This window comes from Solanum dulcamara, chromosome 9 (genome assembly GCF_947179165.1).
Source record: "Solanum dulcamara chromosome 9, daSolDulc1.2, whole genome shotgun sequence".
NCBI classification, from domain to species: domain Eukaryota; kingdom Viridiplantae; phylum Streptophyta; class Magnoliopsida; order Solanales; family Solanaceae; genus Solanum; species Solanum dulcamara.
The window spans coordinates 71,855,633-71,980,190 of NC_077245.1; the positions used below are offsets into that span (position 1 = coordinate 71,855,633).

A 124,558-nucleotide genomic window follows, 5' to 3' on the forward strand; every position below is an offset into this window, starting at 1 on the left:
GAAAATGTCCAAATTTATCTTCTTCTATTGAAAACGATTTAAAATTAGACTTCATTATTTGATCACTAACATTCTTGTTATTAAAATATCATATCATATTTATCATTAATTCTAGCAAAGCTTCAGCATGAAATAAGGAGCTACAAAGAACCAACTCATTCAAAATGTTAACTCAATGATTTCACAAATATCAAAATATTTCGATAAGAGATCTACAGTCAAATTTTGCTATAACATTCATTATTCGTTATAACAACATTTCAGTATAAGGGTCTAATTTTCTCCAAAACCAATCTTCATATTATATTTTATTTCTACTTTTATTCTTGTTGTAAAAGTATCCTCCGCTATATTCCATTAAAAAAATTATTCTTACAAATCTTTGGAAATATTGAACACTTATTATGTAATTATGGTTATTGTGATAGAGTGAAAAATTCTACAACATCGAACTTATAATATACATGGTACAAGAACAATGATGCATAAAAAATCAAATTAAATTTAAATAGTAATCTCAAATAAAAGTAAATCTTAAAAATGAGTTAGAATTGGGCTAAAATGGATATCACTTTTAAAACGTGTTATGTTGGATTGGCTAAAAAAATTAGCCCAATATAAAATTATCTTTATGTTAAATTCATAAAATTTTGGACGAATTGGATAGATCGCCAACTTTGGGTCATATTTGACAAACCTAATTCTTACTTCTTAGAAGTAAGAACCATGGTGCACTTTTAAACTAGATCAAATCTAACATTTGTTAAGATTTTAGTCAATTTATTTTGCTGTGTAAATAAATTTACGCACATCAAAAATATTAAACTTAATGAACCTGGTGAAGAAACGTTGCATCCACTTCTCTTCCCCTAGTCTAGAGAGATGGGGAAAAGAGAGGAAATTTTGAAAATAACATTGTAGATGATAAAATTCACGTAGAGAAAATAATAATTAAGAACGAAAAATATCTCAACAATCATAGTATTTGATTTCAAATATAAGTATTACAATCTGTATGAATATTCGTCTTTTCGAATATAATTCAAGGGCTCTTGAGCTTGATCTTGAATATTGTTAAACTCGACGATTTGATCTTGACTTGTACTTCAATTCAAAGATTTTTGGGCTTGATCTTGAATTTTGTGGTCTTGATCTTGATTTGTGGATTTGATGAATTTGATCTTCACTTGTTGGGATTGTTCTTGGATCTGGTGGTCTTGATCTTGAGTTGTTCTTGAACTCTTGAACTTGTAGCTTGTAGAGAAATCTGGTGTTTGATCCACGAGCTCTCTCTGGCTTCTTGTTAGAATTCTGGTGTCTTTTCTAAATTATGAGGACCCCTATTTATAGTTATGGAATAGAGGAAATGTGATAAGAACAGACATCCGTTCGGCCAATCAAATTTAAGTGACGTGGCATATTGGGCTTTATCGAAATGAACTTGTCATTTTGACACATGGAATGATCCTATTGGTTTATTTATTTGACTTGGCATGTCACGTCATTTGACACGTGGCACCAAATTGGGCCTCTAGGATGAGGTGATATTGAATTTAGCAAAGTGGGCTCATCATATGTAGCCCAAAACAATGGATTTAGATTTTTAATTAAATATACATTAAATTAAAAGGTTAATTGAAAGAAAAAAGAATAACAAAAAATTGTATAAATACCTGAAGCCACAACTAGTGAACTAGAAAAGAAGTACAAATGATCTTCATTCTTAGACAAAGAAAAGTGTGTAAAAGTTTATGAATATCTTGCTCTATATAATGGGAATTGAAAATCTTCTTAAGGTAAGTTTTATATTTTAAATAATCTTCTTTAGCTAAATTTATGATTTAGTTCCAACTTTTAATTAACTTGGCATATTCACGAATCTGATTATATTAATTATTGAATTGACCACCATAACTAAATTCCCCCTTGAATTTTTTACATTTCCCGCCTATTTTTTTATTCCTTCTAAACAAACAATTTTAGTATGTGTTAGACATATGATTTGAAGTTCAAATTTAAAGTACTGATTTGAAATTAATGTTTGTTTATGATATAGAGTGGTGCTAAATGGGCAAATTGAATCAAATATGAACGGATTAAAAATGAATCAACATAAAATAAGTAATAATCTGATTCGCTCATATTTTGAGTAAAAAATGATCAACGTAAACATTGTCCTCATTATCACATTTTCCTAAATGTCTCTAACGAATAAGTATGTTCAACTCCTCTTCATTCCTCTTCTCATTATTTTATTTAAGCTCTTGCTTAGATTGCTGATACATGACATAAGTTAAAATTAATTATTAAGATTTAACTAACTAAAGTATCTAAACTATATATGATTAAGTATTTTTTCTTAGTCAATTAAATTTCAACCATTAATTTTAGTTTATTTAATGTGTTGTCAATCTAAGCAAGAACTTAGAAAAATTTGTGAGAAAAGAAATGGAAAGGAGCTTCATGTATCAAAAAGATCTCTAAAAATCTAGGCATGTTAGATGGGTCGATTATTTTTAATGTATGTGGTATGAAGGAAGATGTTTTACACGAAAAATATTTTTATAAAAAATAAATCATTTTTTTATTTTGATAAGTAAATAAAAAAATATTATCTCAATAACGTGTGAGTAAATATATGATTGAGGGGTGGGGAGTCGGGAGAGGGATGAAGGTGGGGCTGAGCAGAGAGGGCGGGGGTGAGTTAGGAGATGGGTCGGGATGATAGCGGGATTTTGAGGTGTTGGGAGTGGGGAGAAGACAATCAACACAGAATATCACTTTTAAAACTTATTTTTTACACCACCAAAAAAGTCATTTTCTAGGTTCTATAAAACTTGTTTTTCTAAAAAAAAAATCTATATTTTCAAGAAAATATTTTTTTTCGTATCAAACATAGTGACGGAATCAAAAATTTTATTAAGGAAGTTCAAAATTTGAAGAGTAGATATACAAACTGGTCGAATGAGGTTCGATATCTACTATGTATACATAAAAAAATATTTTAACCATGTATAGATAGTATAATTTTCCACCAAAAGAAGTTCGGCTGAACCTCCTGAACTCAAGGTGGCTCCGCCACTGATCAAACACACCCTTAGTTATAACTTTAAAGAAAAAGATTAATCAGAAGGAAAAAAATGATCAAAATTGTATAAATACCTGAAGCCACAATTAGTAAAACTAGAAGAAAAGTACAAATCATCTTCATTCTTAGGCAAACAAAGGTGTGTAAAAGTTGATGATTATCTTGCTTTATATAATGGGAATTGAAAATATTCTAAGGAAATTTGTTTTAAATTTTAAACTATCTTCTTTATGTACGTTAATGATTTAGTTGCAAATTTTAATTAATTTGGCATTTTCATGAATTTGACTACTATTATTGCATTGACTACTAATTTACCCTTAATTTGTTTTCCCTATTCATTTTCCCCCTCTTTTTTATTTCTTCAAAATATACAACTTAAGTGGGTGTTCGGACATATGATTTAATGTTTAAATTTGAAATTTAGATTTGAAATTAGCATTTGTTTATGATATGTAATGGTGATAAATGGGTGGATTGATCAAATATGAACAGATTAAAAATAGATCAATACAAAATGGATAATAACATCTCCCATTCATATTTATATGATGTAAAAGTGTGTGATGTTTAAAATGGATTGCGTAAATTTAATTTTAATTTGATTTTTTTTCATTAAAATCAAATCAAACCAATTAAGATCGATTTTTTTTGAGAACCAAATCAGGTCAAACCCATAAAATAAGTACACCTCGTGATATTCTTTTAGTGATATATAATGGGGAAAAAAGTTGATATATAATTCTCTTCAATATTAATTAATTGATTATTTTCAATAATTTAATCAATGAAATATAGATGTAACATATATATTTTTTGGTAATTAAGGGGCAAGTAGTGGAGGACATGGAACAAACTCTCATACGATAACAATTTCAATTTTTATCAAAAATCGCAAAAATTATAAATATCATATATACCTTTGTAACATGATTCTATACAATTATTTTTCATATTCATTTGATGAATTTGCATGACGAAAGTTCTCAAAATTTGTTTCACACTTGTCTTCATTTGATGAGGATATTTTGGTACACTTGTTTCAATTGCCACAAAATATCAATAAAATAATAATAATAATAATAATAATAATAATAATAATAATAATAATTATTATTATTATTATTATTATTATTATTATTATTGAGATATGCATAAATTGATTTCAAAACTACGATTATCAAACAAATAGGTGGTAGAAATAAACACATCAGATAAGTTTAAAAAATTAATTAGGATGTGTTTGGTATGAAGAAACATATTTTTCACATAAAAAAATTATCTTTAAAATATTTTTCTGAAAAATAAGTAATTTTTTTTGTGTGCGTATATGTTTGATAAGTAAATAATTTTTTTTTGTCCCAATCAAGAATTAGAAGATCCCAGGTGAGGGGCGAGGATGCGGCTCAGTGTATGGGGTGGGTTTGAGGTAAGGTAAGGTGTTGGGGGGTAGGAAGGAGAGAATGAACATAATATTACCTTTGAAATATGTTTTATCTATTTTCATCAAGAAAGTCATTTTTCATATTCTGAAGAAACTTGCACTTCTAAAAGAAAATTAAAAATATTCACAAACGAAACACACAAAATGTAATGACCCGAATCGTCGTCAATTTCGATTAAAAAAAATCACAAGAATATGATTTAACTGGGTCCCACTCTCCTGCCAGAGCGGGATGATCCCGCCTCGGCGGTGCCTCCAGAGCGGGAATATGGCCGCTAGAGCGGGAGGTCGTGGGACAAAACTTAAGTCGCGAATTTCTTATTTTTCCCACTTCTCCCAAGCGTGAGTTAGAGGCGAGGGTTTCTGCAAAACTCTCCAAAAAGGTTGCTCTTGAATGAAGAAGAGGAGGGGAGGGAATCTCAGCTTTTAGAAGGCTTCAACCCGTGGAATTCAATATGGTCTTGCCCGTGAAACATCTGAAACCAATGATTGCAGCAGTGTTATTTCTCCGCGAATGCTTGGCGCCCAGGTAGGCTAGGCTTTTCTTTTCTGAGTAGTAAATCTATACCTACTGTGTAATATAGAAGAAAAATTAATGAGAATTCATATACTAAGTTATGGGTCATGGGTTACGGGCAAAGATCCAGTTATGATAGGATCAAATTCGAATGTGACCTAGGTAGAAAGGTGTTGCAGTGAATTGAAAAGTTATTAATTGTGATGTTTTTGTGTGCAACTGGTTAATTTATATCGGACATAGAATCTCGTACAGAAAAGTAAAACTAGTAAATTTTGAGGTTAGACCTGTAAGGTTTGGTAGTGCGGACGTTGATTGTTCTCGAAATTGTCTTAAATGTGTAATTGCATTACTTATGATATGCCTAAATGTGTACAGATAAGGGTAACAGGTTAATCCTTATATAAATGAGCACTTTCTGGCCTATTTTTGTGATAAACTTGTTCTTGGTGATATAAATGTTGTGAATACTGAATGTAATTGTGAATGTGGTATGTTTGGATCGCGTGTCACGTTCTGACAGATATATGGATCAGGTGTCACGTTCCAACATGTATTTGAATCGGTGTCACGTTCCGACACATTCTTTAATCGGGTGTCCTATTTTGAGACAAATATAACTGAATTGGGTCCCCTGAGAGGACCTGATGATATGTGTATTTTCATGTAAAAATAAGGTTAGTGGTAGATGAGCCATAGACTAAGAACTATAAATAAACTTTTGAGTTGAAGTGTGCTAGATATAGAGAATTATGATCATCAATACACTTAATGGTGGGTAAAATGATGGGCCATGTTAAGCCTGGATGTGATCTATATGGTATAATCGTATTTTATATTTATATATTTAGAAGTTGAGGTTTCTAGTTGTCATAGGCCTGGATGTGATCTATATGGTATAATCGTATTCTATATTTATACACTTAGAAGTTGAGATTTCTAGTTGTCAGAGAGTGTTGCCATTGTGATTTTCATGAATAACTGAGGTAGGAATAGTGGCTATATAGAACTCAGGTGAGTTGGAGAGTGTGGTTGTGAGATGAATATGCTTTATGTTATGAGACAATTAGACCAACTATCGAGGGTTGGGCGAAATCATTAAACGGTTAATGTTGCTAGGTGGGGACTATTGGGGTGATGGAATAATAGTAAGGTGGGTCCCTAACCCACAGGTTTTAAGTTGTGACTAGGGTGGTAGTGGAACCGTGTTATTTAGGGTGGTAAATACCTTAAGAGTGAGAATAAAAAGTACACTTATTGGGCTGGGGTGACTAAATTGAGGAAGTTTAAGTATTATGATATCTCTTATTTCTCTGTTCATATATTATGCGGTGTGTATCAAATTAAACGATGATGCATATCAGTACGTGTTGTTTGTACTGATACTACTCTTGCTATGTCACTTGGCATAGTCTGGTTGCAGGGTCAGTTATGTCTCTTAGGTGAAGACGAAGGCGATCCTACAACAGCTTCTATTTTTCCCTTATCTTGGTGGAAGCTGGGTCATTGGTCTTTTATTTCTACTCTTAGTAGCTCTTGTATCCGTTTAGACTAGTATTCTTGGGGGATTTTGTATAATTGTATAAGTTGGTCTTTAATATAGTTTTCTTGAAAAATTTTGGTTTAATTATTCAAGTTTATTTTAAATTCCGAAACTGTTCTTATATAAGGGGTTAAAGGTTCTCCAGCTCGGATCATAAAATGAGTGCCCGTACGATCCGGTGGATTGATTGTGACACAAAAACTGAGGGAAAACACTAAAAAAAAAAATCCTTCAGACAATTTTGATTCTCTTCAATATTTGATTCTTTAATAATTTATTCAATAAAATGTAGGTGTAACATTTTTCCTTTTGCTAACTAAGGGGCAATTGGGTAAAGGAGGACACGGAGCACCTTTCATAGGATGACAATGACAATTTTTATCTGAATCACAATAACTAAAAATATCACCTACTCCTTTGTAACATGATTCTATACAATGTTTTTCACATTCATTTGATGAATTTACACAACCAAAATTCTCAAAAATTGCTTCACACTTGTCTTCATTTGACGGAGGATATCTTGGTGCACTTGCTTCAACTGTCATACGAAAAATTAATTGGAAAAGAATAGAGTAAGTATTTTATAAAATTAATTGAGATCTTACAACATGATTATAGTAGGTAAATCTATATTCATTTCATGTTTCCTCAAATGTCTCTGATGAATAAGTGGATTGGAGACGATAGTGGGGCTTGAGGTGTTGAGAGTGAGCAGAAGACAATAAGCATACAATATCACTTCTAATTATTTTTTTCTTCTATTTTTATTAAAAAAGTAATTTTCTAGATTCTAAAAAATCTTATTTTTCTAGAAAATATTTTGCTTCTAACACACACTTTAGTTATGACTTTAAATTGAAAAGTTAATCAAAAGGAAAAAAAGTAACAAAAATTGTATAAATACCTGAAGCCACAACTAGTAAAACTAGAAGAGAAGTACAAATGATCTTCATTCTCAGACAAAGAAAAGTGTGTAAAAGTTGATGAATATCTTGCTTTATATAATGGGAATTGAAAATCTTCTTAAGCTAAGTTTTAGATTTTAAATAATCTTCTTTAGGTAAGTTAATGATTTAATTCCAACTTTTAGTTAATTTGGCATATTCACGAATCTGATTATATTAATTATTGAATTGACTACTATAATAAATTTCCCCTTGAATTTTTTACATTTCCCCCCTATTTTTTATTCCTATTAAACAAACAATTTTAGTTTGAGATTCAAATTTAAAGTTTTGATTTGAAATCAATGTTTATTTATGATATATAGTGGTGGTAAAAAGGCAGGTTGAATCAAATATAAATGGGATTAAAAATGGATCAACATAAAATGAGTAATAATCTGATCCGCTCATATTTAATATGATATAAAAGTAGGTTAGATAACAAATTGAGTTGGGTAAAAGACGGATCCATATTCACTCGTATTTTCATGAATATGATACTCTAATTAGGAATTCAATATCTTGATAGAACTAGAGATGACAACATGGCGGGGCGGGTTTAAGCATGTGTGGGACGAGGTGATTTTATGGTTGTGTGGGGTAGGGATGAATTAAAAATGCATCAATTATATATGTCAATTTTTTAAATTTATAAATCAAATTAAACTAATAAAACTTGATATAATATGTTAAAGAAACATAAATTATAAACATGTTTAACAAATAATTACAAAATTATATTATAATAAGTATTTCAAAGTATGAAATTCATATAATGTCGGTTCGATTTGATTTCAATTTGACTCATTTTATTAAAATCAAATTAAATCAATTATGATCAAAGAAAATTCTAAATGCCAAATCAGTTCAAAACCTAAAAAAAGCACATCTTATGATATGCTTTTATTGATATATAATGGGAAAAAAACAAATATATAATTCTCTTCAATAATTTAATCAATAAAATGTAGATGTAACATTTTTCTCTTTGGTAACTAAGGGGCAATTAGGTAGAGGAGGACAAGGAGCACCTCTCATAGGATGACAATGACAATTTTTATCAAAATCACAATAACTATAAATATCACCTACACCTTTGTAACATGATTCTATACAATGTTTTTCACATTCATTTGATGAATTCACACAACCAAAATTCTCAAAAATTGCTTCACACCTATCTTTATTTGAGGGAGCATAACTTGGTGCATTTGCTTCAGCTGTCATAAAATATCAAAAAAAATAATTAATTAATTGAGAAGTGCATAGATTGATTTCAAAACCATGATTATCAAACAAATAGGTACCATAAAAAGTACCTTAAAACTCCAAACACATCACAAAGGTTGAAAAATTAATTAGGATATATTCAATATGGAGAAAAATAAAAAATATTTTCTTGAAAATTGAGTGTGTTTTTTGGTTTGATAAGTAAAAAATATTGTCCCAATCAGGAATGGGTGGGGTCAGGGTAAGGAAGGAGAGAATAAACGTAATATTACTTTTAAAAAATATTTTTCTACTTTCATCAAGAAAGTCATTTTCTAAATTTTGAAAAACACTTGCATTTATAAAAAGTCAAAATATTCACAAACGAAACACGAAAAATTTTGGGGTGGGTGGGTGGGTTTAAAAAAATATTTTTCTCCATGGAGAATATACTCTTGATTATAGCTTTAAATAAAAAAAGTTAATCGAACGAAAAAGAAAAACAAATAATTGTATAAGTCATATATACCTGAAGCCACAACAAGCCAAACTAGAAGAGAAGTACAAATGATCTTCATTCTTAGGCAAAGAAAGGTGTGTAAGTTCTTGAGTCGCTTTTTTTAGAGAGCTCTTTTAGTTTTGAAATTGAAGAAGCTAGAAAGAAAATTAAAGAGAGAATTAATGATAACTCTTTGTGTTGATTCTTGCATTGATTCAAATAGAAGAGTACACTTTGTTTATAAAATAAGGAAAATATGTTATGTTCCTTATAGATTCTAAACTCAAATGAAACTAAATATTTTGTAATTAATGTGAGCTCTAAATTGACAGAAAAGTAAATACTATAGAATATTCTTAGACTAAAAAAGAAAAACTGAAAATATTCTACCATTAATATAGATCATAGAATTGAACAAAAGTAAATTCCAACACTTTACCCTTCAATGTGAAAGTTTTTAATGCGAATTCAAATTTATTCGGGGTTCAATGTTGATAGCAAATAATGAATAAAAACAAAAAAACGAGTTGGTTTTTGAGGATAGTAAAAAAAAGTTGTTTATTTTGCTTTATACAATGAAAATTGAAAAAATGAAATACGTGAGTTGTTTTGAAGGAAAAATGCAGAAATTTATCTCTAAACTTGTCCTGAAAAGCTAGATACAGGTTTAAATTATCATGACGATCTATTACACACACATATTACTCAAAAGTGAATTTGTTTACCCCCTAGACGTATAACACCACTCTCACAATGAGAGGTATATCGCACTCATGCCACATCAATGCCATCTCACTGCCACATCAGATGCCATGCATGCCAAATTTTGAAAAAAATTTCTCCATGTCGTTTGATTGCTTTTTCTTCAATGAACACCGTCATGGAATCACTACCATTGCCGCCATATTAGTACCAAATCCATATATTTCACCATCAAGAATCAAAATAGCCGCCACGAAATTCATCAACTACGATCAAACCTCCCTTTGAATGACACCATCACCATCATCCCCACAAAAATCGTAAAGATCCATCACAAAATTGAACACCCATAACCAAACTCATCACCATCATCGAAAACGAGTTTTTTTCTTGCAAAATATTACATGATGAGTCTTTTTTTATTGCAAAATATAAATTTATGAGTCAAGTTTTATATTTTTTTTAAAAAAAATCTCAATTTGAAATAATATTTTTTGAGAATATGAAATTTGAAAAATCTGATTTGAAATTGAAATTGAAATTTTGTTAATATTTTATAAGCAAACACTGATTTTAAATCAATACTTGAAATTAAGATCCCAAATTATATGTCTAAACACCTACTAAATATATATAAAAATTTGCAAGCTTTTTTTTATAATAGACTACAAATTAAATAAGACACATATATTGAGACTAAGGAAATATTTGAAATAATCTCTATTTTTTCTAAACCAAAGTAATGACAAAAAGGTCTTGCTTGGACATGCGATTTTAAATCATGATTTTGAATTTTAATTTCAAATTCGTGTTTATTATTTATCCAATTTTGAATGAAACTCAGTTTCAACTTGAAAGTTCCATCTCAAATTTACTTCTGATAGAATTTCAAATTCCTTAGACTTTTAAACTTGGCTCATAATTTTCAATTTTACAATGAATAAATAAATTATATTTATTTGCAAAACTACTTTCCCAAACCTAATTTAATTCCTAATTTACCAATATTTATTAGACAAAAAAAAGCGTAATTCTTTCAAAAACCATCGCCTCCCTCTCCAAACCCCAAAGTTAGCCCCCCCCCCTCCAAATGGCCACCCTTGCTCAATGCGTATTTTTTTTTTTCCCATTTTGGAGGATTTATAGTGTTTTCACACTTCCCCTTCAGTGTAACTCGAACCCAGGACCTATCGGTCGTGGGTGGAGGTGTTGCTCAACGCATATTTGATAATGTTTTGATAGTTTTTATAAATTGTGATATTCTTATTTTTATTTTTTAAAAAAATATAAGTTTTGAAATTCAAATTACATGTTAAAATAAAATTTTAATTTCAAATTGACCTCTATCCAAATTAATAATTTTAAATTAAAAAATTATATATTTTTTGAAATAGACTATAAATTAAGCAAGACACATAAATTGAAACTGAGTGAATATTTGATACAATCTCCAAATTTTCTAGAACCAAATCTATGGACAAAGTTAATTTATGTCTCCGTTTTAAGATGATTTGCAATTGAAATCTTATTTGAACATTTGAATTTCTTGAGTTGTATATCTCTCTCCTCCTTCAATAAATATAAAAACGTAGTAAAAACTATCCAATTTTTTTCAATTATTCTACAATCCTATCAAATGAACAAATCATAATTCATAAACAAGATATGAGAATATTCTTCGACTCTACATTGATAAATCATATATCTACATTTTTTTTATTTAAAAAAATTATTTATAATCACAAACTTTCAAAAAACACATAATTTTATAAAGATTCATTAATCAAATAATAGCAGTAACTAACTATTCAAGTATAATACTTTCCATGGTACAAATAAATCTTCACGCCACATATAAGTCTTTTTTATAAATAAAATATTAACCTATAATCAAATTTTACATATTAAAAATTATAATTTCAAATCGCATATCCAAACGTTTTTTTTTTTAATTCCTTCTAAATAAATATTTTTTGTTAGTAAATTTCAAAAAAGGCATATACCTCTAGGGTTTCTTGAAGGTCCGTCATATATAAATTCCACTTTTTTTTTCTTTCCCTTAAGCCTTCTCTTTCGCCAACCAAAAGCATACAGCCTCAAATCTCAAAAATCCCTTTTTTTTAGCACTTCCAACAATGGCTGTAACTTTCTCAAATCTACACACTGAATCTGGTCTCAAGTCTGTTAATGACCATCTTTCTGGAAAAAGTTATATTTCTGGGTAAGTTTTTTTTTTTTTTTTTAGATTCACAAACTGTGTTATTTTCTTGATTTTTTTTTTGATTTTTTTGATGGTATTTTTGCAGAGATCAGCTGACTAAAGATGATATTAAGGTATATGGGGCAATTTTGGAACAACCCAGTTCAGATCTTTACCCCAATGCTAGCAAATGGTACCAAGCTGTTTCTGCAAAACTTGCCTCAAGGTATATTTTGTCTTTTTATGGTATTTTTGTACTTTTTTTGATTTTTTTAATTGTTTTTGCTGTGAAAGTTGGACTCTTTAGTGTGTTTGTGTGATTAATGATGAATTTTGAAGCTCAATTGTCCTGGGAATGATTGTGAGAGTGGGAGTTGGTAGTTGATTTTTCTTTTTAATGCTACTGGTTGACAGTGGCGGAGCCAAGATTTACGCAACTTTTTTTAACACTATATAAATAGTGTAATTTTCTCTCAAATGGGTTCGGATAAGCCCCTCTGCCTCCTGATGTTTGTATTGTTCTTTGGTTTATCAATGTCTTTTTCCTTTGTAAGTTAGAATCTTTAGTTGTTTTTTGTTGTCTTTTCGATTAATGATGGATCTTGGAGTATAGTTTTCCTGGGAAAGCCGTGGGTGTTAGAGTTGGCAGCAACTGATTTTCATTGATTATACATTATTAATGCTACTGTTTATATTGTTCTTTGAGTTTTTAAGTGTTTTTGCTTTGGAAGTTAGAATATTTAGTGGTTTTTTGTTGTCCTTGTGATTAATGATGAATCATAGAGCTAAATTTTTTGGGAAAGATTGCTGGTGTGAGAGTTGGCAGTTGAGTATTCCTTTTTGTGCTACTAGTGGTTGTATTGTTCTTTGATTTTCAATTTTTTTCTCTTTGAAAGTTAGAATCATTATTGGGGTTTTTGTTGTCTTTCTGATTAGTTGATAAATCTTGAAGTTCAGTTTTCCTGGGAGAGCTGTGGGTGTTAGAGTTGGCAGCAACGGGTTTTCTTTGATTGTACTTTTTAATGCTACTGTTTCTATTAATCTTTGAGCTTTCTAAGTGTTTGTGATGTGGAAGTTGGTATCTTTAGTAGCTTTTTTTTTGTCTTTGTGATTGATGATGAATTTTGGAGCTTAGATGTGAAAATTTTCGGATAACTATGTACTTGTCTGAGAGAGCAATTTGATAGGTTGAGAAAACTGGAAATTCTCGCAGCTTTGAGCACTTGACCCATTGAGATTTGTTTTCAAATTTTTGAGGAATTTTTTGTGAGTGCCAATTATGAACTAGTATCTTACAAGATCTCTTTCTCTTGCGCTCAATTGGTGAAGTTTTACAATTTGGAGCTTGGTGTTTAGTTTTCTTGGGAAAGTTGTAGGTGTTAGAGTTGGCATCGCCGCGTTTCTTTGATTATACTTTTTAATGCTACTGTTTGTATTGTTCTTTGAGCTTTCCTAGTGTTTTTTGCTTTGAAAGTTGAATCTTTAGAAGGTTTTTTATGTTTTTGTGTTTGATGATGAATTTTGGAGCTTAGTTTCCTGGGAGAGCTGTGGGTGTGAGAGTTGGAAGCCTCAGCTTTTCTTTGATTTTTCTTTTTAATGCTGCTGTGTCTAATGTTCTTTGATTTGTCAACTTTTTTCTTTGCTTTGGAAGTTATTATCTTTAGTGTTTTTTGTTGTTTTTGTGATTAATGATGATCTTGGTGTTTAGTTTTCCTGGGAAAGCTGTTGGTGTGAGATTTGGAAGCCAAGCTGCTCCTGCTGAAGTTGCACCAGCTAAGGAAGCTGCTAAGGTACTTACTATACTGTTGAAGTGTTTATCTATTGGCATTGACCATTTTTGTTTTGCTTATAGTTATGTAAAGGAGATCTTTAATTGTTGGGTTCATCTCATAAGATGTTTGCAATTGCTTTTATCCCAAGGATTTTGGTTGTCACTATTTTGTATTGGAGTAGCTGGGTTTTATAATAATAATTAAATGTCAAAATACAAACCGTGTTCTATTACTCCCTAGGAATGTTTGTTATATTTAAGGTGGATAGTTTGTGTTATTAAACATGTGTATATGGTTGTTTTTGGCCCAATTATCAATAAAAATATCATTATTTTATTAAAAAAATGTTGTGAATATTGTCTATGTGATACTTGTAATAAAATAAAATGTTGTCTGAGATATTCTACTCGTGTTGTGGCAATAAAGCTTCGTTAATTGACATTGTTTTTGTTGTTCTGTTTAAGCTGTTAACCAAATGGTGTTCTACAGTACCAAGAATCTTAACTTAAACCTCTTTTCCTCTTTCGACTAAAACTTCTAGAAGATGTCTTGAATTGGAAGGAAGATGATAAAAAAGAAGAGGCTAAAGGTTGATGCAGTACCTTGACTTCCTAGTATCCAGTGACATTCACGAAACCAGTAACACACTTGTCAGAATTTTACCTTGAAGGGTTTGTAAATTTCATGGCAGTTCGTCAATGAAACTAACATTTATATCAAACTAAATTGACTGTTTTTCTTCTGAAAAAACTATACTGTATAATCCTCTACATACCGCGCATTTGTTATTCTAAATAGATATTAGTGGATGTGTTTTGTATGGGTTCGTCGTCTTTAACAACCTTCTCGTGCTTGGTATGCATATTTAAAAATACCATAACAATTCTTACAAATAATTATTAAAATAGAACCCAAGGGTGTGACCTTGTGGTCAATAAAGTGGGTTGAGAACCATTAGTTATCCTAGATTCAAACCCCAACAAAGACAAAACGTTAGGTGATTTCTCCCCATCCATCCTAGCCTTGGTAGCAGAGTTACCTGTTGCTTGCTACCTGTGGTTGGTTGGAGATGATAGATAGCCCGTGGAATTAGTCGAGGTGCACCCAAGCTGGCTCGGACATCACGGTTATAAAAAAAAGAAATATAAAAATATGCTGCTGTTGCGGAGGAATCATGTTCCACGAGCTTCAACCCACCACCCTTGCTCAATAGTTCTCAACTGATTTACTTTATCATAATGCGCTGTTATAGTGGGTATTGCTCATTCATTTATTAGGGGGCTTTTGATTATGTTGATGTTCTCTAGGTCCAAGTGTAGTTTGACACATTAGATGTTTGCAGCCTGCTGCTGCTGATGACGACGATGATGATGATATTGATCTCTTCGGAGAAGAGACAGAGGAGGAAAAGAAGGCAGCAGAATCAAGGGAGGCTGCTAAGGCATCGACCAAGAAGAAAGAGAGTGAGCATCGGCATTCTTTCTCAGTTGCTTTCAGATAAAATGCGCAGTTACTATTTATATGTGAAAGACATCTCTCCCTTATCAAGTTATTTCGATTTTAAAAAACTGAAGAAAGAACTGGAATATAGACGGAAAATATGTTCATTTGCTCAAGTACATGTTTAATCTGCTTCATTCTGTTCTATCCTTTTGTAGGTGGAAAGTCATCCGTTCTTATGGACGTTAAGCCTTGGGATGATGAAACCGATATGAAGAAACTGGAGGAGGCTGTTCGCGGTGTTCAGATGGAAGGACTTCTGTGGGGAGCATGTATGACTTATTATTTCTATTCCACAACTTAACCATTGCTCTAACTGTTGTATTATCTTAGTTTGGTTACTGACTAGCTGTTCTTGTCTCTTTGACAGCCAAGTTGGTCCCAGTTGGCTACGGGATTAAGAAATTGCAGATCATGCTTACCATCATAGATGACCTTGTCTCGGTGGATACCCTCATTGAGGAACGTCTAACAGAAGAGCCTATCAACGAATACGTCCAGAGCTGTGACATTGTTGCCTTCAACAAAATCTAAGGTCAACACACCAGGGATTTTTCTATTTGTCTTGTGCCTTTTCAGGCTTTAATTTTGTTAGTTTTTGAGTTGTGATACTTTGTTATTAGTGTTTTGTCTTCCATCTTCTGTTCAAGTGTTTTTAGTCATGAAAATGGGTATTTAACTATCAAAGCATATGGTGCTGAGAATTAAGTTAATATATTATACCATTTCTTTTTGGCATATTCTGTCTACTTGGAGCTTTCAATTTTCTTTCTTGGCTATGTGCTCTACTGAGGAATTTGCAGGTGTATGAACTTAAATCATACATTGAAATAACATTAGTTCCACACTCACCTGTTGAGAAGTAAACATAATATACACTAATGTGTGGCTGTTGTTTTCTTAATCAGCGATCTCGATTTCAAGTCTTGGCTATGGAAAAAACCTTGATAGGGAGCATTTCTTCCGAATGTGTTCCAAGTAATGTGAATTTGGATTAGTTGTACTCCAATATAAGTACTCTACATTAGGTGGAATCCCACCCTCCCTAAAATAAAACAAAACAATATTTAGTATATTGGGATGTAACATGTACTATAAAGTTAAGTTACTTTAATGTTAATAGGTAATTTTATTGATATTGTTCTGATGAGTAAAATAGTATATTGATATTTCTGTTACTTCACCACTGTAACTATTTTGTTCTACAATATACATATAAATAGTTTGTATTTAAAAAGATGCAGATAATTTATATTTTGTATGTTGAAGATAAATATCAACATTGTCTTATATATGATACTAAACTGAATATAAATATTATTGAATTTTTTTATGTCAATTTTACTAGTAAAAAATGAAATACTAATAAAAAGAAGAGATAAATTGTTACCCCTATTTTTTAAAAGATACCTTCTTTTATATATATATATATATATATATATAATATAATATGATATATAACTAGTGTACTCGTGCTTTGCATTGTGATAAAAAAAAAAAATATGACTGATTAATCTATGAGATACAAAAATTCTCCATCAATCAAAAATCTCTACAAAACTTTACCATACATTAATGAAATATGCATATAATAGCGAATTTTGTTATATTAAAATCATTCATCCATTGTGATTTGATTTTAATACATACAAATAACGATCGAGCAAACATTACAATAAGAAACATATTACTTGTTTAATTTTATGCGACATTTTTTTATTTGTCCAAAAATATATATTATATTTTATTATAATTAAAAATAATTTTAGTTTAAAATTCTTTTTTAACTTTTATAAAATAATTTATAATCACACAAATATCTAAAGAGTGTTTTAATTATAATTTCAAAAGTGTTTTATTTTTTCTTAAACATATGCGAATTCAAACATTACCACATAAAATATAGAGAAACTTATATAGATATGCTATATTAAGAAAATATTTATCATCTATAGAATAATATTTTTTTTACTGTACACTTATAATATATTTATAATATAGTTTTAATACCTATTACAGAGAATAATTTATAAAAATACATTTAATATAAGTTTTATTCATGAATATTATATATATCACACATTTTAATATGCTTAAAATAAATTGTGTCAATTTCTTAACAAACAAATATATTATATTTTAAAGCACTTATAATATATTGTATGCATAGTTCACTTTTAATATATAACAGATTTATCATATATTGTTATGTATTGCTATAAATGATAATAAATAAAAATTATTTCTAAAAGGAACAATTATTTGTAATTTTTCCTAAAATATATAATGAAAATTTAAAACAAATTGGTAAACGCCACAATCGATTCAATACAACCCTAAATTGAGAACGGAGCTTCTACTTTCGCCGGTCGGACAACGACAACTTTGACGGCGATACTTTTTCCGGCATCTTCTTCTTCTTCTTCTTCTCATTTTCAGGTATATCCCTCTTTCTCCTTCTGATTGTGCAGCTTTTAGACTCATTATGGTTAGTTATATTCTATATTTTCACTAACACCTGTCATCGATAAACCTTGTTCTCTCTTAGGGAAAGTAGAAACAGAAGCCGAGCAGTTTCGAGCGAATGAATACTCCCAGATACAGTGAGAAGAATTGAATTTCATTAATTTAGCTTATTAGACTTTGGAACAATTAGTAATTTACAAAACAATTGAAACGATTCAGTTTGAACAGCAAATGGTTGATATACCCTTTAGCACTAGTAAGTAGTAACACAGAGCTGGGTTAGGGTCACTCATTTTGTTTTTCTTATGCAACATAGGAAATTATGCACCAGCATTTGAAATTTATGGGTTTCCAATAATATCAAATGAAAAAAAGAAAACTTCTTTATATGTGTCCCAGGGGAATGAACCCTCATGAAAGGTCTATCTTAGAGTTCCTTCACTAACATTGGACCGAGTGACTACTTTGTTACTAGATTCCCAACAAATATATCTTATATATTTAATAAATTTCTCAATTTAAAGATAAGGTTTGTGCAAAAGTTACTGGTTTTCGGGAACCTTCACCCAATACCCTAGATCTTCATTGTCCCCTGCTCTGGTGTAATCAATTTTTCCCAAATTGTCTTCTTGGTCTGTCATTTTTTCCTTTTCTTAATGTCTTAAGTGCCCTCTATTTATATAATGATAAAAAACAATATTGGTGAGTCTAATCCGAGAATTTCTTATTTGGAGACTGTTGTCTGAATTTTGTTTCCAAAGTTCTATCTGTCTACGCCTTGGTGTATAGAGTTACCCGGTGCTGGTGTGAGCTAGCAGGTAACCCGTAGATTTAGTAGGTTCTTACAAGCTGGCACGGGCATTGAAATAACTGAACTAATGTGCATAAGTCTTCTTTTTTAGTTTTCATTTTTTTAGTTTGTATATACTGATATAGTTTGAGGGTTAGCTAGAATCAAATGGAACTTTGAGAGAGATTCAGGATTTAAACTTTATAAGTTTTGGATTCTAGTACAATGACCATCGATGTGAGTAACTAGGTTCTGAATTAATTTTCAATACATATTTAGTGAATTTCTTAGCATATATACATGATTTGTGTTAAAGCTATTGGGTTGTACCGAACTCATATGTTATAACCTATCTTTTCCCCTGTCTCCACCTCCTCTCTTCTTCTTGTAGTCGAAATGGAAGGCATTGATTAAAGGAGGAAATTGACTCTTACTCCTTTTGTTTCATTTTGGGTGACATGATTTAAAAGACACACTCATAAGGTAACTTTGACTTGGATATAAGAAAATACAATAAAAAAATATCAGGGGAGATCAAATAATTGCTCAAAAAAATTGAATTCCTAAAGTGAATGTGGATTTATAAAGAAATGAGAGTTGTATAAAATATTACTCCTGCCGTTCCTTTTTATGTGACACTATTTACTCGTACAAGGTTTATTAAAATAAGACTTTTGAAATTTGTGGTCTAAAACACACCATGAATATTTATGCGACTATAAATCATCTCATTAAGGGTAAACTGGAAATTTTAGTTAAATTGTTTTTAAATATAGAAACGTGTCATTCTCTTTTTGATAGGCTAAAAAGGAAACTGTGTCAAATAAATTGTGACGAAGGGAGTATTACTTGTAAAATAATGTCAAACCTCTTAGAATATTATTGCTTTTATTTTCTTATTATCCTGATTACACTAGAAAATGAAAAAGCTGTCTTGTCATTTAACTTCTTTCAGAGGTGACTAAGGAAGCTAAGTGTCTGCCCATGATCTTTTATATATCAAATGCTAATCTGTAAGAGGGGTTAATTTCAGGGTAGAAGAAGCAAATAAATGTCGATTAAAGGTAGGAAATTTGGTGGAAAGGGGGAGGCAGTGGCATCACATTATGCATTTGGCCCACTTGAAGATGATATAATTATTAAGCATAGACTTCTGACTCGGACCACCACCACCAGAGGTGAACCACCACTGAAGAAACTTCAGAAGAAGTTCACTACTTTTGCTTTGGAGATAGAGAAGGAAGCCGATAACTACAGTGATTGTGAAAGACTTGCCAAAGCATTCTTGCAAGAGCTAAATACTTTTGAGATTCCTCTCCTAAAGAGCAAAGCAGTCATAGATGCGAATGTGAGTGAAAAGGAGAATTTTAATGACCTGAAAGGTGAAATCAACAAGCAAATCGTACAGGCTCAGGCTGACATAGAAGATCTCAAGAGGCAACTCAAAGAAAGCAAGGTTGAAAGGAAGCACAAAGAAGAGGGTGAGGCTATCAGGAAGTTGATTGCTATGCAGCCTCCAAGATCAGAAACTCAGAAGGTTATAACAGAGCTTGAGAAAGAGATAGCTATGTTGGAAGCAGAGAATACTGCTAGTTCGAGGACATTGGACCTTCGTAAAAAGCAGTTTGCCCTTTTATTGCATGTGGTATGTATCTTGCTGCAAACTTACTTTTCGTTAATGCTTTTGGTTATCCTTAGCATTATCCCTTAGCCTAAAACTAATTCTTATTCTGAAGAAGCACAAGTCTTATACTTCCTTAATTCCTTTTTCCGTTCTTACACTAGTTCCGCAGCATATATCCAAACTTCCAAACCAATACATCTATTTTTATGTTGGTCTCCATTTTTCTAACTCTGTCTTAATGTTTAATTTCTGGATTGGTTTCATTTTCTTAGCCTATATCTGGTATGATATTTTGTGCTATTTTTCTTGAATCATAAACCTGGTGGTGTTGCTAAAAAATATCCCAAATAAATAAGGTTAATTCTGAGACCCACTTTTTAGTCTGACAGGCCCAAAACTGAACCAATTAAACCGAAATTATTACGTTTTGGTTTCAAAAATTAACAAATCGGAAGTCGAAAAACTGAGTTGAACTTTTGCGAAACCGAACCGAACTGACCAACGCCCAGCTCTGATCTCAAGAGGCACTGACATTTCTATACAAATAAAATACTATAGATGCTAGTGCACAGAATCAGAGGAAGAGGAAAAGAGAAACCGATTAATTTTCTATTTCTTTCCTTGTTTTGATTTTTTTCTTGATAGGTTCTTGGTGTTTTGACTTTTCTTATTAAATTTAACTTTTATTTACCAACAATGTAAAGAACTTTCAGATTATCAATGTCTTTAATCTATTATAGCATGTGATTATCTTATTTATGCACACTTACCAATTGTTGCGTGACTACTTTAATCAGATGTAGTATGAGTGACATGTCAAGAATTAAGGTGTATGTGAGAAAAGGTGGGAAAATGTAACACCCAAATTTTCATAGAACGTTATGGTTGGCCACTTTTTAATTTATGTAAAAGTTTTTGCGGCTTTCTTGAAATCCAAATTTTCGTGTTATTTAAAAAGTTATATTTAAAGAAAATTTCTTTTTTTGTAGAATCTTTGTGCCTATTGGTTAAGAAATTATGAGACACTAGAAATATTGGGATGCTTAGTTGATTGGTGGAGAACTTCCTTTTACCAAGGGATGGATGCTCAGTGAGCAGTAGAGGTAGTCTATTCTGGAACTATTCTAGACATTCTAAAACAAGGAGGTGTTACGGTGCAACAATTTTTATCTCCTTAAATTTGAGTAACTAGATCTTTAAGGCATTTTTCGCCTTTGGATAAAAGGTACAAATTTGCATAGCAGTGACAACCAAACATAGAGTGTGAAAATATGTTTGCTCATCCTTTGAGTCATCATGTGATTGTAACCGGGTTTATTGAGATTGTCCCTTCATGGTTCAAAGTGTAAGACTGTTTAAATGCCTTTTTAAGGACTATGATGTTATAATTGGTAAGGATTGGCTCATTAGATACTATGCATTGGTGGATTGTAAGTTGAAGTATGTAACTTTTAAAAGTTTTCATACTCACATATAATTGTTCAAGGAAAAAAATCCTTGACATCTAATATTATTTTGTTGTTTTGGCATGGAAGATGATTCACCATGATTGTGAAACCTATCTAGAACGAGCTTGACCTTTGAATGCATAGGAGTGTCAAAATGTTTACAATCTAAGAGCTAGTTCCTCCTGCATGTTCAAGCGTATTTTCTTTTCTTTAATTTCCCACGGTTTTGGTCTCAAAATGGTTTAACAAATGTTGCTTTAGTTGAGAAATTCCTTGGTCATTGCGGGTTATGAGAATATCATTGACATAAACAATCAGGCTAGCATATATTGCTAATATTAGTGTCAGAGAGTGAGAAAGGATGGGTTATAATTGGGTTGAGTTGTTGTCCAGGCGAGTCGCTGATATGAACTTCAGCAAATGGAGATACTGTAATTGTCTCATCCGTTGGTTCATGAGTCAAACTTTGGCAAGCTTGATCGACACATGGAGACTGCCAGTGAGGATTTTGGTAGTAGGATACTAGGATAAGGTTTGTTGGAGCCATGTGACTCTTTGCACAACTTGGTGCAGCTTCAATATGGCTTGTCACATGTTACAACTGTCACATCACACAAATCTAGGCATAGTTATGGCAATAAATCAAATTGAACCAAAGCCTAATCAATGTAAATCATGTAATATCCTCAACAAAATCTCTTCATTTTAAATTGTTTTATTCATCTAGTTGGTGTTTGTTTTATTTATCTAATTGGTCTGCGTATACCCACCCCCCCTGCCCCACTTGCGGGCTCTCACTGGGATGTTGTTGTCATGTGTTTGTTTTATAGTTTTTTTCTTGTATTACATGCATTCATATTGTTTATAATTTACGCTTTTCTATGCTATTTTGTGCATTTTAGTTGCGCTTAAGCTTTAAGCTGATCTTTGTTTTTTCATTACTGTTTTCGTCTTTGACACCACTGCTAACTGCTAAGAGTTGAATATGAGATTTCCCATGTTTGGAAATACTCTGTTTAGGTACATAGAACGTTTTAAGTAGTACGTCATCTACATTAGAGAAAACCTTAATTGGTGAAAGTTGCACATAGCTCGCTGAATGTTCAAAACCTTTGCATTTTTGTTTCAGGTTGATGAGTTGCAGAACACAATAGAGGAAGAGCAAAGGAGTTTGGTCGAAGAGATGAGGAATGTAGCCGATGATCATAGCAAGAGTGGAGTGGGGGATGCTACCGTGGGTCCTGAAGCAATGGCTGTTGATTAGCAAGTGAATACTTAGTTCTTGTATGCTAGGTTTACTCTTACATACATGTTTCATACTGGCTGGTCACTTATTGCAGAATTATGTTTAACTGTAGCAATAAATAAGTCGGTGCTGTTTGAAAGCGAGATGAGGATTGAGGGTCTTGATGTATAGATGATGTTTCTGCATGCTGTAAGAAAGCTTTGAATGCTGCTTGATTTTAAGGTGTATTATTGGTATTCAGGTCTCGGAGTGCTGCTAGGCTTTACCAGGTAAACGTTTTAACTGCAACGAGTAGGATTTGCATCTCCGCATTTATATGAAAATGCTGAGATGCCAAAATTGTATTTGTTTGCATGTCTGGTGTTACCGGAGAAACATTTTCTTCATTCAGAGTCTTCTATTGTGCTACCAGGGATATCTTTGGATTATCAAGAAATCTTAATTTCTTTTGATTTTACTCAGGGTCCATTGGAGACTGATGGCTATTGGAGCTCAATCCTGTGATGTATAACATTTAAGTGAGATGGATTTGATCATATTGTTGTGTATAATTCTTTACATTTTGTATTAAGTTTCGGCACTCAATAGGAACAAGCATTAGTTCATGTGTCTGAATTGAAAAATCGCGGAAGTTTGAGTGGCTGCTTAATGTATTTGGCCTTTAAATCTAGGCCTTGAATCTATATTTTGGTTATGCTATGCATGGAAGCTTATGAAATGAACTCTGGGTTAAAAGTTGAGTTGATCTTGATTCTGAAATCAAGAGTGTTTTTACTATTGGTTTGTATGTGGGCGTATGGTTAGAAACATCCTTGAATGCTAAGGTTTTATGTACATGGTGTTTTTAAGTTGCCATGATTTGGCATTTTGGCTGTCTATAGGTAATATATAAACATGTTATGTGATTTGAAATTAGCTGACATCTATGTCCTTCAATTTTAGTTGTGTTCAAGTACGTATATAAAACTTATATGAAGTTGAATAAGTAGACATACGTAGTAGCAATTCATGTGAGATATACTCAAATTGATTTATATTATGCCATATAAGATGCGTGTCTATTTGTTCAATTTTAAGTGCTTACTTGTGCACCTTCAAAGTGAGGTATAGATGTTAATTGAGGTCAAATTAAAAGATACATTTATGTATTATTCATTTGAGATTCATTGATATCTGTCTATATAACTGTATTTGATATTGCATTCTCATTCAAAAGAAAAAAAAAGAATCAGAGATGTGAGTTGAGAGTTATCTTATATTACAATTTACAGGCATGGTTGAACATCTCTCATCGGAAAATTATACAGTGGATATAGCTTAAATATTACTTTTTTATACAGATATATTTAATCTTAAATACCTTTAACGAAATTCTTGACTTCGTAACTGATTACATGTCATATAACAGGATAGCAATTTGTATATTAAACAAAAGAAAATAGTTGACAATGACTTTCTTTCATAATTTCAGTGAATAAAACATGATTAATCCAATCTCTGAGAACTTTATTCTAGTGTTGTTGTTTCTACCTGATCATATGCACAACAATTTCACCAGTATATCCAAACAGTAATTCATACACTGGAAATTAGCTAGCACTTCTAGAAACATTCTGGGAAATGTGGTAACTCGAGATGAGACGAGCAGATACAAGCATAAATAATCACCTCCATTGTCAACAACTATGTATGTGCAAAGTTTTCTACTATTTCCGAAAGAATGACAAATGCTGCACCTCCGAAAACAAGTGAAATGGTGATCTTTCCTCCGGGGACCACTGGAGGTAAGTTTGGAGTTTGAGTTGATTCCGAATACCTGTCTGACCAGGACATTGCAGCTGGAAGAAGTCCAAAAAGCACCAAAACTACAAAGAGGCAAGCACACGAATTAAATAAATTGATATTCAGCTGACACCACATCTAAGTATGTCCCAAAATGAAGTTGAAATTTCAGGGTGAGCAATAAAATGGGAAGCTGATGCATGAAGTATCTGGCATTCGTGCGGTCAAAAGAAGGGTCGCACCTCAAAAGAGGCATTGACGTAATCCGTCTACCCTAATGCAAGCATCATTGGTTAATTCCATAGCTCGAACTTGTTATTTATAGTTCACACTGATACAACTTACGGTTGCTTTAAGGCTCCCCTTCATGGTGAGCGATAGCTATAAAAAAACAGGTAGGTAGGCTAAGCTCCCACCATTTGCGGGTTCAGGGAAAGGCTAGACCACATTGGATCACGCAGCCTTAACTTGCACTTCTGCAAGAGGTTGCTTCTACAGCTTGAATCTGTGACCTCCTAGTCACATGGCATCAACTCTTACTATAGCACTAAGGCTCTGCTCTGCTTCTTCTACGTGAGCAATAACTTGAAAAAAGAAAAAAAATCTCCAATAGATGCTTCACAGTTTTCTTGTTCCAAATTAAGTAAGAATTTGATTTCCAGAAGGATCAGGTTCTTTCAAAGAAGCTTCTGTTTTTTTTTATCTAATACTAGTATTTTTCCAGTTCTACACATCAAGGAGCTATTGGTGATTGATCTATTTTTACTTTTTCTATCCTTTTCCCACCCTCACCTCTATAGACCTCCATCCTCAGGGGTGCACAATCAAGGGCGGAACTACAGAACTGACCCCCCTCCATTGGAAAATTATATATAAGGTCAATTATTTATTTATGTATAAATATTAAGTTTTGAATCCCCTCGACACAATATGAACTGCAGCTCAACAACCAAGGTCTTAAGGTGTAGCCCATTGTTGCAGTTTCGAGTCTCGCTAGAGACATTCTTTTTACCCTTTTGAATTCCCTTGCCAAAAGTTCTGATTCCACCCCTGTGCACAATATGCAACAAAACTATTGAACTTCATTCCCGGTATCATTTCGTTAATCCTATGCAAACAGCATGCGGGCATTCATATTTGTTCTCGAAGAGAGAGGAATGTAAATTCTATTGCTTTTGAATTAGTTGTCTAATATAGTACATAGAATCTTCTTTGCTTTATGTACTTCATGCTATGTTGCTCAGACTCTTTAAAAATATTGGCGGGTGAGTGTCAGGTCCTCCAAAAGCTGCACATTTTGGAGGATTCAACACAAGTGAGGCAACATTTTTGGAGGTCCCAGCAACATAGACAGCGTGTCACTTTGTACACCATTTTGCCTCTCTGTTGTACATATTATTCTCCTACTGCCCGATTACAGTAAAAGAAAGTTATACTGTAGGTAAATCTACATACCTCCATAGGTTCCCGCAAAATCCAGCGCTTTAAAGAATATCTCTGGATCTAGCAGTGAAAGTATCAGTGGAGGAACCAAAGTAAGTAAGTACGGAAGGGGCCTGTTAGGGCCCGACGGGAGTTTCAGCACTGCCAGCAGTTCAATGACAAAGGTAAAGCATAAGTTAGACCTCACAAAGTGTGTTAAAATTGCAACTTATTACAGTGATCAAACCAGCTTATAAAGATTACATAATGTAGTGAAATCTACAAGGTAATAATGTAGCTGGTGGAATTAGCTCAAAAACGTTTATGCAACGGTAACAAAGAATATGTAGTTTTTGAGACATAATTTTGTTTATCGACTCCACAAAGAGAAGCTAAATGGGAAACAAACTCGATAAAATAAGCTGCCCTGTAAATATGAACCACATAAAGAAGACTTTTTGCAAGAAAATCATTCGCAACTATACCAACTCCAACCCAAGTTAAGCTAACAAGAGAAGTCTTGAAAATAGTACATGTTGATAGATTAAACAGTTACAGAACTAAGTTACTCACAGTCGGCAAGAAAGTCCGCAAGGCCCAAGACAAACCCGATATAAGAAGTAGCAATTGCCAAAAGTGAAAAGAGATCAACTATTGGCTGCAAATACAATGTTTAAACATCAACTATTGGCTGCAAATACAGTGTTTAGACAAGAGGAGTAAAGCTCAGTGCCTAATTATTTTACTTAATTTCAATAAAGAAATATAGTATATCATCGAAATAAGTACCAACCCCAACGATTCCATTAGTAGACCGCAATAGTTGTAGTGGATCCGCAATCTTGTCTGCTTCAGTTCCAAGAGCTGTGATTGTTCCTAAAATGACACCATCCCAAACAAGAAATAGAGCAAGGGGAATTGCTGTCCCAAAAACTATAGCGCTCCTACAGTGCCATAACCATCATTTATTTAGAATGTAACAATAGCCAACTATATAGTACTACCTGAAATATTGATCGACGTTAAATAAGGAGTTAATGATCAAAAACATACCTAAATGAGTTTCATACCTCAACTGTCCATTCCCTTTACCTACCTAAACTATTCCTCCCTTTGTATTAAAACACACCTCGATGTTGAGCTTGCCAAATATTTGTTCCCAATCGACAAAAGGCGCGTGTAGGCCAACTTAGCATTGATGTGTGTTTTAATACAAAGGAAGTGATAGTTGAGGCATGAAACTCACGAAAAGATGATACTTTAGGTGCTTTTTTTACCATTAACTCCTAAATATAGCAAAGATGGACACAGTGAAACAGCGTCCACAAAGGACGCTGACCAAATTTTCACAAAAATGTTGTAGATGGTTTCTTATACCAATAAAGATTTAAATACAAGTCAAATTATTTCCTTAGTTAGGCGTCCAATCAAATGCATCATATTAAGTGAAGAAGAAACAAAGAGTGAAAATTATGTTATCAAATGAACAAGAAATATAGATTCAGAATTATGAGTTCAGAAAGTATGGCAACTGTATATTATATGCTGCAGTAATGAAAGCAAAATACTGTTAATCACCTTACTTTTGACAGATCCCCTTCAAGATTTGTACAGAGAACAGGTACAACATTCTGAGAACAAAAAGCAATTTATTAACTTAAGACACACAATCCCAGGGTGACTATATGAGTTGATTGAAAAAACGTGTTACCTGATAAACAAAAGAAAGTGCAATTATGGGTATACTTTGAGGAGCAGCTTCAAAATTAGCTTTCAGAAGAGCCTCCCAGTGCAAGTCTCCACTGGTGACAACCTTAGGCATAAAAGATGGGATATTAATATTTCTCGTTGAGCCATTTCCCGTGCTTTACATTAAGCTTGATGCAGGTATTTTAAAGATATGGATTAATATGGCACAAGTGTATCATTGACTTTTTAAAGTTGTCAAATTTATATCATCTTTTGTTTTTCAAGTATCACATGATTTATGACGATAACAACAACATGTCCAGTGTAATCCCATAAGTGGGGTATGAGGAGGGTAGAGTGTACGCAGACCTTACCCCTACCTCGTGGAGATAGAGAGGTTGTTTACGAAAGACCCTTGGTTCAAGTGCATCAAATCAAAATGTTGTGAATGAGGAAATACAACAATGAAGAAAATATGGCAACTAATACGAAAAGCAATACAAAGCAAACAAAAAAGGAAATCACATGATTTATGAGATTGTATTAAATCCTTTATCATCTGTATAGCATACATTAACAACAAATAATTGGGATCATGTCTAAGCATTAAAAAGCTCAAATGGACCAATGATCATCTACCAATGTAGTACGCATGGTAATATGATGCCATGTAAAATTATTAATTTCTGCTCATGTTACATTATAGCCTCACGACTGCCACTGGGAAAATCTGTTGACACGAACATTTACCATCTCATGCAAGCATCTCAATCAACATTCTATTAATGTGGATTTCCCAGAACCTTGTTTTGCTGGTCTGCATGTGATGTATGGGAATGTATCGACTCCTTTGTCATTTGTATAGTTTGTATAAGCAGCAAATAAAGTAGACCATGTCTATTAAGAAGCTCATCTTAGCCAAGAACCATTTATTAATGCAATGTTCGTATTAGTGTGGCCATGTGAAGTTATCACTTCTTTTACTAGTAACATCATATGTAGCTTGAGGAACTTCCATTAAACAGACCTGTTGGCAAGAACCATTTACTATTTCATATAATATCTCAAATAAGAATTCGATAAATGTCATTCTGAAGAAATTTATCAATAAGGTCTGGACTTATGGGAAGTATAAATTATCATGTCTACAGCATATATAAACAAGAAACAAAGATGAACGTGTCCAAGCATTAAGAAGCTCAAATGAACCAATAATCATCTACTAATCTAATAAGCATATAGCATGTAGTACTATATGAAGTAATTCACTTTTTTCATATCTACCAATATAGCTTTTGGACCAACCACTAAGCAAAACTGTCGGCAAGAAGCATTTACCATCTCATGCAACATCTAAAGACTAAAAGTCCTCAGAGTCTAGGCCATCTGAATAATTCAGGCGGCAGGCCGGCAGCTAACCTATGTCGGTGTCATCAATTGAGGCATATATTGGCATGAGTCAGATACGATGTCACCAACTTCAGTGAAGTATGAAAATACATTGGTCTACAAAGAGGAATATCATTACTGCACCCTAAAAGTAAAATGCAAAAAAGCTATATTATCCTAAAGATAATAATAACAGCTTTGTTCTACTTGATCGAGAATGGAAATTACCACAAGAGCTGTGAAAGAGGCAATGATTCCAAACACAAGGACACCGTTAACCGCACCAATAGTTCGCTGGCTAAACAAAATTAGAAAATGTGTCACTTTCACAATTTTCTAAAGATGAAAATCATGTATCATTTTTCAAAAAAGAAAAGGAATTATTCCTCCATGCAGAAGAGAATACAATGAAATTAACTGTGCAGAATACAACTCCTGAGGCACAAGATATTGCTTTGCCATTATTTAGCAATGTTTCTTTTACCAACAGTTGAAAAGAGCATATCCATTTACATGAAATGAATTTTATACACAATGTGAGTATTTAGTGAAGCAGACAGCATCCTATCTTTGAACAAGGAAGAAAAAGATTAGGGGTAATAGCAAATTTTTCTTCAGATGTTTATATTTGTTTTATTTTTTGACAAGCATTGTTCTTCAGATGTAACAAAGAATTAAGGAGCCATAAAGCATAGGAAGGTCACAGAGTACAAGTTGAAAATAAACCATTTATCGCAGAAATTATTTCATATGAATATCGGAGCATGTCAGAGCATCCATTCGTAGAAAATTTTATCTTTTTGATAACCGTGGTGCCCGGGCCAGCTTTCCCACACCTCGATTAATTCCACGGAATACCTGTCACCTCCCACTAGCAGCAGGTATCAGGTACCAGATAACTCTGTCCACCAAGGCTAGGACAGATGAGAAGAAATCACCTAGTGTTTCTTTTGTCTCTGCTGGGATTTGAGCCTAACACCTCATGGTTCATTGACCACTAAGCCACACCCAGCCATACCTTTGGGTGCCATTCCTAGACAATTTTCTCTTGGACCTTCTTACAAAATGCACTAAACTTTCATGGATCAAACTATTTTTTAAGGTAAAGCATACTTGTAGTCATTGGTTTTTAACAAGGGATCAATGGATTACTAATCATGATAATAAAAAAAGAGGGACATGACCAACAAAAAATGAGAAAGCAATGCGAACCTTCCAGAGAAGCAAATCCCTCCAAGAAGAAACGAAAACAAGGTCGCGGTTTCCCATCTGCAATCATAATGCTGCTATCAACACCTAAAAATCATATGAAACGATTTACAATATTCTCCAAGAAGCTATGAAAAATTAATGCCAAACTTATGGTGCTTCTAAATAACGCATACAGGAATAACAAAACATCCCAAAGACATCATTTTGACTATTTAGGAAGAAATAGTACCAAAGACAAAATTTACTTTTAAAGCTTTTAAACCAAGAAAAACCATAATTCTGTTAGCAAAGTCTAGATCCTAGATTTAGACATAGCAAAAGGATATGAGGAGTAATAGAGCCCATTTCCAAGTAAATCTTTTATTTACTGATACTTGCAATCTGAAACAGTCTCTCTACCTCCCAAGATAGGGGTAAGGTACGCATACACTCTAACTTGCAATTCCTAAAATGCCTGCTATCAAGTATATATTCAGGACTGGAAGGCAGCAATGCAGGTAGAACCTCCAAGACCAAGAGGTAGCACAAGGATATAGTCCACAATGACATCAGGCATCAACCTTTGCTCGTGAAGTATAAATTGGAAAGCCAAACTCTTGTGTATTGCAAAAGCCCAGGACTATAGTATTTACTTTTCTTATTAAACAACTAATTTATATCATTACATGATAAAATATATTTTAAGACAATCATCAACTAAAGCATAAAAACTACAAAACTGATGATACCATAAAAAAATTTAAGGGAGATTTGAACATACAATGGAATCCCGCAGAAGGTTGTTAATATATCTGAAGAACGAGCCACATAAGCAACAAGAAGGGCATAATGGATGAAAATGTAGGACCAGCTGCCATCAGAAACACAGTTTCATCAGATGGAAAATTATTCAAATCAAATTACTGACTGGTTATGTGTGTGTAAAACTAATTACATTTGATCCTCATAACTAAGAAAACATTTTTTTTTATTTATTTTTTTTTTTTTTGGGGGGGGGGGGGTAGATCAATTAATGATATGTTAACATACACCAATGAATACCAATACCATCAAATGTCAATTACTATACATTTTGTTTTTCCTTTTTCTCTTAAAGCAGTCGATAAATCATTATTGTAACAAGATTAGTGTTTACTGGAAAAATTATGGGATCCAAGCAATAAGGTAACCAGTTTTTGCAGAATTAAAGATGTAAGATCAACCTACCAAGCTACTTGCACTCCTGCATTTCCTAGGGTTCTCCTGACCATTGACACCTGAAATAGCCATGTCCCATTGAGATTAAGAAATGAATGGAATTAGTTGAAAAGCAAAGTAAGCATCTCGGATTAGCATGGCTACCACATCTAGAGGAAGTGAGGAAACAACTTCAAATAAAGTCTTGAGCATAATGAGAAGTATAGATGATACTATCTTAAAAGTTCATAAGAAATTAATGTGAAATAAGACCATCTATTTAAAACATTTTAGATGTGAAAACAAACATCTTCATTTCCAATTTAATATCCATCTGGTTTGAGTAATTTAATAAAACTATTTTATTAAATAAGGAAGAAGGAAAAAATTTATGCGCAAATCAATAAGTATCTTACCAATGAAACACCGCCTGAACCAAGCTCACACATTGTCTTCACATTTACTTCTGCAATAAGTAGTCCAGTCACCACCTGCACCATTTTGGATTTCCAAGAATCTTATTACTGCAGAAAATTGAGGACTGGTTTGTTTATGAGTGGGATGGAGGAAAGATAAGAGGAATCACAGGTTTGTGCTAATAACAAGAACATTATGATTTTTTTTGAACAGATTATATCTGTTGAAGAGTGGGGAATCTCCACGATGGTATCAGAGCCTAGGAATTTTCATGGTATATATGTTATAGATCTAAAATCTTTGGCATAGATATGATTTCTTTTCATATGGATCTGGGAGAAACTAGTATTAAAAGTACTAGACTAGAAGAGGTAGTTAAAGGCTCTCAAAATCTGGATTTATTAAATAAATGGACTATTCCAAAAATTGATACAAAAACCATATATGATTATGGATGGTTTGATAAATTTTCAACCAAACAATTAATAAAAACAACTGAACAATCATAAGCTAAGCTCTTAATTCTGATGAGCAAACTATCTGTTTATTAAATAAAGAGATATAGAATCTTATAGATCTAAGTATAATTTTATGCATATAGGCATGATTCAAATTGCTTTTAAGCCTTTAACTCTTAAAGGGTTACCTGAAACTTTTCTAGCTGCACTAAGAGATGCTAGGAATTTAAATTTTAGACAATCATTGACGGGTTCTATTGAATCAGTTTTCAGAAATATAAACAATAATATTCTATTAACGTGGAGGTTATTATATAGAGGAAACCATAAGGGCAACCAGTGAATTAAGTAATCGACTTTTACACGTGTACTGGTTTTTCATAGATTCTTGAGGAAACAGACAAGAAAATGAAAAAACTGACAAAAATAGAACGAATGCTGAATCATTTACCATATAAATCCAGCATATAATGCAAACTACTGCAGAGGCTAGAAATCCAGATTCTTGTGTGACTGCAGGAATAGCAAGAATACCTGCACCTACCTATTCAATGCCACAAAGATGTAAGTTTATGACTAGTCCTTTGATGCGTGTTAATTAAGAGTAAAAGCATAGGTGAAATGATGCCAATCGAGAAAGAATCTGCAATCAGAACATGCTCGTGAATTGTTGATATTAACCTCCCTTCATCGTGCACTTCACATTACTTTCTGATACTCCTTTAAGAGAATCAAAATCATTCAACTTAAGGGGTCAGCCCGGGGCACTAAGCTCCCGCTATGCGTAGGGTCCGGAGAAGGGCCCGACCACAAGGGTCTATTATACGCAGCCTTACCTTGCATTTCTGCCAGAGGCTGTTTCCAAGGCTTGAACCTGTGACCTCCTGGTCACATGACAACAACTTTACCAGTCACTCCAAGGCTCCCCTTCAAAATCTTCCACCTTAATCAGGAAAATATATTAAGAAATGAGTGTCCAATTGTCCATACAGGCTGCTTCATTAACTTCCTCATACTTGTAAATACATCGCTTTAAAGTTACACTAAATCTAATAAATTGAAATTTCTGGTAGAATAACAGGATGCTATCGTTCGGTAACGTAAATTTGGAGATTTAATGAATAGCATGAAATTGATGATGTCCTGATGAAGGGAAAGCAATTTCGGGACACATAGAAGATCAGTTGTTTCAAAAGCAGCAGAAAGTTGAGTGTGCAGAACAGCTTTGAACATGTTACAACCACATAAAATTTCAGACGACGCTGTGTGCATATATTATACATAAAGTACATACACATGCACAGTTCACGCAGTGAGAGAAAACGTACAGTGGTACCAGCAACGAGAAAAATGGCGCTGCTGAGGCTTCCTGGAGAATTGAGGACAACAGTTAAGCAAATACATAAAACATCAAGATTTCCATAAAACAAAAATTCTAAAAGAACTTTGCGTTTACATTCCGGGCATAAAGAACATAGCTTTTGGCTTTAACATTAGTCCCAGTACCAATCCAGCTAGACCAATAATTTATTTCAACCGAAGAGCTGAAATATTTAAAGACAAAACTTTCCTTAAATAAGGTAATCCTACATATCATGAGACGAGTGCCTATCGTAAAACAACCTCTCTACCTACCAAGGTAGGGATAAGGTCTGCGTACACTCTAACCTCCCAAGACTCCACTTGTGGGACTATACTCGGTATGTTGTTGTTGTTGTAAGTAATCCTACATAACATTTCTTGTATTGTTTATTCATCCCATTAAAATTCCTACATTATTATTCACCACATTAAATAATCCATGCCTTATAGCATAAATAACATGTGAACCAAACCAAGTTGTGCAGACTCTTCACTATGTCAGATTCTCAAAAAATCACTACTTTTGGAGAATCCGACACGCACCCATTGACATTTTTGGAGAGTCCGAGCAACATAGAACCAAACGACCCTCCTAGAATCCTCAGGAATTTTATTTCCAAGATAAACCATTCGAATGCTACTAAATGCTAATGCACACAAAACCAATTTAACTTATGTAAACGCCATTGATCAGCAGGGGCAGATGTAAGGGTTAAGTTACGTGTTCAATAAAACTCATTCGATTTTGACCATATTTGTATGTGTGTTAAATAATTATTCTCACGTGAGGTGTTTGACTGGGCACAAAGCATAAGAGAATAGGAAAGACTTTTAAAAATTGTGATCTCTGTCCATCTTTACTTATCCATATTTGATTTGGTACACCCTTTATAAATTAATAAATAAAGTGACAATTTACTATATCACGCTAATTATTACAAGTCATCTCACTCGTTGAAAAATGAATTGAAAATAACAAGTACTTAATAATAAGAGTAAAATAGGTATAAAATATCAAATTATCTCTTGATTTTTTCCAAATTAGATAAGTAATAGTGAACATGTATTTTTTAGTACAGAGTGAACAAGTAAAAATAAATTGAGATATCATGCTTTTCAGGACCAAATAAAAAGGAAATTAGCACTAAATATGTACAAAAATTAAATTTAAAACTCAATTACTAAATTAAGGTCATTGTACTACAATTAAGAACTCACAAAGTTCAAATCTTGAATTCGCCTCTTTTGATCAGACCATTATACTCAAAAGTCAAGCCAAATGAAACAGTTTAATACCTGGTTCTCTTTTCAAAGTGACTTGATTGAGGTTAGAAAAAAGTCTTTCAAAGTCATAAACAATTTTTCCTTCAATTTCTTCAGTTTTTTGTTCAGTGGACTGTCTTTGAGAATAACACTTGAAAAGAGTTGATAACTTTGAGTTTTTAGAACAACATTTGGGGAAAATCTTTGTGGGTACCAAACAAGAATTTGAAGAAAATCTATGAAATGGGCTTTTAGTATGAGGAATGGGAAGCTTGAAATGAAGTAATAGAGAAGAAGATGATGAAAAAAAGGCCATTTTTTGAGGGGAGTTTTAAGTTTTCTTGATTTTTGTGCTTTACTGTTCCCTCCCAGCCAGTTCTTTTTGGCTTTGGGTTGGTTGGGCTAGAAAAAAAGACGGCATATTTACTTAAAATTGGTTAGAAGCTAATTATATTATATTATAATTTTTTTTAGAATTTATGAATTTTGGAGCATTCTGAATATATTATAGACATTCAGATACATAAAAGAGGGATATACCCGATAGGAGAGGATATATCTGAGAAGGGATAGAGGTGTATCAGAAAAGGGATAGGAAAAGAACATATCCGAGAGGGAAATAATATATTAGAGAGAGGGGAGAAATGTATACGAGAGGGGATAAAAATATATTAGCGCGAGGAGAGTGATGTATTTGAGAGGGAATTTATTAAAAAAATAATTAAATAATAGGAAATTTTTGAAAATCAAATACAACTTCAATTTTATAAAATTCCAAAAAGTGATAAATATTGAGAGTCTATAGCCAAGCGCCTACTCAGTCTTCTCTATAATCCTTTATAATATTATTTCATTATTACAATTAAATTTTTTTAAATCTAACTTTTCATGTTATGTCATATTATATATTCTCTAAAATAATATTTTATTATAGCAGCAAAAAGAAAAATGCTAAACAAACTACATTGTTGTACAAAAATTGGATTGTATAAGATGTTTTTAATTCAGTGATAACTCAAATGAAATAAAATATTTACCCATCTATACCTATTTATAAATTTGCCTTTTATAAATAACACAACAAACATATACGCTGTGGAATTTATTTTCCAACAAAGATGCTTGAAATTATTTATACCAAAGAATATAGAATATTATAAAAGATAAATTGATTAAATCACAATTATTATTTAATTATAAATAAATTAAAAGAATTATTTTAAAAATAATAATAAATGAGGCAATGATAATGACGTAAATCACGAGGGAGGAAGTTATTTGAAACTAACCTTCACTCAATTACCAAGTATTTATATATATATATATACCAAAATAAGAGTTTTAAAAATATATTTTATAACTTTTTGTACATTAATTTAGATTATATATGTAGCCTAGACCAGTTAACTTTTAGATATGTTGACTTGATTGAGATGAAGATAAATTATCATGATTTAGTGTATGCATTAAAGAAATAAGTAATGTACGTTAATTTAGATTTTGTATTTAGTCTGAATCAGTTCAATTTTAAATACGTCGACTTAATTGACATGGTGATAAGTTTCATGATTTATTGTATGCATCAAATGAATAAGTAAATTTATACGTTAATTTAGATTTTGTATTTAATTCGGATTAGTTCAATTTTAGATATGTTGCTTGATAAATTATCATGATTTATTGCATGCATTAGAGGAATAAGTAAATTTGTACGTTAATATAGATTATATATTTGGTCCGAAACTTTTAAATACGTTGACATGACAATAAATTATCGTGATTTAGTATATGCATCAAAGGATAAGTAAATTTGTACGTTAATTTAGATTATGAATTTAGTGAGGATAAGTTCAACTTTAGATACGTTGACTTAATTGACGTGACGACATATTTTCATGATTTATTGTATTTGTATGCATCAAAGGAATAAGTAAATTTGTACGTTAATTTAGATTATGTATATAGTCCGAAACTTTTAAATATGCTGACCTAATTGACATAACGATAAATTGTTGTGATTTAGCGCATATATTAAAGGAATAAGTAATTTTGTGTGTTAATTTAGATTATATATTTAATCTAAATTAATTTAACTTTTATATACGTTGACTTAGACATGACACGAATTATATGACTTAGAGCCTGTTTGGATGGACTTATTTTAAATAACTTATAAGTTGAAAACTGGTTATAAATTAGGTTCAGCCCAAATTATTTTTTTTGACTTATAAGCTGTTTTCAACTTATAAGTTGTTTAAAATAAGCTCATCCAAAGAAATTCAATTATTTATTGGGGCTTATTATAAACACAAAATGACTTTAAGTTGGCCAGTCAAATACTCAAAAAAATTAAAAACAACTTATAAATAACTTATAAGTCAATCCAAACGGGGTGTTAGTGCATGCATCAAAGAATAAGAGTTTGAAGTGCTTGATAAAATTAACTAAGGATTAACCAACATGCACCAATTACGAATAAGCTTCTCTTGTACGTGGTTCGATTAAAGCAGTCAATAAAATTGATTTTTGTCATTTTTTTTGTATTTTATTTTAATTTAATTTAATTCGTATTTGGCCATGAAATTTGAAGAGAATGGTTTTTATTTTCAAGGTGGAAATTATTTTTAAAATTAAATTGTGTTTGACCATACATATAAATTAGAATCATTTTTAAATTTTCACGAGTTAATTATGTATTCGATACGAAGGAATGAAAAAATAGAAAACGTTTTCAAAGAAAATAAGTGAATTTCTACTTATATTTGTATTTGGTAAACAAGCAAAAAGTATATAAAACATTTGTGGATCAACTAGACAAATAATACGTAAGGTAAGGCGGATGGGAGCTACGAAGTGTGGGTAAAGATGAGATGTGTTGAAGGGTGAGATGACACAATGAATTAGGAATGACACATGTTTTCACTACTTTCAATTAGGAAGATTATTTTCTTCATTTTTAAGAAATTTATTTTCCCAAAGAAAATATTTTCAAAAAACTTTGACCAACCGAACATGAGAAAAAATCATAAAACATTTTTCAAAAAATACTTTTACCACAATACCAAACACATCCTTAGAGTGAACAAAGTAAAAAACAACTATTTGATATTTTTCAAATTCCAAAATTTTATGACCAAACATGATTGTCAGAATTCGAAATAGTAAAAAATATTCATGATCAAACGGCCAGTTATATTTAGCAGTAACTTGATTTAAAGATGGGGAAGAAAAGAGGCATTAAACCAAACAACTGCATGCTATTTTTTCACAATATCAAGAGGGTAAATTGCATCATAAGAGCCAACATACATAAACAACAAATACAAGCTCATTTTGCTATTCTCTTTTTCTCATCACTTTGTTTTTTATTCACCCAAATCCTCTACCCCTATTTTTATTTTTTTTTACAGGGAGGGAGAAGAAACAATCTGCCTTGGTAAGCTAAAAAGGTCTCTCTCTTCAAAGGGAGAAGTCCAGTCACGAGAACCACCCGTCGTCGACGTCCACTCACGAGAACCACCCGCCACAGACGTCTGCTGACAAGAACCACCAGCCGCAGACGTCTCTGCTGTACTAACTCCTCCATCCTGCAACCCGGGGTTTGGAACACCAATCTCATTGGGCAGAACAGGTTTTGAAGTAGACTTTGCAGCTATTCCACGGTAAAATGAATCATATTTAGGATCATAGGGTTGCATTAAAGAGTTCGTTGTTCGCCACACACCACCTGATCCTGATGATGACGAACCGTAATCTAAACTCCAGTCTATGTTTGTGTAATCTAGGTGCAGAACTGCGCCACCACTGGTATTCCAGTCAACAGGAGATGGCAGACCATAAGTACCATTGGTGCCCCACCCGGAGAAGAGTCCGAGTGATGAAGCTGCAGCAACTGATTGTGTCTGTGGTGAACCACCTGTCCGACTCCGCAAACTATTTCCCCAGCTAATTCCTGGAGGTTCGAGTGTCCCGTAGCTGGAAACAAATTGTTCTGGCCGTTGGTGCTGCTGATAATGAAGTTGGTTGTACAATTGGTGGTTAGTGCTGACACCATTCATGCTAAAGCTTCTTGTGCCAGGTATATGTGGAATCATACCATTGGGTGTCACTGTTCCAACAATATTTCTAGGAAAAAACGGTGCTGCTGTTCCTGGAAGAGATGAGCTTACATTTGAGGTGGGAGTGGGCCTGGCATTGACAGACTCGGGTCGTTGCATGACTATAACTGGTTCTCTCACAGTTCCTGTTGGTAGATGCTTCAATTCATTTCCGACTATAACTGGTTCTCTCACAGTTCCTATCGGTAGATGCTTCAATTCATTTCCAACAGCCACATAACGAGCTTCTGTATTGGCGGGTGGAAGTGACACCTGCAAAGAAGATGACAAAGAAAAGGAAACAGAAGGATTTGATCCAGGATTTGGAAAACTTTTGTCAACAGGTACCGACACTTGAGGTGCCTTGCCCTGGTCCAATTTTGGCTGAGTCCCTTCCAGCAAGGGTATGTTTTTGCTCCCAGGATCCATAGAAGGCCCTGCTGGGGCAATAACTTTAGTATAACCGAAGTCTTTATCATCTCTCTTTGCTGGTATTGTACTAGATGATGAAGGTTTAACAGGTACTCTTGTTAAGTTCTCGGTGGCGCCAATTGGTAGCTTGTCATTGCCCATAGTAGGAGGATCGCTAGTTTCTTCTGGCTTGGGCAGCACAGAGGGGGGCTCCTGCTTTTGTGATCTCAACATATCTTCAGCCCTCACAAGATCGCCCTCACAGGATACTACTGCTCTTTCAACGTCCTGCTTGGAGCAATTAAATCTAATTTCCATGTCCGCAATACGAGCAAACTCTTCTGATATGTCAATTTTCAAATTACCCTCAGTATCAGCACTTTGTCCCTCATCTTTGTTTGCTTCTTTGCGTCCTTCAAATAACCATGCTACTGATTCTTCTACTTTGCCTTCATTCAGAATAAGAGCCATAGTTGCCTGTTCCGAGGAGAACCCCATAGCCACAAGCTGCTCAGCAAGTGTTTCAAGCTTTCTCGACATGAGATAGCCACTACATTTCTCATGCAGCTCTTGTGCTCGCCTTTCCTTCTGCCGTTGATGCTTCCTCTCATTTTTCTGACGGATTTTTTCCCGCTTGTCATTATCAGAGCCAACTAAGGTCTCTTGTCGAAGAGGAAGATTAGAAGTTTTCTCTTTGTGGTCCTCCTCACCAGACCAGCTGCCATTATTGGATACAGTTTCATACTCTCCACCAGCTCCATGAGAGTGCCCACTAAGGTCATCTCTCTCATCAATGTTTCTGAAACGACCATTGACGTGGAGAGCAGTATTTGAAGTCACAGGAGCTGTGTCAAATGTTTGGAATGTCCCCAAAAGAGGATTGTATCCACTGGCAGAAACCCCAGCACCTGCATTAGCACTAGAAGGCTTTGAAGCAACTTTTGGTGGTTCTTTACTCACCTTTTTATCTTTTGACTTGGACCTAGCCGCTTGAGACATCACTGCAGCTTCTAATTCTAAAACCTACAAAAGTTAGGAGCTGATTAGGTCAGCAAACAACTAATTAATGTAACTTCAAGCAGACAAGGTAATTCTAAAGCAATTATTTTTTCACAAGTCAATTCTAAAACATCTCTAGGAGCAAAGAACCAAGCTATTTAACTTTTTGAACCAGCCCACATCAGCAAAATAACCATCGAGTTGCCCTATCTTTTAATTGATGAGAAAAGTATCTCTCGGACATGCAGGATCAAAGGAAATGAGCGATAAGTAGAGGCCTGCACCCATCCCAAATCTATTAGAGTATAGACATGCAGGATCAAAGGAAATGATCAATAAGTAAAGGCCTGCACCCATGCCAAATCTATAATAATATCAAAGACAATATCGTAAACTAAAGCTCTTTGATTTCCTAGGTGATTGACATCTCACTATCAACTGTTGACAAGATATCACTACAAATGAGAAAGGACAACACTGAGTCGCTAAACAATTTTAAGATCTTTGCCTAGAACAAAAGTTAGGTTTTAGCTAGCCAACCATGTGCTAGCAAATGTCTACATCGGTATCTCAACAGGCCATATAAAATTCATAGTAATCAGAAAAATAAGTTCAAAGTTTCAAATAGTTGATAAATCAAGGGGTATAGGCTAAGACATTGACCAAAATCACATGAGAAAAGGAAAATGACCGACTTGCACATGAAAAAACGTGAACATATGTCAATTGCCATTACAGTATGCTTTCTCAATTATTTAAACATGAGGAGAAGATGATTATATGCCAAAGAATCCTGCTGAATGTGGTGCTAGTGACAGTATGGTGATCATTGATGAAAGCATACAGTAACAGTAGGGTCAAAAAGCAAGAAAAGATATTCTAGTACCACCACAATCAGTGTACTAAAGTAAAGCAAATATAGATTAACCTGTGAAAGAGCTACGCCAACAGGAAAACCAAGGCCCAACTTAGGTAATTAGCAGAGGAACATCCATCCAGATAACAACCTCACAAAGCAGGTTGTAGTGTTGTACCTTCAGTTTTGTTTCCACTCCAAAAAAAAACTGTGGTTTTGTTTCTACCACCCCATTAATTATGTGCCCTTCAGCAGTTGCACATATTTTAAAGTTATTTCCAAAATTATCCATCCAACCCCATAGTATATGGTATCTACTTTAATCATCGATTACCGAATTACCAAAATTTGAAAATATCATACCGAATACTGAACGCCCAACCCTAATGAGTTGTTACCATATATATGGGTAACATTAATGAGTGATTTAGATGTCCTAATTGACCTATGTCGACAAAGTCATAATATTAGGGCTTGAGAGTGGAGATCTAACCCCCATATGTTTCTCTAAAAGCTAACATGTAATTATGAGCATATCTTGTCAAAACATCTTTTCCTTCAATACGTAATTACCGAATTACCATACTAAAGTGTGATTAACCAAACCGAACTTTCAAAGTTTGGTATTTGGTATCTACTTCCAATTCCCGATTACGGCCCACCCCTAATACACAATTTAATCCCACAAATGGGGTCTGAAAAGGGTAGGATGTACGCAGACCTTACCCCTACCTTTGTGAGGTAGAGAGGTTGATTCTGGTACATCCTCGAATCAAAGAGAGAAGAATCAAAGCAAAATTGAAAGAAAAATAATTTTAAAAAAAATAGTAAGATGAACTACGCAAATGAATCAACAGGTAGAAGTAAAAGATAAGAGGAATAAGATACATCGCAAATACTAACTTACATTACTAAATACCTTTGGCTGTAAACCAAGGTAATTAATGTTTTTCCCAAATTTGCCTCAAACGCATTCCAAATTCAATGTACAAATTTAGAGTGTGTTTGGTAAATGTTTTCCATTTATCATGTTTGGTTGGTCAAAATATTTTCTCTAAGAAAACAAGCTCCTCAAATATGACGAAAATGACTTCCGTAATGAAACTAGAGAAAACAAGTTTCATAAGTGACATTCTAAGTTCATTTCTCCTCCCCACCCAATCAACATCCCCAAACCCCACCCCGTGACCATCCCACCCCACCATCCCCGAGCTCACTCCCCACTCCATCCCGCCCACCTAGTATTTCGCTAGATTATATATAAATACTCTTGGGATAATATTGTTTTTGTTTACTTAGCAAACACTAAAAAATAAGTAAGAAACCTACTTATTTTCCAATAAAACATTTCACTTCATACCAAACACACCCTTAATGATAATCGCATTAGCCTAAAAGAAAAGAAAATCATAATTAAGGCCTTAATTTTTAGGAATAAGTGAATTATTCAATCCATGTACCCAAGCCTAAAACATCAATTATTCTGGACAGGAGGGAGTACTTATTTATTTTATCAGTAAAGTCCACGCCATTATTTAACACTCATTAAACAAGCAGATACGAGGGATTGATAGCAAGCCACTTTTATCTTTCGAAACTGTCCTTTGAAATAACAAATGCGCCAAAATTAAACCGAAGCTTGCAACTTCTATAATTAGAAATTTTGACTTGTCAATAAAAAAAACTCATCATCCAAGGGAGTTTCCCAGCGTGGACAATGAATGGGTTAAGAACCATGAGGTCTCAGATTAGAGAAGTGATTTCTTCCCATTTGTCTTAAGCCTTGGTGGACAGAGTAACCTAGTATCTTTTGCTCATGGGAGGTACTAGTTGAGGTGCACGAAAAGAAAAACTCAGGTGTTTACCGACAGTACACATTCCTCGACTTACTATAGGTAAATTCTTACTTAATTCAGAAAGCTCTGTCTCTAACCATGGAAACCAACAATCCCGTTATCATTTTACTATCACTAAGAAAGAGAACCTATAAAAGAGAGCTGAAAATCAATCATTTTCAAATGACTGCTAGAAAGCTCAATCCACTTCACTTCTCAAATTCCCATTTCTTCAGCTAAAGATACCAATTCATATACCTCTATACACATATACCCTCAATCCCAGAACATCAAAAACAAAAATTCCACTCTTCATTCAACGAATCTATCCATTCCTCCATAACCACAACAAATCCCAAACCCTAAACACAAAAAATTCAAAAAAAAAATGAAAGGTAAACAAATTCGTATAATTCACCAAATGGGCATTCAAAAAAACTCAAAAAACGTCTAAAAAAACAATCTTTTCAGCATAACATCACAATAAAAAAGCTCCATTAAAGACTGATCATTAAAAAAAGCATCCATTGTACAGGAAATGATAAGCAAGCTAGCATACCTGTAACAGAAGAGAAATGAGACGGATCGATCGATGCAAACTGTGTAGAAGCTGAAGAAAATTGTGAGAAAAATACGGTGTAAGAAAGAAGAGAGATTGTAAGAATTTTGTGTGTGTATATATATATAGAGAGAGAGAGACAGACAGACAAGGGAAAAAGAGATATATAGGTAATATACAGGGATGAAATGAAAAACAGTGGACCAATTTAGGGTTTTTCTTTGCAATTTTTGGAATTTGGGGGAAATATAGGGCGGGGGTGGTGTAGGGAAAGTGTTTTTCTAGGGAGTTATTTTTTATTTTATTCAAAAACATTTTATCTTTCTTTATAAAAGTATCTTGAAATACAAAAATAGAAAATGAGGGTGAAGCAAAAACTGATTTTGAAATTGATGGTAAATGGTGATGAAGAAGAAATAAATTATTTGAAAATTCATTCGAAAAAGTTATTTAAGCATGAATATTTAAGCGGAAATTCTTTTATTTATTTAACTAAAACTTAACTTTTTTGTTGTTACGTCAGGGTAGCTTACTAGATGAACTTGATAGAAAAAAAAGGAGGGGGTCGAAAATAATTATGCATGATACTTTTAGTGAAATTAATATCATGACAAAAATTAATGTGGTAATATATTTTCAAAAAAGGCATGTGAAATGAAATTAAAACAAAAAAGAAGGTTTAAGAACAAAAAAAAAGTATATTTACAACTTTTTGAGTTCTCCATCTTCATATATCTTTTCTTTCTTTTTTTCGTTATTGATCTAAAATAACATATTCAATATCTTTCACAAATTCATAATTTTTTCTTTAATTCTTCTTTATATTAAAAGTGTTTTGAAATACAGAAATAAAAATATGAGTATAAAATATAGACTGAAAAGTAATTTATAAAATTAATGATAAATGATGATGACGAAAAAATTGATGGAGATAATATTTTTCTCTTAAGGAAAATACACAAGTTATTTTTAAATTTATTTGAAAAAGTTAGTTAAGCACGAATGCTTATGCATGACTTTTTTTTTTTTTACTTAACTAGGCTTATTTTTTAATTGTAGCGTTAAAAGTAGTTTGCTAGATTAGCCTGATAGAAAGGAATGGCGAAAGTAACTATATATGGTACTTCTCGTAAAATTTTATCATGATAAAAATTGTTGTGGCAATTTTATTCAAAAAAAATGAAGAGCGTAAAAATAAAATAAAAATAAAAAAGGTAAAAACAAATAAATATATTTGCCACATTTTTCGATTTCCATCTTCATATTCTTTCCTTCTTTTTCTCATTATCAATATAAAATTTCAAATTCAATATCTTTCACAAACTCGCGATATTACATTTTCTAAAAAATTCTCTTAATCCTTCTTTATGTAAAAATTGTCCTGAAATACAAAAACAAGACATGAATGTAAAACTGAAACATAATTTCTAAAATTATTGATAAACCGTGGTGAAAAATAATTAATTAAGCTACTGTGATGCTGATGGTAGATATATTTAAGCACATATACTTTTGCAGGATCTATTATTATTATTAATATTATTATTATTAAATTATTATTATTAAATTATTATTAGTAGTAGCAGTAGTAGTAGTAATAGTAGTAGTAGTAATATTACAATTATTATTATTATTATTATTATTATTGTTATTATTATTAGTATTATTCATAGTATTATTATTATTATTGTTATTTATTACAATTATTATTATTACAATTGTTATTATTATTATTAGTTTTAGTATTATTATTATTAGTAGTAGTAGTAGTAGTAGTAGTATTCATAGTATTATTAGTAGTAGTAGTAGTCGTCTTATTATTAGTATTATTGTTATTTATTACAATTATTATTATTAAAATTATTATTATTATTATTAGTTTTATTATTAGTATTATTATTATTATTAGTAGTAGTTGTAGTAGTATTCTTCATAATATTATTATTATTATTATTATTATTAGTATTATTGTTATTATTATTGTTATTTATTATAATAATAATAATAATTATTATTATTATTATTATTATTCATAGTATTATTATTAGTATTATTATTATTATTGTTGTTATTTATTACAATTATTATTATTACAATTATTATTTGTATTATTATTATTATTACAATTATTATTATTATTATTGTTGTTGTTGTTGTTATTATTATTAGTATTATTATTATTATTATTATTATTACAATTATTATTATTATTATTATTGTTGTTGTTGTTATTAATATTATTAGTATTATTATTAGTAGTAGTATTGTTGTTGTTGTTGAACTTAGTATTTTCCTTTTTTGGCTATTGGATCGTAAGAATGAAAATAAAACCAAAAAGGAAAAAAAAATCTTAGCCACACTTCAGTTCTCCGTCTTTATATTCCTTTTTTTTTTCTTATTAAAAATCTAAAATTTCCACATTTAATATCTTCACAAGTTCGCAACGCTCCATTTTCTGAATAATCCTTTTAATTCATTTTTTGTATAAAAAGTGTCCAAAAATACAAAATTTAAAAATAAATGTGGAGCAGAAATTGAAAAGTAATTTCTTAAATTGATGACAAATGATCATGAAGAAGAAATTAATTGAGGTATTTTGATGTTGGTAGTGAATTTATTTAAACACGGATTGTTTTACGAATTTATTATTATTTTTTTAACTTGTATATAAAATATATATATATATATATATATATATAAAATGTCCCAAAATACATATTTAAAAAATAACTTCAAAGCAGATTGAAAAGTGATTTATGAAATTAGTGATAAATGATGATGAAAAGGAAGTTAATTGAGGTATTCTGATGTCGGCGGTGGATTTATTTAAGCACATATATTTTTACATATTTAATACTGTATTATTTTATTTAATTGTTTTGGTTATAAAGTTTGTTGGGGGAGGGGACTTGGGACTAATCGATATATATCTATACTATATTAAAAACATAAAAGCCTTAATAATGTTGATTGAATTTTCTATCCTTCATTAAAATATTTTGCTTTAGACAAAATCATCCTTTTCTATTTATTATTTTAATATTTAGAATTTTAAAAGCAACTAAATTTTGTGTATTAATTTTTTTTTTATTTAAATTATGTAATATAATAAATTTATAAAAAAAAAAGAACAAAGAAAATATTGAAGTGTAATATAATAATTTTTTATGAAAAAGGAACAAAGAAAATATTGAACAAGAAACCTTCAGCACTTTTAGGTTTAGGTCATTCTTTGTTATATATTACAAAATATTATTTTTGCAATATAATTCCACCCTACTCTATTATTTTCACAAAAACTAATATTGCATGTTTGTTCACGGTTAGTCTCAAATTTTTCTACGAATAGTCTATAATTTTATTGAAGATTCTTTCAAATTGTATATATGAAGTCAAGAAAAAAAATATATATATAATAAACGATGAATTGTATTAGCTATTACTATTTGTTGTTTATTATATTTTGGTTTTCACACTGTTTTTCCTGTTATTATCATATATGATTTTTCTTAGAAGTTGTTATGTTTGAATCCTCTATTGGCTTCTAATAGGATTTTCTTTTGGTTAGTTTTTGTCAATCTTTAAATTTATCAGAAATAGTCTATCTATCTCACAAATATATAAGATAAAGTCTGTGTATATCATATCCTTTCTAAATTCCACTGGTGGAATTACATTGAGTATTTTGTTATTATTCTTATTGTAGGTAAAAGTGTAATCATCTGTTTGAACCAAATTTTAACGTTTAAAACTTCTTTCTAATAGTAATTTGTATAAAGTTCAAAAACTAATCAACTCTCCTACCTTTTGTTTTAAGTTGTAAACTTATGCAAATTCTACATATAATGAAGAAACACTTTGATCTACCTCCTATCCATATATAAAGGGTATATTGCATTCTTATTTTTAATTAGACCTTTTATTTGGATTTGTATTAATTTCGTATGTATCTAGACGTTCTTATAATGTTATGCTGCTTTGTGTCTAAATTTGTAACGACCCGTTAGGTCGTTTTGAACATTAAAACTATTTTAACTCTTCTCGTAAAAAAACAAAAAAAACTTTTGAACTACTCGTTTAACTGTGGTTATTTAGTTAAACGGTATTCTTTTAAATAATTAATTTACGTGGTAATTTTATTTTTTATATAATTTAATTATTAATAGAAGGCAATAATTAATTTAAATTAGAAGTGGTTCACACCTACTACTTTAAAATACATATATTTAAGTTAGATAAAATAGGAGTAGTATTTTATAAATTGTATCTTTGAGGAAAAAAATAAAAGAAGAAAGAGAGGGCGGACAACTACCTGCGGAGGCGTGAACCAGAGAAGATTTTAGTGTGCATGTAAACATTCAACAACTTGAATGTATATTGAATATTTTAGGATTAAAAAAAAGGGTTCACTTTATGCTATTGGAATTAATTATTTGTTGCAAGAGAGAGAGTAAAAAGATGATGAAATAATGATAAAATGAGGGTTAGTTATGGGCAAGAAAACAAAAGTGGCATCTTGGTTCCATTTATGTGAATTTTTAATTTCTTTGCATGTTTGTAAATTAGTGGTTCAAGTTGTACGTTTTTTTTCTTATATTTCTTAATCTTGCAGACGTTAATTTAAGAATGCAAATTGAGTGTAAGGAATTAGATAGTTACTCGGAAACAGTTGTTGGCAACATATAAGGTTTTTTATAATTTGTTGGTTAACTTCTTTGGGAATTCATAAGTTTTTCGTAGTTAAGTTAGTTTTGACATATTGGTATATGCTTAAATATTTAAGGTATAGTATTATATGAATAACATTAAATTTATTTGGAGAAATTGAGATTTAACCCTAGGCTTGAGATTTAGGTAACTGATTATAGATTTGTGGTAAATTTTTGAATCTAGGCTAGACATATAGTAATATGGTGTCTACAGATTCGTTTATTTATGAATAATGCATTATTGATAGATTTGAAACGTTTCGAAGCCTTATGAAAAGAAAAGGCAAAATCTTGAGGATTTTTGACAAGTGTTCGTCATTCGAGGTATGTTAAGACTTCGTTGAAGAATGTTTTTCTAATTAAAGATTAAAAATTATAATAGATAACGGGCAAGGGCGAAAGAAGGGGGTCTCGTATCAATGATGTGACGGGCATTGATACGAGTACCGGTGTTATAAAGAGAAAGTTTATCACTATAGAATGAAAGAATGTAATTTGAGAATGCCAAAGTATATGGGCATTAGTTGATGTGTTATTGATTGATTTCTTTTGTGTGATTGTGCTTCTTATTTAAACCCGTATAATTGTGATAATTGAGGTGATTATATGTCATACTGATATTTGATTTATTGAGATGCATCATCATCCGCTATGTTGTTGAAATTATATTGTGCACATGCATTGACATGAGATTGAGTATGAGTAAAAGTCTAACAGAAGGGAAATCGTTCGTGAGAGAGCATTTTATGGTTATAAATGGGTACGTGGAGATTATCCGTGCTGGGGATGGTTTGATTTTATGATAGCGCGTTGAGATCGTCCACATAGCCACGTGGAGATCGTCCGTGTCGGTATATGAACCTCGCGAGTCCCTCATGGGTCACAAACTCTCGAAGTATATTCTAAGAAGTATTGTGTATATACGGTTGTGAGGTTACTTGGTATTGAAGCATATAATCTCATGGTGTTGCATTGCATCTCATTATTTTCTCCACTTTTACTTGATTATGTGTTAAATGTTTTGTGACATTGATTATCCCTATTTTGTTGAGACTTTATTGATAAGTATAATGTAGAATTATAAAATTTGAGAATGAATTTTTTATACTCCTGTCACTATTTCTTCGTTGTCGGTCAATGAGACATATTGAGTATACGTGGTTTATACTCATACTATACTTGTTGCACTCTTTTGTGGTGTAGATTCGATTCCGAATACGGGCGCATCTCGCGGAGCTTTCTGAGTTCGAGCTTGGGTTATCTTGGACTTGTGGTGAGCTGCTTGGTTGTTTCGCGACCCACACCTCCCTCTATCTTTCATTTATTCTATTATTTTAGTATTCAGACAAGATATTTATTACGTCTAAACTGGTCATTTTAGTTTGATATTTGAATCCTATTTTAGAAGCTCTTGTACTAATGACTAAAAATCTTAGGTGGTATTTTAACTTTCCACAGCTCATACTTATGACAGACTTAGTGTTTGGAATATTCTACTTGTCGCTTGTATTCTTACTTTATTTATTTATTTAAATTGATAAAATATTTGGGTTGGCTTACCTATTGGTTGAAAACATAGGTGTCATCACGACTTATGAATTTGGTATCAAAGCCCTAGGTTCATCGGTCTCACAAGTACAAGAGCAATGTCTAGTAGAGTCTTGCGGATCGATATGATGACGTCCATACTTATCTTCGAGAGGCTATAGAACTTTTAGGAAACTTTTATTCTTTTATTCCTTGTCGTGCACTTTTGACTCTGTTGGAATTCTAATATTGTTGTCTCATTTTCTCACAGATGGTGAGGACTTGTGCATCTGCGAGTAGTGATCAGGAGCCTATTCCAGCACCTGCTTCTCTGGTCACTACATGAGGTAGAGGCAGGGGGCGAGGTTGAGGTTGGGGTGGAGGCTGTGTTACAGCACATGTGGGAGACCAAGTACCGACAGTCACTCAGGGCCATACTAGGGGAGTATCTCCAGATGCAGATGTGATTCATGAGGATGTGCAGGATCATGTTGAAGGGTATGGACCAGCTCAGGATTCACCTGGTTTTATTGCTACTCCCGTACTTTAGGATACCTTGGTTCGTATGTTAGGACTCTTAGAGGGGATGGCTCATGCGGGAACATTGCATGTCACCTTTGATGGCTCACAGACTCGTATTGGAGGTTAGACTCCAGATCAAATGGTTGCTCTAGATTCTCAGACTCCAGGAACTTAGCCAGCAATTGCTACAACTCCCCGTTTAGATAATATGGTATTGCCGGGGGTTGCATCACATTGGCTAATAGACATGTCATGAGAACCGATGAACAAAGGATGTTTGGGAGATTCAGAATGATGAATCCTCCGATCTATAATGGTGACTTGTATGAGGATGCATATGAATTTATAGTCAGTTGTCATGAGAGGTTGCACAACCTTGGATTAGTGGAGTCTCATGGAGTTGACTACACAGTTTCAGATAACTGGACCGGCCAACCAGTGGTGGAGGGACTATATTAGTGGTAGGCCAGCTGGATCGTCTCTACTCTCATGGACTCAGTTTACTCAGGTATTTCTAGATAAGTATGTTCCACGCAGTGAGATACTCTCGATTTGATTTTTTTAAAAAACAAATTTAAAAAATACAAAAGTAAAATTCTATTAAAAAGTATTAACAACAAAATAGTAAAGATAACTAAAGTTAAAAAAAAGCAATAGTAATAAAATTACGGAATACTATAATATTAATATAATAGTAGTGAGATTGATAACGGGGAGGAGAAGCAAATAAAGTATTCTATAGTAGCACCAAACTCCCCATAGAAAAGATAGAAAACTCTCAACTATTACTAATCTTCCATCCTAATCCTTCGCATTTTCATATGCAGTGTCCTATCATCGATGAGTTAAATATGTGCCATATATTATTTAATCAACTATCTCTAAAAAAATTTGATCAAATATTACATATCACGAATCATCCATGACTGATAATCTCCAATCATAATCCTTCACGCTCTCTTATCTATTGTCACGTCCTCAATGAGCTAAATATGTATTATTATCAAATCAACAGTCTCTATTTTTTTTCCAATCAACTATTAAGCATCACGAGTCTGGATTAATTGAATCCATGAAGGATAACCTTCTATCATAATCCTTCACATTCTCCTATCTAGTGTCCCGTCCTCAATGAGCTAAGCATGTGCAATAACGTATCATCTAAACAATTCTCCCTAATGCTTTATCGATCAAATATTGTGTATCACGAGTTTGAATCAATCAAATTCATGACAGATAATCTTCTATCATAATCCTTTGTGCGTTTCTATCTAGTGTCATATCATCAATGAGCTAAACATGTATCATGTGTTATCTAATCAACTCTCTTTAATTCTTTTTCAATCAAATATTATGCATCACGAGTCTAAATTAATCAAATTCATGAACGATAACCTTCTATCCTAATCATTCACACTCTCATATCAGTGTCCTATCCTCGATGATCTAAATATGTATAATTAGGAGTGTTTTCGAGTCGATTTGGATAGGTTATTGATCAAAATCAAAATCAAGTCAATTTAATCAGTTATTAAATTATTTAGATCAAAATGAAACCAATTTAATTGGTATGGTTATTATCTATTTCGATTTGATTTGATTCAGTTGTTCGATTATTAACCATGCATGAAAGTAAAAGAGAGTTCATTCAAAAGAAAAAAGAAGACAACAATTCATTCAAAAAGAAATGACTTGTCTTCTGTTATTTTGGATCTTATAATTCTTATATCAGAACTTCAATTGTATTTAACTTCATAGTGCCATTGTCTTCGTGTTTGCTAGCTTATTTTATCAATAATTAGTTAACCCAATATGTATATATAATTTTTTTAAAATTGGCCCTTTTGTTAACTTTTTGTTTTGGCCTTTTTGAATTTATTTAATAAATTTTAATGAAAACATATATATGGTACTTAAAATTGTTCAAAAAATGATATGTTATGTATATATAATTATAAAAAATATGCATACAAGTTGTTGGTTCGGTTCGGTTATTTCTTTAATTTTTTCGAACAAAATCAAAGTCAAACCAAAATAATTAATGTAAAACAAATCAAATCAAATCAAATAAAAATCGATTTATTTAATCGATTTGATTTGAATTTTATTTAAATCGTGAACACCCCTATGTGTAATAATGTATTATCTAAACTATTCTCCCTAATTTTTTTCGAACAAATATTACGCTTCACAAATCTGAATCAATTAAATTCATGACGGATAACCTTCTATCCTCTCTCTTATCTAGTGTCATGTCTTCGACGAACTAAACATGTATAATACATTATCTAATCAACTCTCTCTAATTCTTTTTTGACAAAATATTATGCATTATGAATCTAAATTAATCAAATCCCGGAAACAATAACCTTCTATCCTAATCTTTCATACTCTCATATCTAGTGTCATGCCTTCGATAAATTCAACATGTATAATATATTATCTATACAATCCTCCTAAATTCTGTTTCGATCAAATAATATGCATCACGAATCAGAATTAATCAAATTCATGAATGATAATCTTCTATTCGAATCCTTCATGCACTCCTATTAATGTATTATCCTCGATAAACTAAACGTATATCATGTCCTTCCTCCGTCCATCTTTACTTGTTCATTATACTAAAAATAGATGTCCAACAATATTTGTCCAATTTATGAAATCAAGAGATAATTTACACTTAGTTTCTAATTTACCCTTATCAGTAATTAGCAGACATTTTCCTAATACATTTTTCAAGATACTATATTTATTATATTTAAAGGGTGATATGGTAAAATTATTCTTCTATTTATAATTTCTTAAGAATTGTGCAAAGTCAATAATAAACAAATAAAAATAAAGAAAAAAAATATTATTTCAATAACTCTTTCTAATTCTCATTCCAATTCCATCATATATTACGTATTACAATACGAATCTGAATTAATCGAATACACAACGAAATGCATCTTTGGACACGTCAAAGTAAACAAAGAACCTCGTAAAATCCGGCCATAAAAATACCCTGGAGACCAGTCAAACACCATTTTTTAATATAAAAATAAATTATAAAATAAAATAAAAACTCCACAAAACGACAAAATTGAAGTGATAATTATTCCATACATCTCATGTGTACTTACACCTCTCCTTTTCACCAATCGTAGCAAAGTAAGTGTTAGTCATTTACACGTGAAGGAAGATTATTGGTTACTAACTTAAATGCTCCAATTTTATTTTATTTTTATTTTCTTCCTTTTAATATTTATATTTTTACTAATTTTTTTTTTCCCGAAGAAGACGTAAGGATTTGGAGAATTTTTCTGGGTCTGGGTATTCTTTTTTTAATTTGAATTTTTTGGGTTCTTGGGAAATTCATAAAAGTTTTTTTTTGTATATATAGATATATATTTAGTAAGATACACGGGTTATTTGTGAAAACAAGGCAAAAAAAAGTTTGATAAATCTAGGGTTTGGGTGATTTGGGGGTTTGATTTGTTGGAAGCTATGAGGAAGAGGCTCGATACACGATTTCCTGCTGTAAGTTTCATTTTCTTTTATTTGGGTTTTTTTTAGTTTTGGTTTATGTATAGGTCTGTTGGTGTTTTTGGTTGTTCTTGATTTTGTATATTCTATATGGTTTTTTTCTCTCTCCTCTTTTTGGTTGTTGAATTGAAAAAATTAATTGGGGTCTTCTTGGTTTTGGTTTATTAAACAGTTTTGTTCCTTTTGTGGGTATAAAGTTTTGAGCTTTGATAATTTGGTGATAGTTATAAGGCTATTGAATGAGTAGAACTGTCAATTTTTTGTAAGGTTCAAGGTATGGCTGGGTTTTCTTTTCCCTGAGGTCTTGTTGGTTTTGGTTTATTATATAGCTTTTTTGGGTGTTCTTATAAATCTGAAAGTTTGGAGCTTTTTGTTTGGTTTTTTGTGGGGGTAAAGATTTGAGCTTTGATGTTTTGGTGATAGTTATAAGGCTATTTAATGAATAGAACTGTCAAATTTGTGAGGTTCAAGGTGTTATTGGGTTTTTCTATTTCCTTAATTTTGTTTTGTGAATTCAAAAAATTAACTTTGGTCTTTTTGGTTTTGGTTTATTGCATAGCTTGTTGGGTTTTCTTGTAAATTTGAAAGTTTGGAGCTTTTAGTTCGTTTTTTCTGGGAATAAAGATTTGAGCTTTTGATGTTTTGGTGATAGTTATATAACTGTTGAATGAAGAGAACTGTCAAATTTGTAAGGTTCAAGGTATGCTGGGTTTGGATTTCTACTGTTTAATTGTTACTTGTAAATTTGAAACATTGGATAGCTTTTAGTTCCTTTTTGTGGGAGTAAAGCTTTGAGCTTTGATGTTTTGGTTATAGTTATATGGCTATTGAATGAATAGAACTGTCAAATTTGTAAGGTTCAAGGTATGGCTGTCCGGGTTTGGATATTCTTTATTTACTGTTGGGTGAAAAGGTGGAGCTTGAGTATGTTTTCTTGTTTGGCTCCTGGGAGTTTCCGTGTTTTTATTTTAGTTTTTTCTATTGTTGGAATAAAGCGGTGAGCTTTGATGTTTTGGTGATAGTTATAAGGCTATTGAATGAATAGAACTGTCAAATGTGTAAGGTTCCAAGGTATGGCTGGGTTTGGATGTCTACTATTTATTTGTTGCTTTTAAATTTGAAACTTTGGAGCTTTTTAGATTTTAAGTTCCTTTTAGGTGGGGATAAAGCTTTGAGCTTTGATGTCTTGTTGATAGTTACAAGACATTTGAATGAATACAACCGTCTAATTTGTAAGGTTCAAGGTATAGCTGAGTTTGTATGTCTACTATTTCATTTTAGGGTGAAAAGGTAGAGCTTGAGTATGATTTCTTGTTTGGCTCCTGGGAGTTGCCTTGTTCTCATGTTAGTTTTTTTTTTTGTGTGTGTGGGAATAAAGCTGTGAGCTTTGATGTTTGGGTGATAGTTATAAGGCTATTGATTGAATAGAATGGTCAAATTTTGTAAGGTTCAAGGTATGGCTGGGTGTGGAGGTGTACTTATTTTATTATTGGTTGAAAAGGTGGAGCTTGAGTATGACTTCTTGTTTTGCTCGTGGGAGTTGCCTTGTTTTCATGTGAGTGCGTATTAGCTTAGTTTGGTTGGATGTTAAAATAGGTTGAGTACTAGATAAGGTGCCTCACAAAAGAAAGAAAAAATGTGATTATTGATTGAAAAGGTGGAGCTCGAGTATGACTTGTTGTTTGGCTCCTGGGATTTGCCTTGTTTTCAAGTTGGCGCGTATTTTCTTAGCTTGGTTGGATAGTCACCTGCCTGGGAAGCAGGCACCTCTCGGAGTCGGGACTTCCAAGCTCCTCAATTCCAGTCACCAGCCCCTCCATTAGAGACGAGTTGCACGTTGGGGAGTACCCCCTATCTCCCCCCCCCGGAAGGGCCCCCGACCTTCCACCTTGAGAGTTCATGCTTGCGGGGCAAGGGACGGGGTTGGTACCAATTCCAATAAGCAGCCTGGCGCCTGCTTCACTTGCTTGGGAAGCAGGCACCTCTCAGGGTCAGGACTTCCAAGCTCCTCAATTCCAGTCACAACAAACGCACCCACCACCCCCACCTCCTCCATTGGAGATGAGTGGCGCGTTCAGGGTTCAGGGCTGATGTGCCAGGGTTTGGGGCTTGCGAGGCAAGGGCCGGGGTTGATACCAATTCCAATAAGCAGTTTGCCGTGTGTCATATCCCAGTCACCCGCCTACTTGACCTGCTTGGAGGGCTTCCGGAGATGTTCCTGCTTGACCTGCTTGGAGGACTTCCGGCGAGGTGCCTGCTTGACCTGCTTGGAGGACTTCCGGAGAGGTGCCTGCTTGACCTGTTTGGAGGACTTCTGGAGAGGTGCCTGCTTGATCTGCTTCTGCTACTAAGACCTAACCACTGGATTCAAGAGATTAAAAATCTGTACTTCTTGTAACTCAAACTCCTAGAAACAAGAAAACATGTGTTCTCTTTTCTTCTTTTTGCCTTCTTTTGTGGGGAACCTCATCTATTACTCAACCTATAATCAGGGTGACTGGAATTGAGGAGCTTGGAAGTCCTGACCCGGAGAGGTGCTTGGCTTGACCTGCTTGGAAGTAGTTCTATGACTGAAATTCACCTAGGCAGAGCATGTAAATAGCTCTGTTCCACGGACAAAGCCAGTGATGTTTGAATTTAATTTTTAAGGCAAGTTTTTAATTCAGGGAGCTTGTAAAAAGTTAAGCACTTGGTTGGAGAGGGTATTGTTAGGTTGTTATGCATGAATATAGAATTGGCAGTTGGGATATGACTTGTTTAATGTGGACATATTATACAAACTAAATGTGGGAAATGGGCATGCATACAACAAGTGCGTATTTGAGGTTTTTTGTGGATTGCCTGTGATTTAGTGTGGTCTGATAGTCTGTATCTCTCATGGTTTAACAGTATGTTGTACCGATGTTTGGTTTGAAGGGAAGAATTATGGTGATTGGAATTTGAGACCCAGCTCTTGTTATTGCTTTTAAAGGTTTTGTATGTTAACATCTGGACGTAAATGAAATTGCAGTCTCATCGGCTATTGTTATCTGAAGTTATCATCTCTGTTGATTTAGTTGCTGAATCAAAGATTTTAACTGTTCTAGTACCTCATTGGCATTTATTTGCAGGCTCGGATTAAAAAGATTATGCAAGCTGACGAGGATGTGGGGAAGATTGCTATGGCTGTTCCTCTTTTAGTCTGTAAGTCCTTTATTTCAATGAATATATTTTTGCATTTGGTTCAACTGGTTTAAGATCTATTTACCCTTATTCATTCCTTTGCTTCTTGGTATCTATTTTTGTGTGTTTCATTTTCTTTATCCTAACTTGTGTTTGTCAACGTTATATTCAGCAAAAGCTCTTGAACTCTTTCTGCAAGATCTTTGTGACCGTACGTATGAGATCACCCTCAAGAAAGGAGCAAAAACTATGAATTCTTTCCATTTGTAAGTTTAATTGACTGTTGTTTATGATATTACACATGATATTAGTACTCTTGTCAGCATCTAACTTGGTCCCTCTACTTCACAGGAAACATTGTATCCAGAGCTTTAATGTGTTTGATTTCCTCAAGGATGTAGTGAGTCGGGTTCCTGATCTAGGCGGGTCAGATACTGGTGCTGAATCGGCCACCAAAAGAAGGTTAAAAATTGTACTTTCTATGATTTTTTCTTGCCTTTGATAGGTTTCGGGGCAGTGGATTTGTATCATTAACGGGTGACTGTTTGCTGATTCAGGAAAGTTGCTGAAGAAGATGATCATGACAGTGATGATGATATCAAAAGGAATCACACGGTATGTATATTATTCCTTTTTGATAATGTTCTGTTTAAATTTGAGAAAAAATTCAGATAGGGATAGTTTGAGGCCTAATTACCAAACATAGTGGTAGTTCAGATGATTACCAAATGTAGAGTGAGTTTCTGAAATTCGCTCTGTATCAAGAACATTACTGTATCACTGATATAGATCGAATTTCAGAAATTGTTGCATCACTGATACAGGGCTTGTTTGATTTTATTTTTTAAACTCTCGCTATGTTTGATAATTATAGTGTATAAGTTGGTCTGGTTAAGTAATTATTCCTTTAAAGTTTGGGTTTTCCATAGATGGCCCATTTGATAGTTTAGACATTGACCAAGCTACAAACTTTTAACATCAAATGTTGTATTAGTCTAATTTCTTCTATGTATTTGCGCTTCCGGTATAATAGTGTGTCTTCTTTTTTTTATTTAAATCACAGAATGAGGCTGCAAACAACAGTGGTACTGGGAGGGGACGAGGTAGGGGTAGGGGTAGAGGCCGTGGTAGAGGTGCACGAGCAGTAGAGAAAGGTGACTCCAATGTTCACAGTGAGAAACTTGAAGACCCTACTGCTGATGTTTCACATCAGAAGGATGATGAGAAGCCAAAGCAAAATGATGAAAGGATGGTGGACTATGTAGCAGAACCAGCAGCAGTAGATTCAAAGAACATTTCAGCCGCTAAATGCTCCACAGAAGTTGTCACCCCTGCCAGAAACTTTGATCTCAACATTGACTTAAACGAGAGTGTGGAATCCACACCAATACCATCTGAAGCCCCTTCATCATCAACAGCAGCAGCAGCAGCAGCACCGCCTCCTGAAGTGAAGCATGAGGAAATCCCTGGATGGTCTCTGTCTGAGATGGAAAAGATGGCCATCGATCCAATTCAACTGGCCAACTTAAACCGAGGGTTAGACGAGGAAGAGGAAGATTATGATGAAGAAGGATAGGTATTGTTATCTTATGTGTTTAGAGCAGTTACAACAACTCACATACAAGTAGGCAGGCTTGTTTTTCTAGTCTTTTTTAGGAATTTTAGTTCAAATGTAAAAGAAAAAAGGGCATCATTGTGAATGAAGCTCTCAGATTTCTCAGGTTTTTCTTTTAGTTGTGACTTAGGCACCTGTATTTATAGTCTGTGTATTGTTCACCAACAAACATCTTAGGAAAAACATGTACAATTTCTAACTTCTAATTCAGAAATATATATTCTAGGTTGGAGGTTACATTCATGTTCTGAGATGTGTCAGAATTTACCAACTTAGATACTAATATTCATGACATTTCTTTATTAATTTGGACAACACTGACATTTGAAAAAGGTTTTGTGTGTGTTCTCAATCGTCAATTATGTAAATATGTTTATCACATAAAATACATCACCTTCTTTGACTATACATATCAGCTTTAATTGGAACAAGTGTGATGTTTTATGACTTATTTAGGTTAATGCGTGTAATTAAAGGAAGTGATATTTCTATATTTTAAGTGATTAACTTATCTAAGATCTTATTTGTTTTTGTTAAGATTTAGACGTTTGCATATGAATAATTTTTTATTTTTTTGGTAATTAGAATTTTATTAATCACCCAAGTGTTATTTACAAAACTGAGCTAGTTTACCCAACTAGCTACCTCATACATAACAATACATAACTACAAAAACTAACTTTAAAAGTTACATCTCTCTAAAAATAGTATGGCTGGAGCAGTAGCTCGAACACAGCATACACAAGCGATCTTTCGTGCTATAGTCTCCAATGTATTCTCTTGTTTCTCAAAGATCCTTGCATTTCTCTCTTTCCAGATTGCATATGTGTATTCTGCATATATGAACTTCAGGGCCTGTGCTTACTTCTTTCTTCTGTCTTTATGATCCATTGTTGCCTTTCCAGTCCTGTAGTGCTTTGATTCTGATCTACATTTACCCATTAAAGCAGTCTCTTCCATTATAAGTTGGCAAAGGTGCATTCAAAAAACAGGTGATCTCTTGTTTCTGCAACTTGTTGGCACATAACACACTTAGGATCCACTTGCATTTTCCATTTTAGCAGCCTATTAATTGTGAGTAGTCTATTTTGAACCTGTAACCATATAATAAACATAGCCTTTGGCCTTGCAGAATTACAGAACAATAAGCCTCTCCACTCTCCTTTTGGATAACTCCCTAGTAATTGATTGTAAGCTTGCCTAATCATGCTCTTCTTTACGGTTGTAGCAGTATGCAAAGAGAGTAGCAGGTCCTTACCCAACATGCTTGATTGGGTATCCTGAACTCTTTCATGGTTTGTCCCTTAATGTAGTAACTGTGAATCCACTTGATCCATAACCTATCCTATTTCTGTTTTATATCCCAGCACATCTTTAGGATAGCTGCTTTATTCCACACCCTTAAATTCACCAAGTTAAGTCCTCCAACAATCTTAGGTGTGCACATCCTGTCCCATGAAACGAGCTTTCCTGGTGATCACATTTGCTCCTGACCAAATGTAGCTTCTGCAGTATGCTTGAATTATTTTCATCACTTTAGCTAGAAGTATAAACATCTGTGCCCAGTAATTTGGACCCCAAATATCACTGTCTTAACTAGCTGAATTCCCCCTGTATATGAAAGCGTTTTTGCTGACCAGGAGGATATTTTTGCTACAATTCTATCAATCAATGATTGTCATTGAGCAATATTAAGTTTCTTGGTGGATAGTGGAACCCCAAGGTATCTAAAAGGCAGCTCTCTATGACTATATCCCAGTGTTTTCTGAATCTGTGACATTACTATACTTGACACCCCACCAAAATATATGGCACTTTTAGATAAGTTGGCTTAAACCTGATGCAGCTATGAACACTGAAAACTTCTCATCTAATAGTTGTACAGAGATTTGATCTCCTCTTGCAAACATGAGGAGATCATCTGCAAAACTCAAGTGGGTGATTTTAAGTCTACTGCACATTGAATGATATTTGAATTGTTTATGGTTCCTCAGGTCATTTAAATTCCTACTCATATATTCCATGACTATAGCAAATAAGAATGGGGACATTGGATCCCCTTGCCTAAGTCCTCTTGCTGCCTTAAAAGGTTTTGTCAGTTCACCATTGTTCAAGAAGGAAAAGGAGACAGTGGTAACACACTGCATAACCCATTCAGTAAACTTAGTTGGAAACCCAGACCTGACATAACTTGCTTTAAATACTTCCAGTCAATAGAACCATATTCCTTTTGGATATCCACCTTGATCATGCATCTTGGAGAGACATTCTTTATTTTGTATGTTTTGACTAGCTCATGAGCATGAATAATATTATCTACCACTTTCCTCCCAGGAATGAAACCAGCTTGAGTTTCTGCTATCACAGAAGCTATCACTTTTTGGATTCTATTAGCCAAAAATTCAGCTATGATTTTATACATGACAGTACAGCAGGCAATGGACCTATATTCTCTAATATTGGATGGGTTTGGAACCTTAGGTAACAAAGTAACAGCAGTACAGTTCACAGCATTATATAACTTGCCAGTAACGAAGAATTCCTTTACAGCTTCATACATATCTTGTTTGATCACTGGCCAAGCTACTTTGAAGAATACATCATTGTATCCATCCACTCCTGGTGCCTTATCATCACCTATTGAACATAACCCTTCATATATTTCCACCTCTGAAACCTCTGCACATAGGGTCAATTGTTGAGTGTGGACAGAGTTGGTCCTGCTTTCATGATGATTTTACTTACTGCAGTAGTATTTGTTAGAGCAGTCCCCATCAGGGACTGATAAAAAGTTATAATCTCATTATGGATTTTCATAGGTTCTACAAGTTTTGTGTCATTTAGAGAGATAAGTTCCACAATCTGTTTCTTATATCTCCTTTCTTTGATCATTGCTGAAAAATGTTTGTTATTTGAATATTCTAGTTTAATCCACATAGCTCTTGATTTTTGCTGGTTAATACTCTCCTCAATATTGGTCCACTTTTCTAGTTGAATTAGCAACTCTCTCTTCTAAAGCTAATCCATCAGTATAATGTGATGCAAGGTTCCTTTGTGTGGTACTTAAACAGCTTCTAATGAATTGTATCCTCTCAATAGCTCCTCTGAAGTTGGTCTCATTCAGTGCTTTAAAGTGTGGTTTCAACTCCTTCAGCTTTTGCCAAATATACTTCAACTTGTTGCCATACATTTTTCCTGACTAGTTTCTTTGCACTATCAGCACAAACTCCTTATGACTTGCCCATACATTGAAAAACCTGAAAGGAGTTTTAGTGTTACAAGAGGCCAGTTTCATATCTAGTAACATAGGAGAGTGATCTGATACATGAGGCAATCTATACTCTAACACCAGTATGCCATACTGCATCATCCAATCATCATTACCCAGTGCCCTGTCCAGCCTACTATAAATTCTGTCTGTACCAAGTAGCCTATTGGACCATGCGTAGTATTCTCCTTTCCACAATAGTTTATTTAAGAATAGATCTTGTATTCATTCAGCAAAGTCCCTAGTTTCATTCCTTGTGACAAGAGCTCCATACAGTCTATCTTGGTTATGAAAAAGAGCAGTAAAATCTCTCCACAGCAGCCAAGGTTTGGTCTTTTGAGTTGCCAGAGTTCTCAATTCATTCCATAGTGTTTTCGTTTGTTCAATTGTATTGAACCCACGTATCATTATCATACAACACTCTATCTTCTTATCTCTACTTTTCACTTCACAATGGACATATTGTGCACCTTGTTGTATCAATGTTACTTCAAACACATTATCATTCCACATTTGAGATATAGCTACTGCTTTATTCTCCTTGACTCTAGTCTCTACCAAGCCCACTAATTTTATGTGGTTCTCCTTTATATACTTACCCACCTCCTTTTGCTTATACTTTTTATTGATACCCCTAATGTTCCATTCTAACCAAGACATTTAATTAGTGATGGAAGTTTCACCTCCCTTATCAAGAGGTAGGAAGGGTGCCAACACAGCATTTGTAGTTTGTAAAATTGCAAAATCATTCTTCATAAGGACTGCAATAGCCCGAGCATAACTCTTCATACCTGTATTACCTAAGATGTTCTTATTACTCTAGACAGGTTGTTTTCCATTAGAAGTCACTGGTGTAAATTCCTCAGCTTCCGCCTGCTGACTCAGGCCTTTGATTGGTTCCTAGATTTCTCTTTCTTTAGGCAACCACTTAGCATTTTCTTGTTTCTGAGTTGGTTGTTGTGGTTTTGCTCTTGGTTGGTCTTGCTGCTTAGGTCGTCTCTTGTGATAGTTATGTCCCACCATCATGCATTCCTCACAATACTTAGGTCTCCAATCAAATACTATCACTTGCTGAAATGCTTGTCCATGTGCATCCATGACTGTTATCTCATTGGGAATTGTCTTAGTAATATCAACCTCTATTAGCATTCTGCGTACGAAATTTGGGTTTTCTTAGTGGTGCATTCATCCGCAAACAGTGAAATTCCTATGGCACTAGCTATTCTACTCAAAGAGTCGCACCCCTAGCAGTTTAGAGGTAACTTTGGAAAGGTAACTCAAAGTGGAATTTCAGTGAGGAACTCTGCCTTAAAATCAAGACTGGGTGTCATTGCTTCAGTATAATTGGTTTGTTGTTAACACTATAAGGTCCCGCATATAATAGTTCCTTCATATTAGCCTCTGATTGAAACTTCACTACATAATAACCCTCATCATGATAAAACAGATTTGGGCTTGCCACAGTTGTCCAACTTTGATGGGTGAATCTCTTCATATAATTGTAGCCAGGCATTTCCCCAATTACAAATAGGATTAATGAATGTTTCCATTTATCCTCTTCTTTTTCCTGCTCTTTCCTATTCAATTTCACTACTAGGTTTCCATTAACCACTTCAAGTGTAATACTAGCCACCCTATTACCAGCAAAAAGACTTGCCCATAATTCTTTGTTTCCAGCCGAATTTGCCTTCAACTAACCTATTTTTCCCCCCCTCAGGTTCCTGCAGATCTGATTCTACATTACCCAATAGAACAGTGTTCAATGGAACAGTTCTTGATAGTACAGTACTATTTACTACCTGCTCTTCCATATCCTTCTGTGAAACCCTCTGATTTTCATCTGGGCTCCAACGAATACTCTGTTGAATCGAACTTGATGTTCCAATATGTTCATGTCCTGTCATTGTTGGACTATTGTTGTTACTTGAAGCTTCTTTTGCCTGCTCGCAAAGTTCTTTCAATTGTGATCCAAGTTCCTTGTGACTAATTGAGCTCCCAGAAGTTGTTAGTACCTCCTTCTTTGGTCTTCCTCGCCGTCTCCTTCCTGCCATACCCACTACGGCGTATGCTAGCAGCACCTACGTCGAGAGCATTTCAGAGACTATTATTTAAGGATGAATATTAAAATTAAGACACCTGAATATATAAAATTTGTCTTTATTTAAAATTAACAAAAATAAATTTTAAAATATATTAAATTAATTTTAAACTATATCAATAATTTTTTTAAAGCAACTATATGAAGTTGAAACTGGTAGTTGTAGGATGATGGTAGTGATGATGATTATGGGTAGTAGCTAACGATGATGATGAATAACAATAGTGATTACTAGTGGTCGACGATAATGATAGTAAATAATGGCGATGATTAATGGTGACAATTGATTATGACAATTGATAATAATGATGAGATGAACTACATAGGATCTTTAATAGATATTTTAATAATAGTGGGCTGAGAATTATGTGGTCTTGGATTCAAATCCCAATGAAAAATATCACTCCCTCTTTTTTAATTTATTCTTCTGGTTTTGATTTGACACGGATTTTAAGTAAAAGAAACTTTTAAATCTTGTGGTCTTAAATTAAAAATATGTAAAGTATTTAAAATACACTTTAATCTTGTGGTCTAAAACATGCTATTTGAAAAGTTAGAACTAAAGAGTTGCCAAAAAAAAGATGAGAAAGTCTATTTGAAATGGACTAAAAAATTTAGTCGAGGTGTGTGCAAGCTGGGCCTGCCACCATGTTTAGCAATTTTTTTTCCCGGTAAGTTGTCCTTCGATTTTTGTTACCGCCGCTTGTTTCTTGTGCTTTGGTTATCACATTTCATTTTTTGTTGTTGTTACTGATGTTCTGTAATGCTTCATTTATATTTTGTACGTCGTTTTTACTTCTGTATGTTTTTTGTAATGTGTTGCTTGAGCCAAGGGTCTTTTGAAAACAACCTCTCTAACCTTGGCCCTGAAGGTAGGAGTAAGGTTTGCGTACACTATACTCTCCCCAAATTAAGCGTCGTCAAGTGTATAAGTTTCATGTTAAAGGAATACTGAGAAATCATTTTCTTTTGTAATCAATAAGGATTGTGGTGGAGTGATAAATACTCTTTCATCCTTAACCAGAGGCCATGGGTTCGAGTTCCCCCGGATACCGAGTTGCTTTTATTAGAAAGCGCTTTACCCCAATGTGGGACTTTCCGGCGTAAATCAGGCTCCAATGTGGGACTCTGTTAGTGCGCAGAGTGTTTGTAGCTTTTACTGAGCAATCAAAGGTGGAGATGCTTGAAATTGTAATGTTAAGGTGGGGGACACCAGTCTGCTCTTTCTGGTTGATTTGTGAAGATGTTGAATCATACTACATCCTGTAGAGAATGGTTAAAAAATAGATTCCTTTTATGTCATTGTTGTTTTCTAACTTCTAGTGTGTGCCTGTTTTAGTTTTATCCTTTCAGATTCTAATAAACTTATGCTATTAAATGTCCAACTTTTGCTTGTTTACTTGTTTGCCTCCGTCCTTAACCAGAGATCTTGAGTTTAAGCCTTGAAAATGGAGTCACCTTTGAATCCGGATTAATAGGGCCCCAAAGTGAATACAGAACACCGTGGGAAACCAAAACAAATAAAAAGAAATATATTGTTCTCTTTCATCTGATCCATGTCATATCATTCTAGCTGATATTATGGATGTTGCACTACCCATTAGCCTAACATTATATCTGAAAGTTTGTGATTGCAATTTTTTTAGCAAAAGGAGGGGCCAAATGTGTTTCTTTAGTACAGGAAGCTAAGGGCCTTGGAAGTAGTATGCATTAATCTGAATTTATTTCTCTTTCTCTCTGAGTAGGGGTACATCGAATAGTTCAGTTTTATGTATTATTGATTTTCGATTTATAGATTTTAGTCCTTAAGGGTTCGATTTTCTGTTTATCCAATAAAAAAAATGCTCATAAAACAATTATATGACTTTTGCAACAATTTTGTGTGACACGACAATAGCGTAACTTTACGGAATGCTCATAAAATAGATTCATTAACATGAAAAGAACTATACAAGTGCAACACAAATAAAAGAGCAAAGAAAATAATGTGAATTGAAGGCTAAAGGACAAATGTAGTACACCAATAAGGTATTGATATTAATATTAATATTTAATATTTATGTAGGGGTAAAGTAGTAAATTAAATATGCCTTAATGGGGATAAATTTTTTTTTCATAAAATCATTAAAAATTCATTAACCAAATAACATTTTTTTTGATTCAATTTATTGGTCCGTTCGATTTTTTCACGGCCCCTATCTATAAGGACCAAGTGTTTTCGAGCATTCCAGTGTCGAATTTTTGGACTCTGACTCAAATGGTAATCTTTAGTCTTGAGTTGATAGGCGGTATTAAAGTATTTTCCTTTATTTGCTTAATTACTTCCTCAATATGCTTTCTCACGTGCGGTCGTGATTTTTTTTATGGGCCAACCATTTGAGAAATCTTTTTTGAAGGTGATCTTTGGTGGAATTGGTGAAATTGCTGCTATGTAATTAGGAGGTCACATATTCGAGCTGTGAAAACAATCTCTTACAGAAATTCTATCATACTTTTGAACGGATCAGGACAAGTAAGGATCTCTGTACGTACTATGTACCTTTTTAGTGTCTTTATACAATGACACTATTAGATTTTTATAATTGTCAGTATTTTCTGTGCCATATATCTGGTGTGAACTATGACAATCTTGATGCACATTAACGTATAGCATGTATGCTTTTGACGTTTCGGATTATAAATTAGTCGAGTTGCACACAAACTTGCTGAACACCCCATCTGGTATGAACTGTGACAATTCTTAATGTGACTACTTGCAGTTCTAGCTTTGAAAATGGAGTCGTCTTTGGTAGGCATTGGGCCCCAAATCGGGTACTAGACACCTGTGCAAATTTCATGCCCCACTTCGACGTTGACATCTTTAAAACCTTAGGGGTCGAAGGTGAATTTAGTATTTGAATTTTATAAATTTAACTATGGGCGCTAGTTAAAAATATACAAATTTTATACACCAATGATGTGTTTATATATATACCTACATTTACTGGCAATTTGTAAATTAGATTATTGAAAAAAGATATTGTACTGTAACTATATCTAATAAAAATATTGCTTAATTACTTTATAGCTGACTCTTTACCATACTCAAATCTTATTTTTTATGTTTATGAAATATTACAAAAACTTCATATTGCTTAGACAAATTCATGAATGTGTTTATTTTTTTTTCTTAGAAACGGAAGGATTTTATTTATTAAAAGGACATCTTATAATACTATATATTTAAGGTTTTGACCTTGAAACATCCTGTAAAAAAAAATTAAAAAATCCATCACAAGGTAGTGGGATGTTGGATACGTAATACAAGACTTATTCACGAAATCAAATTTATTGTCTTGTTGTCGTAAGGTTTCTTTTTTTGTGCTGTCATCAATTTTTCTATTTTTTTTAATATATGTTGTTCTACTCTCGATTTGTTGGTTACGACTATTGTAAAAGAACGCTTACAAAAATAAAAAATTTATATGTAGGAGTACCACGCATCTTTAAGTTGGGTGTTTTTCTATTGTCCAATCCGAACAACTTTTGTGTAACTTGTGGCTCGTATCTCCTATTTTTTCGTGAACTCTAATTTGATTTGGATATTCAATTCCGCCATTGAAATGCTCATTTGACTAGAATGAAAACACAAGAAAGTGAGATAAATTGTGAACTTTTAAAACATATAGTTGACTACACTAGCTTTATATTAAAAGCAAATTGCAAAAACTAAAGGAGAGAGAATTATTATACTGATCCTCCAAGTCTACATTCAATTCCTTGAGGTCACAAGAGTTATAATTGAGTAGAAATTAGAGTTACACAAATATTAGTTATGCAAAATAACTAAAATGCTATCAAATTACAAATATAATATTAATTATGTTGATTTCAATATATGAATAACTTACTTTCTAGCTAACAAACAACCAAATAACTCCACAAGATGTTAATTTTCATTCATTCGCCACAACGATCAAATGATTGAGTTTAGAACATTCACCAATAAAGGAAAAGGGATGAATCTGTCCCCCTTGGCTATGAATCTTTTTTTACAGTCGAAAATAACTTCTTTATCAATATGACGTAGGAGTAAGATCTGTATATATTTTACCTTCTTGAGAACTTACTTATGGATTATTGTAAGTTGTTGAAATAATAATTCAAAGTTGGAGTAGGAATCCTAAGTTGTTTAGGATTTGGTATTTATGGTATTTATTTAATTCATGTCTAGTTAGGATTTGTTTGTCCTAGTTCATATAAGAATAAGTTTTCTAGTACTAGTTTAATTCAGTTTCTTACTATTATAAATAAAGATGTTGTTAAGTTATTTTGAACACACAAAAATTACAGAAAAATACAGAAATATACAAAAAAAATACATAATATACAGAAAAGAAAGATTAAGAGAGATCTTGTAGTAAGATTTAAGAACTTTTGAGTTTATAAATAAAATATTTTCCTTCATAAGTATTATATTATTTTTGTTATTGAATTTGAAATTTATTTACAATGATATTTGAGCTAAAGTTCGAATGTATTTGTTACTTGTGCATTAGGTTTATCTTGTGTGATGAAATAACTGAACCGTCGTGTTTCGAATTAGAGGTTGGAGTTTGAATTTTGAAAAAAAACAAGATAGAAGAAGAGAGGGTAATGAGCATTTTACTTTTATTTGGCCAAATTTTTGAAAAGTTAAAAGTGTTATATTTTTTAAGTTTAGGGATTCGATCAAAGCTTTTAGGAAAAAAATGAGATGTTTTTTTTTTTCAAAAATATTTTTGGAAACTCAGCCAAACATAAATTGATGTTTTTATATTGATGTATTTTTCAAATTGATGAATCGAAACGCAAATTGCTATTTTTTTCTTTCAAAATAAACCGTTTATAAAAGCTTGTCCTACTTCAGTGATGTATTAGTTGAATTAGTGAATTTTAAATGTATGGATTCCACAAATCTCATACTGTTAAAAACTAATTATATATTATTTCTATTCTTTTCTAAATTACAAAAATCTCTTAAATTTGGTGGAATCCGGATACATCACATACGTCCTAATACATCACGTAAAGTGATGTATCCGATCGACACATCTTATAAAATAATGTATCTGACGTCCTAATACATCACGTAAGTGATGTATCCAACCGATACATTGCGTAAAGTGATGTATCCAACCGATACATTACGTAAAGTGATGTATCCGGCGTTTCGATGCATCACGTAAAGTGATGTATCCGACCGAAAGATGTATCAGAAAATAGGACAGAGTAGAGATTTTTGTAAATTTTTCAAATTGTAGGGAATTTTAGAGAATATGGTAAAATAAGTTGTGTATTTAGATAATTTTTCCTATTTTTTTTAGTTAAATTTTCAAAGCACACCTAAACGATTACTTTTTTCGCAAGATTCATTTCTCAATTATTCATTATTCTCTTTATCTCTCTAAATTATTATTTATTTTTTTGTATTAAAACACCTCGATGTTGTCGATGCTGAGTTGACCAATATTTGCTTTCAATCGAAAATAGACGTGTGTAGGCCAACTCAACATCGATGTGTATTTTAGTACAAAGAGAGTGATAGTTAAGGTATAAAACTCACAAAAAGAGATAATTTAAGTAGATAAATAGAATAATAAATAGTTAAGATATGAAATTAACGTAAAAACGATAGTTTAGATGTGTTTTTTCTATTAATACCTCCTATTTTTAATAATAATTAAAAAAAAAGATAGGCCCCAATTCTTGTCTTCTCGAATAGTTTATCTCCAAAAAGACAAAACAATGTCTAAGCAACCTAAAAGGAAGGTAAATTACTGGAAATCTTTTGCTATCAAATTAGAGTTTGTTTTAAATTTATTAATAATATTAGCTTGAAGATTATGTTCTGCTAAATGGAGCATAATCTAAGGAATTGAGTTTAATTAATTTTGATAATCTTGGTCTTTTAGCAAATGTAGTGTTTCTTTTTATATCTAACCCCTTGAGTATTCAGGATAATCAAAATCAACATTATGATTTTAGAGTGATTTTTGGAAGTTTCAAAAGGATCATAACAACTAAGGTTGCAAGGGGTTCATCCGAACCTTTTTTGTCAGTTAATTATAATGTATATACAAAGGTCAAAATTATTTTTATGTATGTTTAGTAAATGTTGAATTTTCTTGATTTCTTCATGTGGTTGCTCTTTTTGACTCCTGCCGTTTCATATTACTTGACCTTTGTTGACCTACATAACCCCAAAGAAAATGTTAATAAGAGTTGTATTTTTATAAGCTAACTTTATTAATGATGCATTGGAACTTTAAATTTGACTACTACTATTTTATATTATAATTATATAATATTAATGGTAATATGGGAAGAAAAAGCAATAAAATTTCTTGATTTACTAAAATAAAACAATGAGAGTACAAAGGCTTATCTAATACTTCTTGAAGAACTATTACAAGTGCCATATTTTTATAATAACTTTTTTTTGTGATGACCATGGTAGTGATAACGGAGAAGGGTCTAAAATGCCCCTTAATTATTTGAATTAGTACAAAACTATCCTCCATCCACCTTTCGGCCTCCAAATACCCTTGACGTCAATCTTTTGGCTCAAAAATACCCTTATTTCTAACAGTCCACACTCATTAGGTGAATGGGAGGGTAATATTGTACCAATTCAAATATTTTTTTCATACACATAATATAAAGATTTAAAACCTAAACATATTAGTACAGAGTTTGACTTTACTTGGATACAACAACTATATTATTGTCGCTAAATCCTTTATTTGTTGTAGTGTCGCTATGGTATCATTTAAGAAATTTCCACCAAGGGAAGTATGAGGAATATTAGTATGAAAGTATCAAATAGTTGAATAGTTCAACCATGTACACTAGGTAAAAAGAAATGTTGATGACCTATTCTATCTTGACTAGACCTTTCCTCTCTTTAAATACTGAAACATTTTCCATTAACTTGTGTGTCATTTCTTGAAATCTCTCTTCTGATTCAAAATCGCAGTGTAACGTGTATCGTTCTTTTTCAATCCCAAAAATGCTTCTTAACATAGCTTTCCTTCACTTGATAATACTAATATGCGGCCTATTTTCAGTTTCGTCGTTACAATTCACATCAAAATCCATCGCTAATGCTACTATGGTAGCCAAACCTGGTTGTGATATCAAATGTGGGAGCTTAACTGTTCCATTTCCTTTTGGTATTGGTAACGGAACAGGCTGCTCGATTGATCCTTCATTCGATATCACCTGTAATGTTTCGTTTAATCCTCCAAAGGCCTTTCTTTCTGGCAAAAATCTCGAAGTGATTGATATACTAGATGATCACATACTTGTCAAGAACAATGTTGGGAGTAGGTGTTTCGATAAAACAGGGACGTTGATCAATGCTGACTCGATAAAACTTAGCTTGGAATCGACGTCTTTCTCCTTCTCTGATCTAAACAGCTTGATGGTAGTAGGCTGCGATGACTTGGCTCTCATTTTTGGCTATAAAGGGAGAAACTTTACCAGTGGATGCATTTCTCTCTGTGCGAAAAAAGAGGACATAATTGATGGATATTGCTCGGGAATGGGATGTTGCCAGACTTCAATTCCAAAGGGTTTGAAGAGTTTTGTGGGTTCACTTGGGAGTTTGTATAACCACACAAATGTGTCCTCTTTTAACCCTTGTGGCTACGCATTTCTTGGTGAGCCTGATAAGTTCATTTTCAATAGCTCGGATTTGTCCAATTCAAGTTTCGTGAACAAGGTTATAGAGGAAGTCCCTGTGGTGATTGATTGGGTTATTGGAAATGGTAGTTGCACTGAGGCTAAGAAATCAGCTGAATATGCTTGTGGAGGAAATAGTGTTTGTGTGGATTCTAAGACAGGCCTCGGAGGTTATCGCTGCAACTGCAGTCAGGGATACCAGGGTAACCCTTATATCAGTCCAGGTTGCACAGGTAAGACTACAACAATTTAGCTGTAGTCGTTAGAAGACTGGATTCATGATTTGAGTTTGAAATTGTTGCTCCAACCTAGTAAGGTTTGAGCCAAAGTTACTGTGTTCGAATGATTTTATATGTGTTGGTTAGTGTTGCATTTTTCATCCGTTTGGCTACACTAATTTTGACTCAATAGTTTGTGTCTGTTTTGAGCTGAGGGTATATCGGAAACAACCTCTTTACTTCTGATGTTTGATTAATTGCCAGATATAAATGAATGTGAGAACGAGAATCCTTGTGATGGAATATGCAATAACTTCCCTGGGGGGTACACCTGCACTTGTCCACATGGTCAGATTGGTGATGGCAAAAAGAACGGCCACGGTTGTATCCCTCGGAACTCTAAGTCACCCATCCTTCAACTCTCACTCGGTATGTCTACTCTGTGTCCAGTCAAAAACCTTCATAAAAAACGAAAAACGGTTGGAGTATACTTAAGTTGCACTTTCTTATACGATGAAATTGACACATCTCTACCTGCACAAGGTCGGGGTAAGATCTGCGTACACACTACATCCCAACCTCTCCAGACCCGACTTGTGGATAATGCTGAGTTTGTTGTTGTAGTTGAATTAAGTGACTTGTATAAGATGTTTCTGACAGAGAATGAACTATATTCATTGCAGGTTTGTGCTTTGGCTTTCTGGCTTTGGTCATCAGTGCAACTTGGATATACTTATGCATCAAAAGAAGACAACTCCTAAGACTCAGGGAAAGGTTTTTTCAGAAAAATGGTGGTTTGATGCTCACGCAGAAACTTCGATCAAATGAGGGTGGTATGGAGTCTGCAGCTAAAATATTTACAGCAACAGAACTCGAGAAATCCACCAACAACTATGCTGAGGATCGTATCCTAGGCCGAGGTGGTTATGGTACTGTTTACAAAGGCATCCTTCCTGACAAACGTGTAGTTGCAATTAAAAAGTCGAGAACAATGGACGTGAGCCAAATAGAATTGTTCATCAATGAAGTGATCATTCTTTCGGAAGTCAATCATCGAAATGTGGTGAAACTCTTAGGGTGTTGTTTGGAGTCTGAAGTGCCTCTACTAGTCTATGAATTCATCTCCAAAGGTACCCTTTATAACCATATTCACGACGGTGGAGATCAAACACGTTTGTTTTCTTGGGAAAATCGATTGAGGATAGCGTCTGAAGCTGCTGGTGCTCTCGCGTATCTTCATTCTGCAGCTTCTACACCTGTAATTCATCGAGATGTGAAGTCTACAAATATACTACTCGATGAGAATTACACAGCTAAAATATCAGATTTCGGGGCTTCTAGATTAGTGTCATTGGATCAAACTCAAGTGACTACATTGGTTCAAGGAACTTTAGGTTACTTGGATCCTGAGTACTTCCATACTAGTCAATTGACAGAAAAGAGCGATGTTTATAGCTTTGGAGTAGTGCTTGCAGAGCTCTTAACAGGGCGAATGCCCCTAGATACTACAGCATCTGAGCACGAGAGAAATCTAGCTGCATTTTTCGTCAAGTCTATTAAGGAAAATCGATTGTTTCAAGTACTCGAGACACATGTGCTACGAGAAGGAAGTTTCGAGCAATGCCAAGGTGTTGCTGAGCTCGCAAAGAGATGCCTAAGGCTAACGGGTGAAGAAAGGCCTACGATGAAAGAAGTTGCCATGGAGTTAGAAGGATTAAGGAAGTTCACCAAACATCCATGGTCTAAAACTGAACAATGTCAAGAAGAGGAGACTCTTGGATTAATAACAGGACAAGCATCAGACCTTTACGCGATCAATATGACCACGAACTTCATGGCTAACGGAGAATTCTCCGGACAACAAAGCTTGGATAGTCGGATGATGTTACATATTCATAGCCCCCGGTGATCGATAACTTGTGTAAAGCCTGCATTGTGTCTGAACTTGTATGTTGCAGAATGTAGTGTTTCCCTTTGTACTCTGCTGTTGTTGTTGTTTGTCTGTTAACCAAGTTTGGCAAAATTAACTCATGAAAATATGACCCGTTAAAACTGTCCAAGTTTAGCTTGGTCGTAGATCTGTTTATTTATTATCTCAACTCATTTCAGCCCATTAAAAACTGAGCTAAAATGTTGCATAATGTAGTTCTCCTTTGTACTTTGTTGTTTACATTTTGACTGGTATAAGTTAGTGGCATAATTCCACAATTTTTTTGAATTTTCAGCATTTGGCATAGTTGAAATTTATGTATAATTTCATATTTGACACTATCAAACACGTCTAGAGAGGGGCAAATCAATGTATAGATTTTCTAGCAAATGAAGGACACGAACACAATGAAGATTTGATAATATGGGAAAATGCATTTAAGGATATGAAGTTTTTTCTCCGAACAGATCCAAGCGATGTTGCTATAAAAAAATATTTTTCATTTTTTTCTTATGGTACCCCCTCCCCCCCAAATAAATAAATAAATAATAATAATCCACATTTGGCATATGTTCCCATCTAATCTTGTCAATTGTCATAGTAATTTATGGCTATAAAAAATTCATACTATTAAAAGTAAAATGAAAAAAATAACTATACTATTTTTAATGATAATTTTTATGGCTATATCATACAAATTTCATCATCCATGATCAAGAGAGAAGCTAGTAGTTCGGTTCAATTTAGTAAAAAAAATTCAAACCGTATATTTGTGTTAATAAATTTATTAAAATAATATATATAAATATTAAATTTAAAATTTAATTATTGACAGTTAAAATCGTTATTATAAAATTTAAAATCCATAAAATTTAAATCTTAAATTTAGAATCCAATTATTATTTAAAATCATCCTTATAAAATATAGGAAAAAGACTCAAATATGTCATCAAACTTTGAGAAAAGGCTCATTTATGCCACCCGTTAAAAGTTTGAATCATTTATGCCATTTTCGTTTGAGAAAAGGCTCATTCATGTCATTATTTGTTAACTGAAATGACATAGATGAGCCAAATTTTTAACGGATGACATAGATGAGACTTTTCTCAAAGTTCGATGACATATTTGAACCTTTTTCCATTTTAAATAATAATTTAGTTAATGACGTGACCGAATCATAATTGACCAAGTGTACAAAATAGTTTTGCAAAACGAAAAATATTTTTAGTTTATAAATAATTAATAAATAAATCAAACTTTTAATGAATGACATAAATAAACTTTTTTTAAAGTTGAGTAACACATTTGAGCATTTTTTCTAAAATATAAAATCCATAAAATTCAAATTCAAATTTCGTGAACGTCGGTGACAACTCAAAAAAAAAAGTGGATGTTATTCAAACAAACAGCAACTCATCTTACCACAATTCATGCATATGGACACCAAGAAGCCACCTCACCAGTTTCCTAATAGCTATTATAGAAGATCTTTTTTATGATGATGATAATGCTTGATTAAACAAGAAAAAAGAAATTTTAAACTTTTGAATTATATTTAAGGTATCATAAAAATTTATGATGTTAAATGTTTTATGATAATTTTTTTATGTGGAGCATAGATGTTATTTTTGTAGGATTTTCATAATATAAGAATATAAATATTTAACTTTAAAGATAAAGAAGGCATAGCAACACTCAAAAGGCTATTTATGTATAATTTACCCTTTTAATATGAGAAAAGTATTGAAAACACTTTTAAATTTGGTGCGAATTATTAGTTTTATTCTTGAATTATTATCAGCTTTAAGAAATTCCTTTACTTGACTAATGAACTTAAATATACTCCTGATTTTGCAACATGAGGGAAATACAACCTTAAATTCTCGTCAAATATAGGGTGTTTACAACACTTCTCTCGACTTTTTATTAAGAGTTTCATGCTACTACAAGAGGTGTACCTAAATTTAGTTAGTCTAAATTTAGTTAGTCAAGTACAGAGTATTTTTAAGATTGTCAATAATTCGGGAACGAAACTAATAATTTGCGCTAAGTTCACAAGTATTTTCAATACTTCTCTCCTTTAACAAGGATTATATATGCAAGACTTTGCCGTATTAAATTTAAATCTTAGATTCCGAATTCACTTCTTGCAATTAAGATCATGAAACATGAAAAACGATTTGAAATTTAAATTCTTCAAATATAATAAATAGTACCAAGTCTCTAGCCCCAACCCCAACCCCTTCCCCACCCAAAATAGAATAAAGAAATAATTCAATCTTCCATTATTTCAGAGTCGACAGCCCCATAAGCCCAAATTTCATTCTTCCATTGGTGCACACTCATCAAGATCCACAAATGCCTTCATCAAAATTTGAACCAAATGATGACATACTTGATTTTGTAATCAAGAAAGCAAATGGACTAAAAGGCCTAGTAGACACAAGCCTTGAAATTGTCCCAAATCAATGCATTCAACCAAAAGAACAAACACTAGACAAATCCCAAATTGACGATCAAGAATCAATCCCTTTAATTGATTTGTCAAATTTTGATGATTTAAATGTTGTAAAATCAATTCAAGAAGCAGCAAGCAAGTGGGGTTTCTTCCAAATCATCAATCATGGGATCCCAATTGAAGTTCTTGAAGATTTGAAGAATGCAGGACACAAATTCTTTGAATTGCCAGCTGAAGAAAAAGTTAAGTATTATAAAGAAAATGCTGGTGCTGATGAATCTGTTTTGTTGTTTTGGAGTGCTATTGGTGAGAAAGATGAGAAAGTTTTGGAGTGGAGGGATGCTATAAAACATGGTTGTAATCCACAGAATGATAGCAATCTTTGGCCTCCTCAAACAAGGTAATTTTTTGAGGTTTTTCTGCTCGGTGTAATCTATAGATCACATGTTTTTAAGTATGTCAATTTTATTAAAATATACCTGGGGTATTACTTTTTCCAACCTTTATATCTTAAATGTATGGTGTTCACGTTTCTTATTTGAACTATGAATAACTATTTATCAAAACACAACACGAAACTGACTAGACCTAGTATTTAATACAATCGCCAAAAGATGTGTGAACAAGTTATTTTGCCCATAAAATTTCGTCTTAATGGCAACTGACTCATTAATTTTGAGGTATGTTTTGATAATTAGTTGATGATAATCCATATAGGAAACTCGTGAAAATGTGACACTTTAGGTGAGTTTCTTATCATTATCTCTAAATTTTATAAGGGTGTATATAACTTAAATCTTAATTATATTGCATATGTAGGAGGAAAATTATCTTTTTTACAATAATATATCTAGTGTAATTGCACAAGTAAGGCATGGAGAGGATAGAATATACGCAGATCTTATCTCTGTATTTGCGGGGTGAAAAGGTTATTTTCGAGAACACCCTCATTAAACCTTGAATGTTATTGGCAAAATTCTCAACCTTGCCATTGAATCTTGAACATTTTTAACGAAATTTCTGACTTTATTACTGATTCATAGGAACCAAGTCTTGGAGTACAAAAAGTGGGCTAAACCACTTACTAAAAAATTGCTTGAGGTGCTATTGAAGGGTCTCAATGTCAATGAATTTGATGAATCTATGGAACCTCTCTTGATGGGAACTATGGCTATCAACATAAACTATTATCCACCATGCTCAAATCCAAGTATCACCATTGGTTGTCGAAGACATTGCGACGTGTCCTGCATGACTCTGCTCCTCCAAGACGATACGGGAGGCCTATATGTCCGAGGGACTAAAGGCGATAACTGGATCCACGTAAATCCTACCAAAGGCGCCTTAGCGGTTAATATAGGTGACTCGTTACAGATCATGAGCAACGCTCGATACAAGAGTATCGAGCATTGTGTAGTGGTTGATTCGAGTAGGGCTCGAATCTCTGTACCGCTATTTGTGAATCCTAGTTTTGACAGTGTCATTGGTCCATTCCCACAAATGCTGAAAGATGGAGAAAAATCAGTGTACAAACATGTTTTGTTTTCTGATTATTGGGAGCATTTCTTCAGTAAGAGGCCTTCTGGTAAAGCAACACTAGATTTTGCTAAAATTTGATGCTTTAATTTACAAATTTCTTGTATTGTCAAGTCTGTTATTACGTAACGACGAAAAACATAATATCTTATGTAACCATCCATTTGGTGTCCTTATGATTTATGATCTCTATTTTTTTGTTTATAATAACTTTACTCCATCTTTTTTATTTCTTTTTAATATTTAATATTGTAAGTTTATTCTTCTGATGATTAGTGTGTAACACAATGATAATTTTAGACTTAGAAATCTAGAATTTGAAAAAAAAATGTGTTCTAGGATTATTTTTTTTAGGATAGAATTATCTCAATTATTAATCAGAAAATTCGAGTTCAGAATAAATTCTCATTCAACTTTAAAGCAATATAGAGAAAAAACACCTACTTAAATGACATTATCGATTCCAAAGATCATGATGGGTAGTAATTATCTCCGTCATCAACTAGAGATCTCAAGTTTAGGAATAAATTTGCATTCGGCTTTAAAGAGGATACCAAATACATAATGGGAAAAAACACCTACTTAAATGACACTATCATTTTCAAAAATTGTGATTGATAGTAACTATATCTATTATCAATTACAGATCTCGAATTTAGAATGAATTTGCTTTCGCTTTTAAGAGGATATGAAATGCAACGTGATAACGAATTCCAACTTAAATGACAATATGACCACCAAAAATTGTGATGAATGGATTGCCTCTCAATTAGAGATCTCAAGTTTGAAATTAATTCACCTTCGATTTCAAAGCGGATATGAATACAAAATGAGAAAAAAACATATACTTGAATGACATCAATCAGTTCCAATAATAACTATCTCCATCATTAATTAAAGATTTCGATTTCAAAAATAAATTTATTTTTGCTCCTAATACAATTATCAAATACAAGATAACGAATCCCCTAACCACCACCACACACACAACTTGAATGACACTATGATCACCAAAATTTTTGATGATCTCCCGATTCGAGAGATTAGAGATCTCGAGTTTGAAATTAATTTCATTCTACTCCAAAATGAGCACCGGAAAAAAAAAAGACACTGTTCATAAACCAGGTAGATATTTTCTCCTTCTTCCAAGAAAATGCTCTAGGTTTCAGTAAAAATGTCAACTGCAGAAGTTCCTAAAGAATCAGATCTCATTGATTTTCTTGTAAACAAAGGAAATGGCGTAAAGGTTCTTTCCCAAATGGATCTTGAAATAGTTCCTCAAAAATTCGTTCAACCCCACCAAAAAAGACTAGATTTTACCCAAATACTTTCATCAGAATCCATACCCATTATTGATTTCTCTAATTTGAATGACCCAAAAGTTGCGGAATCGTTTTGTGATGCAGCAGAGAAATGTTTTTTTTTTTCAAATAGTGAATCATGGAATTCCAGTTGATGTTCTTGAAAATGTAATTGAAGCTGGGCATAAGTTCTTTGAATTGCCTGTTGAAGAAAGAAGGAAGTATTTGAAGGAGAATTCACCTACTCATACAGTGCAATTGAAGACAAGTTTTTGCAAGATAGTCAAAACGCGTTTTGAACGCGTAGTCAAAAAAAGAACAAAACGCATTTTGAATGCGTAGTCAAAAAAAAAAAAAACGCGTTTTGAACGCGTAGACAAAAAAGGAAAAAAATGTGTTTTGAACGCGTAGTCAAAAAAGGAAGGTTCAATACGCGGATTTTACGCGTTTCTAGTTTCCTATAAATAGAAGACCTCTTGGCCTCATTTATCCCATCCCAGAAAGAGAGAGTAAGAATACAAAGAGAGTTATACACCAAGATAAATATTGTAGTCTTGAGTGTCCTCTTTAATAGTTGTTCCTTTTACAAGAGAGAAGTGTTAATTGTTGTTTTCTCCTTCTATTTGAGAGTTGTGTACTCCATACAAAAATAGTGAAATCCTTCTACTCCGTGGTTTTTTCCCTCTATCTTTAGAGGGGTTTCCACTTAAAATTCTCGTGTTTAATTTATTTTCATTATTTTCATCATATCAAACTTTAGTTGTGGTGCTTCCTCCCTCCAACAGTGGTATCAGAGCCCTCGGTTATTCTGTCTATTTTATGCGAAGGTACTATCTGTGAACAGTAACTTTTCGTGAATAGTAAAATTCGGTGAATAGTACTATTCACGTGAATAGTAAATTTCGGTGACGGTACAGTTTGTCACGATTGTTCGCAAAATATTCAAAAATGATCTAGAAGGGTGTGAAGCAAATAACAATGTCGAGTACAACAAAGTTTGACGTTGAAAAGTTCAATGGGACTAATTTCTCATTGTGGAAAATGAAAATAAAAGCGATATTGAGAAAAGACAATTGCTTAGCTGCAATTGAAGGCAGGCCCACAGACTTTGTTGATGACAACAAGTGGAAGGATATAGACAGCAACGCAGTTGCTGATCTATACTTGGCACTAACTGATCAAGTGTTGTCTAGTGTGACGGAAAAGCGGACGGCGAAGGAAATATGGGATACTCTTACGGGGTTGTATGAGGCCAAGTCTTTACATAATAAAATCTTCTTAAAAAGAAGATTGTATACTCTTCGAATGGCAGAGTCCATGTCAGTTACTGAACACATCAATACTTTGAATACTCTGTTTTCGCAACTTACAACAATGGGTTGCAAAATAGAGGGGACTGAACGTGCGGAGCTTCTACTTCAAAGTCTGCCTGACTCGTATGATCAACTTATCATCAACCTGACGAACAATACAGACAGTCTAGTTTTCGATGAAATTGCAGCCGCTGTCTTGGAAGAAGAAAATCGGCGCAAAAATAAGGAAGACAGACAAGCAAGTTCGCAGCAAGCTGAAGCCTTGATGATGGTGAGAGGAAGACCAACGGAACGTGGCCCTAGTGGGAGTCACAATCATGGCAAATCTCAATCAAGAAGTAAGAAGAATATCAAGTGTTACAACTGTGGCAAGAAAGGGCACTTCAAGAAAGATTGTCGATTCAAGAAGAAGAGTGAAAACCCTGAGCCATCAAATGCTCAAGGGAATGTTGCATGTACCTCGGATGATGGCGATATTTTATGTAGTGAGGCAATATCAAATAATGAAGGCAGAAAACGTTTCGCTGATGTCTGGATCATGGACACAGGAGCAACATGGCACATGACTTCCAGGAGAGAATGATTCCATCAATATAATCCTATCTCAGGAGGGTCTGTGTTCATGGGAAACGATCATGCTTTGGATGTTATTGGTATTGGGTCCATCAAAATAAAGATGTATGATGGCACGGTTCGCACCATCCAGGAGGTACGACATGTAAAAGACTTAAAGAAGAATCTATTGTCTTTAGGACAACTAGATGATAATGGATGTTCGTATAAGACTCATGGTGGAGTCATGAGAATATCCAAAGGAGCGCTTGTAGTGATGAAAGCGGAAAAACTTGTTGCAAATCTATATGTGCTTAAAGGTGAAACACACCAAAAAGGAGAAGCATCAACCGCGTCAGCAAGTTCATTTGAAGAATCAACTATGATGTGGCATTGTAAACTTGGCCATATGTCGGAACGAGGTTTGAAGATTCTTGCTGAGCAAAAACTTCTTCCAAGGCTCAAAAAGGTTTCACTACCCTTTTGTGAGCATTGTGTTACCAGTAAGCAAAATAGACTGAAGTTTAGCAGTTCCTCTGCTAAAAGCAAGGAAATACTAGATCTGGTCCACTTTGATGTCTGGCAAGCACCGGTGGAGTCTCTAGGAGGAGCGAAATATTTCGTGTCATTTATCGACAATTACTCTAGGAGAAGTTGGGTGTATCCAATCAAGAGGAAGGCAGATGTTTTTTCAGTTTTCAAAGAATTCAAAGCGCGGGTGGAACTTGAATCTGAGAAAAAGATCAAGTGTTTGAGGACAGATAATGGAGGAGAATACACTAGTGATGAATTTAATAACTTCTGTAAACAAGAAGGTATTAAACGACAGTTCACGGTGGCATATACTCCACAACAAAATGGAGTAGCAGAGCGGATGAACAGAACCTTGTTGGAACGGACAAGAGCTATGTTGGCAACTGCAGGTTTGGAAAAACCATTCTGGGCAGAAGCAGTCAAAACCGCCTGTTATGTGATCAATCGGTCATCATCAACCGCAATTGATCTGAAAACGCCAATGGAGATGTGGATAGGAAAACCAGCTGATTATTCTTGCTTACATATATTCGGAAGTCCTGCTTATGTTATGTACAACACCCAAGAAAAATCGAAGTTGGATCCAAAATCCAGGGATTGCATTTTCTTAGGGTATGCTGATGGAGTCAAGGGGTATCGCTTGTGGGATCCCACAGCCCGCAAGGTGGTAATCAGCAGGGATGTTGTATTTGTTGAAAACAAGATACAAGCAAAAGAAGGTAGCACTTCAAGAGAAAAATCAGAGACTACTACAATTGAAGTTGAAGAAATAGAAGAAGTTCCAGTTTCTTCTGAAGCAGAACCAGAGCACGAAGAACAAGAGCAAGCTGAGATCGAAACTCCAGAAGTTCGACGGTCAACTAGGGAGAGAAGAGAACCAACTTGGCACTCAGATTATTCTATGGAGAGTAATATTGCATACTGTCTACTAACAGAAGATGGAGAGCCTTCAACTTTTCACGAGGCTATGAAAGGCCAAGAATCATCTCCATGGGTGGCAGCAATGCAAGAAGAAATTGAAGCTCTCCATAAAAATAAAACATGGGATCTTGTTCAATTACCACAAGGAAGGAAGGCCATTGGAAACAAATCGGTCTACAAGATCAAACGCAATGGTAATGATCAAGTGGAGAAGTATCGTGCAAGATTGGTGGTGAAAGGATTCGCTCAGAAAGAAGGTATAGACTTCAATGAGATATTTTCTCCGGTGGTTCGACTCACAACAATTCGAGTGGTCCTGGCGATGTGTGCTACATTTGACTTGTACTTAGAGCAGTTAGATGTCAAAACTGCATTTCTTCATGGAGAACTTGAAGAAGAAATTTATATGCTCCAACCAGAAGGTTTTGAAGAACAGGGAAAAGAGAACTTGGTTTGCAGGTTGAACAAATCTCTATACGGTCTCAAACAGGTGCCGAGATGTTGGTATAAGAGATTTGATTCCTTCATTATAAGCTTTGGATACAACAGACATAGTTCAGATCCTTGTGTTTATTACAAGAGATTTGGTGATGAAGATTTTATTATTTTGCTGTTGTATGTTGACGACATATTGGTAGCAGGCCCCAACAAAGATCGTCTCACAAATTTAAAGGCACAGTTGGCTAGGGAGTTTGAAATGAAGGACTTGGGACCAGCAAACAAGATTCTAGGGATGCAAATTCACCGAGACAGAAATAATAGAAAGATTTGGCTTTCTCAAAAGAACTACTTGAAGAAAATCTTGAGACGCTTCAAGATGCAAGACTGTAAGTCAATTTCTACCCCACTTCCTATTAATTTCAAGTTATCCTCAAGTATGTGTCCTAGTAATGAAGCAGATATGATGGAGATGTCTCGAGTACCGTATGCATCAGCAGTGGGAAGTTTAATGTTCGTCATGGTATGTACAAGACCTGATATTGCACAAGTAGTGGGAGTGGTTAGTCGATACATGGCTAATCCTGGTAGAGAGCATTGGAATACTGTTAAGAGGATCCTGAGATACATCAAGGGTACCTCAGATGTTGCAATGTGTTATAGAGGATCAGACTTTACTGTTAAAGGTTATGTTGATTCAGATTATGCAGGTGATCTTGATAAAAGCAAGTCCACCACAGGTTATGTGTTTACTCTTGCTGGAGGAGCTGTAAGCTGGGTTTCAAAACTGCAATCTATCATTGCTACATCTACGACGGAAGCAGAATATGTAGCAGCTACACAAGCTAGCAGAGAGGCAATATGGATGCAGATGTTACTGGAGGAGCTCGCACAAACAAGAGAGAGTTGCTTTATTTTGTGACAGTCAGAGCGCTTTGCACCTTGCAAAGAATCCGGCATTTCATTCAAGGACAAAGCACATACGAGTTCAGTATCACTTTGTTCGTGAGAAGGTGGAAGAAGGCAGTGTGGATATTCAGAAAATTCACACTAATGACAACCTGGCAGATATGTTTACGAAGTCGATCAACAGTAACAAGTTCACATGGTGTCGATCTTCTATTAGCCTAGCAGAAACGTAACATTGCAGTAATTGGGTAGAAAGGATGGTGTGAAGACTTAATTGATTCTCACTTAAATCTTCAAGTGGGAGAATGCAAGATAGTCAAAACGCGTTTTGAACGTGTAGTCAAAAAAGGAACAAAACGCAGTTTGAACGCGTAGTCAAAAAAGGAACAAAACGCGTTTTGAACGCGTAGTCAAAAAAGGAAAAAAACGCGTTTTGAACGCGTAGTCAAAAAAGGAAGGTTCAATACGCGGATTTTACGCGTTTCTAGTTTCCTATAAATAGAAGACCTCTTGGCCTCATTTATCCCATCCCAGAAAGAGAGAGTAAGAATACAAAGAGAGTTATACACCAAGATAAATATTGTAGTCTTGAGTGTCCTCTTTAATAGTTGTTCCTTTTACAAGAGAGAAGTGTTAATTGTTGTTTTCTCCTTGTATTTGAGAGTTGTGTACTCCATACAAAAATAGTGAAATCCTTCTACTCCGTGGTTTTTCTCCTCTATCTTTAGAGGAGTTTCCACGTAAAATTCTCGTGTCTAATTTATTTTCATTATTTTCATCATATCAAACTTTAGTTGTGGTGCTTTCTCCCCCCAACAGTTTTAGCCCTTTAGCTGAGAAGGTTTTGGAGTGGAAAGATTATCTTTTTCATATCTATGATGATGATGATGATAAGAGCACTAAGCTGTGGCCTGTTGTGTCCAAGTAAGTCTTTTTTTTTCTTTTTTTTTATTATCGTGGGGTTAGATCAGCTTTTGTGCAATTCGACTAATTTTATAGGTACCTCCTATTTCCGCAAGCATTATGTTGGGATGGAGCTATAGTTCTGCTTACCGGGTTGGCACTACCTATTAAACTGTCTTTTTTAGAATATAGAACTAATAAATTCAAGATTTAATGGTCACAAATACACTCAGGTGATTTTTTCTCATGTGTTCTAGCTTTGGTAGACAATATCTGGTACCTATTGCAGGTGGGAGGTGGCATGTAGTCTGTGATTAAGGTGTGTCGTAAGTTTGCTTAGACGCCACAGTTATCCTAACATACCTCAACTATCCATTATTGTATTTACCTACCTAAACTACAATTCTCTCTGTATTAAAATTCATCTTTATGTCTAGTTGACCAATTATTTGTTTTCGATCTATCATAGGTGTGTGTATGTCAACTCAGCATCGAGGTGTGTTTTATACAAAGGGAGATAGTTGAGGTATGAAACTCAGAAAACGTGAGAATTTACGTAGGTAAATAGAACAATGGATAGTTGAGGTATGAAACTCGCAAAGAGGTGATAGCTTAGATGTGTTTTTTAATCATCAACTCTAAACACAAAATCCTAGTTTTGCCTCTAAGTATTGGGTAGTTCTATCCACCAAAGCTCGGACAAGTAGGTAGAAATGACGTAGTGTTTTTTGCTTTCTGCTGGAGTTTGAAATTGAGAGCTCATGGTTCTCAATCCACTTATTAACCATTAGGTCATGCCCTCGGGTGCATTAGCAATACATGTTTAATGTTCAATATGTCAAGTACTTGCCTTTTTTGTTTTAAATCTCTTGTTTTCTTTCTTTAGGAGAACTTTGTTGATCTGAACTTTGTTAACTGATGTTTCTGAAAGATTGATTGATCTTTGTGGTTAAAAAATCCTTTTAGACGAAGGGGCAAAAGAATTTTCTTATCTGGTGCACTTGTGCACATTTATTTTAATAAAAGATTAGGTGGAACCCTTACAAAAGGGCAGCCCGGTGCATGTAGCATCTCATTTAGGCAGGGTCGGGGGAAGGATCATACCCAAAAGGAGTGTAATGTAGGTGTCTAATTTCATTTTTACTTCTACGGAGATCAGGTTTTGGAGTACATGAAGGGGGTTAAACCTATTATAGTGAAGCTTCACGAGGTGTTGCTCGAGAGGCTAAACGTTAAGCAGATTGATGAATCGATGAAGTCTGTTGTAATGAGCACGTTGATCGTTAATCTCATTCACTACCCCGTGTGCCCGAACCCCGAGCTCACTGCTGGAGCTGGTCGTCATGCTGATGTTTCTTCGATCACTATGCTCCTACAAGACGATGTTGGTGGCCTTTAGGTGCAAGAGCCCAAAGGCGATGGCTGGATTCATGTGCCCCCAGTCAAAGAGGCCCTCGTGATCAACATCAGGGATGTCCTTCAGATCATGAGCAACGATAGGTACAAGAGTGTCGAGCATCGTGTGATTGTAGACGCCAGTAGATATAGAGTGTCCGTTCCAATATTTGTGAATCCAGTACCTGATACAGTTTTTGGTCCTTTGAGACCAGTGCTAGAAAATGGAGAGAAACCATTGTATGAGCAGGTTGTTTATTCAGATTATTTCAATTATTTCTTCAGTAAAGGTCATGAGGGCAAGCAAACAATTGAATTTGCAAAACTATGACAAGTTTTGCTGATTCTACACTCATTTCATCGTTGTATATGGAACGTGGAGTTTTTGAATCAAAAGTAGTGACAAGCTGAGTATTTCATCTCTGATGCTCGCCTTGTAAACAATTTTTCGACAAGAGAGTAACACATTATTGCCAAATACCAATACTAGCCCTTCCCCATCCCCGGACTCCCACCTCAATGTCGAGATGGGGGAGAGTGGGGATGGGGCGACAAAAGACGATTATAACGTTTTCAAAATGCCAAAGTAATAAAAATGACAAAGCAAGATTTTGATGTAATCATTGAAGACTCTAAAGGAAATAAACAGTAGCTACTTTTTCATATCAAATGGAGTATGTCGAGTTTTGATTATCAAATACTATGTAAATTCTACAACAAATTCACCCTAACAACAAAAACTCAAAAACGTAAAAAATGTTTAGCCAAAACAAGAATGCCAAACAAAATTGCCTCTGCTCCGTTTTGTTGCCATGGAGTTCGGTGGATGGGTGTATCATTGGCAGGCCAAAGCAACAAAAGTCGTAGGGATATCAGTGTCACGTTGATCACGCTGTAAGCTACCGATAAAAACAATTACTGTTTCTCTTTCTTTGCCAAGGATTCTCCTTTATGTTCACTGCCTGTTGAAACCACATAACCTGCTCCAACCTGTGTAAAACGAAGTAGACTGAAAACATGAAAGAAAAGAAACAGACAGTAACCCTTTCTCCACCCATTACGCTCGCTCGCACCCACAAAATTCTAAAACTAATAGTACCAAGCATCCCAAGTTCACCCAGTATATGTAGGCATCTACCCTGACACAAGCATCAGGGGCTGATTCTAAGTCTCGAACCCATGACCTACCGGTCACGAGGACAACTTTACCGTTGTTCCAAAGCTCCCCTTCATTAATAACAAAAATAATAATACTAACAAAAATAATACTGTTAGTATTTTTATTATAGAAAATAAGCAGGTAAAAGAGGAAAAGCGAGATACCTGGCAATCTCTTAGTACGACACGTTCTTGGAGCTGTACATTACTGCAAATAACAGAACCTTGGATCGAACAACCATCTCCGATAGTAACATGGTCCATTATGACTGAGTTGACAACCTGCAAGGACGAGCCAGAAGGAAGCAAGTGACTTAATAACCAGCTAGGCGAAGTATGTGGCAGCTGGATTTTCTGAGGCTGTGTCATTGTTCTGTGAGTGGAATGTAAGTACTAACTGTTTTCCTTTTCATCAGAGGTAAAGAATGAATCGTACCTTCACATTCGAGCCAATCCGACAATGTCGGCCAATGACGGACTTTTTCACGCTGCATTTGTCACCCATTTGTGAACCTTCTCCCAGCATACAATGTGGTCCAACCTAAATCATATTAATACCTCAGTCATGAAAACGAAGATTCAACAACTTCTAGGTGTGTTTTTTTAGCACTGTCTCAGTGCAACCATATATAAAATTTCCTACATTACCCATGAAAAGAACCAAGATCCAAGAAGACAAATTAAAACCAAAAGGAAAGGATATGATGCTATATGAACTACTTTATTTGGCACTAAGCAAAAAAGTGAAAAAACAATGATGGCATAATGCGCAACAACATAATATTCTGCATATGTAACCGTAAGAAAAATTGCAACTTACTGTAGTTTTTGAACCAAGTTCGGCTGTAGGATGAATGATGTTGTTCTGAGGAGAGAAAGAATAGCCTGACAGATGACTTGCATCACCTATGACCTAAATCATAGAGAAAGAAAACTAGCTCATAAGCAGACATGCAAACACATCTGCTGTAGAAATAAGCAAAAATACAAAGATTAATAGTAAATCTCACATCTCGATTTATGTCGCTAAAGGCTTGAATAGAGTTTAAGCGTACACAGTAATTGCTCTTGCTGGCAATATATACACAGCACTTATGGGTCTTTCTTGGAGACAGAGCAGCACCATCAGGACCCAAAGCGTATAGTTCATGAAAACTTTGTGTAGAAGCATTGGTCAGCAGTTGTGACAGCATAATTATACTATCAGAAACATGCTTAGAATTCCCAGTTTCTTCTGCTAGCACTCCATTTTGTGATAATTCAGATCTCTAATACAATTAACATCATCAACTCATGGAGATTCTTAGATGGTAAGTAAACAAAGTTAACATTTGGCAGAAAAAATCATGCATTGTATGAAACTTACTAGCTGGCTCCTCACAAGATAAGGCAACACGTCACGCCTCAAGCTCAGAAAAGTTTCTTTCTTATTCAGAACCTCTTGCAAAACGGTTCTACAGGAGAAAACATGGAAATGACAACCATTTTCAAACAAACTCATTTTTAGAGTAAACTCTATCAACAAAAAACCACTTGAAATAAAAAAGAAACACCTCGAACCTCTTGAAGGCATACATATGAGCATCCATTAGATCAGCACGAATCTCCATCTGCAGATTAAAGTAAAAGGATAAGATGGAGAAGAACTCCACCAAAAATAACATTGAAGATTGTAAATTTAGATATATCTGCACAAGTGAACTTCTTTTTTAATGGTCTAATATCACATTTTCATGTGAAAAAGGAAAAAGAGAAAAGTTTCTTACAGAGAGCAGCAAGTCCAGAATCTCACATTGGTTAACAAGCAAACATCAATAGTAGATATACATGTGATCGTATAAAAAAAAAAAATTATAACTCAGGGATTGGACATTGAAGAAATGAAAGAGAATAGATCATATTAAAATTCCAAAATATAACTAGCAAGTCAAAGCCAAGCTGAATTACAGATTGCAAGGATGAGAAGAAACATCATCAAGCAAATTTATCAATCCTTCACTTATTTCCCTCTCTTTTCCCATTCAGTTCTCTAGTGAACAGGAATCAGACAATAGGAAAGGTACATGAGTAGAAGAAAAACATATCAGATATAAAACTCATATTTTAGTGATATCACTATCTGATTGGCAACATTTACCTGGCCTACTGCTCGGAGAATGTTCTTCTGGACACGAATATCTTTCTCAACTTCAGCTCCTAGAGGATATCAAAGATGCCAAATAAGGGAATAACACCAACTGATGCATGAAGGATGTAATAGTATAAGCAGAGGTCTCACCAGCAGCTACATGCAACAGAAATTGTTTAGTAGGGTCCAGTCCTATAATGTTATGGCGTGCCGGTTTCTTGGCTTTGTCCTTTCCACCAGAGGAACCTGACTCTGATGGGCCACTGATAGGAGTAGAACAAAGCATTGCAGTCACTGCAGCATCATGCCGTCTATGAGCAGCTGCCACCGCCCCAGGAGGAATATCAGAAATAAGATCACCACTCACGACCTGTGTAAGTATCAAAACTAATTAGCTCACTGAAGCATGCTCCCTTGTTGAAAAGCTTTAATGATTAGAATATCAACCAAAATGTCTTTTGCAGTTAGGTGGTGATCAATGGCCCTAAGAGCTCCAGCTGTCCCGACATCCTCAGGGACTGCTGCAACCTGAAGACAAGTTTACAACGAAATAAGTCCTTTATAGCAACAACCATAGCAAGTTAACATGGGAAAATAAGTATAAGGATGAGCAGTGGGTATCATATGAATTTTTTATTGATAAACCTACTAGACTCATCCTGCTTAAAACAGTCAAAAGGGACCACTACATATATATTTCGAATGCAACTGTTTAAGAGCTTTAACGTTAAGAAAGAGGAAACTCATAAAGAAGATATTAGGTCCGGCAAGAAAAAAAAACTTAATCAGTTCTTGAACATGAAGCGCATGGGTCTTGCACGAAAATGTAGGACCAGCAAATATACATCTTTGAAACAACTGTAGCTTACTTTGGAAAATGAAAGGTAACCAGTATCCCATCAAGGAGATATTCACACACCAGCAAATGCAATAAGAAAAATTCTCACAATTTGAAATTGCACCATTGGTCTCTTGCTAAAAAGTGAAAAAGGAAAATAACTTTCGTGGAAGGGAACTATATGAAGTTCATATCTATAATGTCTGAATTGCAGGGGTTCCTCACTTCCTTCAAGAAGTACCTAGGCATCTTTTGTGGGTTTAGGTGAATGTCATTATTTTTATGTTGGTACACATTTTTTAGTAGTTTAATTCAAACGACAAACAAATAATATATCTCACAGTCAAGAAAGTTGCTAGCTAACCTACAATACCAGGCAGAGGGAAAAGAGTTCAACTACAACTGAAAGCAGGAAGGCATATTTTCTAGATATCACCTAGGGCTCGCGGACGTCATTTATCCTTTTTGTTTTTTAAATTAAGACACTATCTGCTCGAGCACCAGACAACTGTGTAAGTAATAAATATAAATACGTCAAGGGTTCGAGCTCAACTCATAACCTAATTTTCTATAGTAGTTTAGGGGTGAGGCGCTTACAAAAAATCTAGAAAAATTGTGCAAACTCGTTAAGGAGAGATTCGAACTTCGAACACTAGGCGAAGATCAAATTAGCAAGACACTCAACCAGCGAGCCAAGGAACCCTTTATATTATGAGGTGTCATATATAATATATCTACAACACATTCTATCTTTTCAGATATATATTTTTTAAACTTATCCGACGAAGCTGTCGGATGACACCCTTTGATATAAGTGCGTCTGTGTCCGATCGACATGGGCGCAACATGGATTTTGGGCGATCCGAGCAACATAGGTATTTACTAGCTTGCCAGTAACTTGGTATATTTGATGAAAACTGATATGTGCAAAGCTGTTTTCATTACTTCCCTATAGCTATAAGTCAACAGTAATGCTGCATAACCTATCAAAAACAGAAACAGTGTCTGGATAGTGCAGTTGGCAGACTAGCAAAGCACCTGCAGATTACTAGAAGCATGAATTTTCTCAGTTACCAAAGCCCTTCTCTTTGTTGTTAAGTGTTTAGATGACCAAAGGACTTCTTGTCCTCTTATTTCTGTATTAATCTTACTTTTTTCTATTCTTGTAACAAGGAAATCCACAAGGGCCAATTGGCACACGGTTTGAAATGGATAATCAGTCTGCCCCTATATCCTTCTCCACTTAAAGTTTGTTGTATTTGTCCCCTCTTCCCATCCACAAATTATAATATATCTATTCCTATAAAATCCTTTCTTGTTGATCTCTATGTTTACATGCTTCACAGCTTTTACTTCGTGCTTTGCTACGCAATGGAGTACAATATCAAGTAATCCATCAGCTATGTCGTAATTACAAATTAGTTTGAGTCTATTATATGAATCTTCTATATCAATTGAGCTTATGCAGATGTATTAACTTTCAAATCTTCGCGGACGGGTTGAAATCTTCGCCCTATCTCCCCGTGTTTAGCCAACATTCCAAACGTTCTTCACACTACTTCTCCAGTAACTTTTCTAGTCACTTGTCAGAAACTTCTTCGATTAGTCTTCAAGAACCATTTCATGTTATATTGGTGATCTCTTAGAGATTGGTGTCACCATACCTTATCTGGTAATTGAGAGTAGATTTTTGTTTTCTGTGTGCACTAACCAAGTGAATTTTCGGATAAAAGAATCCAACATTACCTTTCTTTAGTTCAGTTCATTAATCTGGCAATTTAACATTATATCATTATTAAAAGCCAGGAGAATTGCTAACAATATTGTGTGGAATAATTCTGACGGACTATATTATAGATGAAAGTCAAGAGAATCGCTAAGAATACTGTGTAAAATATTGTCAATGATTATGTCAAAAAAAAAAAAAATCCCAACAATAATGAAACTTTTCTTTGTGTAGTTACACAACACCTATACAAGGAGTTATCTAAAATGTTGTTACCCAACCAAATTCAATAAGACTTTAGTATCATCTCTTTTCACATAATATTAATGGTTTCCTGTTTGTAGAAATGATTCACAGCTAAGACAGCCTACAAGGTAACAGGAATTTCTTTCGTTGCTTCGATATATCTTCTAGTAATTACTGGATTACTAATATAGAGAAGGCCACATGCACATTTTTGCAACTAGAGTAGACCAATTTCTCTTCAATAACAATGAATGCCATCCTTATGAATGATACATGTCATCCAATTAGTGATATATGTGGACTCACATGAAAGAAGCACCTTGAAACTACGGGCAAAAACATTTCATATTTATCAGGTCAGTTTCATCAGTTGCCAAGCATCAGAAAGCTGGAGAAACTGATGTTTCTCATGAGAGGATACTGATGAACCTACTAATAAGCTTGCAGCTTTATGCCAAACAAAAATTGAAGCATGAAACAAAAAGTATCCAGGCTATTCTAACCATCTTTATTCTTATTTCTCAACAAATCACACTTTAGTAGAGCAAATGGCTATGGTAATCATCTACCACTTCTGCACTTTCAATATGCCAAATCTCACATAGTTTAATATGTCAAACAGCTAAAACAATTACACTACATTTTCTAATATAAATTTCTGGATAAGCTTTTATTTCCCTCGTCATAGTTTTCCCTCACGATTTCACCTCGCCTTCTCAGTCACTGATAAACATTTTTTCAGAAGTGTGATCCAAGAATTACCTCAACGTGTAATCGATCAACATAAGCATTTGATATCCAACCCCCAACAAGAAGAGCTGCACTTTCCCCTTCAACAACCTGAGAAAATACCACAATCAAACATACAATTCAATAAACTAACCTTAATTTCCATAATTAACACAAGAACAACAAAGGGTGCTCATTTTCTGGGTTGCTGAAACTCACAACAATAAAATCCTTAAGATTGTTTTCCTCAAAATGCTCCAACACATAAGACAACACCGGACGATTTGCAACTGGAAGCAAAGCTTTTGGCACATCCTGCAAATTTCTTTTCCACATACATCATTCTTTTTTCTTTGGAAAATCACTTATCAGAGTATATTAAAAAACGGGTAATCTCTTAAAGCGAAAAAAACAACAAAGGAAGTAAAAGGGTACCTTGGAAACAAGAGGGACAAGGCTTTTTGAGACGCCACCTGCTAAAACTACAACTTGAAAATCCATGGGTATGAAGTAACCTTCTTTAGGTGCGATAATGGCGATATGGGTTCTCTAGAAAAATGGGTTTTGTGGGTTTTTCGATTTGGGAACGATGGAGAAATAGCAGAGAGAGAGAGAGAGAGAGAGAGAGAGAGAGAGAGGGTACAACGAGAAATGGAGAATTGCTTTTCTCTGGTTCCTCGGGTTTTAGGAGTTTTGGGTCAATTAAGAAAAAGGATAGATCAATAAGGACCTGTTTTTTAATTCTATAAGTGTTTATCGAAATAGTTTTTTTATTTTTAAAGTAGAAATAAGTCTGCAAATATATCAGTATGGATTATGATTTAACGGTGAGACTGTTTTACTTTATATCAAATATCTCGAATTTGAGTCCTTCTAAGTGTTTATCGAAAATAGTTTTTTTTATTTCTAAAGTAGAAATAAGTCTGCAGACACATCAGTATGGATTATGATTTAATAGTGAGACTGTTTTACTCTATATCAGAGATCTCAAATTCGAATCCTGAATATGGAGAAAATTATGTTAGGAATATGATTCTTGAATGAATCTTACAATACGTGATTCAGATTTAATTGAAGCTTCAATATTAATATTATTATTATTGTTGTATTTTAAAATTAGTATTTGATCATGATAATTTTAGATATAATTTTGAAATTGAGTTTCCATGTTATAAGATTTTGAACTCTTATCTTTATGATTCCAAATAAAATAGTACTCTTTTTCTCTCATTTGCAAAGAAGTATAACATTGAATCAATAGCTAAACGTCTATTAACTACTAAGCCTATGTCTCATTTGTGCTTAGGCGTGACTAATCTAAATTCATTAATTAAATTTATCTATTCTCAAGATTTTATATTAACAACGGAGGAATTTTTATCATTCGACTAGCATAATCTTTAAATAGCAAATAAGATTGAATTTGCACCAATCCATAGCATGCTTTTTCTCTGGCACGATACATATTTATCCGTACCAAATATTTATACTAAACTAATTCAACTATTCATGATTAAAAAAATTTGCAATAGTAAACGTATATATTAATTAATCATAATCAATATAAAGGAGTTTTCTTCGTAGCATGAAAAGAAGGCTATACTAAAAAGTCTATTTGTCACAAGCACACTTATGAAATTAGTTAGTAATAACGTAGCACTATCATATCATATATCGTTAGGAAACACTTTATTATTTAGTGAAAAAATTTTGATGTAAATTTAAATTTAATTAAATTATAACATAAATATCAAATATTAAATAAAAAATATATATATAATTATGCATCGTCTTGTGAAAAATGTTGGTGATATATCTTATTTAATCAAACAAGATTTATAAATGGCATTTAACTCAATTTACAAATCTCAATTAGTAAAACAATTAAAAACAAACTACTTATGCCCCATGCAAATGAAAGTTTTCCTTTGTGTTTTACGAATTCTTGAAATTCTTGCAAAATGTTTGAATTTCGATACTCAAATAATTTAATTTTAATCGTAAATTCAAAAGTCGAAATTAGCACTCAACACAGACACAGGCTGATCGGCGAATGACCTCCGGCAAATCAGCGACACGGCTCCATTCTCCGGTGGCGCAGTCGTAGACCAACACCAAACCCTCCTTCAGTCCTCTCTCGATCCTCCCACTCCGCCGCAGTAAATCGTCAATGCAACCATTTACTTGTACTAAAACCACCTTCTCTCCGATCCCAACGCAGCTGAATCTCACCGTACTGTCTAATCTAACTTGCGCCGGCAACGGCGGCGATTTTATCCTGCACCAATCTCCGAATCCGGTACTTTTCCTTGACCCATTAAACTTCCAGAACGATAGTTCCACTGCGTGGCTGGAAAGTACGTAAATTTCTCCGGCCGTCGCACATGCCGCCACAACACAGCCGCCTCCAGGAACGGATCGGGTTTTTAACCAAACCCCATTAACAGTATCGTATAAATCCATTGAGCTAGCGTAAACATGGGCTGCATCAGAGGCACGGTTTCCACGCGCCACCAGCATTTCACTTCCCGACGCGCCGCTGAGCTTGAGTCCTCCGATGATGTAAAATACTCCGTCGATTGAAGCACCAACGCACCCATACCTCTTCCTCGGAGCTTTTGCCACTACACTCCAGGTATTGCTCGTCGGGTCATACTCCTCCACCGCCGTAGCCCTCGCACAACCACCGGCGACGTAGATTTTCCCACCTACAACTGCCGCAGCAAATTTCTTCCTCGGGAAAATCGGCCCTTGTCTTGGAACTACTAAACCAGTCCAGGTATCATACCGGAGCATCGCCGTCCGTCCAATAACGTAAATTTTCCGTCCAATCACCGATAAACGAGAATGCGAAAACAAATTATAGAAAGACCCATGTTCAAAAATAGGGTCATTCGCCGGTAGAAAAGAACAAATCTTCCATGAACAATCATTGTTCAATCTGTAACTAGCTGTAAAAAGGGCTCCATCAGAAACCGAAACTGCAAAAAGGGTAAGTCGTAAAAGGTTATGCCGTTGCCGGAGAAGATGAAAAGTCGGTGAATCAAGAAGCAGAGACCAACGAGAACAGACTAAAGGCAAAGAAGGAAGTGAAGAATTAGTTACCCTTGATAGACATTCAAGAAGAAGGTCATCTGGGAGTGCAGAAATGGTGGTTCTGGTGGGTAAAATAGTGGTGGTTCCGATGGGAGTAGGGTGGTGTGGTGGTGGGTGTTGATTATTAGGGAAACAAGATTTCATCAGCCATGAAAAGTGACGAGAATTGCAGCTATCAGACATTAATGGAAAAATATAAAAATGGAAACTTTTTTTCTGCTTTTTCTTCTAATTGCTTTCAGGTTTTTGAAGATTTATTGAGAGCTCAGTGAAAGGTATTTGAGAGGTTGGGTGGGTGCTGGGGCGGGGGGGTTACTGAGCTTTTCTTCCGATCTACGGTGAAAAATTCAACTGTTATTTATTATTTTTTATACTTTGATTGTTCTATTTTATTTGGATTGCTTTCGTTATTTGTTTTGTCATATCGCTTTGAATTTTTTATCTTTATTTGACTTCTTTTTATGATTTTACTGAGTCGAGGGTCTTTCGAAAACAGTCGTCCTACCTTGGTAGGAGTCAGGTCTGCGTACATTTTACCCTCCCCAAATTCCACGTTGTGAAATTTCACTGGATTGTTATTATTGTGATGGTGGTGTCATGGAATAACGATAAAGTTGTCTTTTTATCTATATATATTTGAGTTGGGAAAGCAGTCGTTAATGTTTGTATTGGAATTGACTGTTTATATTACAACCCTTTTTTGAATAATAACATAAATACGGGATACTTTATGCATCAAATTATCTTATTTTGATACACATATTAGAGAATAAGGTACAACAAACTAAAGCTTTATGCTTTTTTTTTTGTAATATTCTTTATTCTTTTGATGTCAATACTTAGGACTCGAATAACCTGAATTCAATCGAAAAATTCTATCAGGAGAATATAGCATTTCTAATCAAAAATAATTTTATTTTTAAAATTCAAATTTGAAATTTATGATTAAGAATGAGATGATACTTAAAGTCCATAATAATGTTCTCAAATTAAGTTATTGAAAATTGAAAATTTCCTCATCTAAAAATTGAAATAAAGAATGGTAGATTTCCCTCTTCTTCTTTTTTTTTTAAAAAAAATGGTAGATTTACCTTATAAATTGAATTTGCCAAAAAGATATATTTAATAAATGCTAATTAACTCGCTAATTCGGATAGATTTGAATCAAGATCTCTAGTTAAAATTGAAGAGTATTTAACACTGTAATTGCTTTGATATTTTCCAAATATTAATTTGCAAATTGAGAACTTAACCTCTGAAAAATGAAACAAGAATGATAGATTTTGTAGTCCTAATTCATAAATCAACTTGCAAAAATAATAATATGGGACAATTTTAAAGAGCTCTCCTCATGTTTCATATCATAATGTAGATCTTTTTTATGGTTTGTACAAATATTAATGGTGTGTCATAAAATGATGGTATAATTTGTTTTTATGTGTGATTTATAAATTATGAATTTGATTTGTGCAAGTAGTTATTAATTTTTATATTAAGATAAATTATCTACATCATACCTATTCGAATGCAGTTCTTCTCTAAAGCATACATGAACGCAGAATATTTGCGCGTCTAATTGGTATTTTCTGGTACAAATATTAGAGAAAAAAAGTACAACAAACTAGTGCTTAATGCTCGTTTTTTTATAATATTATTTAATGTTTTGATTTTCGATCTAGTGTCAATATCAATTTTGGGACTCAATTAATTTGAATTCAAATTGAACAAATTTTGCTAGAAGAATAAAACGCTTCTTATCAAAAATGATTTTATTCTTAAAGTCAAATCTGAAACTTCAGATTAATGATAAAAGAATACTTACCGTTCATAATAATGTTCTAAAATTGATTAAGTTATTGAAAGTTGAGAATTTTCTCCTCTAAAAATTAAAATAAAAATGATAGATTTGCCCTTATAAATTGAATTTGCCAAAAAATATATTTAATAAATGCTAAATCACTACTAATAGATTTGCAGTCACAATTCATAAATCAATTTGCGAAAAGTAATAATAGTAGACAATTTTAAAGAGCTCTCCTGTTTTATTTCATAATATAGACCTCTTTTTGTGGTTTATAATATTATAATTACCTTTATTATTTAAAATTTTTCTAACAATTTCTTAATCTATTTATTTATTATAATAAAGGGTAAATTAATCAGGTTGTAAGCAATTTTGATTAATAATAAATAAGTTTAAAAAATTGCCACGGAAAAAATCAAAATGTGGAAAGAAATCGTTATATTATAAACCTCAAAAGAAATCAATGGTCTTTGAAATTATCTCTAATAATAATAATTAATAAGTTACCACCTATGTTTCTTGTGGGTTTTTTTTATCACAATTTTTTCCACTATTGTTACCGTTCTTTTTTCTTAATATTATATAATAATTCTTATTAGTTGTCATATCTCTTTTATTTTCATATTTATTTTTTCAAATTGCTTTAAAACTCTTTTTTTGAATCGAGTGTCTATCGAAAATAGCTTCATTATCTACGAGATAGAAATAAGATATGCATACACTCTACTTTTTATCAAATTCTATATTTCAAAATTACACTAAATATGTTAATGTTATTGGGCGTTGTGATAATAATCAATAAATACCAAACAATTCACTAAATAAATCCTCATAAATGAATTTTCTTTTGCCGCAATGTTAGGAATTAAAGGTGCTAATAGGTTCTCTTTTTTCTTGTAAGGTACTTTAGTTATCTACTTTATTGAAGTATTAAGTAATACTATGTTAATTTAATATTTATTTACTTTTATTAAAATAAATGTATTTATTGGTTTTGCAATATCCTTTGTTATTTCCAACAAACGTTTCAGAAAATAGAAATTTGTTTCCTTTGAATTGCAATATCAAAAAATTTATGTGTTGTCTTGCCTCTTCTTCAAATATTACTGTTAATATAATTTATTGGATTTGGTATAAAAATGTTCCTTCACTTTTTGCTAATAACCGTTTGTTAGTTTTTAAGGTATTTTTGAATAAAAAAGCATAATACATAAATAAACATTTAAATTTGATTTTAGCTGGCAAATAAATACTTCAATTTTTAGAATGCACATTTAGACGTTTCAACTTGGTCTTAATTGACAACTAAACACTTGAACTCATCCCCATTGTGTCTCGTGAACATCCATCACAGACGTAACACATACATTTTGGAGATGTCTAGATAATCATTTTATAAGTTAAAGTGTTCAACTGATACAACGCCGGCGGATTGACGTGTCTAAATATGCATACTTAAAGTTGAAGTATTTACTTATAAGCTGAAATAAAATTTAAATATTTATTTATGTATTATGTCAAAAGAAACCGTGAGAATATTTATGGCTCGACAAGTATACAAAGAAATTTTTATACCAAATACAAGAAATCAAAGATAATTTTAACCTTTTTACGTTTGATTAAATATGACTCACTATATCTTGGGAATCTTAATACAATGTGAATTTGATTTCTATCTAGTCAATAATTGAAGCTTGACTTATGAAAGATGTTAATTTATATCATTACCTAATTAAGTAGTTCGAATTATTTTATAGACTCTATTTAATTTTATATTGTTCTTCTTCAATGTTTTGAAAAGAGTAATAATGTCTTGACTTATTTGTTTTTTTCCCCTCAATGTGTTTAGGTATTTTTTCTTGACTTATTTGTTTGTTTTTCATTTCACAAGTTAAATAGACTTGACAAAATATTAATTGTTTTTATGTAATGACTTTAATTATTTTTTCACAAAATAAATAAACTATGTTGTGACATATGTAGCATAAGCTCGATACAACACACACACAAAAAAGTATGTTGTGACATATGTAATATAAGTTCGATAGAACACAATTATCTAATTTCTTATCAAGCTTATGTTATAAGTGGCACAAGGTAATTTTTCTTTATTTTCTAACACGAGATAATTTACCACACTTCATATGATGCGGATTTATATAATATTCTTAAATTATTTTGGGTTTACTTTTTAATTCTTTAATTTTACTATGATTAAAAAAGAATTATTGTTAGTGCATGAAAATTAGTTAAACATTTATAATCGAGATAAAAAGTCTTGCGTTTGAATATGAGTGGGTTGAAATTGAAAAATAGTAACTATCTGGACATGAAAATATAATTTATGTTTTGTGAGTGTTCAAAACTTGAAAAAACCCCTAAAACACGTTTTAAAACTTTAAAATTTATATTTCAAATTTAATGTTGAGATAATGAACAAATTAAATTTGATAAAAAAAATACTTATTTGAAATAATATTCAATTATCATTTGAAAGTTTTGAGCCAAAATTATATCCAAATGGATCTTCAAGATTCATCTTACTATCGGATCTGAAAAGAAATTACATGATCGAGGCGCTACAGCAGCTTGGAATTGACGTTGGTCCCTTAATGAGGCCGTCGTCTTGACTATTCAGATTTATGTGTTATATAAGGCTTATTTAAAGGGAAAATGCTTTTTAACATGATTTTTTTTTCATACGCATAGGCTAGTACAAGGGGGGAACGTTTTCTAACATTTTTTTTCTTCATATTTATGACTCGGACCCAAGATATTTGATTAACAATAAAGAGATCATACCCATTCCATCATAATTATTTGTCGAAAACGTAAAGGAGGTTTCATTTCTATTTATAGTAATAAAAGATTTGATTTTCAACTTTTTGGACTTATATATTTAAGAATAGTTTAATTAATACAAAAGAAATAAAAAGTGGGTTTATCTATTTTTTATTACCTCATGTTTGACATACGACATTTTTATTTTTAATTTGAAAATCAACATATTTGAAGATAGATTTTAGATAGTATTAAGGGATCGCTTAGTTCGAAATCATATTATTGGAATTATAATTAGGATTATGATCTTAAAACTATGACTAAAATTATTTATTACTCCTTTTATATGCGTGGATAATACATTCAACCAAACATAAAATATGTTTAATTAAAAGCGAATTTATTAGGATTTGAAATTTATGAATTATAAATTCCAAATATTTGAAGTTATTGAGTTTTAAATTTATTATTTGTACACATACTAATAGAGTTTTTATGATAATTGCATAGTTTGAGTAAAAGTTATTTGATTTTGTTGAATTTGTATCGTAAGTTATGAGCAAACATATCATGATGATTGCTCAATTGTATTTTGGCTATTTTACACGTGAAGCTGATTTAGATTATTTTTTTCTGTGTTTTCGTTGAAACACGCAAACATACTCTTTGCTTTTGCGAAGAGAAAATCAAGATTATAATTAGGTTTCACGTGATTGGTTTGGGATTTTATGCAATAGGGATACTGTTTACACGCGACACAATGGTCCACACCAATAAAACAAAAGTAAGAAGAAAAAACAACTACTAATGAACATTATTTTTTCTAACTTTTATGAATATTTTATATCATTTTTTCTTTTACAATATGATTTCACTAACTAATAAAGTCAAAGGGTGTAGTCTCTCTCATCATTCCCTATCAAAAACAAAAATTAGTAGTAAAATAAGAAAAATGACAATGTTATAAAATAAATTAATTTAACAAATTAAGAAAGAAAGAAAGAGTAATAGAAAAGGAGAAACTAGAGAGAATTTTTTCCTATCTGTGTATATGTTTTTCATTGCCAAAAACTGATAATTTATAGCCAGAAAAAAGAGAAAAAAACTAGTGGGCAACTTATCCACTTTAAGTGGGCCCCACGTAAAAAAAGAACATCCACTTATATCATAATAATCCCTCTTGGATGTCCATATAAAAGAAAAATTCTAGTAAAAGAACACACACACACACACACACACATATATATATATATATATATATATATATATATAAAATTATTTTCAATATTCATAGATGTTGTGTCTCGTTAAAATCTTACTAGAAAATATTCAGTGGAAAAAAGAGTACACATATTTAGTAATACGCCTTGAGTGCTGCCTCATTAAAAAACATTACCAGGAAAACCCAGTAGGACAAAACCTTAGTTAAGGCAAAAAGAGTACAACGCCTATTTTACTCCCCTTGATTAAAACTTCATTTAATAGATTAGAGACGACGCTTTCAAACCTTATTTCTTAGCTTCTCAAAAGTTGATGTTGGTAATGCCTTTGTGAATAAATCTGCAATATTATCACTTGAACGAACTTGTTGTATATCAATATCACCATTCTTCTGGGATCATGTGTGAAGAATAATTTTGGTGAAATATATTTCGTTCTGTCTCCTTTTATGAAGCCACCTTTCAATTGAGCTATGCACGCGATATTGTCTTCGAATATACTTGACATTATTTTTTAGGCCGCCTCTTTCTTTTATGAACTGTGTCATCGATCTCAACCATGCACATTCTCTACTTGCTTCATGAATTACTATTATTTCAGCATGATTTGAAGAAGTAACAATAATAGACTGTTTTGTAGATCGTCATGATATAGCAGTTCCTCTGTGTGTAAATAGATAGCCTGCTTGAGATTGAATTTTATGTGGGTCTGATAAATAATCTGCATCTGAATAACCAACAAAGTCTGCACAACCTTTGTTAGTATAAAACAAACCATATCAATAATATCCTTTAGGTATCGCAAAATATGTTTGATACCATTCTAATGCATTCGCATTGGAGATGAACCATACCTTGCCAACAAATTTATGAAAAATGTTATATCAGGTCTGGTTGCATTAACAAGATACATAAGTGCACTGAGATATGGTACTTCAGGACCAAGAAGTTTTTTTATCCTCTAGAGGAGGTCAAAATGGATCTTTTTCCACTTCAAGTGATCGAACAACCATTGGAGTACTTAATAGATGTGCTTTGTCCATGTAAAATTATTTTAAGATTTTCTCAGTGTAGGCATATTAGTGGACAAAATTACCGTCTGCTAAATATTTAATTTGCAGACCCAAACAAAGTTTTGTCTTTCCAAGAACTTTCATCTCAAATTCTTTCTTTAGATATTCAATCGCCTTTTGGACCTTTTCAAGGGTTCCAATGAGATTTATGTCATTAACATAAACGGCGAGTATAACATACTCTGATTCCGTTTTCTTAATAAAAACACATGGACAAATGACATCATTTATTAACCTTCATTTATCAAGTACTCACTAAGGCGATTATACCACATACACCCTGATTGTTTGATACCATATAATGATCTTTACAATTTTATTGAGTACATCTCCCGAGATTTAGTACATGCTTCAGGCAATTTTAATTCTTCTGGCATTTTCATGCGAATTTTATTATCAAGTGAACCATAAAGGTAAACTGTAACTATATCCATTAGATGTATTTCAAGATATTTATATACAACTAAACTGATGAGATATCGAAAAGTTATTCCATCCTTAACAGGTGAATATGTTTCTTCATAGTTGACCCCGAGTCTTTGAGAGAATCCTTGTGCAACAAGGCGGGCCTTGTATCTTACAATTTCATTTTTTCATTTCGTTTTCGCACAAAAACTCATTTATAGCCAACTGATTTACACCTTCAGGGGTTTGGACCACAAGTCTAAAAACCTCATGTTTAGCAAGTGAGTCTAATTTTGATTGAATTGCCTTTTTCCATTCTCCTCAATCACATCTATGTTGACATTCTTCGATGGATTTGGCTCAAGACTTTCACTATCTTGCATGAGGTTAATTGCAAAATTATATGCGAAAATATTATCCACCATAATTTTTGATCGATCTAAATTTATCTCATCATTGGTAAAAATTATTGAAAGTTCTTTTTTCACTTGAGTCTCGGGTTCACTGATTTCTTCAAAAATATCAAGATTACTCAAATCTTTACCTTCTTCATGAGGTTCTTTTATAGTATCATTTTTGTTATTCCTTACGCTTCTCTTTCTAGGATTCTTATCCTTTGAACTCAATAGTCTACCATGCTTCAGGTGTTTGGGATTCAGAAATTATGATACTAGTAAATGGTCCTTTTGGAACATCAATCCGAACAAGCACATTCACTGCAGGAATATGTGACTTAGTTATCTATTACAAATCAGTAAATGCATTTGGCATTTGATTTGCTATTTTCTATAAGTGGATGATCTTCTGGACCTCCTGCTCACATGTGCAGATACGTGGATCAAATGAGATAATGATGAAACTTTTCACGCAATTTCTCTTTTTCAATTTTTATTTCGATAGATAAGCAAAAGCTTGGGATGTAAATTCCCCAGCATTATCAAGATGAATAGCCTTAATTGGATAATCTGGAAATTGCGCTCTTAATCTTATTATTTGGGCTAACAACTTCGCAAAACTAGGTTGCGAGATGATAACAAGCACACATGAGTTCATCTTGATGATGCATCTGTTAGGACCATAAAATATTTGAACAATTCACTAGGTGAATATGTAACAACCCCTAAAATGTTGTATGTCGGTATTTTAATTCTCGACAAAAATAATATAGCCTTTGTATTTTGGGCATAACTTTTCATCGGTTGGTCCAAATTAGGTGATTCAAATTTCTGGGTAATCACAACATCCTTACCTACAACTTTCATGAAGAACATAACTTCAAATTCGGAATATAAGTAGGTCAAATAAATTAATCTTTGCAAGATATAGTGCTGTGACAGAATTGAGTGTTGATAGAAGAAAATTCATATCTCACTGTAGGTTGATCCAAATTGGTTGATTCTTGAACGATATGAAACTAGACTTCCATATCTACAATTCTTATGAAGAAACCAAATCCTAATAAGGAATTTATCTTATTCAAACGTAGCTTCGAAAATGAGTATTCTGTTAAAAAGAACTCATCTTACCTACCATGGAAACATCTAGATGCATTTGACATCATGCATGACATAAATTGTCCTCCATTTAACATCATCCATGACATCAATATATTCCATTAAATTTTCAGATTTTTCTTTATAATTATTTTATTTATTGTTAGGTTCCTCTTTCCCACCTATAAATACCCACCTTATTTCCTCATTTTATTCATCAAGCTTTCCTAAGCATTTCTTCTCTCTATATACTTCTTCTCAAATATAGTTTTGGTTTTAGTAGTATAAAAATACTACTCTGGGTATTCTTATATTCCGGGTAGTACACAAAACGCTCCGGCGAGGAAAAAAGGCTAGGGATCCAAGAGTATTCCAATTCGGAGTAAACCTTCGGATTTAAGGTATGTAAGGCTTTCATAGCATTGGATTGAGTTCGTCCATGCGCCCAATATTTAAATTTATTATAATTGAGTTATAGTTGAATTTTATTCAAATCTTGAATTCTAGATGAATTAATTCTTCTTCTATTGAGTTTGATATATTTATGCATTAATATTATTATTATTGTTATCTCTCATATTATTGGAATTATTGTTCATGGCTACTTTCCCATGAATTCTAATTGATTTGATGTTCATGAATATTTTTACATATGTTTTGAGTAAAGATGTTGACTTTTTATTATTTTTATTGATAAAAAGAGAGTTATATGAATTAATACTATATATGTATTTTATTGAGTTTTGAAAGAGTAAAAGAGTTGAATTTGAATGAATTTGAGAAAAATGATATTTTGAGCAAGATGTTTTGATGAGATGTAAATGATGTTTTTGGAAGTATAATGATTGATGAACATGAAATGAGATGAGTTTGATGATTTAAATTAAAGTCCAATGAGACTAGATGATGAGTTTAATATGAGCACATATTTTGGGAGTAGTATTGAGCACCGAGTTGGGTAAGAGTTTAATTGACTCAAACCCCAGAACTACGTAGCCAGCGTAGGATGGAGGCTATGCCTCTTAAGTCCCAAAAAGAGGACTTTGATGAATGGATCCAAGATGGTGATGTCCTTTACCTTGGCAAGGTATTGGATGGATGTGGCAACGACATCGCTTCGTTGTATCATCGCTAGCTCATAAGTGATGGTTGTCGGTTAGAGAAACTCCCAACTGAGTAAGCATTGCTTATTACTATTATTTTTATTATTATATTTTAAACTTGCATTACATATTCATGTTGAGATGATGTTGAGTTCTGAGCTGAGTTTTCTTGAGAGGAGTTTCTTGATATCTGTCCTTACCTTCCGAAGATCATTTCTTTTCAGCTATTTGGTGAGTCCTTCTTGTATTCGAAGGAACTCCTTATCCTTTTATTATTGTTGAGTGTGATGTTTCTTTTGAGGTAGCCATGGACATGTCATTGGCACCATCTAAGAGTATTAGAGGCTTCATAGACAGAGTCTGATGATGTAATCGGAGTAGTTCTCCTTAGAAACTACTTCTTTTAAGAATTATATATTTTTCCTTTGATTATGACAATCCAACATTAGTATTATTAAGTCTTCCGCTGATGAACAAATGAGTAATGAGACCAAGTGGTTCTCTCGGAAGCCAGAGATGGTTTCTAAGTGCCGGCCACGCCTAGGGTACCCTCTCGGGGCGTGACAGAATAAATAGGTCCTTATATATCTCCATATATACACTCTAAAAAGCCAGGAGATTCTATGCCAATCGTAAGGGTCGATGGTCTGACAATTAGTTTGCCTTGATAACAAGCAACACATGAAAATTCATCATTCGTAAGAATCTTCAGGTTCTTTAACGGATGTTCAGTTGAAATTTCAAAAAATTATCTCATCATTATTGATCCAGGATGACCTATTCGATCATGCCATCGCACAAAAATATTTAGATCATTAAACTTCTGATTTATGATCAAATGTGCTTCAATTGCACTAATTTTTGCATAATATAGGCCAAACGATAAAGTTGGTAATTTTTTAAAATATATTTCTGGCTTGATACACTCTTAGTTATACCAAGGTATTCAATATTTATTTCATTTAGTGTTTCAACATGATATACATTTCTGCGGATATCTTTAAAACTTAACAATTTTTTGGGGGATTTAGAAGAGAATAGTGCATCTTCTATAACAATATTTGTCCCCTTAGGTATAAATATAGTAGCTCTTTCGGGGCCTTCAATAATTTTTGAATTATCAAAAATTATAATAACATTTGCTTTTTCTTTTAAGTAAGTTGAAAAAATATTTTTCATCTTTAAAAATGGTATGAGTCGTTCTACTAGCAATTACACAAATATCCTCGTGATTGATTATTGATCCAAACAAAATTTGAGGCTTATTCATACTTTTCTTCAAAAAGAAATAAGTAAACATTATAATTAAAACATGGCTCATTATACAAATTTTATTTATTTACATGGTTTACAAAAATATAAATATATTATTTAGTACAGACAAATAAAAGAGAAATTATATAAATGTTATCAGGCTTATCAATATTTATATTTTCTTCTGGAAAAATTAAAGAAATCAGCTACATCCAGATGCATAGGCTCAGAACTATCTTCAGAGATAAAGTTTGTCTCTGAATTATTTTCTTCTCTCTTCAAAGATGCCTGATATAGCTGAACCAGATGTTTTGATAACCGACAGGTTCGTGACCAGTGCCCCATACCCCCACATCTATGACATATACTTTCTGATTTTTTTGATATAACTTTTAGCTTTTCACTCTTCTTTTTATATTGCTGATCATTTTTTGGTGCCAGCTAAACATCATGATTATAATTTCTTCTTTGATCAAGACCACGATCACGACTGGGGCCATGACCTTTTTCTCGTTAGTTATAGTTTGCCTAATTCACTTTTGGGAGTGACAAAGAACCAACGGATCGACTATCATGATTTTTCATTAACAGTTCATTTTGACGTTCAGCAATAAGAAGGTAAGAAAATAATTCATAATATGTTTTAAAACCCTTTTCGCGATATTGCTGCTGTAGGAGCATATTCGCGGTTGGAAATGTGGAGTATATTTTTTCAAGTTTGTCTTGCTCAGTAATATCTTCTCCACATAAATTTAATTGAGCTATAATTATGAATAAGGCAGAATCATATTGAGTTATATTTTTAAAATATATTAATCTCAGATTGAGCCAATCATGACTTGTCTGTGGAAGGATGACCAACTTCAGGAGGTCATATCTTTCTTTTAGATTCTTCTACAGTTTAAGGGAGTCTCTAAATGTGAGGTACTGTAATTTTAACCCCTCGTCAAGAAGGTGGCAGAGAAATATCATGGCTTTGGCACGTCTTGACTAGATGCCACATTGTCATTTTTGATGGTGTATGTCAGATCTATTGATTCTAGATGTATTTTGGTATCTAGTGCTCATGATGAGTAGCATTTTTCAAATATGTCAAAACCAATAAATTCGAGTTTAGTGATATTCGATAGTTTAAGAAAAAGAAAATTCTTACCCTTTTGTTACCTTCTTAAAATAGTTCAAAGTGATGGAGTCTCGTGCTGATAACGTGTTATAAAATAAACTAATTTAGGAAATTAAATAAGAAAGAAAGAGTAATAGAAAATGAGAAACCAGAGAGAATTTTTTCGTATCTGTGTATATGTTTTTCATTGTCAAAAACTGGCAATTTATAACCAGAAAGAAGAAAAAAAACTAGTGGGCAACTTGCCCACATTAAGTGGGCCCCATGTAAGGAAAGGACATCCACTTATATCATAATTGATAGCTAATTTTTGTTATTCTCTTGATCATTATTTTTCTATATGACCTCTATGTTATTATATTAGTTTTATATATTTAATTTTTTATATATATTTTACTTAAATTGAGGATAAAAGTGGACCATGTAAAAAAATGAGGTGTATGTCTATAACTTCGAAAAAACATTATATTATATACCTGAATAAGGGTTACATACTTCATTAGGCACCTTGAAACATGAAAGTTGATGTGGTGCACTGATATAGTGCTCACGTTAGGCCTTTCTACCAAGTAATTACTCCCTCCATTCTGATTTCTTGTCAAGTTTTGACGTGATACACTTATTAAAAAAATAATGATTAGCATAGTGAGTTATTATTTTATCTCTATTAATTGATAGGGTCTCAAACATATTTACTTACTGTGATAAGATAAGAGGTGGATGTCCAGTCGAAATCCACCCACTTTTTACATACCAATCCTATTTCCTTTTGGTGATTTAAGTATTATTATACTCCTTTGGTTTTGGCTATAGATAACCATGGTTTTGTTCATATAGATATACAAAAATGCTCTCCATTCTCTCTTCATATATCTGTCTTTCTTTTTATTTTTCTAAGTTAATTTATTTTATAACACGTTATCAGTACGAGCCTCCGTCGCCTTGAGCTATTTTAAAAAGGTAATATAATGGAAATAATTTTATTTTTAAAAAATATCTAATATCTCTAAACTTGAATTTATTGTTGTTGATATATCTAGAAAAAGCTTATCATCATGGGTACTAGATGTCGAAATACACATAGAATTACTGAGTTTGACAGACACCATCAAAGATAATTGGCATCTAGTCAAGACCGTGCCAAAACCATTATATTTCTCCGCCACCATCTTGATGAGGGGTTAAAATTACAGTACCTTAGATTAAAAAAAATTATAAACTATGAAAAAATCTAAAAGAAAGATATGACCATCTAAGGTTGGTCATCCTTCCACGAGTACATCCTGATTGGTTCAATCTGAGATTAATGGATTTTAAAAATATAACTGAATATAATTCTATTTTGTTTAAAATTATAACTCAGTTAAATTTATAAGGAGAAGAAATCAGTGAACAAGACAAATTTGAAAAACATACTCCACATTTCCATCCGCGAATATGCTTCTACAACAACAATATTGTGAAAAGGGTTTTTAAAAATATTTTGAATTACTTTCTCACCTTATTTACTGAACGCCATAACGAACTGTTAATGAAAAATCATGATAGTCGGATGGTTGGTTCTTTCCACTCCATAAAGTGAATCAGGCAAACTATAACCAATGAGAAAGAGGTCATGGCCCCAGTCGTGGTTGAAGAAGAAATTATAATCATGATATTCGGCTGGCACAAAAAAATTATCAGCAATACAAAAAGAAGAGTGAAAAGAAAGAAGTTATACCAAAGAAAAATTCAGAAAGTATATGTCATAGATGTGGAGGTATGGGGCACTAGTCACGGACCTGTCGGTCATGAAAACATCTGGTTCAGCTATATCAGGCATTCTTGAAGATGACAGAAAACAATCCAGATACAAACTTTATCTCTGAAAATAATATTGAGCCTATGCGTCTGGATGTAGGTGATTTCTTTAATTTTTTCCAGAAGGAAAATATGAATATTGATAACCCCGATAATATTTAAGTAATTTTCTTTTCAATTTATGTACTAAATCATATGTTTATATTTTTCTAATTCATATAAATAAATAAACTTTGTATAATAAACCATATTTTAATTATAATATTTATCTTATTTCTTTTAAAAGAAAAATATGGATATGCCTCAAATTTTATTTGGATCCATGATCAATCACGAGGATATTTGTGTAATTGCTAGTGGAACGACTCATGTCATTTTTAAAGACGAAAAATATTTTTTCTACTTGCTTAGAAGAAAAGCAAATGTTACTACAATTTATGGTAATTCAAAAATTATTGAAGGCTATAGAAGAGCTACTAAATTTCTGCATAAGGGGATAAAGATTGTTATAAAAGATGAACTATTCTCTTCTAAATTCCAAGAAACTTGTTGAGTTTTAAAGATATCCGTAGAAATGGATATCATGTTGAGACACTAAATTAAATAAATACTGAATACCTTGGTATAACCAAGAGTGTCTCAAGCCAGAAATATATTTTAAAAAAATTACCAACTTTGTCGTCTGACCTATATTATGCAAAAATTAGTGCAATTGAAGCACATTTGATCATAAATCAAAAGTTTGCTGATCTAAATACATTTAGACTATGGATTGATCGAATAAGTCATCCTGAATCAACAATGATGAGGCGAATTCTTGAAAATTCAACTAGACATTCATTAAAAAACTTGATGATTCTTACGAATGATGAATTTTCATGTGCTGTTTGCTAGACCATCAACCTTGAAGGTTGACATCAAATCTCCCGGCTTTTTAGAGCATATTCATGAGGATATATGTGGACCTATTCATCCACCTAGTGGATTATTTAGATATTTTATGGTCCCAATAGATGCATCATCAAGATGATCTCATGTTGCCTCTTATCATCTCGTAACCTGGCGTTTGTGAAGTTATTAGCAGAAATAATAAGATTGAGAACGTAATTCTCAGATTATCCAATTAAGGCCATTCGCCTTGATAATGCTGGAGATTTTACATCCCAAGCTTTTAATGATTATTGCTTATCAATTGGGATAAAAATTGAACATCCTGTTGCTCATGTTCATACTCAAAATAGCCTTGTAGAGTCATTTATAAAGCACTTACAATTGATAGCAAGACCCCTACTAATTGAAAATAAAATTGTTGATTAATGTTTGGGTTATGCTATCTTACATGCAGCTGCACTTGTACGTCTCAGACCGACAATTATAATAAATACTCTCCATTACAATTAATATTTGGTTATGAGCCAAATATAGCCTATCTACGAATTTTTGGTTGTACGGTATACATGCCTGTAGCTCCATCACAACGTATAAAGATGGGCCCTCAACGAAGGTTGGGCATATATGCTGGGTTTAACTCACCCTTCATAATTTGCCACCTTGAACCATTGACAGGAGACTTATTTACTACTCGATTTGCAGATTTTCTATTTGATGAAACAATTTTTTCGCAATTAGGGGAAGAGAAAAAGGAACCAAAAAAGAAATTGCGTGAAAAGTTACATCACTATCTCATTTTGATCCACGTACTCGCACATATGAGCAGGAGGTCCAGAAGATATCCACTTACAGAAAATAACAAATCAAATGTCAGATGCATTTACTAATTTGAAATGGATAACTAAGTCACATATTCCTGCAGTGAATGTGCATATCCGGATTGATGTCCCAAAAAAATCATCTACTAGTATCATAGTTTCTAAATCCCAAACACGCCTGAAGCATTGTAGATCAATGGGTTCAAAAGATAAAAATACTAGAAAAAGAAGCGTGAGAAATAATAAAGATGATACTATAAAACAACCTCCTATAGAAGATCAAGATTTGAATAATTCTGATATTTCTGAAGAAATTAGTGAATCCGAGACTCAAGTGAATAAAGAACTTTCAATTAGTTCTACTGGTGATTAGATAAATTTAGATCGATCGAAAATTACGATTGATAATGTTTTTGCATATAATATTGTACTTAACCTCATGCAAGATAGTGAAAGTCTTGAGCTTAAATTCGTCGAAGAATGCCGACGTAGATGTGGTTGGCTAGAATGAAAAAAAGCAATTCAATCAGAATTAGATTCATTTACTAAATATGAGGTTTTTGGACCTTTAGTCCAAATTCTTGAAGGTGTAAAACCAGTTGGCTATAAATGGGTTTTTGTGCGAAAACAAAAGAAAATAAGTGAAATTGTAAGATACACAAGGCACGCTTTATTGCACAAGGATTCTTTCAAAGACCCAGGGTCTACTATGAAAAAATATATTCACTTGTTATGGATGGAATAACTTTTCGATATCTTATCAGTTTAGTTGTCTATAAAAATTTTGAAATACATCTAATGGATTAGTTACAGCTTACCTTTATGGTTCACTTGATAATGAAATTCACATGAAAATCCCAGAAAGAATAAAATTGCCTAGAGCGTGTACTAACTCTCAGGAGATCTACTCAATCAAATTGCAAAGATCATTATATGGTCTCAAACAATTAGGGCGTATGTGGTATAATCACCTTAGTGAGTACTTGATAAATGAAGGTTATATAAATGATGTCATTTGTTCATGTGTTTTTATTAAGAAAACAAAATCAGAGTTTGTTATAGTCGCTATTTTTGTTGATGACATAAATCTCATTGAAATTTCTGAAGAGGTCCAAAAGACGATTGAATATTTAAAGAAAAAATTTGAGATGAAAGTTCTTGGAAAGACAAAACTTTGTCTGGGTCTGTAAATTGAATATTTAGCAGACGAGGTCTTTGTCCACCAATCTGCCTATACTGAGAAAATCTTAAAATGATTTTATATGGACAAATCACATCTATTAAGTACTCCAATGGTTGTCCGATCACTAGAAGTGGATAAATATCCATTTCGACATCCAGAAGAGAATGAAGAACTTCTTGATCCTGAAGTACCATATCTCAGTGCTAATAGTGCACTTATGTATCTTGCTAACGTAACCAGGCCTAATATAATATTTTCTGTAAATTTGCTGGCAATGTATAGTTCATCCCAATGCTAAGACATTGAAACTTATCAAGCATATTTTGTGATACCTAAAAGATACCATTGATATGGATTTGTTTTATACTAACAAATATTGTGCAGATTTTATTGGTTATGCAGATGTAGGTTATTTATCAGACCCACATAAAGTTCGATCTCAAAAAAGCTATCTATTTACATACGGAGGAACTACTATATCATGGCGATCTACAAAGCAGTGTATTGTTTCTATTTCTTCAAATCATGCTGAAATAATAGCAATTTATGAAGCAAGTAGAGAATGTGTGTGGTTGAGATCGATGATACAGTTTATCAAAGAAAGATGTGGCCTGAAAAATAATGTCAAGTATATTCGAAGACAATGCCGCGTGCATAGCTCAATTGAAATGTGGCTTCATAAAATGAGACAGAATAAAATATATTTCACCAAAATTATACTTCACACATGATTCCAGAAGAATGGTGATATTGATATACAACAAGTTCGTTCGAGTGATAATCTTGCAGATTTATTCACAAAGGCATTACTAACATCAACTTTTGAGAAACTAAGATATAAGATTGAAATGCGTCGTTTCCAAAATATCAAATAAAGTTTTCATCAGGGAGAGTAAAATAATAGTTGTACTCTTTTTCCCTTAACCAAGGTTTTGTCCCACTGGTTTTCATGGTAAGATTTTTAATGAGGCAGATCTCAAGGCGTATTATTAGATATATGTAGGGGTGGGCATAAAATACCGAAAACCGAATTACCGAACCGAACCGGCTATTTCGGTATTTCGGTATTTCGATATTCGGTAATTCGGTATTTCGGTTCGGTATTCGGTACCGAAATTGATATTTCGGTATTTCGGTTTCGGTATTCGGGATTTCCCGAATACCGAACTTTTTAATTTTTTTTAGTTTTTTTTTTACAAAAAAACTGGAAAAAAATTTACCAAAAAATAAGAGTATAGTAAGAGGAAACTATCTGATTTTTTCATTTTCCTTACCATTTTCATTTCAACTTTCCCACATTTACCGTATATTATATCATTATATGCACACTTACACGTACATTATGGATAACTGCTAAAATTTAATTCATGTACATGTAAAAATTATAAATTCTAATTTCAAATTTATGCAATTGATTAAGAATTCTAATTTCACTTTGCATGATTCCCACGTTAGTTATCTACATAAATTGTTTGGTAGTTACATTGAAAACGAAAGATTCCAACTCTTTCATATCTTTGCAGGAACTAATTAATAATTAGTGCAGTGATGTAGAGTTTTTAGATAATTCAAAGAAAAACATATGTATAAAAATTATGGTAATATTTTTACTCTTTTTCATTATTTTTATTACATGGTAATATTTTTTTTATTCTGTATCGATTCATAAATTATCTCTTTGTTTACGATGTATCATTTCTCCTCCGTAGAATGTGGCTTACGAGCAATTTCGATTTCGATATTCGGCAAGTTAAAATGCATATATTATTTAATTATGGTGTAGTAATAAAAATGTAAGTTAAGATATGTATTCTTTAGGTTAATGTAAATATTAAATGCGGATAAAATTTTATTATATATTAACTATTAAAAAAATATGGTCTTACCGAATACCGTACCGAAACGAAGTTTTATTTACCGATTACCGAATTACCAAACCGAAGTTTGAAAGTTCGGTATTTGGTATATAGTTTGAATTACCGATTACCGAATTATCGAATCCGAACTTTGAAAATACCGAACCGAATATCGAACGCCCACCCCTAGATATATGTACTCTTTTTCCTTCATTAAGCTTTTTTCTATTAGATTTTTCCTAGTAAGGTTTTAATGAGGCACAACTTCTATGGATGTTAAGAATAACTATGTATAATGTTTATTGTAAAGTTTTTAATGAATTACATTACACGTAGACATCCAAGGGGGAGTGTGATTAGATAAGAGGTGGATGTCCAGTCGAAATCCATCCACTTTTTACATACCAATCATATTTCCTTTTGGTGATTTAAGAATTATTATACTCCTTTAGTTTTGGCTATAAATAGCCATAGTTTTGTTCGTATAGATATACATAGGGCTGGGCATAAAATACCAAAAACTGAATTATCGAACTGAACCGGCTATTTTGGTATTTTGGTATTCGGTAATTCGGTATTTCGGTTTGGTATTCGGTATCGAAATTGATATTTCGGTATTCAGTATTTCGGTTTCGATATTCGGGATTTCCCGAATATCGAATTTTTTAATTTTTTTTAATTTTTTTTTTACAAAAAAACTGGAAAAAAATTACCAAAAAAATAAGAGTATAGTAAGAAAAAACTATCTCATTTTTTCATTTTCCTTACCATTTTCATTTCAACTTTCCCACGTTTACCGTATATTATATCATTATATGCACACTTACACGTACATTATGGATAACTGCTAAAATTTAATTCATGTACATGTAAAAATTATAAATTCTAATTTCAAATTTATGCAATTGATTAAGAATTCTAATTTCACTTTGCATGATTCCCACGTTAGTTATCTACATAATTTGTTTGGTAGTTACATTGAAAATGAAAGATTCTAACTCTTTCATATCTTTGCAGGAACTAATTAATAATTAGTGCAGTGATGTAGAGTTTTTGGATAATTCAAAGAAAAATATATGTATAAAAATTATGTATGATATATTAGAGATTTTTGTTTTCACTCTTTTTCAGTATTTTTATTACATGGTAATATTTTTTTTATTCTGTATCGATTCATAAATTATCTCTTTGTTTACGATGTATCATTTCTCCTCCGTAGAATGTGGCTTACGAGCAATTTCGATTTCGATATTCGGTAAGTTAAAATGCATATATTACTTAATTATGGTGTAGTAATAAAAATGTAAGTTAAGATATGTATTCTTTAGGTTAATGTAAATATTAAATGGGGATAAATTTTTATTGTATATTAACTATTAAAAAAATATGGTATTACCGAATACTATACCGAACCGAAATTTGATTACCGAATTACCGAATCGAAGTTTGAAAGTTCGGTATTTGGTACATACTTTGAATTACCGATTACCGAATTACCGAACTCGAACTTTGAAAATACCGAACCGAATATCGAACGCCCACCCCTAGATAGACAGACAGAACTCTCTATTCTCTCTTCCTATATTTCTCTTTCTTTTTGTTTTGCTAAGTTAATTTATTTTGTAACACTTACTATATTTTTTAAAGACATTAATCTAATATTAATAAATTGAGGGTATAATAGAACAAAAGAATGTCCTCTCTTGATTTGTCAAAAATGACAAGTAAAAGTAGAAATCAAATTAAAAAATATTTGATAAGTAAATTGGAACTAAGGGAGTAGGTGATCTAGTCTTATTTGTAATTTTCCTCCCTATTTTTTAAATTTAAATTTGAGTTAAGAGAATGGAAAATGAAAAATGGATGACTAGATAGATAATTGAATTCTCACCAACATGATGGTAAAATTCAAATAATTAATCAACCGAACTGTATCCAAGTACTGGCAACAATATGGTGGAATATTGGGCTTTTTCATAAAAATAAGTAAAATTTTACCTAAATCCCATAATGAAAAAGCTCAATTACAATATATTTCTCATTTTTCTTAAATTACTCGATTTCTCTTCTTTTTCCATATTTCTGATACATTACTTATTTTGCTGATACATTACTTATTTTGCTGATACATCATGTTTTGCTGTATAATAATTAATACTATTGAGTTATTTATGGATAGTAATGTAAATTAAGTTAGGATTGGTTCTTTCAATCAATTACCGTTCTAATTAATGGAATTAATCGTTAAAACAAAGTAACAGTCATGTAAAGGAAGAATAAATTAAAAAATAGAGCATTATTGTAAACATAATATTCAAACCAAAATTCAATTTTCATTAAGCGAAAAGTGATGAATATCATGATATTACTGAGATATTCTGGAGTTTGGCAATCTGAGGTGAGTTATAAACGATACCAAAGTGATAAAATCGTAGTGGGCGTCAATGTATCTTACTCAAATCTAAAAGCAGCAATCATTGCTCAATTGACCATAGATAAATCAGTGAAAAATATTGAAATCTGATACATCGTTCAAGGTAACTCATTGCCAATAATTATTCATAATGATATGGGTGTTAATCTTTACATAGAGTTGAAGAAGAACGAGCCTGGATTCGTAAAGTATCCCTTATGCATAACAACTTCTGATAAAAAGATATGTGAGTTACAATCATTCGGTGCTACATCTGGAACAATTGTTTATGCTGAATCAAACACGAATGAGTCGCAAATTTCTGGTTTAGAAGAATCTGGTAATGCTGCAGCTTGTTATATATCGAAATTGGATGTGACGAACTACATAACTGATACAATCGTTGCGGAAGTGAAAAAGAATCAATTGTACAAGAATAAAGCAACACTAGTTGATGTAATGGCCAAATACAAAGTTGATAATGGATTCAATTTCAAAGTTAAAAGATCTGACAGTAAAAAATATGTGCATTTGCTGATTTTGGAAATTTAATTTCGTAAAGTTAATTTTGTTGATTTGTATTCATGATACATACTAAGTAGTATGTATCAGGTACAATAGTTAAAATACTTATTGTTAGAATGTATCAGATACATATAAATCTCTGTGTATCTGATACATGTTAATATTTTCTCATTTTGTTTGTCGTGATACATCATAACATTATGTATCTAACTCACTTCAAAAATGTCCATATGTACTGTTGATTTTAGAAAGTTAATTTTGTTGATTTATATTCATGATACATACTAAGTAGTATGTATCAGGTACAACAGTTAAAATACTTATCAAAATGTATCAGATACATATAAATCTCTGTGTATTTGATATATGTTAATATTTTTTCATTTTTTTTGTCGTGATACATCATAACATTATGTATCTAACTCACTTCAAAAATGTTTCAGATGTACTGTTGATTTCGAAAAGTTAATTTTGTTATTTTATATTCATGATACATACTAAGTAGTATGTATCAGGTACAATAGTTAAAAATACTTGTTGTCAGAATGTATCAGATACATATGAATCTCTGTGTATTTGATATATGTTAATATTTTTTCGTTTTTCTTGTCGTGATATATTATAACATTATGTATATAACTCACTTCAAAAATGTTCTAGATGTACTGTTGATTTCGGAAAGTTAATTTTGTCATTTTATATTCATGATACATACTAAGTAGTATGCATCAGGTACAATAGTTAAAATATTTGTTGTCAGAATGTATTAGATACATATGAATCTCTGTGTATCTGATACATGTTAACTGTTTTCCTAAAATTATGTAGTTATGTGTTAATATGCTATTTTGACGACTGTTGTTGGAGAATGAAAGCATCATGTTGGAAAAAATTCGATATATTCAAAGTGAGATACTTCAATAGTGAACATTCATGTGCACTAAGAGATATGATTTTCAGCAAAGTTCATGCTATAAAGGCTTTTGTAAGTGCATTCATGGCACCTAAATTAGTTAATCATAGAGAATTCACACCCCTAATGATATACGAGAGGATATTAAAGCAGCGTATGAAATCGATATTATCTATCAATAAGCATGGCGTTCAAAAGAACATGCTTTGGAGATGTTAAGGGAAAAACCTGATGATGGATATAGACAGCTGCCTGCATACATACATATGCTAAAAATCGTATGTCCAAATTCATACATAAGTATGCACAAGTCACCAACTGATGAGTTCATGTATCTATTCGTAGCATTAAGGCCATTGATAAGGGGGTTTCAGTTTTATCGATCTGTAGTTGTTGTTGATGGTGCACATCTTGATGGATCTTATAAAGAGACATTTGTATCAGCTAGCACACTTGATGGGGCAGGTATTACTTTTTGTTACTATTGCGTATTGAATAACAATGTATCATCTTAGTTGACACATTTATTGTGAATCTGATGAATTCTAATAACTATGTTATCACTGTAAATAATTTTTTAGGTTGCATATTGCCATTGACGTATGGTGTTGTTGATATAAAAAATAATTCATCATGGACGTGTTTTTCCAGAACTTCAAAAATGCATTTGGTGAGAGGGACAATATGTGTGTTGTATCAGATAGAAACGAAAGCATAATCAAGAGTGTAAATATGGTATTTCCTAATGTCCCCCACCTTGCATGTATATGACATATATGGAAAAATATGTGTACTAACTACAAGAGGAGCAAAGTTGTATTAAGAGACCTCTTCTACTCGATGGCAAAGGCATACCAAAAAGATGAATTTGAAAAATTAATGGCAAAAGTTGAAAAAATTGATCACCGAGTGACAGAGTATTTGAAAAATACGAGATACGAAAAGTGGTCAAGGTTTCATGCAACTGTCAACAGGGAGAAAATAATTACTTCTAACATCGAGGAATATATCAATGGATGTCTTGTTGAAGCACGAGAGATGCCTATAATTGACTTTTTGGAGAAAACGAGAATGTTATTTGGTGCTTGGAACTGCAAAAATAGGAAAATAGTAGCTTATACAAAAAAACTTTAGGTAGGAAATTCGAAGATATCCTAGTATCAAACACGATGAAGTTTTTGAGAATGAAGGTACACACTAGTTATTTTTAAGTAGATATCTATTTGAGACATAGTTGCTTGATACATACCTATATGATATATCAATTCTGTATTTTCTGTGATCATTATTTCCTGATACATCAGTTCTGATACATATTTGTGATGATTATTTTTTGCAGGTTGTTGCTTCATCAGAATATCTTTATTCTGTTTATGAATCAGGTATAAGATACATTGTGTCTTGAAAGAAAAACCTGCAATTGTGGCAGGTTTCAACTAGACGAGATACCATATCCACACGCAATTGCAGTGTTGAAGAGCAAGAATATTACAGACATACACCCGTACTATTTTGATTACTACAAGTCAGAGGCGTAGGCAAATACTTATGAATTGCCAATGGTTTCAATGCCAGATAAGAAAGATTGGTCTGTTCTGAATTTTTTTGGGGAAGAATTCCTCTTGCCATCAAGATATAAAAGGATGCGAGGAAGACTAAAGAAAGGAAAAAAAAGTATTCTAGTAAGAAGATAAGAATAAGCACAAATTCTTGTGGTCGTTATGGCCATGAAGACCACAAAAGAAAGACTTGTAATTTCATTCCCAAGGAGAAATGATGTTTTGTTAACCCAGATACATTCTATTAGGATCATGTACTTACATCTACATAGTTTTTTATAGTGTATGATTGTATTTGATACATATATCAATTAACCAGAATAGTAATTGAATATCAATAATTGATACATGAATGGTTGGTAATTATTTTTATTGTAAATTACTCGGTATTGATATAGTAATTTCGAATCTGATACATGAGAATAGTGGATACATAACATGTTGTATTGATATAAGTTGTGATTGATACATAACATGTTGTATTGATATAAATTGTAGATGTATCAAAATCATTAAATCTTGATACATTATAATCTGATAAATAAATGTAGATATATCAGAAGCTGTAAAGCTTGATAAATGAGATTTTGATACATAAATATAGATGTATCAGAATCATTAAATTTTGGTACATTAGAATCTGATACATAAACAAGATGTATCATAAGCTGTAAAACTTGATATATGAGATTCTGATACATAAATATAGATATATCAGAATCATTAAATCTTGATACATAATAATCTGATACATAAAATAGATGTATCAGGAGCTGTAAAGCTTGATATATGAGATTTTGATACATAAATGTAGATGTATCAGGAGCTGTAAAGCTTGATACATTAGAATCTGATACATAAATAATGTCTCAGAAACATTCAAGTTTGATACATCAGAATATGATATATAAATATGAGAAAAACTTAAAAGTTTGTTAAGTTGTTGAATAGAGAAAAAAATGTTTACTATTGATGCAAAAACATAATTGTACATTCTACTACTACAAAATGCAAAAAAAATAAAATTACTCGACGTCCATCAGTTCTCCATGACTAGGAGAGATGAAATCTCTTTTAGGTTTTTTTTGATCATCGTTTTTGCTAACATAACCATCTTTAGCCTTCCGACAACCATAATTCAACAGTAGTGCGCCATATCTTGAACGGAAGAATTCGGCGTGTAGTCCAATAGTTGGAATAGAAATTTCATCACTAAGATATTCGACAAAAATAGTTAGGAAAACATCACAATCCCTTCAAAGAAATGAATACACAACTTTAAAAAATTGACCTATTAATGATTTAAATATGAATATTTGTTAATACTCACAAGTTATCACTTCCTTATTGCGTAATGCTTTCAATGTATTTAACTGAAAAAGGGCGATGTGATTCAAGCATGTTTCCGGTTGATTTGTCCTTGTATGAATCAAGCAATGACCAATCAGTACGTTCATTCTTCTCAAAAAAACCTCTATCCTGGAGATATGTAGGTAGCATTACTGCTATCTTTTGAATCTCTAAGAAAGGGTTGCTACTTCTTCTTTCAGGTGATGAATCATACACGCGTATCAACCTCTGTTTCAACACAAACATCACAAAAACCCAAAGAAAATCCCTATCATAATTTATCGGGATGTATACCTCATCTACCAAATGTCAGGGCAACCCGACAGGTATTGAGAAACCTTTTATTATGTTATTCACAGATTTCTCATGATGAGCTATAACAGAGGCCTTTTCCATATCTTCTTAGGTAGAAATGTCAGGTGGAATATGATAGTATTGTGTGTGTTCAGATTCAATAAAAATTTTGAAAATATAATTTGTTGTTGTGTATTGATACTGATGGCCCAACTACATCTTGGATTTCTTTTGAAGATAGTAAAATATTACATCGATGTGCTTCACATTTTAAAAAAGTATTAGTTATACAAATTGATACATAGTTTTTAAATAGGGTAGAAACTGTTGTACTAGATATATCTGATACATAATATCTATGTATCAAAAATGTGACTGACATCTAACAGATGCTCTATGAAGAAATGATTACCTCATCATTCCAGCATCTGTTCGGCTGTGACATAAGGTAAAACCAATTCTTATCTTGAGGAAATGCCACTATAAAGTTCATTTTATCAAACCCGAATAAAGACAACTTGGATCTGTAATGTTCCTCCTTTGGTTTGCTAAATGGAAACTTATATTAAAATGACAGAATATATATAATAAATAGCTTGTGTTGATATAAGTTGTAAATATAATACTTACTTGTTGGCATGCGATTTTAATAGTCCTTTATCTATCCATTGGGAGTATTCCCAGATAAGCTCGGTTGGGGGATGATAGCATATGGCAAAATCTTCAAAAGGGTGTGTTTGAGGCCTAACTGATGTCATTTTTTCCTTACCCTTTTCACTCGACCCAAATTTTGTTAGATACGACAATTGTAAGATTTTAGAAAGCAGCCTACTTGGAAGAGATCTCTTCACATTTTCTTGCAATACATTGGATTTTGATGGAAGACTGGTGGGTAGCTGGCTATCACATAGTAGACATTCATCCTGAACTACCTGTTCATGACTAACAGTATTCAATGGCATGGCCAGTAATGAAAGCCTATATATTAGAATATTTATCATATCCAGAGTTTCGGGCAATAGCGATGTTGAAATAGTGAATTCCTAATTTTGAAGAATTATAAAAACATAATGACTTTAGTATACTAAAATCTATTTAATTTAATGAATCAGATACAATTAATTCATATTACCGATGCACTTGGTTTGAATTTTTCTTTATCAATCTGCTCAATATGCTCTTCAACTTTATCAGTATTACCAACAGACTCTCTTGCATCTTTCGTGGCATTATTCTAAATAAAATGTATAACGTCAGTACTAAACTTATTAATGTTGAATCTATCACAATCATTTTTCTGATACATTACCTTTAATGTATCAGAATCAACAAACACAGGAAAATAATCTGCTCTATCTGGTTCCATTTGGTGTGTTGATACATCCTTTAATTGTGATGAAATAATAGATGTTTTTGGTTCCTACAAATGTAATAATAACTATTATTTAAGAAAATGACAGTTGAAATAATACATTACCTTTAATAACTTTGGTTCTAGTACATTACCTTTAATGTATCAGTTGACAGATGCTGTTGAAAAGATTCTACAGCATCTAATACAATGCTATGTTCTGATACATCATTCACCTGTTGTATCGTGTTGTATGGTTTAGCTTTCTATAAACATAATAATATTTACTTATGATATATGAGCATGTAATGTATCAATAACTATATATCATCACAAGATTAGCAAATACAAGATATATGTAGCATCAGATTGGTCAGAACTTTTGTTCTGATACATTACCTTTAATGTATCAGTAGAAATATGTTGTTCAAATGGTTTTGGTTCATCTGATATAATGTTTTATTCTGATACATCATCCACCTGTTGTATCATGTTGGATGGTTTATCTTTCTGCAAACATAATAATATTTACTTATAATATATGAGCATGGAATGTATCAATAACTATATATCGTCACAGTTTTAGCAAATACAAGATATATGTAGCAACAAATTGGTCAGAACTTTGGTTTTGATACATTATCTTTAATGTATCAGTAGAAATATGTTGTTCAAATGGTTCTGATTCATCTGATATAATATTTTGTTCTGATACATCATCCACATGTTGTATCATGTTGGATGGTTCATCTTCCTGCAAACATAATTATTTACTTATGATATATGACAATTACAAATAAAATTAAATATCTGATATATGAAAATAAAATGTATTCAGTAGTTTAAAAATATATCAAAATATAAATATCAATAATTACGTGACGTATCTACCTTAATATCTTTCTGGACATGAGATTGGTCATTTTGAAGGGGGGGTCAGATTTATTTGGATCATTGTGCTC

The 124,558-nt window shown here is 32.9% G+C and overlaps 9 protein-coding genes and 1 pseudogene across 15 annotated transcripts; 6 read left to right on the forward strand and 4 right to left on the reverse strand.

Annotated features, from left to right (window-relative positions):
- Positions 1-11,984: 11,984 nt before the first annotated feature.
- On the forward strand, positions 11,985-16,557 carry LOC129902269 (elongation factor 1-beta 2). Its single transcript, XM_055977421.1, has 7 exons — positions 11,985-12,170; positions 12,256-12,375; positions 13,858-13,939; positions 15,264-15,384; positions 15,580-15,693; positions 15,792-15,956; positions 16,330-16,557. Exons 1-6 carry the CDS (start codon positions 12,085-12,087, stop codon positions 15,953-15,955), a joined length of 687 nt encoding a protein of 228 aa, XP_055833396.1. The 5' UTR covers positions 11,985-12,084; the 3' UTR covers position 15,956; positions 16,330-16,557.
- A 1,183-nt stretch (positions 16,558-17,740) lies between these two features.
- LOC129904137 (THO complex subunit 7A-like) lies at positions 17,741-23,735 on the forward strand. Of its 3 annotated transcripts, none has more exons than XM_055979672.1 (5): positions 17,741-17,860; positions 19,711-20,322; positions 22,879-23,033; positions 23,108-23,264; positions 23,458-23,735. In XM_055979672.1, the coding sequence occupies exons 2-3, from the start codon at positions 19,729-19,731 to the stop codon at positions 23,011-23,013; spliced, it is 729 nt and encodes a 242-aa protein (XP_055835647.1). In that variant the 5' UTR covers positions 17,741-17,860; positions 19,711-19,728; the 3' UTR covers positions 23,014-23,033; positions 23,108-23,264; positions 23,458-23,735. The 3 variants fall into 3 exon arrangements, with proteins under 3 accessions (XP_055835647.1, XP_055835646.1, XP_055835645.1); XM_055979671.1 differs by having other exon boundaries at positions 22,879-23,016; XM_055979670.1 differs by having other exon boundaries at positions 22,879-23,264.
- Positions 23,736-24,434: 699 nt separating this feature from the next.
- Positions 24,435-35,567, reverse strand: LOC129903449 (uncharacterized). The gene is made up of 14 exons (XM_055979004.1): positions 35,199-35,567; positions 33,869-33,909; positions 32,992-33,084; positions 32,082-32,156; positions 31,696-31,745; positions 31,250-31,339; positions 30,490-30,546; positions 29,506-29,575; positions 27,911-28,012; positions 27,778-27,830; positions 26,993-27,143; positions 26,773-26,857; positions 26,233-26,361; positions 24,435-24,860 (listed from the first exon to the last, which is right to left on the reverse strand). The coding sequence occupies exons 1-14, from the start codon at positions 35,479-35,481 to the stop codon at positions 24,679-24,681; spliced, it is 1,461 nt and encodes a 486-aa protein (XP_055834979.1). The 5' UTR covers positions 35,482-35,567; the 3' UTR covers positions 24,435-24,678.
- A 2,835-nt stretch (positions 35,568-38,402) lies between these two features.
- LOC129903030 (uncharacterized) lies at positions 38,403-44,061 on the reverse strand. 2 transcript variants are annotated; one of them, XM_055978503.1, is made up of 3 exons: positions 43,923-44,010; positions 40,836-40,950; positions 38,403-40,696 (listed from the first exon to the last, which is right to left on the reverse strand). In XM_055978503.1, exon 3 carries the CDS (start codon positions 40,670-40,672, stop codon positions 38,570-38,572), a length of 2,103 nt encoding a protein of 700 aa, XP_055834478.1. In that variant the 5' UTR covers positions 40,673-40,696; positions 40,836-40,950; positions 43,923-44,010; the 3' UTR covers positions 38,403-38,569. The 2 variants fall into 2 exon arrangements, with proteins under 2 accessions (XP_055834478.1, XP_055834479.1); XM_055978504.1 differs by lacking the exon at positions 40,836-40,950 and having other exon boundaries at positions 43,923-44,061.
- A 9,890-nt stretch (positions 44,062-53,951) lies between these two features.
- LOC129903450 (uncharacterized) lies at positions 53,952-59,231 on the forward strand. Of its 4 annotated transcripts, none has more exons than XM_055979008.1 (7): positions 53,952-54,205; positions 56,704-56,860; positions 57,322-57,394; positions 57,546-57,639; positions 57,725-57,835; positions 57,931-57,988; positions 58,437-59,231. In XM_055979008.1, exons 3-7 carry the CDS (start codon positions 57,340-57,342, stop codon positions 58,947-58,949), a joined length of 831 nt encoding a protein of 276 aa, XP_055834983.1. In that variant the 5' UTR covers positions 53,952-54,205; positions 56,704-56,860; positions 57,322-57,339; the 3' UTR covers positions 58,950-59,231. The 4 variants fall into 4 exon arrangements, with proteins under 4 accessions (XP_055834983.1, XP_055834980.1, XP_055834981.1 ...); XM_055979006.1 differs by lacking the exon at positions 53,952-54,205 and adding an exon at positions 54,302-56,596; XM_055979007.1 differs by lacking the exon at positions 53,952-54,205 and adding an exon at positions 54,302-56,533.
- Positions 59,232-71,311: 12,080 nt separating this feature from the next.
- On the forward strand, positions 71,312-74,434 carry LOC129902940 (wall-associated receptor kinase 2-like). Its single transcript, XM_055978386.1, has 3 exons — positions 71,312-72,291; positions 72,541-72,705; positions 72,960-74,434. The coding sequence occupies exons 1-3, from the start codon at positions 71,385-71,387 to the stop codon at positions 74,183-74,185; spliced, it is 2,298 nt and encodes a 765-aa protein (XP_055834361.1). The 5' UTR covers positions 71,312-71,384; the 3' UTR covers positions 74,186-74,434.
- A 1,996-nt stretch (positions 74,435-76,430) lies between these two features.
- LOC129904128 (bi-functional coumaroyl CoA and feruloyl CoA ortho-hydroxylase F6H2-2-1-like) lies at positions 76,431-78,419 on the forward strand. The gene is made up of 2 exons (XM_055979663.1): positions 76,431-77,064; positions 77,708-78,419. The coding sequence occupies exons 1-2, from the start codon at positions 76,565-76,567 to the stop codon at positions 78,279-78,281; spliced, it is 1,074 nt and encodes a 357-aa protein (XP_055835638.1). The 5' UTR covers positions 76,431-76,564; the 3' UTR covers positions 78,282-78,419.
- Positions 78,420-79,204: 785 nt separating this feature from the next.
- Positions 79,205-86,921, forward strand: LOC129902416 (bi-functional coumaroyl CoA and feruloyl CoA ortho-hydroxylase F6H2-2-1-like; annotated as a pseudogene).
- A 178-nt stretch (positions 86,922-87,099) lies between these two features.
- LOC129902415 (uncharacterized) lies at positions 87,100-94,000 on the reverse strand. The gene is made up of 13 exons (XM_055977650.1): positions 93,727-94,000; positions 93,511-93,606; positions 93,325-93,402; positions 90,200-90,280; positions 89,903-90,122; positions 89,762-89,820; positions 89,185-89,234; positions 88,991-89,078; positions 88,635-88,892; positions 88,445-88,537; positions 88,061-88,165; positions 87,790-87,906; positions 87,100-87,456 (listed from the first exon to the last, which is right to left on the reverse strand). The coding sequence occupies exons 1-13, from the start codon at positions 93,790-93,792 to the stop codon at positions 87,382-87,384; spliced, it is 1,386 nt and encodes a 461-aa protein (XP_055833625.1). The 5' UTR covers positions 93,793-94,000; the 3' UTR covers positions 87,100-87,381.
- A 1,200-nt stretch (positions 94,001-95,200) lies between these two features.
- Positions 95,201-96,665, reverse strand: LOC129902854 (F-box/kelch-repeat protein At5g26960). The gene has a single exon (XM_055978287.1). It carries the CDS (start codon positions 96,568-96,570, stop codon positions 95,311-95,313), a length of 1,260 nt encoding a protein of 419 aa, XP_055834262.1. The 5' UTR covers positions 96,571-96,665; the 3' UTR covers positions 95,201-95,310.
- Positions 96,666-124,558: the final 27,893 nt, after the last annotated feature.

Excerpts from the sequence above, each read along its gene's own strand:
- LOC129902269 (XM_055977421.1), top strand. The coding sequence starts at position 12,085 with ATGGCTGTAACTTTCTCAAATCTACACACTGAATCTGGTCTCAAGTCT. Across the intron at positions 13,940-15,263 it reads CAGCTAAGGAAGCTGCTAAG|CCTGCTGCTGCTGATGACGA; the intron begins GTACTTACTATA and ends AGATGTTTGCAG. Across the intron at positions 15,385-15,579 it reads ATCGACCAAGAAGAAAGAGA|GTGGAAAGTCATCCGTTCTT; the intron begins GTGAGCATCGGC and ends ATCCTTTTGTAG.
- LOC129904137 (XM_055979670.1), top strand. The coding sequence starts at position 19,729 with ATGTCGATTAAAGGTAGGAAATTTGGTGGAAAGGGGGAGGCAGTGGCA. Across the intron at positions 20,323-22,878 it reads TTGCCCTTTTATTGCATGTG|GTTGATGAGTTGCAGAACAC; the intron begins GTATGTATCTTG and ends TTTTTGTTTCAG.
- LOC129903449 (XM_055979004.1), bottom strand. The coding sequence starts at position 35,481 with ATGGCCTTTTTTTCATCATCTTCTTCTCTATTACTTCATTTCAAGCTT. Across the intron at positions 33,085-33,868 it reads TTCTCGTTGCTGGTACCACT|GTAGGTGCAGGTATTCTTGC; the intron begins GTACGTTTTCTC and ends GGCATTGAATAG. Across the intron at positions 24,861-26,232 it reads TTTTGCGGGAACCTATGGAG|TTTTGGTGCTTTTTGGACTT; the intron begins GTATGTAGATTT and ends GCCTCTTTGTAG.
- LOC129903030 (XM_055978504.1), bottom strand. The coding sequence starts at position 40,672 with ATGTCTCAAGCGGCTAGGTCCAAGTCAAAAGATAAAAAGGTGAGTAAA.
- LOC129903450 (XM_055979005.1), top strand. The coding sequence starts at position 54,173 with ATGAGGAAGAGGCTCGATACACGATTTCCTGCT. Across the intron at positions 57,395-57,545 it reads GGCTGTTCCTCTTTTAGTCT|CAAAAGCTCTTGAACTCTTT; the intron begins GTAAGTCCTTTA and ends CGTTATATTCAG. Across the intron at positions 57,836-57,930 it reads GAATCGGCCACCAAAAGAAG|GAAAGTTGCTGAAGAAGATG; the intron begins GTTAAAAATTGT and ends TTGCTGATTCAG.
- LOC129902940 (XM_055978386.1), top strand. The coding sequence starts at position 71,385 with ATGCTTCTTAACATAGCTTTCCTTCACTTGATAATACTAATATGCGGC. Across the intron at positions 72,292-72,540 it reads TATCAGTCCAGGTTGCACAG|ATATAAATGAATGTGAGAAC; the intron begins GTAAGACTACAA and ends ATTAATTGCCAG. Across the intron at positions 72,706-72,959 it reads CATCCTTCAACTCTCACTCG|GTTTGTGCTTTGGCTTTCTG; the intron begins GTATGTCTACTC and ends TATTCATTGCAG.
- LOC129904128 (XM_055979663.1), top strand. The coding sequence starts at position 76,565 with ATGCCTTCATCAAAATTTGAACCAAATGATGACATACTTGATTTTGTA. Across the intron at positions 77,065-77,707 it reads CTTTGGCCTCCTCAAACAAG|GAACCAAGTCTTGGAGTACA; the intron begins GTAATTTTTTGA and ends ACTGATTCATAG.
- LOC129902415 (XM_055977650.1), bottom strand. The coding sequence starts at position 93,792 with ATGGATTTTCAAGTTGTAGTTTTAGCAGGTGGCGTCTCAAAAAGCCTT. Across the intron at positions 90,123-90,199 it reads TAACTGCAAAAGACATTTTG|GTCGTGAGTGGTGATCTTAT; the intron begins GTTGATATTCTA and ends ATACTTACACAG. Across the intron at positions 89,079-89,184 it reads CATATGTATGCCTTCAAGAG|AACCGTTTTGCAAGAGGTTC; the intron begins GTTCGAGGTGTT and ends TTTCTCCTGTAG.
- LOC129902854 (XM_055978287.1), bottom strand. The coding sequence starts at position 96,570 with ATGTCTGATAGCTGCAATTCTCGTCACTTTTCATGGCTGATGAAATCT.